At 40.6% G+C, this 121,896-nt stretch overlaps 2 protein-coding genes across 36 annotated transcripts; one reads left to right on the forward strand and one right to left on the reverse strand.

Annotated features, from left to right (window-relative positions):
* Positions 1 to 1,356: 1,356 nt before the first annotated feature.
* On the reverse strand, positions 1,357 to 102,295 carry RMI1 (RecQ mediated genome instability 1). 13 transcript variants are annotated; one of them, XM_073021470.1, is made up of 6 exons: positions 101,975 to 102,295; positions 94,546 to 94,579; positions 87,056 to 87,177; positions 82,792 to 82,880; positions 22,132 to 22,209; positions 1,357 to 6,107 (listed from the first exon to the last, which is right to left on the reverse strand). In XM_073021470.1, the coding sequence occupies exons 1-3, from the start codon at positions 102,293 to 102,295 to the stop codon at positions 87,068 to 87,070; spliced, it is 465 nt and encodes a 154-aa protein (XP_072877571.1). In that variant the 3' UTR covers positions 1,357 to 6,107; positions 22,132 to 22,209; positions 82,792 to 82,880; positions 87,056 to 87,067. The 13 variants fall into 13 exon arrangements, with proteins under 13 accessions (XP_072877571.1, XP_072877574.1, XP_072877577.1 ...); XM_073021473.1 differs by lacking the exon at positions 87,056 to 87,177; XM_073021471.1 differs by lacking the exons at positions 1,357 to 6,107; positions 22,132 to 22,209 and adding an exon at positions 50,580 to 51,136.
* Positions 102,253 to 114,572, forward strand: HNRNPK (heterogeneous nuclear ribonucleoprotein K). 23 transcript variants are annotated; one of them, XM_037998563.2, is made up of 17 exons: positions 102,253 to 102,363; positions 104,398 to 104,477; positions 104,571 to 104,655; positions 105,050 to 105,147; positions 105,789 to 105,845; positions 107,334 to 107,377; positions 108,251 to 108,323; positions 108,859 to 108,930; positions 109,433 to 109,546; positions 109,848 to 109,976; positions 110,603 to 110,910; positions 111,045 to 111,099; positions 111,418 to 111,501; positions 111,846 to 111,861; positions 111,939 to 112,021; positions 112,425 to 112,594; positions 113,314 to 114,572. In XM_037998563.2, exons 3-17 carry the CDS (start codon positions 104,598 to 104,600, stop codon positions 113,345 to 113,347), a joined length of 1,395 nt encoding a protein of 464 aa, XP_037854491.1. In that variant the 5' UTR covers positions 102,253 to 102,363; positions 104,398 to 104,477; positions 104,571 to 104,597; the 3' UTR covers positions 113,348 to 114,572. The 23 variants fall into 23 exon arrangements, with proteins under 23 accessions (XP_037854491.1, XP_037854495.1, XP_072877585.1 ...); XM_037998567.2 differs by having other exon boundaries at positions 113,374 to 114,572; XM_073021484.1 differs by having other exon boundaries at positions 111,954 to 112,021.
* The last annotated feature ends 7,324 nt before the right edge of the window (positions 114,573 to 121,896 follow it).

Raw genomic sequence — 121,896 nt, forward strand, 5'->3', positions numbered from 1 at the left:
AAAGAAGAAACAACAACAACTGACCCTGCTAAGAAACTCTACCTAAAAACTGACATCATGTCATTTGCCTGGCCTGCCCTTTAAGCCTGTCCATCCCCTCTTCCAATCGGGAAAAGTTCCTATGTTATTATATTATATCCAGATGGATATGACTGGCCTTACTAGATGTACAAGACAGCATGAGAGGATTCAAGGAAAGTCTGCCTACTCACACCCACCACTTACCTCTCCCTAAAAGCTTCCTACAGCTGCTCACTGATCTCAGAAATTACTTTAACAGATGATCAAGCCCTTAGTTCACAACTAGAGAGAACGACAGTAGAAGGGATATGAGGTAAGGGAGGCCAATTACCTTAAATTCACACAAAAACTGTACCAGACAATAGCAAATCTCTTTGTATACAATTTTGATATAAGAAGAGAAACATTGGCAAATAATACAACAGCACACTCCTGCCATTGGTTTTTATCTAGACGATAACAGATCACTAATGGAACCCAGCCCAATTTCCCTCTGAGCTTAGACACAACAATCATCTCAATACAGCACTCTAATCATAGTTGATAAAGTGATTAGACCCTATATACCCATTCCAGGAATAAAGGGATGCAGAAATCCTTCTGCATGAGGAAGTGCATAGAGTGTCATGAGGTTGGCAAAGGCTGTGGAAGGAAAAGTGTGTGTTCTCCATGATGCATTTAACCAAATTCCCAATTTTGTTTGGGATCAGTACCCCAAGATTCACAATACTGTCCACAGAAGCCATCACTGGCAGGTAAATTGTAAGAGTGCAAATGCTTTTGGGGAAGGGTGTTACCTCCTTTCTGAGTTTCTTCTGTAACAGTCCAGGCTTCCATTACCATTGGAATAAAACCAATAGGTCACAAGTATTCATATGTTTACCACAGAGACTGCTGTGATCGTGAATTACCTACCTTGGAACCTCGAAGACAAAACTAAAGAGTTACATATAAGGGTGCCAGTTCCGGCCCGGCGTGGTGGCTCATGTCTGTGATCCCAGCACTTTGGGAGGCTGAGGCGGGCGGAGCAGAAGGTCAGGAAATCGGAAATCGAGACCATCCTGGCTAACACAGTGAAACCCTGTCTCTACTAAAAATACAAAAAAAAAAAAAAAGTAGCTAGGCCTGGTGGCGGGAGCCTGTAATCCCAGCTACTCGGGAGGCTGAGGTAGGAGACTGGTGGGAACCCTGGAGGCGGAGCTTGCAGTGAGCCCAGATCTCGCGACTGCGCTCCAGCCTCCGTGACAGAGCGAGACTCCGTCTCAAAAAAAAAAAAAAAAAGGAGTGCCAGCTCCGGGTAAAATTGAGTAAGCCCACTCTACTCTGTTTCACCCACTCAGTGAAAATATACAAACTGGAAGTAATGCCTGGAGAAACTATTTGAGGAATCAGAAAAGTAAACAGTAGCAGACCAGTGGGAGGACGGGTAGACCAGTTCCTGTTTTTCCACGAGTATCACTCAGCCTTGTCCGTGATACAAGGCAGGCCAAAACCCAGAAGTAGGTACCAGGAAATAAACACAGACAACTCCAGGAGAAGCCTTCAAATTTTGGTTAAGAATGGTACAGGAGACTCCTAATACTCAGACAAAGTGGGGGGAAATCTCCCATTTTTCTTTTTTTTTAAATTTTTTTCCAAGCCAAACTGTATCCAGCTTTATTAAAGATACTTTTCACAAATAATCATGGTATTTCAGGCAGGACATGAGCAATCGTTAACGATATACAACAATTTTCAAACTCCCTTCGTCAATGGACTACCAAAAGACGGAAACCCACTATAAAACCCAATGAATTAGCCTGGCGGTAGTGGTGCGCACCTGTAATCCCAGCTACCCAGGAGGCTGAGGCAGGAGGATCACTTGAGCCTGGGAGGCAGAGGTCGAGATTGCACCACTGCACTCCAGTCTGGGTGACAGAGTGAGATCCTGTCTCAAAAAAAAAAAAAAAAAAAAAAAAAAAAAAAATGAAGTCTTCATCTGATGCTCTGAACAGGGAAACTTTAGAGGTTTAGAGTGAGGATTGACATTTCACATTTAGCATGTTGTTTAACAACTTTTCAGGAGCCGACCTTGACTCTCAAGAAATGAAATGAAAATGGCAGAATTTATCCGAAGATCCACAGTCTAGAAATGGAACCACTGCTCTTTTGAGGTGTGCCATCTCAGTGGCATCACTGGAAAGTCCAGATTGCCTGACACATTGGTAACCAATTATTTGGGGTCAGGTCCCAACAGATGTCTGGGTTTAAAGGAATTAAGTCTATGCTGAAAGGTGGAAAGAGAGAAGAGGACATAAAAACAAATTTGTTTTTCATACCACAAGGCTTTTGTGCCAAGGTGGCCATGTGTGTCAAGGTCAGGGAATTCCTCCCTTGGGAGCCAAGAGGAAGCCTCTCAAAACCAGAAGGGAAAGGTTCCCCCGCCCCCTCGCATCAATCCAGCTTCGGAGACATTCTATTAGTGACACATGCCCCTTCCCCCAAAAACAACAATGAAGCGTTCTGTGTACTAACAACATAGCTTAAGGAAAAAAAAAAAAAAAAGTAAAACAAAATTCTGCATTTTTATAAAACTTGATTTTAAAAAATAGTATTTCAAACTGTACCATCACCAGAAGTACAGTTATCAAAAATGAATACACTTCACTTGGCATCTCCAGCGCCTTCAGCTTTCTGGGCCTGCTCTGTTTAGCGTCTCCATTTTCTGCAGGCTTATTCCCCTCCTTGCCAGCATCAGCTTTTCCCTCTTTCCCTTTGGGTATCTTTTCTCACTTTATTGCAGGGGCCTTTTTAGGCTTGGGCTCTGGCTTTGGAGGAGCAGGTTTAGCAGACAACCTCGCAGATCTCTGTGGTTCATCCTTCACTTTGGCTTTATCTCCTTTAGCAACCCCTTCAGCCTTCCTCTTGGGCATGGTGGTGGTAGGACGTAGGCGGTATGCCGGCTTTGGTCAGTCTAGAAATTGTTGCCGCCTCTTCTCCTTCCCTTTTTTTTTTTAATTTTTATTTTTGTTGGTACATAGTAGGTGTATTTATTTATGGGGTACATCAGATATTTTGCTACAGGCACACAATGCATAATACATCGTGGAAAATGGGGTATCCATTTCCTCAAGCATTTATCCTTTGTGTGAAAGACAATCCAATTTTACTCTTTTCGTTATTTTTAAATGTGCAATTGAATTACTTCGACTATAGTCATCTTGTTGTGCTATAAAATACTAGGTATTATTCATTCATTCTTTCAAAGTACTTTTTGTATCCATTAGCCATCCCCACCTGCCCCCAACCCCTCACTACCCTTCCCAGCCTCTGGTCACCATCCTTCTGCTCTCTATCTCCATGTGTTCAATTGTTTTGATTTTTAGATGCCACAAATAAGTGAGAACATGCAATGTTTGTCTTTCTGTGCCAGACTTATTTCACTAAGCATAATGACCTCCAGTTGCATCTGTGTTGTTGCAAATGACAGGATCTCATTTTTTTAATGGCTGAATAGTACTCCATTGTGTATATGTACCACATTTTCTTTATCTGTTCATCTGTTGATGGAAACTTAGGTTGCTTTCAAATCTTGGCTATTGTGAACAGTGCTGCAACAAACATGGAATTGCAGCTATCTCTTTGATATACTGATTTCTTTTTTTCTGGGTATATACTTCTGGTATACACCCAGCAGTGGGATTGCTGGATTATATGGTAGCTCAATTTTTAGTTTTTTGAGGAACCTCCGACTTTTCCACAGTGACTATACTAATTTACATTCCCACCAACACTGTATGCGGGTTCCCTTTTCTCCGCATCCTCTCTAGCATTTGTTATTGCCTGTATTTTGGCTATAAGCCATCTTAACAGAGATAAGATGATATCTCATTGTGGTTTGATTTGCGTTTCTCTGATGATCAGTGATGTTGAGCACCTTTTCATATATCTATTTGTCATTTGTATGTCCTCTTTTGAAAAATGTCTATTGAGATCCTTTGCCCATTTTTTAAATGGATATTAGATTTTTTCCTATAGAGTTGTTTGAGCTTCTTATATATTCTGGTTATTAATTCCCTGTCAGATGGGTAATTTGCAAATATATTCTCCCATTCTGTGGGTTGTCTCTTCGTTTTGTTGATTGTTCCTTCGCTGTGCAGAAGCTTTTTAACTTGGTGTGATCTCGTTTGTCCGTTTCTGTTTTGGTTGCTTGTACTCGTGGGATGTTTCTCATGAAATCTTCATCCAGACCAATGTCCTGGAGAGTTTCCCCAGTTCTTTCTTTTAGTAGTTTCATAGTTTCAGGTTTAACTCTTTAATCCATTTTGATAAGCTTTTAATCCATTTTGATGTGATTATTTGATTGGAATCAAAAACCTTAGAAATTTGCCTGATGTTCTATTCTACTGCAGCTAAGCTGACACTTAAACCATAATATAAAGTCCTCCCACTCTTCCTCCTCTTTTCCATAGCAGAGGAGCCTCCCCCTGTAGCCACCACCATCAAGTTTCATTCTGCCAGGCCACCGCTGATGTTCACTTAAAATCCAAGGACTCTGCAGTCAGCTTGTGGTGAATGCTGCCAAGCCTGGGACTCACCCTTCAGGGAAGTGCGTTCCCCTCTGCTCCAGGGCAGGTCCAGAAATGCTGTCCAAGAGCCTAGGCCTGGGCTCAGGGACCCCAAGAACCCACTTGGTGCTCTTCCTCACTGTGGCTGGTACCTAAGGTGTAAGACAAAGTCCCTTCACTTTTCCCTCTGCTTTTCTCAAACCGAAGGAGTCTTTCTTCATAGCCACTACAGCTAGGAATGTGCCGGCTCACACCTGAAGTCAGCATATCTAGAGCCCAAGGCCCACAGCGTACTACCTAAGTATCACTGCTGGTTATTCAGGGCCCAACTGCTCTTTGGTCAGGAGGTAATAAATCCTGCTAGGACTGGGGCCTTCCTTCAAGGCAGCAGGCTCCCTTTTGGCCAAGCATGTGTCTAGAAACGTAATCCAGGAGCTAGGGCCTGGAACAGGGCCCTCATAGCTCTGCCCAGTGTCCTCTCCTACTGTGGCTGAACTGCTATCCAAGAGGCAAGACAAAGTCCTCTTTACTCTTCACTCTCCACCCCTTAATCAAAAGGAAGGGGACATTGTCATTGCTACAAGCTGCACTGCCTAGTGTTAGGGGAGAGACAGTGCAAGCGCTCCTTTAGCTGCCCTGACTGGTGTCTTCCTAGGTCACGTACCACTTTAGTCCTGTGGCTCTGAACACAGCCAGCACTAGGATTTGCCTAGGAATTGCAGTTCTTGTGTCCTAGACTGCCTTTCAAGTTTACCTATGACCCCGGAGCACTTTGGGCCCCAGTGGCAAAGCTTGCCAAGAAACTTGAGGTCCAGCCAACGGGATGAGTGGTTCCCCTCTGGCTAGGTCTGATGCAAGTTCTCCCTCTGTGCACTGGCACTGGCTGAGCCCAGCACGGCTTTTCTCTCTGCTATGACAAGGCAGTACCGAGTTCAATGTAAAGTCCCCCAGTCACTGCTCTCCCTCCTCCAAGTGCACAGACTCTCCACATTACAAGGCTGCTGCCGGAGGATGGGAGAGGCGTGGTGTCATCATTACAAGATTTTCTCTCCTGCCTCCTCAATGCCTCTTTCAATGATATGAAGTTAAAAACAGGTACTATGATTGCTCACCTGATTTTTGGTTCTTATGATGGTGCTTTTCTGTGTGCAGATAGTTGTTAAAATTTGGGTTCCTGTGGGGGGTATGAACGATGTAGGCTTGTAGTCTGCTGGTTTTCTCCATCCACCCATTTTTTTTTTTTTAATTTTATAATCTCCATGCTATCATGTCCCAGCCACCAGGAAATCTTCCATTGGTGGCAGTGGTGGTGGTAATGGCAGCAACAGCAGCAGCAGCAGGGTCCACAGGCACCTAAAACTTTGTAGAATGGAAACTTTCTTCTCTCCTCAGAGAACCTATGGTCCCAAGAAGATGGATCAACTCAAATAGGAATTGATTTTTTTTTCTTCTCTTTCCTCCTACTGCCTGGCTCCAGATGTGGGTCCAATTATGAGACTTCTGTGGCAAACTATGATAACAAAAATTCCAGCTTTCTGCCTAAAAAGACAAAAATAGGGCCGGTGAACTGGAAAGGACCACAAAGATCATAGAAAGGAAGGAGCTGAGGAAAGTGACCACATGAAGTTGTTTATGAGCTCATGGACTCACTGAGAATTAAACTATAGGACAGACCACTGCTCAGGTCCCAGACTGACCAATGGATGGTGCATACATGAAACAGATTCAACTAGCATTTCAATACCTTTGAAAGCAGAACTGACATTGAAACCACAACCCATAGAAAAAAGGTCAGAACTTACAGCCTATATCCAAATGAGTGAATTGCCTACTAAAGCAAGAAAACCAACATTATCCATAGGATTTAAACAAGACCTAGAATCTCATAACATATTGTCATATTATTCAAACTTTCCAGGATATAATCCAAAAGTAATAAGCATATAAAGAATCAAAAAAATCTCCATTTAAGTAAGAAAACATAATTAACAGACACAAACATCAAGATTACACACATATTGCAAGTATCTGAGACAGATTATAATGCAGCTAATGCAAAAGTGCTCCAAGAAGAATGGCAAACACTCTTAAAGCAAACAGAAAGATAGAAAATCTCAACAACAACAAAAAAATAGAAAATAGAAAGAAGAACCAAAGGGAAATTTGGGGGCTAATAAATACAATAGCCAAAATTTTAAAACTCACTGAAAGAGCTTAATAGCAAATAAAGATGGCAGATGAATACATGAGTGAACTTGAAGATAGATCAATAGAAATTGCTCAACAATAGAAAGAAAAAATTAACAATATAATTGAGTGGAGCCTCTGGGACCTAAGGTGCTATACCAAAAAGCCTAACATTTGTGTCATAGGAGTCTCATCAGGAAAGGAAAAAGGGTGTGGAGCTAAAAAAATATTTAAAGAAATAGCAACTAAAAATTTCCTACCTTTGGTAAAAGACATAAAACTTACAGATTCGAGAACCAGTAAGCCCCAGTCCCAAAAGAAATACATGCCCAAAACATCATAATCAAATTGCTGAAAACAAAAAACTAGGCCAGGCGGGGTGGCTTACACCTGTAATCTCAGCACTTTGGGAGGCTGAGGTGGATGGATCACCTGAGGTCAGGAGTTCAAGACCAGCCTGGCCAACATTGTGAAACCCCATCTCTATTAAAAATACAAAAATTAGCCAGGCTTGGTGGCGGGCACCTGTAGTCCCAGCTGCTTGGGAGGCTGAGGCAGGAGAATGGCATGAACCCAGGAGGCAGAGGTTGCAGTGAGCCGAGATTGTGCCACTGCACTCCAGCCTGGGTGACAGAGCAAGACTTCATCTAAAAAAAAAAAAAAAAAAAAAAAAAAAAAAACTAAAGACAAGGAACAACAGTGCATTGCTTATAGGGGAATAATGATTCAAATAATTTCAGATTTCTCACTGGAAACCATGGAGGCCCAAAGTAAAATGACATTTTTTACAGGGCTGAAAGAAAATACTGTCAACACAGAGCTAAATATCCAGTAAAAATATCCTTCAGAAATGACAGGTTGTTTAAAAAATAAATAAATAAAGGACGTCTCAGGCAAGAAAAACCATGAGAATTTACTGCCAACAGACCTACTCTAAAAGAATTGCTAAAAGAAATTCTTTAGACAGAAGGAAAATGATACCACAAAGAAATGTGGAACATTAAGAATGAAGAAAGAGCAATAGAAATGTTAAATATCTGGTTAAGTATAATTGACAAATCTTCTCCTCTTGAGTTCTTTAAAATATGTGTGACAACCAAAAGCAAAAATTATAACAATATCTGATGAGGTTTTTATTGTATGTAAGCGTATTAGATAAGACAACTATGACACAGATTGTGGAGAATAAAGAGATGCATATGGTGGCAAGATTCCACATTTCACTTTGTGCCAGGGGTCCCTACGACCACACTTAGGCTCATTGATTTGCTTGAAAGATTCACAGAACTCAGAAAAGCTGTTAATGATCATGGTTACAGCTTATTACAGCAAAAGGATACAGATAAAATCAGCAAAGGTAAAAAATGCATGGGGCAGAATTCAGGAGAAACCAAGAGCAAGCTTCAAGTTGTCTTCTTAATTTTCCCCGCAATGATGTGTGAAAACACATATGGCTGACTGCCAACCAGTGCCAGGATTTGGTGTCCAGGATTTGTATTGGGGGTTGGCCACATAGGCATGAAACATCCATATGACAAACCTTACTCAGTCTCCAGCTTCTACAGAGGTCAACTGGATACAATGTGGACAAGGCCCCAGTCATAAATCACATTGTTGGCATAAACTATCTGGCAAGGCCCAAGGCCCAGGTATACAAAGATACTTCTATCAAACAGTATATTCAAAGGGCTTAGAGATTACCTCCCAGAAGCTGGTCAAAGGCCAGTCCTTTTTTGGGAATGTTAAGGTCTTAAACATTCCAAGCCTGCTGAATTAATCCTTTACTGAACGTACTTGAAGAGGTATAATATTGATTCTAAGTAGAATGTAATGAGTTATGTTATTATATATTATTATGATGTTATTATAATCCCTAGATCAACTACTAAAAAGAAATACCAAAAAACGATCAAAAACACAATGAATAAATTAAATAGAATACTAAAATTTGTTCAACTATCCCCAGAAAATAAGCTGAAAGGGAAACAGAGAAATACAAATCAGAGGGGAAAAACAGAACACATATAATAAAATGGTAGGCTCAAATTTAGATATTTCAATAATTACATGTGAATGCTAAATTAAGTGTAAATATGCTAACTATGTCAATTAAAAGAGATCAGAATGGATATAAATGGATTTAGAAGTCAAGAAAAACATGAGATCACGTGCTGCCTACAAGAAATTCACCACAAATATAATGATATAGGTAGGTTAAGTAACATAATGGAGAGAATATACCATGCAAACACGAATTAAAAGAAAGCTTGCATGGCTTTATTAGTAACAAAGTAAATGTTAGAGCCAGGGATAAAGAGACATTATACAATGATAAAAAGGTCAGTTCACTGAAAACACGTAACAATACTAAATGTGTATGCACCTAACAACAAAGGTGGCTGGGCACAGTGGCTCACACCTACAATTCCAGCACTTTGGGAGGCCAAGGTGGGCAGATCACCTGAGCTCAGGAGTTTGAGACCACCTTGGGCAACGTGGCAAAACCCCATCTCTACGAAAAACACAAAAATTAGCCAGGCGTGGTGGCGCACACTTGTAATCTCAGCTACTTGGGGGGCTAAAGGCTGGGGGAATCCCTTGAGCCTGGGAAGCTGAGGCTGCAGTGAGCTGTGTTCACACCACTGCACTTCAGCCTGGGTGACAAAGTGAGACCTTGTCACAAAACAAACAAATAAACAAGTAAAAAACACAAAGCTGGCCGGGCGCGGTGGCTCAAGCCTGTAATCCCAGCACTTTGGGAGGCCAGGACAAGCGGATCATGAGGTCAGGAGATCGAGACCATCCTGGCTAACACAGTGAAACCCCATTTCTACTAAAAAATACAAAAAAAAAAAAAACTAGCCAGGCGAGGTGGCAAGCGCCTGTAGTCCCAGCTACTCGGGAGGCTGAGGCAGGAGAATGGTGTAAACCCGGGAGGCGGAGCTTGCAGTGAGCTGAGATCCGGCCACTGCACTCCAGCCTGGGTGACAGAGCGAGACTCCGTCTCAAAAAAAAAAAAAAAAAAACACAAAGCTTCATGAACTAAAAAGTGAGAGAACTAAAAGAAGAAATAGATACATCCAAAATTATAATTAGAGACTTCTATACTCCTCTCTCATTAATCAACAAAACTAGTAGATATAAAATTAGCAAGGATATAGAATTGAACAATACTATCAACCAACTAAATCTAATTTCATTATAGAATATTTCATTCAACAGGTAGATTGTACTTTTTTTTTCAGATACTTATGAAACATTCACCAAGATAGAGTATATCCTATAGATTTCAAAGAGTTGAATCATGCAAAGTATGTTCCCTGACTGTAATGGAATTGAGCTAGAAATCAATAATAGAAAGATAGCAGGAAAATCTACAAACACTTGAAAGTTAAACAATATACTTCTAATAATCCATGGGTCACAGAGGAGTTATCAAGGGAAATTAGAAAATATTTTTAACTGAATAAAATAAAACCACAATATATCAAAAATTGTGGAATGAAATTAAAGGAGAGCTTACAGGGAAATGTAAAGCATTAAATGCTCACATTAAGAAAGAAGGTCTCAGATTAGTTCATTTAAGCTTCTACCTGGAACAAAATAAATCCAATGCAAGCACAAGGAAGAGGATTAAAAAGTTAAAAGCAACAATCAATGAAACGGAAAAAAGAAAAATAATAGAGAAAATTAGTGAAACAAAGAGGTCGTTCCCTTTAAGAGATCAATAAGATTGATAAGTCTCCATCAACATTAAAAAAGAAGATCAATAAAATGGATAAACCTGACATGGTTTGGATTTGTGTCCCCACTTAAATCTCACGTAGAATTATAATCCCCATGTGTTGGAGGAGGAGCCTGGTGGGAGGTAATTAGATCAAGAGGGTGGATTTCGTCCTTGCTGTTCTCGTGATAGTGAGTGAGTTCGCAAGAGATCTGCTTGTTTTAAAGTGTGTAGCACCCCCGGCCCTCGTTCTCTCTTCCTCCTGCTCCAACCATGTAAGGCATGCCTCCTTCCTCTTCTTCCACCATGATTGAAAGTTTCTTGAGGCCTCCTCAGCCATGCGTCCTGTATAGCCTGCAAAACTGTGTAAGCCAATTAAACCTTTTTTCTTTATAAATTACCCAGTCTCAGGTAGTTCTTAATAGCAATTAGAGAACAAACTAATACAAACTTCTAGCAACACTAACAAAGGAAAAAACAGAGAAGTCATAAACTACCAACATCAGGAATAAAAAGGGTGACACACCGTAGAAATTAAAAGAATGATAATAGGATGTTACACATGATTTTACACACATAAATTCAATAACAGATAAAATGGAGCACTTCTGCAAACTGCAAACTAACAACTCACTCAAGATGAAATAGATAACCTGGAAAAAATTGAATTAGGAGTTAAAATCACCTGAAAAAGAAATCTTCAGGCTCAGAGTATTTCATTGATTAATTCTACCAAAACAATTAAAGAAGAAATGGCCAGGCATGGTGGCTCACCTCTGTAATCTCAGCACTTTGGGAGGCCAAGGCTGGCAGATCACTTGAGGTCAGAAGTTTGAGATCAGCCTGGCCAACATGGTAAAGCCCTGTCTCTACTAAAAATACAAAAATTAGCTGGGCATGGTGGCACACACCTGTAGTCCCAGCTACTAGGAAGGCTGAGGCAGGAGGATCGCTTGTAACCCAGGAGGCAGAGGTTGCAGTGAGCCAAGATCACACCACTGCACTCCAGTCTGGGTGACAGAGAGAAACTCTGTCTCAAAAAAATAAAAATAAATAAATTAATTAATTAATTAAAGAATAAATAACACAGATTCTTTCTTTCTTTCTTTCGTTCTTTCGTTCTTTCTTTCTTTCTCCTTCTTTCTTTCTTTCTTTCTTTCTCTTTTTTTTTTGTGACAGAGTCTTGCTCTGTCGCCCAGGCTGGAGTGCGGTGGCGCAGTCTTGGCTCACTGCAAGCTCCACCTCCCAGGTTCATTCCATTCTCCTGCCTCAGCCTCCCAAGTAGCTGGGACTACAGGTGCCTGCCACCACGCCTGGCTAATTTTTTTGTATTTTCAGTAGAGATAGGGTTTCACTGTGTGAGCCAGGCTGGTCTCAATCTCCTGACCTCGTGATCTGCCCGCCTCAGCCTCCCAAAGTGCTGGGATTACAGACATGAGCCACCTCACCTGGCGAAATAACACAGATTCTAAACACACTTTCCCAGAAAATAAAAGAGAAGGGAATACTTCCCAACTTATCAGACCAGCATTACTCTGATACTAAATCCAGACAAAGACATTACAAGAAAATAAAATGATATGCCTTATGAATATTTTTGCAAAAATACTCAATAAAATATTAGCAAATTTAATCCAACAAGATATAAAAAAGAATAGCATACTGGTTCAATGCATAAATGTCAATCAATGTAATCCATCATTATGACATTCTAAAGAAGAAAACCACATGATCCTATCAATGTATGCAAAAATATCATTTGGCAAAATTCAATATTCATTCATGATTTTAAGAACTCAGCAAACCAAATAGAGTGGAACTTCCTTAACCTAATAAAAGGTATTGTCAGTGGACTAAATTGTGTTACCTCAAAATTTATATAAGGCCCTAATCCCCAGTACTTCAGAATGTGATTGTGTTTGAAGATAGAACCTGTAAAGAGGTGACTAAGTCAAAATGAGGCCGTTAGGGTGGACCCTAATCCAATCTGACTGGCGTTTCTATGAGAATAGGAAATTTGGAGAAACAGAGAAGCACCAGAGATGAGCCCGCACAGAGGAAAGACCATATAAGGACATAGCAAGAAGAAGGCCGTCCACAAGCCAGGAAGAGAGGTTCCGAAGAAAATAAACCTGCCTACACCTGGTTCCTGGACTTCTAGGCTCCAGAAATGTGAGAAACCAACTTCTGTTATTTAAGTCACTCAGCTGACGGTACTTTGTTATGGCAACCTTAGCAAACTAATACAAGTACCTATAAAATATCTACAGCTAATATTATATTTAGGGATGAAAGCCTGAATGCTTTTTCTCCCAAAATCAAGAAAAGGCAAGAATGTCTGCTGTCATTGCTCTAGTGCATATAAAGAGGAGAGTTCAGGTGATTTATCAAGGTAGCCCATTCCAGAGATGTTATCTCCTCAGCTCGATACCTCCCAAGACCAACTGCACACACGCACACACACACACACACACACACACACACGCATATACACCTGTTATCTGAATGTCTTAGCTAAAACTAATTTTCACCCACAATATCAAAATAGTTGCCTCAATTCACTTTGAGTGTCCAGAAGCAGCTTGGGTGTAACCAGGAAAGGGGACAGGGAATCAAATTAGCAGCAGGATTATGAAGTCTGCAAGAAAGAAAAAAAGGAAAGAAGAATTTCAGGGTGCTCATATATGAAAATTACAGCCTGCACATCACTGCCATCTTATAAAGGATCAGGGTGCATTTGATGGAGCTTTCTAACCATTATGTTCTCTGGTCATAATAGAATATCTGTATTCTAATTAAAAAGGAGAAAAGGATGATTATTTAAAAAGCATAAAGCTTCTTAGAAACCTCAGTTTCTGGCATTTATTTGAAGGTTTCTACTCTCTCCACATATAATGTATCTGAGCAATTTAGAACTATACCTAACAGGCTCCACTTCACGCCTACTCTTGCAAGAAAAGGGTTTCATGCAAAATGTGAAAATTGCAGCTGGAGCCATTATGTAAGCTACTTAACCTATAGTAGGGGAGGTCTACATGCTATATATTGCTCTGGATCGTCATGGAAAAAAAAAATGATTCAAAAGAAAATAAGGATTATGTTCCGAGGCTGTTTTTCCCTGAGGCTTTTTAAACAATGCCTTTATCTATTCCCCGTTTTCCAATTATCTTTTCCAGAGATGTGGCAATAATTTAGTAGTATTATGTGCTGTCACTTCTGCATTAGTAAACACCAGGACCTGCTGAGTAATTACAGAATAACCTCATAATAAAATGCAGTGAAGAGCTCTAATTAAATGTTAATGTTGCTTAAAACTATCCTACTTTAAAATGAAAATTTTCCATCCATGTATCCTAATGAGTTATCAGAATGCATTACTCCCAAATAAAATGTACAAATGAGAAGGTAAACATAAAATATTACCACCAGTAGGCATGTGTGTGGAAACATTTATAATCAAAATTAATATACTACATTAAAATTACTGAAATATAAATGCATACCAAAATGCTGTAACAACAATGGGGGAGGATTTTTATGAAAGCTCATGCTTCACTTTAAAAGGGAAAAATGCCAAATTATTCTTCAGTCACGTAGTAGGCAATAAAGGTTAAAGCTGCTTCTGAACATGGGACTAAAGCAAGTTAAACTAAGAACATCTACAACTTCTGTAAAATAATAGAATTTTAAAAACTCACTGTCTAATTGAGGAAACAAGGCCTTCCATTTACTTTATTCTTTAAAAATCTGCCAGGAAAGGGTTCCCCTCCCAGATTATATTGCTCTACTATCTTGACCCACACATCATCCTTCTGGCATTTAGTGTGCTGACCTAGGTAGACGTGGTGAAAATCTATTGCTCACAGGTATCTATATAAACCGATTATTGTTACAGTCTCAGCTCACTGCAACCTCCGCCTCCTGTGTTCAAGCGATTCTCCTGCCTCAGCCTCCCAAGTAGCCGGGATTATAGGCGCCTGCCACCACATCCGGCTAATTTTTTATATTTTTGGTAGAGATGGGGTTTCACTACATTGGCCAGGCTGGTCTCAAAATCCTGACCCCAAGTGATCCCCCCACCTCGGCCTCCCAAAGTGCTGAGATTACAGGCGTGAGCCACCGCACCCTGCCCAACCCATTTCAGTTTTCATATCACAGGAAGAAAGTCACAATCTTTCCTCCTTCCTTTACATTGCCAGAACAAACAAGTCAATCCATTTAGTCTTTGGAAAAGACCTGTCCCCCAACTCTTCTGCCATTATCTGCTGAAACCTGCTATACATTCTTCTCACATTTCTGTCAAACCACTTATATTGCTACTTCTCATAGGCCTAATTAATATTCTTTCATGTAATCAGTTTTAAAATACAATCACAAACCTAGCATAGTATTGCCTAAAGAATTCTGCAATATGTGTTTCTGTTTTGTACTTCCTGTTAGCTTACTCTTTTTCTCCAAGATGAAGAACTAACAAAAGCTTTATCATTGACAAATTTGAAATCTTTGTTTCCATTACCAGGCTCTTGTGTTATTAGGGATATGTGCCCACTTCACTGACCTGAGTCCTGGATATCTCCCACACTTGACCTTCTACGCAGTGGAACCCCTCACACCCACTTATAGTACAAGCTGTTGATGCTGCTATTGATAAAGGTATTTGTTTACTACTGACTGTGATGAAATATGTTGGGAACTTTTCTTCCCAGTTTACACCAAATACATAGAAGAGGTGACTTCTAGCGTTCCTCAGATTCTCTTTGGCCATGGCTATGTCTCTTTGGAAAAAGACTAGATGCTGTGTGAACATCTGCTGAACAGCTTGTACAGCCCGAGAAGAGAGGGAGGGAAGGCAAGGAGACATCCAGGGCCTGGCTCAGACATCTCATGTTCACTCTCATCACTGGGAACTTCACATCTGTGTGCAGGGGATTGTGTGTGTCATGAAGAACCAACACGGCACTGACCACCAATCAGTCACCAGACACCACAAAGAGTTGTTGGCAATGGCGAGACCTCCCCTGCTGCCCCTTGGAGAACAGGAAATAGATTCCCTCGACAGTGTTCAGGAGGATAATACTTCAGGACACAAGCTTTGGAGTCAGACAGACTTGAGTTTGCATCTCAGCTCTGATGCTTGCTAGTTGTGCCCCCTTGAGCAGTTTGCTTAATCTGTCTGAGCCTCCATTTCATCCTCTATTCATTGAGAATAATGCTCACCTCGTAAGATTATTGTGAGAAATAGGTGAGCAATATATGACAAGCACTTGGCATGCTGAGTGATTCAAGTATTTAATTAGTGGAAGCTGCTATTATTACTACTATAGCCTCTATTAATGGTGTCTTTCCCCGCAAGTAGCAACACCTCCTGGCTTCTGTAATGACAATGATGTTCTTACCTTGAAAAACTTTCAAGTCATCCTTGCCCCTCCCTCAGTCCCCACATCCAAAGATGTATTATCAATCCGTCCTCTCCTTTGCATCTCCATTGCCACTGCTCTAGTTTATATCTTCACTAACTCTCACCTTGACCTTCACTCAGTAAATGTTTATTAAAGCACCTACTATGTGCTGAGCATGATGTAAAATACAAACATGTAAAATATCTCAAAATATATATAATCTGGTGGTGCGGCAGGGAAATACAGACATTTAGACAGGTAACCAGAATGCAAGGCCAAATGAAACAGCATGGAATATTTAGAAAGGTTTCACATACATATGATTCAACAACAACCAAAAAAGATGTACAGGAAGGTTTCACAGAGGCCTTGCCCCTTGAGGGGAAACTTGAACAATGAATAAAAATAAGAAAAAAAAGGCATTACAGTCTGAGAAAACAGCATGAGCAAACACAAGACCTCAAGAATTATGTCACGTGGAGAAAATGCTAAGTTATACAGTGGGACCAGAGTGGGTGGGGTGGACAGAGTCACAGCTGAAGTCGGAAGCAGTCGATCAGGGGAGTGGAGTGCTTCCAATTCCCCTTCAAGGTGGATTCCTCCTGCCTCAAGGTGGATTCCCCTTCAAATTCCGCCCCTACCCCTAAAGGCTGTATAGCTATAGACAAATTACTTACCTTCCCTGAGAATCATTTGTAAAATGCAGACAATGAAATACCTACTTCATGCTGTTCTTGAGGGGATTAAATGAAATAATATAGGCAAAGCACTTTACACAATGCCTAGACTATAGCAGGCACTTCACAGATGGTAGTTACTGTTTTTCTAGGAAGCTGTTGTGGACTGAATGTTTGTGATTCACAAAAATGTATGTGTCAAAACCCTAACCCACAGTCTGGCTTTATTTGGAGACAGGGCCTCTATGGAACTAAGGGTAAATGAGGTCATAGGGTGGGACCCTGGAGTCTTGATTCAAAAGGATTAGTCTTTATCAAAAGAACCCCAGAGAGCTTGCTCTTTCTCTCCATGAGCGCCACCAAGTAAAGGCCACATAAGCACACAGTAAGAAGGCAGCCATTTGCAAGCCATCTGCCCTCGCCAGAAACTGAACTGGCCAGAATCTTGAACTTCTAGCCTCCATAACTGTGAGAAAATAAATTTCTGTTGTTTAAACCCCAAGTCTATGGTATTTTATTATGACAGCTCAAGCTGACTAGTACGGAGGCCTTGAATGGCATTTTAAGGGGTTTGTTCTTTATTTTGTGGGCAATGGAGATGCCTTAAAAATTTCTGAGAAGGCAATAATTAACATTATATCTGACGGTCTGAGAGTTGAAGAGTAATGTGGATGTCCTCTTTACTGACCTCCTGCACCCTGCCTCTGCCTCTTCCCTTCCATTCATGACAACCACTCTATGACTAATATCTCCAATATGGATCAGAGGAGCTGCTCAAAACGTTGATCTATAGAATACAACCTGGATCCCTTTGTTTGGCGTTCAAGCTGGGAAGATCAGACCTGGCTTGTGCCACATTTGTGCCTTTGCTCAAGCTGTTCCTTCCACCAGTGATATTATTTCCTACTGTTTTCAGACAGAATCCAATTTATCCTTTAAGACCAATGCCCATGCTGCTTGTCTTATGATGTCTCCCCTCCACTGAACCCCTGCTGTTTATGCCTCTAGCATGTCACGGTGGTCAACCTCTCTACTCTAAATAATGTTGTTTATAGCTCCTCTAGTAGACTGTAATGACCTGAGGTCAATTTTTGTGGCTTTCACATTACATGGCACAGAAAAGAATTTTAAGGGGGTATGAGGGAAAATCTATAAAGCAAGAGAGAAAAACACTAGGCTTACATGGGAGAAGGGAGAGAGACAGTCTGGAAGAGAAGGGGGTTTTGGAGAGCAAAAACTCTTATTGAAAGGAGAATTAGTTACTTGATGTGGGTGTGCATTGTGAAACAGATGGATTTCCCCCCACCCCAATTCCTTACAGAGTCTCCATCTCCATTATACTCCCATACGTGCTAATTCTCTGAAATTCCCATGAGGCATTAGATGGGAAAGATGGTTATTGGGTGGCAAAAATCATAATCATAGTTAACATCTGTTGAAGATATACCTGATGCCTGGTGCTGGGCTACAGTACAGGCTTTCAGTATTCCGTATATTATGTTCTTTTTCAGTCCTGAAATGCATGTCTTTCTGTTGGTATAATGTGGCCATTTAGGTGTTCTTTTAATCTGAAATTTTATTCAGAGATTTATCCAGAGGATTATATGCTGCATTAAAACAATGAGTCCAGTCAGGGAGCATTCGTTTAGAAAGTTACTAACCCTATCCCTCCTCTGTTTAAGACCCATGTTAAGACTTTTACTTAAGACTCAGGCACTTATACAACTGCAGTTTTAGTTCCAACTTTCTGGCTTACTAATGAGGAAAAACAACTTTTATTTTGATTTTGAAAACGTCTATTAAATTCCTATAAAATATCTTGGTTTTTAAAAAATACATCTGAGATAATCTTTCCCTACACATATTTTAAAAACCTTTTCCTTTTTTAAAATTTTTTATTTCCATAGGCTTCTGGGGGGAATGGGTGATGTTTGGTTACATGAGTAAGTTCTTCGCTGGTGATTTGTGAGATTCTGGCGCATCCATCTCCAGAGCAGTATACACTGAACCCAATTTGTAGTCTTTTATCCCTCACTCCCTTCCCACCCTTTCCCCTGAGTCCCCAAAGTCCATTGTATCATTCTTACGCCTTTGCATCCCACTTATAAGTGAGAACATACGATAGACAAACAACTTTTTTATGTCGTTGGTCATTTATATTTGCCCCCTAGTCTATCAGAGTCACTGATGAAAACTGGCAAAGGGTGAAGGAGAACACAGAGAGGAAGAGGGGAGGTGCCCAGGACTAATCCCAGCCCTTGGCATGGAGCCTGCCTACCTCCCTTTTCCCAGGACTCAGTTCTGCCTCCTTCCTTCCCTTCTATTCCTCCGGAGCCAGCCCCAACCTTTCCTAAGATCTTTATTTTATCTAAAAACTTCCCAATAATTCTACTTGGAGATATTTAAGCCAGGAGGACAAAGGATCCACAGTCACAAGTCTGGCATACTCGCAAGTGAAACAACACCCAGAGACAAAATTTATTTTTAAATAAAATATGGAGATTTCTGGTTACATGAAATAAATATACAAATTACCAGTATTCTCAATGGGCTTCGATGTGTGCAGTTAGTAGCCAGGCCCTTTGCTGAGAACTCTACTTGCATTATCTATTTCAGTCCTCATGGAGGGAGGTACTGAATAATTACTATCTATCTCATTTAGCAATGGGAAGGGTAGGAAGTTACCCTGGGTAGATGGTGCAGGACACTGAGAGTCCTGTTTTAATTTTGATACAAGGAAAAGAGATTTTGCTATATGCCCTTAGCTAGCTTAAGTAGGAAAGGGAGAATCTCCCTTCTTATTTTAATCAATATATGACTGATTTAAAGGAGCCTCAGAGGCCTTTAGCACTAACAAGGCCCAATCTCTAGGAATTTAAGAATGACAGTGAGGCTGGCACTGTGAGGAGCCTGATGTATGATACCACCAGGGCGTTGAAAGAACACGGCTTATATCACATCTCACACCCTGCCTAGAGAAAGCCACTTTTATTCTAGGCCAAATTCCAAAGGGAACCTGGCAATGGACTTGTTATAATGTTAAAGTTAAATAAAATTGTTCCCAGTAATACACTTTCCTGCTTTTGAAACCTTTATTGTTATTACAAAAGCAAATAAAACACACAGAGACTGTTGCAGTGTACACCTGCAGTTCTTATTGCAAGCTCCCCCAACCCTCCCTGAGGGCTTTATCTGGCAGCAGAAATTAGTTCACTACTGTGCAGGGCAGGCAGGCGCTGCCAGGCTGGAAGCCAATCGCTGTTCCCCCCATAACGAATGGGAGATGGAGGGTAAATTGCTCCTCGGGTGGGACAACCTGAGGTGTATTCTACGCAGTTTTCAGAGGCCCCCAGTGGGATGCAGATCCGGTTGCCCCCAGCAGTGACCTGCTCTGAACTACTTTCCTTCCTTTCCCTCTCCCTTCATCTCTGTCATTCAGGGCTTCCTGGGATCACCTCCCAAATAAACTACTTCTGCATAAATCACTATATACGTCTGGGAAACCCAACTCAAGGCAATTGCTGTAGTTTGAATATATGTGTGTGTGTATGCATATATATATTTGTTTGTTTGTTTTGTTTTGTTTTGGAGACAAAGTCTCACTCTGTCGCCCAGTCTGGAGTGCAGTGGCATGATCTCGGCTCACTGCAACCTCCACCTCCTGGGTTCAAGCTATTCTCCTCCCTCAGCCTCCCGAGTAGTCGGGACTACAGGCATGTGACACCATACCCAGCTAGTTTTTTTATTTTTAGCAGAGACAGGGTTTCACCCTATTGGCCAGGCTGGTCTTGAACTCTTGACCTTGTGATCTGCCCACCTCAGCCTCCCAAAGTGCTGGGATTACAGGCATGAGCCACCACGCCTGGCCCAGTAGTTTGAATATTTATCCCCTCTGAAAGTCATGTCGAAACTTAATCCCCAGTGTGGCAGTATTGAGATAAGGCCTTTAAGAGGTGATTTGATCATGAGGGCTCTGCCTTCATAAGTGGATTAATCCATTCATGGATGAATGGGTTAAAGGGTTAATGAATGTATGGGTTACCATGGGAGTGGAATAGGTTGCTTCATAAGAAGAGGAAGAGGGACCTGAGCTCGCACATTCATACACTCAGCCCTCTCGCTGTGTGATACCCTGCCTTGCCTCAGGACTCTTCAGAGTCCCCACCAGCAAGAAGGCTCTCACCAGATGTGTCCCCTCGACCTGGGACTTCATAGCCTCCATAACTGGAAGAAATAAATTTTTTTTCTTTCTAAATTACCCAGTCCATTTTCCATTGTTATAAGCAATATAACAATGCCCACATATGAGTTTGCTGAGGCCTCAATACCAGGGTACCACAGACTGGGTGGCTTAAATAACAGAAATGTATTTTGTCACAATTCCAGAAGCTGGAAGTCCAAAATCAAAGTGTCAGCAGGGTAATTTCTTCTGAGACCTCACTCTTTGGCTTATAGATGGCTATCTTCTCCACTTGTGTTTACACAGCCTTTCCTCTGTTGTGTCTTTGTCCTCATCTACTCGTCTTATAAGGACACCAGTCATATTGCATTAGGGTCTACCTATATGACCTTATTTTACCTTAATTACCTCTGTAAGACTCTTTCTCCAAATACAATCACATTCTGAGGTACTGGGGTTAGAACTTCAGCATAGGAATTTGGGCGGGTACACAATGCTGCCCCTAAGAGCCCATTATAATCAAAACAAAGTTATATCAAATGTTTATTGAAAACACATGCTTGTGTTGACTTAACCCAGCCAGTGAACAAGTCAAGCCTGGTAGGCTGTGGTGGGATATTTGCTCTGAATCTGCATAGGCTTGTCTTCCAGGGACACATTTATATTCTGGTGCTCTAAAGCAGCTATCAGCATTAAGAGATTTGCCCAGTTAGGAATTTAGCATAGATTAATCCAGGCTCCTTCATTCTAACTATTTCTACTGCCCTCTAGGGTGACCAACTCATCTTGGTTTGTCCGGGACTATCTTGGTTTGTCCGGGACTGTCCTGGTTTTAGCACTGAAAGTCCTGCATCTTAGTACTTTTGCCTGGGCACACCAGGATGGTTGATTATCCTTAGTCTCTCATATTTGAGAAATGCGGGGGTTTGGGGGAATCAGGAGTAGATAGAAAGAGAGAGAACAGATGATCATTTTGTTTGTCAGGCTGGGTTGAGTTTGATGATTTCTGAAACTGTTTCCAGTTTCATTAGTATAAAGAAACAAAGATGTTATCAACCCCTTGGATATTTACATCTGAAATTTTGTAGTTGGTGATGAGACCAAACATGATAAAAATAATAACTCTAGCAGTATTCCAAGAGAAGCCAAAAGGAAGGTGAGACAGCAGATAACTCCTTGAGAAAAGCTGTCCTCACACTTCCTGACAGAAGAGATCTTCTCTCCTTCTCCTGCCTCACTCACACACTCATGCTCCTCTCTGATTTCAGGTTATACTGGAAATCATCTGTTAGACTTGTCTGCATACTTCTTTTTCTTACTAGATACCAAGTTCCTTGAGAGACTGGGTCTTATTCATCATTGAATACCCTGGCACCAAACAGGTATAAATAATTACCTTTTTTCCTTCTATATTTTTTTCACAATACGTTGTGCTCCCAAAACCAGCATTACCTCCAGTGGGTATCAGGAGTGCCTGGAAAAGAACATTATTGAATGGGTGATCTCTTCCATAATAATCAAACTAATCCTATTACTAATAGAATTACTGATTAACAGTGCCCTTTCACCCCTTGAAGCCTAGCATTTGTGGCAGATCTACACTGTGTCTTTCCATTTGATTCATGAAAGATCTACATTATTAGATCGTAGCCATTTCTTAGCCAAGAGTAATTCTGTTGCTTCAAGCTATACATCTATTCTAATAGATAGACGTGTTTTTTGTTTTTGTTTTTTACCCAATCTTGTCTGAGGTTTTCCAATGTTTTTGCTAGATAAGTCCAACATTTATTAAGCACCCACTGAATATTTTGCATGAATACCACTGATTTATTCAAAAAAATTGTGTCGAATATTTTAGGACTATTGACAGTGGCAGTGTGGTATTATACAGAATCTCTGCCTTCAAGCAATGTCTGATCTATTGAAGGAAATGAGACTTATATATGCATGAAAAATAACTGATTATGGATCTTATGTAAAGCAGTATATTTAATGTGCCAGATGAGTAACATAGAAAATAAATTCTCTGAATTATAATTATTTTGTTTGTCTTGCCAATTATATACTGTGAGTATATTGAGAATATATTGTTTTATAACCTCAACACCTGCTTTTAAATAGACACCTGATTTTTAACAAGCTTCCCAGATGATTTTTTTTTTTTTTTTTTTTTTTTTTTTTTTTTTGAGACAGGGTCTCCCTTTGTCACCCAGGCTGGAGTGCAGTAGTTTGATCTTGGCTCACTGCAACTTCCACCTCCCAGGCTCAAGCAATCCACCCACCTCAGCAGCCTCCTGAGTAGCTAGGACTACAGGTGCATGCCACCATGCATGGCTAATTTTTGTATTTTTTGTGGAGACAGGGTTTCACCATGTTGGTCAAGCGGGTCTCAAACTCCTGAGCTAAAACAATTCAGCCACCTTGGCCTCCCAAAGTGTTGGGATTACAAGCATGAGCCACCACACCCAGCCTTCCCAGGTGATTCTAATTATGCTGAAGTCTAAGAATCACTACTGTAGACAATAGGAAGAGATTAAAGGATTTGGGCAAGAACATGGCATGATGGAGATATTTGATGAAGATTCATCTAGTGGAGTGCAAGATGGAGCAGGGCATGGAGAAACTGAAGATAGAGGAGACAGAAACAAAGCTGATTCATTTTTCCATGCATGAGATAATAACACCAGAACATTAGGAATAGTATGAAGGAAAGAAGAGGTAGGCATGGAAAACATTGAGAAGGAGGAATCGCTGAACTTGGTGACTAAGTGTTAGAGAAGAAGAGGGGGAATGAAAAATAACGTCAACATCTTTAACTTTAAAAACTAGAATAATAATAACAGTAACAGCTAACATATATTAATCACTGTGGCAGTCACTGTGACCTGGCTGCCTCTACAACCATACCCAACTCTCTTCTCTCATTACAGAAGCTGGAAAACTAGATCATCACTTTCTTAGCCTCCTTCAAAGTCACGGGAGGACGTGTGACTTAGTCCTGGCAATAAGATGTAGGGAGAAATCTTTTGGAAGGCTCCCGGGAACTGGGAAAGCTTTTGCTTTCCTGATTAAAGAGACAGTTGATGCCGCCCCTGCCTTTCCCTCTTCTTTTTGCCTTGATCCCTGGAGCTGCAGCAGCCTGGTGACCTGTGATAGCCATGAAGATGAAAAGCTGACATGGTAAAGATGGCAGAAGGGAAAGAGAAAAGGATATGCAGTCTTTGGTGGCACCACTGAACTGCTACAGCAAGGCTGGAAGTTCACACCTCCAGAATTCTAGTTATGTAAGATAATTATGAGCTGGGTGTGGTGGCTCATGCCTGTAATCCCAGCACTTTGGGAGGCTAAGGCAGGTGGATCACCTAAGGTCAGGAATTCGAGACCAACCTGACCAATATGGTGAAACCGCATCTCTACTATGTGGTGGCATGTGCGTGTAGTCCCAGCTACTCGGGAAGCTGAGACAGAAGAATTGCTTGAACCCGGGAGGCGGAGGTTGCAGTGAGCCGAGATTGCACCACTGCACTCCAGCCTGGGCAACAAAGGGAGACTCCATCTCAAAAAAAAAAAGACAATTAAATATATTTATTGCCTAAGCTGTTATTAATTGGTATTCTGTTACTTGCAGCCTATTACAACCAAACTGATACAAGCACTGACTACATTCCAGGCATTGGCCTAAACATTTAATTCAATGCTTACAACAACTTGATGAGGGATGTGTTATTATTACACAGAGGAGATAAGGAAGACACCAAGAAGTCAAATAACTTATCCAAGTCCACACACCTGGTAAATAGCACAGCAGGGATTTAAAACCCAGCAGTCAGCCTCCAAAGCCTTAACTTGTAATCACTATATATACAGTTTCTCAATAATGGTGATAGCACAGATAGAAAATAAGGAAGTTGGGAACAGGTGTTAATAGCTGGAAATCCAAGTAGAAATATCCATCAGGCAGTTAGAAGTGCCAAGTCTGAGGCACAAGAATATAAAGGATATTATTTAGAACAAGGATCCATCTGCATTAAAATAAGGGTTTATTTAGAGCCTACAGCGGTTCCAAATCCTCTTATCTACAAGGTGAGTTGAATAGAACCATAAATATATTGCATGGCCTGAATACTCTTTTGTTGACAAAAATGCCTTTGACTATCCCAAAGCTGGCTCCCTTGTTACTGCAAACGTTTAAGTTCTGGCCTGTGAATACAGTAATATCATTTAAAGGAATGCTGTGACGTGGGGTCCAAGGCTGCGCTCCACTCCTCGCTGCCAGGGAAGATTTTTGGCTACGCATAGCAATTCTCCGTTGTAAGCCAATGCCAAACATAGCATCAATCTTCCAGCCCGCTGCCAGTTTGCAAGGCCGCGCTGACCCAACAAAGCTACCCAGAATCTGAAGTGGGTTTCCAGGGCTGTTGACTGTTCTATCACCTTCAACATCAGGGCAGCCTGTCCTCAGAAACAAGAACGGACGCTGTTTACCTTTATTCCACTGGTATTCAGAGTAAAAAGACAGATGTCCATGAGGACCAAAAAGGGAGAGGGAGGGGGAAACAGATAACATTAATTCCAAATAATAAAAAGAATGGTAATAAGAGCTTGCCATTTTTGAGCACTCACCCTGTGCCAGGCTCTGTGTGGAGTGAATGCCTTTCATGCATTATCTCACTTGAAGCAAATTAATCTTGTGTCTGCTTCTATTTTAACAGACTCACAAGGTTTCTAAAGGAAATCATTGTTAATCACTGAAGATACTTTGGCACTTGCCAATTATTTTTGTCATTGTTGGTTTGCTTGGGGTTTTGTTTGTTTTGCTTTCTTTATTCAAAGGCCTAACAAAGGTTAGCTGGAATATTCCACTGATGCCCATGGACACTGCAATAATTTTCAAACAAGGCTGACAACCAGAGCAATAGCTCAGTGCTGTGGAAAACAGATTGGCCTACCTAGGAGAACTGAGAGGGCATATACATGAAAAACAAACATCTATGAACTTCCTATCACCAACTTTGTCAGGTTGGTATTTACATAGTTCTAGAAATGGGGCCAACATAATCATTATTTATCCAATACAAGGATATAAATGCTCAGTGGCATTGGAAAGGAACTTAAAAAGGGAAAGATGTCTACTTTACAGTCCTGGTATCGGTTAGAATGTTTTGTACTTTCCTTGGTGATGAACTGCAATTAACCCACTTCCGATCTGAACGTGCTGATCTTCATCACAAATCACCAATGACACTGAAACAATTTCACGGTCATTAAATGCTTAAATGATGTTACAATCACCTAAACAACTAAAGTACACAAATTAAAGCTTTAATTTATAATCCTTTTGCAAAAGCACTCCTGTTAGAATTTAATTTAACATTTCTCTAGACTCACACTCTAAGTCCAATCATTACAATTAATCCAATCTCTCTAATCAAGGATGCATGTCTTTACTTACTCTCCCTAAAAGTAATGGAGATTATAAATGAATGAATTTCATTACTGTTCATGATTGTGGTCAACTGTTCTCAGTTTCTCATTCTGGGGTCATTTCCCTCTGGGAGGCTGTTTGAAAGATAAACAACCCTATATTTAGATACTACCAACAACAATAACAACAACAAAAGACAAAAAATACACATCAAGCTTATTGCAGAGATAAGAATGAGACAAGCTGAGTCATCACTGAAGTGGTCAGCAGTCCAAGGCCACTCATCCTTCATAATTAGCAGCTGTGAAGGGCTTTGCCAAGCCCACTGACCAAAGGGCAAGCGGTAAGAATCGCTCATGGCCTTAGAGAAGTAGTTCCCTTGCATAAGTGGCTAAATCCAGACAGACCAGAATAAAACCTGCCAGTGCATCTGATCCAGTATTGAAAAGTGCACAAGCAGGAAAGTAGTTAGCAAGTCCCTTCATAATTCTGCAAAAGTTTATTCTTTGTCCCAACAGAAAATGAGGAAGTGTATTCCCTCCTAGACTTTAAACTCTGAGGATAAAGAGATACTCCTAGTGGAGTATCTGGCACATGATGGGAGATTAGTAAATGTTTGTTGAAACTAAAATTAACTAACATGTCCTATCATTGAATCTGCATAACAGCTTGACAGAGTAGGTATTGTTGTCCTATTCTGTAATAAAATTGAGGAATTGATCAGTTTGGCAACTTGTTAACAAAGAATAAAGCCAGGACTCAAACTCAGGTCTTTCCGGCTCCAAAGTTAGTGTTCTTTTCATTATGTCATGCTGCTGCAAACTACCTGCTTTTCTAACTTAAGAAAAGACTCTTTCTGTTTCTTTTCTAACTATAGAATACACAACACTCTTCTATAAATGTAAAGCCTCCTTCTATTCCAAACCCCTTATTCTCTGCAGATGATCTCGTAGTTCCTTTATTCAAAATGTGGTGGTGCTTCTACATTAACATCGCTTCCTGTCTCTTCCCTATCTTGGCTTCCTTCACTGCTGTCACAGATTAAAAAGTGACCTTCCTCTATTTCAAGGTGAAAGCCCCTCTCTATGGCTCTTAATCTTGTCAACCTGACCACATTTTAATACTTCATTCTTTCTTCTGTGACTTCTTCCTGCCAGTGTATAAATGGTTTGATGTGCTTCTCATCTTAAAATACACACATGCACACACACACACACACACACACACCACCTCCACTCACCAGGCTATCCCTTGAACTACATTCCTGTCCCTCTCTCCTTCCCTTCAATACCAAGTTTATTTTTCACAGCCTTCATCTTCTAACCATCTCATCATGTACAGAAAATACTCTCTTGATAACAACTGGAAAATCAGATCTACAGATTTTCTTAGTTTTCATTCTCCTCAGACTCTCTGCAGCAAGCCACCACCACTAATTCTTATTTCTTCACATGATCTTCTCCCATTACTTGTATAAAGCTGTTCACTCTCAGATCTGCCTCTCATTGTCTGACTCCTCTTTCCTCTTCTGACCCCAAAGGTAACTGTTGCCTTTGGTTATGCCCATAGCCCATTTCTCCTCTCCACATTCCCTCCTTTGGGTATTTCACTCAGTCTTTTCTAACAATCTTCGGTTTTGACTAGTGCTCCAGTCCACATTCCCAACTCCTGTTAGATATTCCCATCTGCCTGTTTCCTACTGACACCCCAAACTCACTATGCTCAAAATACAGTCATCATATTTTTTCATACATATCTATTTATTACATTGTAAATACTATTCTCTCAGTCACTATGGAAACAAAAATTACCATGTTAAGTTTACAGTGTTCAATGCTACAAAGGCCAAATATTAATCATAGGAGGTCTAATATTCAAATAGAACTCATTTTTTCTTTTGTTTGAAAATTATTTTCCAAAATTAATGCATTTTTCAAAAGTAATGCATATGCTAAAAAGAATAATTCAAAAAATACAAAATAGTATATTACATACAGTAAAAAGTAGGTTGTCTTCATCCCTAACCATCATAAATCAAATTCTCTTCTTCAGAAGCAGTAGTACTGGTTTTATCCATGTTATCAGTTTGCTATAGAAAATGTGCCAGAAATATTCTATGTATTTGCAAGTATGTATGTATAGATGCCTGTCTTAGTTCATTTTCTGTTGCTTATAACAGAATAACTAAACCTGGGTAATTTATAAGGAAAAGAAATATATTCCTGGCCAGGCACAGTAGCTCACGCCTGTAATCCCAACACTCTGGGAGGCCCGGTGGACGGATCACCTGAGGTTAGGAGTTCGAGACCAGTCTAGCCAACATGGTGAAACCCTGCCTCTACTAAAAATACAAAAATTAGCCAGATATGGTAGCAGGCTCCTGTAATCCCAGCTACCTGGGAGGCTGAGGCAGGAGAATCATTTGAACCTGGGAGGCAGAGGTTGCAGTGAGCTGAGATCGTGACACTGCCCTCCAGCCTGGGCGACAGAGCAAGACTCTGTCGAAAGGAAGGAAGGAGGGAGGGAGGGAGGGAGGGGAGGGAGGGAGGGAAGGAAGGAAGGAAGGAAGGAAGGAAGGAAGGAAGGAAGGAAGGAAGGAAGGAAGGAAGGAAGGAAAAAGGAAAGGAAAGGGGAGGGGAGGGGAGGGGAGGGAAGGGAAGGGAAGGGAAGGGAAGGGAAGGGAAGGGAAGGGAAGGGAAGGGAAGGGAAGGGAAAGAAAGAAATGTATTCCTTCTAGTTATGGAGGATAAGTCCAAGGTAGTGTGGCTGCATCTGTTGAGGGCCTTCTTGCTGGTAAGGACTCTCTGTAGACTCCCAAGGTGGCACAGGGCATCCCATGGCAAGGGGACCAAACATGCTAGCTCAGGTCTCTCTTCCTCTTATAAAGCCACCAGTCCCACTCTCATGATAACCCATAAATCCATTAATTATCTGACTTTCTCATTATGGGGATAAGGGAGTCGGAGGAAATGTAGTGGGAGGACAAGCAGGAGTGGAACAGTCTTGGATTTTGCTAATGAGGGCCACCTGGAATAGTGTGAAGACCTCCGCAGAAAGATGCTAAAGATGTACGGACATATGTCCAAGAGATATTGAGGTCATCATAAGTGACCAGCCAAAGGAAGTCATTCAACCCTGTCAAGGCACCTGCAGGTGGAGATCCCCAGCAATGGGTCTCTGAAGAAAACACTAAGGTGCCCCAAGGAAGTCTGATCACTATTAAATTCAGACAGACTCAGCCTAATACCTTCAAAGTCCAGGGTTTAACCGTTGAGACATTTCCTACTCCTTGCCTCTTTAACCTTGGATGTGTCAGATATCATAACTACTGGGAGCAGGGAGTAATAGGAGGTACAGCCCAAACTAAACTAATCTTACCTGATACATAAGCATAAACCCTCAACAAATTATTGTACGTGTGCACCAAGACTTGTACAAGGAGGTTCATAGCAACATTTGTAAAAGCAAAATATTGGAAACAATCTATCTGCATGTCCACAGATACGTGGATCCATAAGATACGGTCTTTTCCTATAATGAAATATTATGCAGCAAAACAAATCAAGTATAGCTACATGCATCAACATGGATGAATCTCAAGAACATAATGTTTAGGAGGAAGGGAAGCAGGAAACAGACACAAACTGTACAATTCCATTTATATAAAGTTTTAAAACATGCAGCACTGAACAATATATTCTTTAAGAACATACACAGACTGGGCCAGGCGCGGTGGCTCATGTCTGTAATCCCAGCACTTTGGGAGGCCGAGGCAAGCAGATCACTTGAGGTCAGGAGTTTGAAACCAACCTGGCCAACATGGCAAAACCCCAACTCTACTAAAAGTACAAAAATTAGCCAGATGAGATAGTGGGCGCCTATACTCCCAGATACTCGGGAGGCTGATGCAGGAGAATCGCTTGAACCTGGGAGGTGGAGGTTGCAGTGGACTGAGATCATGCCATTGCTCTCCATCCTGGGTGACAGGGCAAGACTCCATAAAAAAAAGAAAAGAAAAGAAAAGAAAAACATATACAGACTGGTACAATTAATTAAACAAGAAAGCAAGAAAATATTAAACATAAAATTCAGGATAATGGCTCCTTCTGAAAGAGGGAAGTGGGGTGAGGAAAAACAATGGGAATTCCAAAATGCAGGGAACGTTTCTAGCTCTCAAACTGTGGAGTGGGTGGAGATACTTGTTTTTGTTTTATCATCGTTCTTTAAACCTTTATATATATATTACAAATGTTTTCAAGCTGTTCATTATTTAAAACAAATTTTAGAAAAAATATAACTATATATTTTAATTAATGCGAACATTTCTTAGTTTTCTTTCATTTTCATAATCATGTGGAATATCCATAAAGTACCTACTACAATGCCCAGCAAATGGGATCTATTTTTATTTGCCTTCAACTCACCACTTACTTGTCTTTGGGGGATTTAAGGCATCAAATCCAAGAGTAGCAAGGGAATTTATTTGCTAAGTATAAGTGATACTGGTGATACTGAGCAGCCGTAAGCAGTCTTAGGCCAGGTCAGCACAACACCCAACTGAAGCAGAAAGGCTGGAATTATCACACTGCCCTTACAATGCCAAAAGTCCAGTGGGAATTATCTTCTCATCAAAGTGAGTAAGTCTGTCCTTCCTGCTTGCAGCATTTGTGTTCACTTTGACAACCTATCACTGCCTGCCTGCAACCTCCCCACTCCAGGACCCTCAGTCATTACCTTCAGCATACTGGGTCAATGTGGCCATAGCTCCATTAACTGAGCACTACTCTGTGCCAGGCATTGCTGTCTCTTTTACTCACCAACATCCCACAAGGATAGTGTGTATTAATCCTGTTTTACAGAAGAAAACAGGTTCAGAAGAGATAGTCTGTCTAAAATCACTGTCGGCAGCAAGTACTAGAGGCGGGGTTCAAGCCCAGATCTCTCTGACTCCAAGTGCAAACTTCCCACCTGGCATCCAACAATCTTCACCGTAGACTTCCCTTGACTATCCAGTTTCCCAACCAACCCTCTTCTTTGTTAAGCAGGCAACTCTCGTTAATGCCTCCTGAATAAGTCAGCTCAATTTGTGTCTATGCTTTTCCTTATGCTATTTCCCTGCTGCAAACATCCTCTTCTTTCCTCTACTCACCTAAACACAACACTTCTTTCACCTTCATTTGGAACTGCCCTCCTTGGGAAGCCTTCCTGAACCAACTCAACTCCCAGGTGGTCACATTTTCTCAGAATCCTTCCTATCATATAGTTGTTGTATTAACTAGACTATAGGTTCCACAAGAGTCAAAATGGTACCTTCCTTTACAGCATTTTGTTTCACTTTGTTTGGGGTTCTCCAGATAGACACATGCGGTGATTGCTAAATAAATGAAGAAACCAGTGATTTGGGTACTCTATAGACACAAATATAATCCCTGGGGCAGTAGTTCCAAGAAGACTCCAAATCTCCCTTGAGGCTTTTTAAATGTACAGATGCCAAGCTCCATTCCAACAACCTCGCAAGGCAGAATCTCCCAGGACAGGGACTGGGGAGAACTGAGTATCTATATTTTTTTACAGACAATTTTTACATGCACCCTCAGATGAGAATCTTAAGCGTTGTTGCAGTTCAGGACCATCTCCATCCAGATAAACACATAAGGAATAGCCACATGAAGACGAGTGAGCCAAAATGCTAAGAAATGTGTATTTATAGGCCGGGCGTGGTGGCTCAAGCCTGTAATCCCAGCACTTTGGGAGGCCGAGACGGGCGGATCACGAGGTCAGGAGATCGAGACCACCCTGGCTAACACGGTGAAACCCTGTCTCTACTAAAAAAGTACAAAAAACTAGCCGGGCGAGGTGGCGGGCGCCTGTAGTCCCAGCTACTCGGGAGGCTGAGGCGGGAGAATGGCGTAAACCCGGGAGGCGCAGCTTGCAGTGAGCTGAGATCCGGCCACTGCACTCCAGCCTGGGCGACAGAGAGACTCCGTCTCAAAAAAAAAAAAAAAAAAAAAAGTGTATTTATAAGACAATCAAGAAATCTATTTCCTGATAGGCATGATTGTTTTAAGGGAAGAATAGGGAAAAGGAGGAAAGGAAGAAGAGATGCAGAGAAAGGAAGGAAGGAGGGAAGGAGAGAGAAATGAGGGAGGAAAAAGAAGGGAAGGGAAGGGAAGGAGAAGGGTCATAGTCTGCTCAGGCTGACACAATAAAATACCATAGACTGGGTGGCTTAAACAACCAAAATTTATTTTCTCACAGTTCTGGTGGCCAGAACGTTGGGATTGGGGTGCCAGCATGATCAGTTGCTGGTAAGCTCTCTTCTTGGCTTGAAGATGGCTGCCTTCTTGCTATGCCTTCACATGGCAGAGGGTGTAGCTCTCTCTTCCTCTTCTTATAAAGTCACCAATCCTATTGGATTAGTACCCTCACCCTTATGACCACATTTAACCTTAATTACCATTGAAAAACCCTATTATCTAATACAATCGCAATGGGGGTTAGGGCTTCAACACATGCATTTTGAAGGGACATAATTCAGTCTATAGCAGAAGGGAAGAGAGAGAAAGGATGTGGGCTGTGACTTTATGAAATTTCATAGACTCTCAAGGCAGCCCATTCTGCATTTGAGCAGTCATGCTTGATAGGACTTCCTTACATTGTGCCAAAATCCATCCCCATAACTTTAACCTCGGTGGTCCAAGCTCCTCCCTGACAGGTCTTACATGGCTAGCCTGCTGAGGGACTGCAAAGGCAAATACCTACAAGGCCAAGAAAGATACCTAAATGAGTGAAGGCAGCAAGGTGTTAGACAGCAGGAAGTGGTGGGAACTCAGCTGAATTATAGAAAGGGCACCCTACCTAAAAGAGGTAGCAGATAATCATCTCCATGCAGCTTAAGTGACCATTGACAGATCCTCCCATTTATCAAGAGAATTGGGATGTCTCACAATTCTTAAGTATTGACCATTGTTGTTGTTGGTTTTGGTTTTTTGGGGGGTTTTTTAGTGCTGGTCAAGTGTAGCTTCCACAGATTAAAATCCTCAGTTCTTCAACCACTTCCTCCTTAATACAGCACCAGGCCTCTTCTGCCTATAACAAAACATCACTTTTCTAGTGCTATCTAATTAACAAGAGAAAAGTGCTTCTAAATGCTGCCTTCTAGTAAGAAAATCTGAGACTACCATCAGATTTCATAGTGACGACATCACACTATGTATTTTTAATACATGCTACTGCTAAGCCATGTTTCCTCCATCATAAACTTCTACAGTTGTATTTCTTGGACCTAAATGTAAGGCTTTTAAGTTATTACCATTAAATTTACCGTAGTGGTTTTCGTTGCCCTAGGCTGTCAAACACATATTTTGGATTCTGATTCTGTCATCCAGTATATTTCCTCTCTTCCATATTGGGGCGGGGGGGAAGTCCTTTCTCTACACATCCAAATCATTGATTTAAAAAAACTGTGGAACAAGAACAGTTCATAAGGAGAGCTCTCTGACACACTACTGAACTAGAAACCACAATCTCATTAACTCATTCGATACAATCAGTCAACAAGAAATGAATCTTAATTGTTCTTAATTCTAGACTATACTGTTAGCAAAGATTCTGTGGGAGAATGTGTCAAATGCCTTGCTGAACCCTAAATACAGTAAATACATATTCCTGTTTTCTCTAGTAACCTATAACATTTCATTCATTCATTTGACATACCTCTCAACACTTATGATATTCACAACATCGAGCTAAACCCTGAGAATGCAGCAGTGAAGAAGACATTCAAATCCCTGAGTCCATGGAATTTACCATGTGGTAACAGAGATAGTCATTAAACAACAGTGTTCACAATTAATTATTAAATTATAATTATGATACCAAAATATTGGTGATTAAATTGCATAATGTCTAGGTGTATAGTTAAAATAAGGTTGACCTTGAGTTGATAATTATTTAAACAAAGTAACAAAAATAAAAGGACTTATTATACTATTCTCTCTACCTTTTTCTATGTTTAAAATTTTCCATTAAAATTTTTAAATTATAGTTATAATAAGTAATGTAAAAATATATGGAGTATTTGGAGAATACATAACAGTGAAGTGCTAAACTAATTTGATGAAGCAGAGAGGGTTTCTCTGAGGAACTGACTTTTAAGTTTAAATTGGAAGAATAAGTAGGAATTATCTAAATTGAAAGGGAAATGGAAGAGAAGAAATCCTTCCAGGAAGACAGAACGGCATGTAAAAAAAATTACTTTAAAGCAGGAAAGAACAGTATATGTTCAAGGAAGAAGCCCAATGTGGCTGCAGTACAGAAGATAAACAAGAGTTGCTTGGTTTAAAAAGTGGTCAAGTAGACAGATGCCAGATTATGGGGACCATTTGAACAATGTTTTTATCCTAAGAATAATAAATATTTGCCAAACAGTTCTAGTTACATGATCAGATTGGCACTTTTAGAACAGCACTGTATGTGTATATATGCTCCTACAACCAATAGATGAACCTAGAAATCAGTCATGTATATCTATGAATGAATATATATATAGATACACACACACATATATATTATGTCACCATACATATTATTTTGAAATTAAGTTGTATAATAATATATATTTATTTTTTAATGGGAGGGTAAACTTTTTAAAAAATGGTTACCTATACGGGGAGGGAGAGAAGTGGGTGATAGAGGGGAAAGAGCTGAAACTAGACTTTTTAAATATATCTTTTTTATTCATTTGGCCTTGAATTTATGTCAGTGTATTTCATAATTATAAAATAAAAGTTAATAAAGAAAATAAATCTCTAAAAATTAAAATAAAATTATCTGTGTATTGCATCTGTAGCATGACCACAGAAAAGAATGTTTTCGAGTGTGTTAAAACCTAATACTTCGTGAGAATTTTATGTAAATTAAAAAAAAATACATAATCCTTTAGAGGAGAGGCTTTGAGATGACTAACTAGAAGCACCTAGTATTTGCCACTTCCATGAAGAGGAACCAAACCAGCAAGTAGCTAATCACACTTTGAATAGCTTATCCGAGAGAGAGCACTGTAATTCAACAGAGAAGAGACGGGAAGCACCGAAAGCAAGGAAGGACAAAGTGAGGCCACCTCTTCCGCCAGGACTGGCTGAGAGCCTGCAGAGGCTCCCTAATGCAGGGAAAGGGTAAATGAGAGACCCCCAGAAGTCTGCATTCCTGCCACAGATGCTTATAATCCTAGCCACAGGAGATCCTCTTGGCCCTAATGGGTCCTGAAACTAACATAGGGAGCTGCCTGGAGCCCTTGCAAAGGCATGGCTCCAGAGACAGAGCTCACGCTGGGTCCCATAAACCCCTGAGTCCTCAGCAGCTGCAGCACCCTGCCATTTTGAGAGCCCAGGACCCAGCAGACTGTGTCCTGCCCTGCTACCAGGGGTCAAGGCAGTAGCCACAGGCAGTGACTCCACCCCCACCCCCCAGCAGAGGGGCAGTCACACATTTTCATATGCCCTGAAGACAAATTTCACTGCCTGTAACCATAGTTACAGACTGCTATAGGCCAAAGTACCAGCAAAGTCCACACCCACACCCCCCAATCCAGGCTGCCAGCATATAGGCTGTTTCCAAGGTAAACAGCCTGGTCCTCGCCCACAGCACCGCCTCTGCCATCCCCCAGCTGAGCATTCCAACAGCCCAGGGATCACCCTGCCCCTGCTTACCACAACCAGCATCCTGCAGTCATCACCTGGGGGACTGAGGGCAGGTTCACCCAGCCTGGTTGGAGTTCGATTCCCTCCCCCAGTAATCAAGCATACCATCCAGGGACCTGGGGATCACCCACCCACACTGTCCAGGGGCCTGGGATCACCCAGCCCAGTCCACCACTGGTGGCACCTGAGCACTCCTCCTGGGATCTGAGGTCCAGTCCATTCAACCTGCTGCTACCACCACAGCTGGCACCCACCTGCATATGCCACCTGCAGGTATGGGGACCAGTCCGCCCAATCTGCCACACTCACTGCCAACACCAGCGCAAACTGCTTGGGTCCCAAAGAGTTGTCTCACCACTGCGACTGCAATCGCCCACTGTTCCTGCTGCCCAGGAAGTCAATGACCTGCCCACCAACCTGACCCACTACTGCCATTTTTGGCACCCAATCAAGCCACCTGGAGGCCCAATAAGTGACTTACCTAGACCCACTAACAATGGTGCCAGCATATACAACCCTGGGGCCCAAGGACAGGCATGCTCAGCCCATCACTACCACCACTGAGGCCCAAAGACTGGCCCACCTGGCATCCCAGTCCCCAGAAAATCTTCTCCATAGCCTCCACTAACCACCACGACCTAAGCCACCAAGGAAACCACAGTCTCCACTGATGCTGTTTACAGCTGAAAAAAAAATCATAGAGACCAAACTAAGTTACAGACTCAGAATCAAAGTCAACATGCCCTAGCCAACCAACACCATAGATATGTCTTCAGGAAAAAGTCCTCTCCTATGAAAGCAAATGTTAAACACTGGAATAAGTGACTATCATACCAGATATGCAGATAACAACATAAGAACACAGGAGGCCGGGCGCGGTGGCTCAAGCCTGTAATCCCAGCACTTTGGGAGGCCGAGACGGGCAGATCACGAGGTCAGGAGATCGAGACCATCCTGGCTAACCTGGTGAAACCCCGTCTCTATTAAAAATACAAAAAATTAGCCGGGCGAGGTGGCGGGCGCCTGTAGTCCCAGCTACTCGGGAGGCTGAGGCAGGAGAATGGCGTGAACCCGGGAGGCGGAGCTTGCAGTGAGCTGAGATCCGGCCACTGCAGTCCAGCCCGGGCTACAGAGCAAGGCTCCGTCTCAAAAAAAAAGAAAAAAAAAAAAAAAGAACACAGGAAACATGAAAAAGCAAGGAAACATGACACCTCCAGAGGAACACAATAATTCTCCAGCACCAGAGTATAATCAAAACAAAATTTCTGAAATCTCAGATAAAGAATTCAAAATATTGCTACTAAAGAAGCTCAGTGAAGGATTCCCGGGCAAGATGGCTGAACAGGAACAGCTCCAGTCTGCAGCTCCCACTGAGACCAATGCCGAAGGCAGGTGATTTCTGCATTTCCAACTAAGGAACCGGGCTCATCTCATTGGGACTGGTTAGACAGTGGGTGCAGCCAATGGAGGATGAGCCGAAGCAGGGTGGGGCGTCACCTCACCCAGGAAGCACAAGGGGTCAGGGAACTCCCTCCCCTAGCCAAAGGAAGCCGTGCGGGACTGTGCTGTGAGGGATGGTGCTATCCAACCCAGATACTATGCTTTTCCCACAGTCTTCACAACCCACACACCAGGAGATTCCCTGGGGTGCCTATGCCACCAGGGCCCTGGGTTTCAAGCACAAAACTGGGCCACCATTTGGGCAGACATTGAGCTAGCCACAGGAGTTTTTTTTCGTACCCCAGTGGCACCTGGAATGCCAGTGAGACAGAAACATTCACTCCTCTGGAAAGGGGGCTGAAGCCAGGGAGCCAAGTGGTCTTGCTCAGCAGACCCCACCCCCACGGAGCGCAGAAAGCTAAGATCCACTGGCTTGAAATTCTCACTGCCAACACAGCAGTCTGAAGTCCACCTGGGATGCTCGAACTTGGTAGGGGGAGGGGTGTGTACCACTACCGAGGCTTGAGTAGGTGGTTTTCCCCTCACAGTGTAAACAAAGCTGCCAGGAAGTTTGAACTGGGTGGCAAAGCCAGTGTAGCCAGACTGCCTCTCTAGATTCCTCCTGTCTAGGTAGGGCATCCCGGAAAGAAAGGCAGCAGCCCCAGTCAAGGGCTTATAGATCAAACTCCCATCTCCCTGGGACAGAGAACCTGGGGAAAGGGGTGGCCATGGACGCAGCTTCAGCCGACTTAAATGTTCCTGCCTGCAGGCTCTGAAGAGAGCAGCAGATCTCCCAGCACACCTTTTGAGCTCTGCTTCAAGTGGGTCCCTGACCCCTATGCCTTCTGACAGAGAGACACCTCCCAACAGGGGTTGACAGACACCTCATACACAAGAGCTCTGACTGGCATCTGGTGGGTGCTCCTCTGGGATGAAGCTTCAAGAGGAAGAAGCAGGCAGCAATCCTTGCTGTTCTGCAGCATCTGCTCATGTTACCCAGGCAAACGGGGTCTGGAGTGGACCTCCAGCAAACTCCAGCCAACCTGCAGAAGAGGGGCCTGACTGCTAGAAAGAAAACTAACAAACAGAAAGCAATAGCATCAACATCAACGAAAAGGACAACCATGCAAAAACTCCACCTGAAGGTCACCAACAGAGCAAAAAGGCTGAAAATTCCAAAAACCAGAATGCCTCTTCTCCTCCAAAGGATCACAACTTCTCTCCGGCAAGGGAACAAAACTGGAGAGAGAATGAGTTTGACCAATAGACAGAATTAGGCTTCAGAAAGTGGGTAATAACAAACTCCTCCAAGCTAAAGGAGCGTATTGTAACCCAATGCAAGGAAGCTAAGAACCTTGAAAAAGGTTAGAAGAATTGTTAACTAGAATAACCAGTGTAGAGAAGAACATAAATGACCTGATGGAGCTGAAAAACACAGCATGAGAACTTTGTGAAGCATGCCCAAGTATCAATAGCCGAATCGCTCAAGCGGAAGAAAGGATACTAGAGATTGAAGATCAACTTAATGAAATAAAGCGTGAAGATAAGATTAGAGAAAAAAGAATGAAAAGGACCAAACAAAGCCTCCAAGAAATATGGGACTATGAGAAAAGACTAAACCTACGTTTGATTGGTGTACCTGAAAGTGACAGGGAGAATGGAACCAAGTTGGAAAGCACAGTTCAGGATATTATCCAGGAGAACTTCCCCAACCTAGCAAGACAGGCCAACATTCAAATTCAGGAAATACAGAGAACACCACAAAGATATTCTTCGAGAAGAGCAACCCCAAGACACATAATCATCAGATTCACCAAGGCTGAAATGAAGGAAAAAACGTTAAGGGCAACCAGAGAGAAATGCCGGGTTATCCATAAAGGAAAGCTCATCAAACTAACAGCAGATCTCTCTGCAGAAAACCTACAAGCCAGAAGAGAGCAGGGGCCAATAGTCAACATTCTTTTTTTTTTTTTTTTTTGAGACGGAGTCTGGCTCTGTCGCCCAGGCTGGAGTGCAGTGGCCGGATCTCAGCTCACTGCAAGCTCCGCCTCCCAGGTTCATGCCATTCTCCTGCCTCAGCCTCCCGAGTAGCTGGGACTACAGGCGCCCGCCACCTCGCCCGGCTAGTTTTTTGTATTTTTTAGTAGAGACGGGGTTTCACCGTGTTAGCCAGGATGGTCTCAATCTCCTGACCTCGTGATCCACCCATCTCGGCCTCCCAAAGTGCTGGGATTACAGGCTTGAGCAACTGCGCCCGGCCAATTCAACATTCTTAAAGAAAAGAATTTTCAACCAAGAATCTCATATCCAGCCAAACAAAACTTCATAAAGGAAGGAGAAATAAAATCCTTTACAGACAAGCAAAGGCTCAGAGATTTTGTCACCACCAGACCTGCCTTACAAGAGCTCCTGAAGGAAGCACTAAATATGGAAAGGAAAAACCAGTACCAGCTACTGCAAAAACAAACCAAAATGTAAAGACCATCAACACTATGAAAAAAACTGCATCAACTGATGGGCAAAATAACCAGCTGGCATCATAATGAAAGGATCAAATTCACACACATAACAATATTAACCTTAAATGTAAATGAGCTAAATGCCCCAACTGAAAGGCATAGACTGGCAAATTGGATAAAAAGGCAAGACCCATCAGTATGCTGTATTCAGGAGACCTATCTCATGTGCAAAGACATACATGGGCTCAAAATAAAGAGATGGAGGAAGATTTACCAACCAAATGGATAGCCAAAAAAAACAAAAAACAAAACAACAACAACAACAACAAAAAACAGGGATTGCTATCCTAGTCTGTGATAAAACAGACTTTAAACCAACAAAGAACAAAAAAGACAAAGAAGGGCATTACATAATGGTAAAGGGATCAATGCAACAAGATATATATTCTTAAATATATATTAAATATATATTCACCCAATACAGGAGCACCCAGATTCATAAAGCAAGTTCTTAGAGACCTATAAAGAGACTTAGACTCCCACACAGTAATAGTGGGAGATTTTAACACTCCACTGTCAATATTACACAGATCAAGAAGACAGAAAATTAACAAGGATATTCAGGACTTGAACTCAGCTCTGGACCAAGTGGACATAATAGACATCTATAGAACTCTCCACCCCAAATCAACAGAATATACATTCTTCTCAGCAACACATAGTGCTTATTCTAAAATCGAATACAGCATACTGATGGGTCTTGCCTTTTTATCCAATTTGCAGTCTGTGCCTTTTAGTTGGGGAATTTAATTGGAAGTAACAGCACTCCTCAGCAAATGCAAAAGAACAGAATTTCTGGGACACAACTAAAGCAGTGTTTAGGGGGAAATTTGTGCCCACAGGAGAAAGCAGGAAAAATCTAAAATCGACACCCTAACATCACAATTAAAAGAACTAGAGAAGCAAGAGCAAACAAATTCAAAAGCTAGCAGAAGACAATAAATAATTAAGATCAGAGCAAAAATGAAGGAGATAGAGACACAAAAACCCTTCAAAAAATCAATGAATCCAGGACCTAGTTGTTTAAAACATTGACAAAACAGATAGACTGCTAGCCAGACTAATAAAGAAGAAAAGAGAGAAGTGTCAAATAGACACGATAAAAAATGAGAAAGGGAAGATCACTACTGATCCCACAGAAATACAAACTACCATCAGAGAATACTATAAACACCTCTACACAAATAAACCAGAAAATCTAGAAGAAATGGACAAATTCCTGGACACATACACCCTCCCAAGACTAAACCAGGAAGAAGTCGAATCCCTGAATAGACCAATAACATGTTAGGAAATAGAGGCAATAATTAATAGCCTACCAACCAAAAAAAGCCCAGGACCAGGTGGATTCACAGCCGAATTCTAGAGGTACAAAGAGGAGCTGGTACCATTCCTTCTGAAACTATTCCAAAAAATAGAGAAAGAGGGACTCCTCTCTAACTCATTTTATGAGGCCAGCATCATCCTGATACCAAAACCTGGCAGAGACACAATAAAAAAAAAAATTTCAGGTCGATATCCATGATGAATATCGATGAGAAAATCCTCAATAAAATACTGGCAAACCGAATCCAGCAGCACATTAAAAAGCTTATCCACTATGATCAAGTTGGCTTCATCCCTAGGATGCAAGGCTGGTTTAACATACGCAAATCAATAAATGTAATCCATCACATAAACAGAACCAACAACAAAAACAACATGATTATCTCAATAGATGCAGAAAAGGCCTTCGATAAAATTCAGCACCCCTTCATGCTAAAAACACTCAATAAACTAGGTATTGATGGAACATATCTCAAAATAATAAGAGCTATATATGACAAACCCACAGCCAATATCATACTGAATGGACAAAAACTGAAAGCGTTCCCTTTGAAAACCAGCACAAGACAAGGATGCCCACTCTCACCACTCCTATTCAACATACTATTGGAAGTTCTGGCCAGGGGGATCAGGCAAGAGATAGAAAGAAAGGGTATTCAAATAGGAAGAGAGGAAGTCAAATTGTCTCTGTTTGCAAATGACATGATTGTATATTTAGAAAACCCCATGTCTCAGCCCAAAAACTCTATAAACTGATAAGCAACTTCAGCAAAGTCTCAGCATACAAAATCAATGTGCAAAAATCACAAGCATTCCTTTACACCAATAACAGACAAACAGAGAGCCAAATCATGAGCAAGCTCCCATTCACAATTGCTACAAAGAGAATAAAATACCTAGGAATACAACTTACAATGGATGTGAAGGACCTCTTCAAGGAGAACTACAAACCACTGCTCAAGGAAGTAAGAGAGGACACAAACAAATGGAAAAACATTCCATGCTCATGGATAGGAAGAATCAATATCATGAAAATGGCCCTACTGCACAAAGTAATTTATAGATTCAATGCTATTCCCATCAAGGTACCATTGACTTTCTTCACAGAATTAGAAAAAAATACTTTAAATTTCATATGGAACCAAAAAAGAGACTGTATAGCCAAGACAATCCTAAGCAAAAACAACAAACTGGTCATTAGAGAAATGCAAATCAAAACCACAATGAGATACCATCTCATGTCAGTTAGAATGGCAATTATTAAAAAGTCAGGAAACAGAGGCAAGGCGCGGTGGCTCATGCCTGTAATCCCAGCACTTTGGGAGGCCGAGGCTGGTGGATCACGAGGTCAGGAGATCGAGACCATCCTGGTTAACACAGTGAAACCCCGTCTCTACTAAAAATACAAAAAATTAGCCAGGAATGGTGGTGGGCGCCTAGAGTCCCAGCTACTCAGGAGGCTAAGGCAGGAGAATGGCTCGAACCCAGGAGGTGGAGCTGGCAGTGAGCCAAGACCGCACCACTGCACTCCAGCCTGGGTGACAGAGAGATTCCATCTCAAAATAAAATAAAATAAAATAAAATAAAATAAAATAAAAGTCAGAAACAACAGATGCTGGAGAAGATGTGAAGAAATAGTAACGCTTTTACACTGTTGGCGGGAGTGTAAATTAGTTCAACCATTGTGGAAGACAGTGTGGCAATTCCTTGAGGATGTAGAACTAGAAATACCATTTGACCCATCAGTCCCATTACTGGATACATACCCAAAGGATTATAAGTCATTCTGCTATAAAGACACATGCACACGTATGTTTATTGCAGCACTATTCACAATAGCAAAGACTTGGGACCAACCCAAATGCCCATCAATGTTAGACTGAATAAAGAAAATGTGGCACATATACACTATAGAATACTATGCAGCCATAAAAAAGGATGAGTTCATGTCCTTTGCAGGGACGTGGATGAAGCTAGAAACCATTATTCTCAGCAAACTAACACAGGGACAGAAAACCAAACACCACAAGTTCTCACTCACTCATAAGTGGGAGTTGAACAATGAGAACGCATGGACTCAGGGTGGTGGGGGTGGCAGGCATCACATACCAGGGCCTGTCAGGGGGTGGGGGCCTGGGGGAGGGATAGCATTAGAAGACATACCTAATGTAGATGACGGGCTGATGGGTGCAGCAAACCACCATGGCACATGTATACCTATGTAACAAACCTGCACATTCTGCACATGTACCCCAGAACTTAAAGTATAATAATAAAAAAAAAAGTCTCCCAAAAAAGAAAAGTCCAGGACCAGATGGCTCCACTGCCAAATTCTACTAAGCTTTCAAAATAGAACACCAAATTTCTTCAAATTACTCCAAAAAGTTTAAGAGGAAGAAGTTCTCAGCTGGGTGTGGTGGCTCACACCTGTAATCCCAGCACTTTGGGAGGCAGAGGAGGGCAGATCACGAGGGTCAGCAATTTCAGACTGGACTGGCCAACATAGTGAAACCCTGTCTCTACTAAAAATACAAAAATTAGCCAGGCTTCATGGCACACACCTGTAGTCCCAGCTACTTGGGAGGCTGAGGCAAGAGAATCACTTGAACCTGGGAGGCGGAGGTTGTGGTGAGCCGAGATTGAGCCACTGCACTCCAGCCTGGGCAACAGAGCAAGACTCCATCTAAAAAAAAAAAAAAAAAAGAGGAAGAAGTTCTCCTTAAATCATTCTATGAGGCAAGCATTACGCTGACACCGAAACCAAACAAGAACAAGGACACCAACAAAAAAACTAAAGGCCAATATCCCTGATGAACAGAAATGCAAAAATTCTCCACAAAATACTAACAAACAAAACTCAAACAGCACATTAAAAAAAAATGACCAAGTGGGATTTATCTCAGATACGCAAAGGTGGATCAACATACAAATATCAATAAATATGACACATCACATCCACAGAATAAAGGAAGGACAACACCATATGATTTTCTCAATAGATGCAGAAAAACATCGTCTTTTCATGATAAAAACTCTCAAAAACTACACATGGAAGGTGAGAGATGAGGTAAATATATTTAAGAAAAACTACACATAGAAGGAATATACCTCAACATAATAAAAGCCATGTATGACAGACTCACAGCTAGTATCATTCTCAAGAGGGGAAAACTGAAGGACTTTCCTGTGATCTGGAACATGACAAGGATGTCCACTTTCACCACTGTTATTCAACATAGTACTGGAAGTCATAGCTAGGGCAATCACACAAGAGAAAGAAATAAAGGGCATTCAAATTGGAAAGGAAGAAGTCAACTTATCCTTGTTTACAGGTGATATGATGTTATATTTGGAAAAACCTAAAGACTCTACCAAAATACTATTAGAACTGATAAATTCAATAAAGTTGCAGGATACAAAAGTAACATACAAAAATCAGTAGCACTTCTATATGCCAACAGTGAACAATTTGAAAAAGAAATAAAAAAGTAACCCCATAAAAAAAAACAATCACCACAATAAAATTAAATACCTAGGAATTAACTGAAGAAGTGAAAGACCTCTACAAGGAAAACTATAAAACACTGATGAAAGAAATCGAAGGGTACACAAAAAATCGAAAGATCCTACGTTCAGGAATCAAAAGAATCAATATTGTTAAAATGTCCATACTACCCAAAGCACTCTACAGATTCAATGCAATTCCTATCAAAGTATCAATGACATTCTTCACAGAAATAGAAAAAAACAATCCTAAAATTTATATGGAATCACAAAAGACCCAGAATAGCCAAAGCTATTGCATAAAAACAGACACATAGACCAATGGAACAGAATAGAAAACCAATAAACAAATCCACACATCTACAGTGAACTCATTTTTGACAAAGGTGCCAAGAACATACACTGGAGAAAGGATAGTCTCTTCAATAAATAGTGCTGGAAAAACTGGATATCTTTACGCAGAAGAATAAAACTAAATACCTATCTCTCCATTATATACAAAAATCAAACTAATATGGATTAAAAACTTAAATCTAAGACCTCAAACTATGAAACTACTACAAGAAAACATTGGAGAAACCTTCCAGGACATTTATCTAGGTAACAATTTCTTGAGTAATACCCCATAAGCACAGGCAATCAAAGACAAAATGGACAAATGAGATGGTTAAAAAGCTTCTGCACAGCAAGGGAAACAATCAACAAAGTGAAGAGACAACCTACAGAATGGAAGAAAATAGTTGCAAACTACCTATCTGACAAGGATTAATAACCAGAATATACAAGGAGCTAAACTCTACTGGGAAAAATCTAATAATCCGATCAGAAAATGGGCAAAAGATTTGAATAGACATTTTTTAAAAGAATACATACAAATGGCAAACAAAAGGCCTACGAAACAGTGGTCAACATCAATGATCATCAAAGAAATGCAAATCAAAACTATAATGAGATATCATCTCACCCCAGTTAAAATACCTTACACCCAAAAGACAGGCAAGAACAAATGCTGGAGAGGATGGAAAGAAAAGGGGGCCCTTGTACATTGTTGATGGGAATGTAAATTAGTACAGCCACCACGGACAACGGTTTGCAGGCTCCTCACAAAATTAAAAATTGAGCTACCAGATGATCCAGCAATCCCACTGCCGGGTATACACCCAAAAGAAAGGAAATCAGTGTATCGAAGAGATATCCGCACTCCTATGTTAGTTGCAGCACTGTTTACAATAGTTAAGATTTGGAACCAACGTAAGTGTCCATCAACAGATGAATGGATAAAGAAAATGTGGTAATTATACACAGTGGAGTACTAGTCACCCTTAAAAAAGAATGAGATCTAGTCATTTGCAATGACTTTGATGGAACTGCATGTCATTAGGTTAAGTGAAATAAGCCAGGTACAGAAAGACAAACATCACATGTTCTCACTTACTTATGGGATCTAAAAGTCAAAACAATTGAACTCATGGACATAGAGGGTACAAGGATGGTTATCAGAGTCTGGGAAGGGTAGTGGGGGGAGGTAGGGGGAGGTGGGATGGTTAATGGGTACAAAAAAATAGCTAGAACTAGTAAATAAGACCTACTATTTGATCACACGACAGGGTGACTATAGTCAATAACTTCATTGTACATTTTTAAATAACTGAAGAATGTAATTGCATTTCTACAACTCAATGGATAAATGCTTGAGGGAATGAATACCCCATTCTTTACGGTGTACTTATTTCACATTGCATGCCTGTATCAGAACAACTCATGTAGCCATAAATATATACACCTACTAGTACCCACAAAAAATAAAAATAAAAAAATTGAAAAAATACTAAAAACAGAGCTACCATATGATCCAGCAATCCCATTGCCAGCTATATACCCAAAAGAAAAGAGATGAATATATTGAAGAGATATCTGCACTCCTATGTTTGTTGCAGCACTATTCACAATAACCAAGATTAGGAAGCAACCTAAGTGTCTATCAACAGATGAATGGATAAAGAAAATGTGGCAATTATATACAATGGACTACTATTCAGCCATTAAAAAAATGGGATCCAGTCATTGCAACAACACGGATGGAAGTGAGGTTATTATGTGAAGTGAAATAAGTCAGACACAGAAAAACAAACTTCACATGTTCTCACTTATTTCTGAGTGCTAAAAACTCAAAACAGTTGAACTCATGGAGATGGAGAGTAGAAGAATGGTTACCAGAGGCTGGGAAGGGTAATGGGGAGGCTGGGGGTAAGTAGGAGTAGTTAATGGGTTCAAAAAAATAGTTAGAAATAATGAATAAGATTTACCATTTGACAGCACAACAGGGTGACTACAGTCATCAATAATTTAATTGTACATCAAAAAATAACTTAAAGAGTAAAATTGGATTGTTTGTAATACAAAGAATAAATGCTTGAGGGGATGGATACTCCATTTTCCATGATGTGATTACTGCTTATTGCATGCCTGAATCAAAGTATCTCATGTAGCTGGGCCTGATGGCGTGTGCCCATAGTCCCAGCAACTCGAGAGGCTGAGGTGGGAGAGCCACTTCAGCAGAGGAGGTCAAGGCTGAAGTGAGCCGTGATTGCACCGCTCCACTCCCTCCTGGGCGACAGAGCAACACCCTTTCTCAAAAAAAATAAAATAAAATAAAGGAAAATATCAGTACATTCTCATGGTATATTTTATCTTTAAAAAAATTAAAAGGGATTAAACATTTCCTGGCCTTCACCCTGTAAACATCTGTAAAAATAACAATTCCTGTAGCAATGAATGTCCCTAGTGCCCAGATTATGGTCTTTACATATCATTTTCCACTAAAAGAAGCAAGGGTTCCTGACAGTAATGGTAGATTCCAGGTCTGGGGCAGCAAATGTTCAAGATGAGCTTGGAAGCCAGACGCAGTGGCTCACACCTGTAATCCCAGCACTTCGGGAGGCCAACGCAGGTGGATCACCGGAGGTCAGGAGTTTGAGACCAGCCTGGCCAACAGTGAAACCCCGTCTCCACTTAACTTCTCCCCTCTGAGAAGGTGATTTATTACTTATGTGGGAGAACACTCAAAATCTGGTGCCAGAATGGTAACAGTGATTTTTAAGTGTTCAAGGCACTTGCATACTGCATCTCATTTGAGACTCACAAGACTACAGGCCTGATAAATCATCACCCCAACTTTACCAGTGAGAAAACTAAGGCTCAAAGAAATTAGTCAATTGCTGAGAACACGCACCCTAAAAACCACACCCTAACAGCCAAAACTCCCTGTGACACTGGAGCAGATCGGCCTTCTTCTAACTGACCACTTCCTCCAATATTAGCTCTGGGTCACCAGTCAGCAAAAATCCTTATTAAAAAGTTGAAAGTGGAACGTCTAATTATAGTTCTGCAATTCACATTAAGGTGTGGATTTTAACAGACTGATTTTAAAAGGCACTTTAATAAACTAATTTCTTAAATCTCTGGAGTGGTAGGAAAAGGGAAAGGATTGTTTTTGTTTTGCCTCATTTGTGTTTTGTTTTTGTTTTGGCATACTCAGGATGATGTGGGAGAGAAGATCTGATCAGGAGGTACCTTCTCCATACACCTTAGCTACATTTTTATGCCATTACAGAAAGGCAGGAGTCAGGAACTTGTTCCCCCTTCCAAAAGTTAGCTAACTCCAACTAAAAGCCGAAACAAATACTCGATAGACTTCTTTTCCATTCCTCTTCCATTTTCTAGCTCTACTTCCCCTATTTCCACTCAGAGTTAAATGTTAAAAAATGTAAAACCTCTTGAGTAAATAGCTCAATAATATTTAGTGGCCGGGTGCAGTGGCTCACGCCTGTAATCCCAACACTTCGGGAGGCCGAGGCAGGCAGATCACGAGGTCAGTAGATCAAGACCATCCTGGCTAATACAGTGAAACCCCATCTCTACTAACAATACAAAAAAGTAGCTGAGCGTGGTGGCGGACGCCTGTAGTCCCAGCTACTCAGGAGGCTGAGGCAGGAGAATCGCTTGAACCCAGGAGGGAGAGGTCGCAGTGAGCCAAGATCACATCGCTGCATTCCAGCCTGGGCAACAGAGCCAGACTCCATCTTAAAAAAAAAAAAAAAGATTAAATAAATTTGGGCTTAGAGAACTCTGTTTCATTTTATTAGCATCGAGGTCCCATAAAATTGACATAAAGAATCAGGTAATCACAGAAAACCAATAACATCAAATACATAGTTAAAGTTGATTTATATTGGGTCCTAAATGCGTTATAGATCTGCTGCCCCAAACCTCAAAGCTGCAATGAATACCAACAGCATGAATTTACAAATACATAAACAGAGTAGTACCAAATTTATTGGATTTATTTACAGGATAGTCACCTGTCTCTCACTCCTAATTATCAGAGAGAGTTTCAAAAACTTAGTATCCTATCGTTCATCCCAACATTTGAGAAATATTTAAAATCATCATCAAGGAATATTTATAAATAATTCACAGAAGAAATACAAATGATCAGATTGACAAAGGTATTTCTTAAATAATAATATTTTGTATAAGTATTTGAGAGGTTTAGAAGTCCTGAACTCTTAAATACTCCAGGTAATAGTATTAACTGTAATAATTTTTTAAAGTAGTAATAGCTGCCACTGAGTACTTACCATGTGTGAGACACTATACTAAATATTTTAAAACAATGTATTCTTCTATTATCTCCATTTTATGGATGAGGAAACTGATGCTCAAAAACATTAGGTAACATATCCAAGGTCACAAAACTAGTAGAAAAAGAAAACAGAACAAGAAGGCAATTAGGCATGAGGTATCAAAAGCCTTCAAAATTTGTGTATATTTGGAGCCAGCAATCCTCCTTGGAGTTTATCACGAAGAAAGAATTATAGGCCAGGCGCAGTGGCTCATGCCTGTAGTCCCAGCACTTTGGGAGGCCGAGGCAGGCGGATCACAAGGTCAGGAGATTGAGACCATCTTGGCTAACACAGTGAAACCCCATCTCTACTAAAAATACAAAAAAATTAGCCGGGCATGGTGGCGGGCGCCTGTAGTCCCAGCTACTCGGGAGGCTGAGGCAGAAGAATGGCGTAACCCAGCAGGCAGAGCTTACAGTGAGCCGAGATCACGCCACTGCACTCCAGTCTGGGCGACAGAGCGAGACTCTGTCTCAAAAAAAAAAAAAAAAAAAAAAGAATTATAGAAAAATAATACAATTCTGGCCAGGTGCAGTGGCTCACGCCTATAATCTCAGCACTTTGGGAGGTTAGGAGTTCGAGACCAGCCTGTCCAACATGGTGAAACCCTGTCTCTACTAAAAATAAAAAAAAATTAGCCAGGCGTGGTGGCAAGCGCTTGTAATCCCAGCTACTCGGGAGGCTGAGGCAGGAGAAGTGTTTAAACCCAGGAGGTGGAGGTTGCAGTGAATTGAGATCGTGCCACGCTACTCTAGCCTGGGTGCAACACAGGGAGACCCTGTCTCAAAAAAGAAAAGAAATTAAATATACAACTTTATTTTTACAACAATGTCCATTGTCATATTGTTTATAATTATGAGAAGAAGCAAACAACCTAAAGGTCCAACAAAAACCAAATGGCTAGTTTCAGTATATCCTGCACTGATGTAACAGAATACTATGCAGCTATTTCAAATGATAGTTCAAATGTATATTTATTGAAACAGAAAATCTAGTCCCACGTTACATGGAAAAAGCAAAATGCAGAGAAGTACATACAGTATAAGGTTTTATTTTAAATAGCATAGGCAGAAAAAAAGTTAAGAATAATATACTCCGGGGGAGCGGGGAGGGATAGCATGAGGAGATATACCTAATGTAAATGACGAGTTAATGGGTGCAGCACACCAACATGGCACATGTATACATATGTAACAAACCTGCACATTGTGCACATGTACCCTAGAACTTAAAGTATAATAATAAAAAAAAGAAGAATACACTCCACAATGTTACATCTTGTAGTAAAATTTTAAGTGATGCATTTCTTTACTCTTACATACTTTTTAGTATTTCTACAACAAAAATGAACTACCTATATAAACATTTGTTTAAAAGGTCCTAAGAAAACTCTATATACTGCCCATGGGAATGCAAAACAATATTGTCATTTTGGAAACCTGGCATTCCTTATCAAATTAAGCACATCTGCGATATAATCCTACCATTCTACTCTTCAGTATGTACCTAAGAGAAATGAAAGTCTATGCCACACACAAATGTTTAAAGTAGCTTTATTAACAATAACCAAAAACTGAAAATAATTCAAATATCCATCAACAGATGAATGGATAAACAAAATGTAGTACATCCATACAATGGAATACTACTTAACAACAAAAAGGAATGAAATATTGATATATGCCGGGATACACAACATGCTTCACCCTCAAAATCATTATGCTAAGTGAAAGAAACCAGATACAAAAGAGTACACATTACAGACATGTCTTGGAGATACTGCAGGTTCAGTTCCAGAGCACTGCAATAAAGCAAACATCACAATAAAGCAAGTCACACAAATTTGTTTCCCAGTGCTTATAAAAATTATGCTTACAGCCTGGTACGGTGGTTCATGCCTATAATCCCAGCACTTTGAGAGACTGAGGCAGGTGGATCACTTGAGCCTAGGAGTTTGAGACCACCCTGGGCAACACCGTGAAACCCTATCTCTACAAAAAATACAAACAATTAGCCAGGTGTGGTGATGCATGCTTGTAGTCCCAGCTACTCGGGAGGCTGAGGTGGGAGGATTGCTTGAGCCTGGGAGGCACAGGTTGCAGTGAGCTGAGATTATGTCACTGCACTCCAGCCTGGGTGACAGACCGAGACCCTGTTTCCCCACCTCCCCAAAAAAATATGTTTACACGATACTGTAGTCTATTAAGTATACAACAGCACTACATCTTTAAAAAATGTACATACCTTAATTTTAAGATACTGTGTTGCTAAAAATTGCTACTGGTCAGCTAAGCCTTCAGCAAGCAAGTAAGAATCTTTTTGCTGGTAGAGGGTCTTGCCTTGATTTTTTTTTTTTTTTTTTTTTTTTTTTTTTTTTTTTAATTTTAGAGACAGGGTTTCGCTCTGTCACCCAGGCTGGAGTGCAGTGGTGTGATCATAACCCACTGCAAGCCTCAACTTCTGGGGCTCAAGTGATCCTCCCACATCAGCCTCCTGAATAGCTGAGACCACAGGTGTGCACCACCATGCCCAGCTAAATTTTTATTGATTGATTGATTGATTGATTGATTGATTTGTAGAGACAAGGTCTCCCTTTGTTGCCCAGGCTGGTCTCAAACTCCAAGCCTCAAGTGATCCTCCCATGTTGGCCTGAAAAAATGCTGGGACTACACGTGTGAGCTACCACGCCCAGCCCTGCCTGGATGTTGATGGTTGCTGACTAATCAGGGTGGTGGCTAAGGCAATTTCTAAAATAAGACAACGATGAAGTCTGCCACATCAATCGACTCTTCCTTTCATGACAGATTTCTCTGTAGCATGCAATGCGTTTGATAGCATTTTACTTACTGTAGAAATTCTTTCAGAATTGAAGTCAATCCTCTTAATCCCTGCCACTGCTTTATCATCTAAGTTTATGTACTGTTCTAAATCTTTTGTTATCATCTCAACAACATTTGTAGCATCCTCACCAGGAGTAGAGTCCATCTCAAAAAATCACTTTCTTTGCTCATCCATAAAAAGCAACTCCTCATCCTTTCAAGTTTTATTATGAAATTGCAGCAATTCAGTCACATCTTCAGTCTCCACTTCTAATTCTAGTTATCTTGCTACTTCCACCACCTCTGCAGTTCCTTCCTCCAGTGAAGTTTTGAGCCCTACAAAGTCATCCATGAGAGTTGGAATCAACTTCTTCCAAACTGCTGTTAATGTTGATATTTTCACCTCCTCCTATGAATCATAAATGTTCTTAATGGCATCTAGAATGGTGAATCCTTTCCAGAAAATTTTCAATTCACTTTGCTCAGATCCATCAGAGGAATCACTATCTAAGGCAGCTATAGCCTTATGAGATGTATTTCTTAAATAATAAGACTTGGCCAGGTGTGATGGCTCACGCCTGTAATCCCAGCACTTTAGGAAGTCTAGGTGTGTGGATCGTGAGATCAGGAGTTCAAGACCAGCCCAGCCAAATTGGTGAAACCCTGTCTCTATTAAAAATATAAAAATTAGCCAGGTGTGGTGGCACACGCCTATAATCCCAGCTACTCAGGGGGCTGAGGCAGGATAATCGCTTGAATCTGGATCCGGGAGTTGGAGGTTGAATCCGGATTCTGCAGTCGGAGATTCTTGCAGAACCAAGATCATCCCCTGCAGCCTGGATGACAGAGTGAGACTCTCAAATAAAGAAGAAGAAGAAGGAGGAGGAGGAGGAGGAGGAGGAGGAGGAGGAGGAGGAGGAAAAATTACGATCAAGGAAAAATTATTCCTTAATCTATCAGCTACAGAATGGATATTGTGTTAGCAAGCATGAAAATATTAATCTCCTTATACATCTCCATTAGAACGTTGGGTGACCAGGTGCAATGTCAATGAACAGTGATATTTTGAAAATAATATTTTTTTTCTGAGGAATAGATCTCAACAGTGGACTTAAATTATTTAGTAAATTATGCTGTCAACAGATGTGTTGTCATTTGGGCTTTGTTGTTCCATGTATAGAACACAGGTAGAGTAGACTTAAAATAATTCTCCCTCTTTGAGATAGAGTCTCACTGTTGCCCAGGCTGGAACGGCACCATCATGGCTCACTGCAGCCTTGACTTCCCCGGGCTCAGGTGATCCTCCCACCTCAGTCTCCCAAGTAGCTTGGACCACAGGCACACCCACACCTGGCTAATTGTTGTATATTTTGTAGAGACGTTTTCGCCATGGTACCCAGGCTGGTCTTGAACTCCTAGACTCAAGTAATCTGCCCACCTCAGCCTCCCAAAATGCTGGGATTACAGGTGTTAGCCCCCACACTTGGCCAATGTAATTCTTAAGGGCCCCAGGATTTTAAACATGGTAAATGAGCATCAGCTTCAACCACATGTCACCAATTGCATTAGCCCCTAACAAGAACGTCAGCCTGTCTTTTGAACCTTTAAAGCTAGATGTTGACTTCTCCTCTCTAGCTATACAAATTCTAGATAGCCTCTACTTCCAATTTAAGGCTGTTTTGTCTACATTGAAATTTTCTTTAGTGTAGCCACCTTTATCTATGATCTTAGCTAGACTTTCTGGGTAATTTGCTGCAGCTTCTACATCAACTTGCTACTTTAGGTTGTACTTTTAAGTTATGTCAGTGTTCCATTTTATGGATATACCATATATCATTTATTCATTCATTCATCAGTTGATAGACACTTGAGTTGCTTCCACTTTTTGGCTACTATGAATAATGCTGCTATGAACATTCATGTGCTTTGATATATAAATTATACATACTGTTTGGTTCCATTTATATGAAATTCAAGAATAGGCAAAACTAATCTACAGTGGGTAGATGTCAGAAGAGTAGTTACTCAGGGGCAGGCACCTAGTGTCTACTGAAGATAGGTACCAAAGAAACTTTCAGGAGGAATAGAAATATCACATATTCTTATCTAGGTGGAGGTCACAAAGAGGTAGATAACTTAAAAGTCATACCACTTCACACCTATTAGAATAGCTATAATCAAAAAGATAATATTAATTTTAATGCTTAGTAATAATTGGCTGGGTGCAGTGGCTCACATCTGTAATCCCAGCATTTTGGGAGGCCAAGACAGGCAGATCACTTGAGGTCAGATGTTCAAAAATAGCCTGACCAACATGGTGAAACTCCATCTCTACAAAAAATACAAAAATTAGCCAGGCATGGTGGTGCACACCTGTAATCCTAGCTACTTGGGAGGCTGTGGTAAGAGGATCCCTTGAACCTGGGAGGCGGAGGTTGCAGTGAGCCAAGTTCACGCCATTGCACTCCAGCCTGGGCAAAAAGAGCAAAACTCCATCTCAAAACAACAACAACAAAAAACTTAGTAATAATTGTTAGCAAAGATGTGGAGAAATGGAAATCCTTATACATGTTAATGGGAATGTAGAATAGTGCAACCACTCTGGAAAACAGTTTGGCAATGCCTCAAAATATTAAAAGTAGAGAACCATATGACCCAACAATTCTCCTGGTACGTACCCAAGAGAAATAGAAACACATGTCCACACGAACACAATTGTTCATAGCAGCATTATTCATAACAACCAAAAGTGGAAACAGCCTAAATTTTCATTAACTGATGAATGGATAAATAAAATGTGGTACATACACAAAATGAACACTATTTGGCAACAAAAAGGAATGAAGTGTTGATACTTGCTACAACATGGATGAATCTCGAAAAAATTACGTAAGATTGTAAGATTTCATTCCTATGAAAGGGCCAGAATACTGTGGTGAGCCATGATGTCACCACTGCACTCTAGCCTGGGTAACCGAGTGAGACCTAGACTCAAAGAAAAAAAAAACAAGGGCCAAAATAGACAAACATAAAATATATGGAAAGAGCAAGTAGACCAGTGGTTCCCAAGAACTGGCAGGGTAAAGGGAAAGGGAGGACAGGAGCAACTGCTAATGGGCACCAGGTTTCTTTTAGGGTGATAAAAATTTTCTAAAATTAGACTATGGTGATGGGTATAAAAATCTGTAAATATAGGCCATATGCGGTAGCTCATGCCTGTAATCCCAGCACTTTGGGAGGCCAAGGCGAGCGGATCACCTGAGGTCAGGAGTTAAGAAACCAGCCTGACCAACATGGAGAAACCCCGTCTCTACTAAAAATACAAAATTAGCAGGGCATGGTGGCGCATGCCTGTAATCCCAGCTACTCACTCAGGAGCCTGAGGCAGGAGAATTGCTTTAACCCAGGAGGCAGAGCTTGCGGTGAGCCGAGATTGTGCCATTGCACTCCAGCGTGGGCAATAAGAGCGAAACTCTTGTCTCAAAAAAAAAAAAAAAAAAAAAAATCTGTAAATACACTAAAAACCATTGAATTGTACACATTAAACAGGTGAATTTTGTGGCAGGTTAATTATATCCCAGTAAAGCTATTTTTATTAAGCCATTGAGCAATACATTTAAAACTTGTATATTTAAACCTATGTAAATTATACTTTAAGGTATTGATCAAAAGACATATTATGAACCACTAAAAATAAAGAAAGAAGGTCTAAGTAATATAATCACGGAATTTTATGGAAGGATGAGGTCTTGGAGGTCATCTGGTCCAGTATTTTGACTGAATAAGAAAACTGAAGGTTCGAGAAACATGACTCGTCTATTCTCAATGGCACAATTGAATAGAAAGTCAAAGACAGGTTTCCAGTACAGCATGTACAGATTACTATATTCAAACATAGAAGTTCCAGAAAATATCTGCACTCGCATATATAAGGCAATATTTACTGGAAAGTATTAATCGGTCTTAGCATGGCCTGTCTGACATATTCTCTTTCATACAAGTCCCTTAAGAATAAGACTTCAAGGCCAGGCGCGGTGGCTTACGCCTGTAATCTCACCACTTTGGGAGGCTATGGCAGGCAGATCACGAGGTCAGGAGATCAAGACCATCCTGGCTAACATTGTAGAAACCCCGTCTCTACTAAAAATACAAAAAATTAGCCGGCCGTGGTGGCGGGCGCCTGTAGTCTCAGTTACTCAGGAAGCTGAGGCAGGAGAATGGCGTGAACCCGGGAGGTGGAGCTTGCAGTGAGCCAAGATCGCGCCACTGCCCTCCAGCCTGGGGGACAGAGCGAGACTCCGTCTCAAAAAAAAAGAGTAAGACTTCAGTGGAAAAGGATGTAAGAACAAACATCTTTTATATGTGCCACTTTAAACCATTCCACTTTCCCTTTCCAGTTGTTACCCATTTCTCTGAATGATATTGTTCTTTTCCATTGCTTCTGATTGAAAATATTTTAAAATACTTAGAAACAGTTCCAAAGAAGTCAAATAACATGTAGCAATTAATGACTAAATATAAGGAATGCAAAGCTGGATAATCCAGAGAAAAGATAACTTGATTCATTTTAGAATCATCTCTCAAACACAGTCAATTAGGTATATACTTAACTAGGTATTTCCCAGGTCTCTTAAAATGAAATTGTTCAGGACTCAATATTTCTGTTACCTCCTAGGATATTTGTAAATATGGCCTTAGAATTTTATACTAATAAATTTAGAGAAAAAACAAGACGATGAATCACTAGAGTGGATTTCCTGGGATTTATTCCCTGTTCCATCACTGAATAACTTACTTGGTTTAGAGATATCTATTAATATTTAGTTTCCTTGGGCCAATGTTCCCAACTCTGTAAAATAACATGATATAGGATTGTTCTAAAAATTTATTTTATCTTATTTTGAGACAGAGTCTCGCTCTGTGCCCAGGCTGGAGTGCAATGGGCGTGATCTCTGCTCACTGCAAGCTCCGCCTCCCAGGTTCACGCCATTCTCCTGCCTCCGCCTCCCAAGTAGCTGGGACTACAGGCGCCCGCTACCACGCCCGGCTAATTTTTTGTATTTTTAGTAGAGACGGGGTTTCACCGTGTTAGCCAGGATGGTCTTGATCTCCCGACCTCGTGATCCGCCCGCCTTGGCCTCCCAAAGTGCTGGGATTACAGGCGTGAGCCACTGCGCCCAGCGGATTGTTCTAAAAATTAAATGAGATTTGTTCCTGTTTAAGATGATGGAAGAGCTACAAGCTTTTTGTTAGTCCCTCCTGAAACTTTATTAAAATGACAGTAAAAGTTATTTTCAGGGTATAAAAGTGCAATATTGAAGAGAAAGAAAGGAAAGCCATCAGCAAACAAGTGATTTTTATCAAGCTTTTGGAAAACACTGAGTTTGGAGGACTGATCACTGATAAAGCACTGATAAAGAAGGAACCACTACTTAGAAAATGAGTGCATAGCCAGGAGCAGTGCCTATAATCCCAGCTATTTGGAAGGCTAAAGAGGGAGGATCACTTAAGGCCAGAATTCGAGACCAGCCTGGCCAACATGGCAAAAGCCCGTCTCTACTAAAAAAATAAAAATAAAAAAAAATAGCTGGGCATGGTGTCACATGCCTGTAAACTCAACTAGTCAGGTGGCTGAGACAGGAGAATCGCTTGAATCCTTGAGACGGAGGTTGCAGTGAGCTGAGATCGCGCCACTGCACTCCAGCCTGAGCAACAGAGCAAGACTTTGTATCAAAAAGAAAATAATAATAATAATAAAAAGTAGCCGGGCATGGTACCCAGGAGACTGAGGCAGGAGGACCCCCTGAGCCCAGGAGTTAGAGGCTGCAATGAGCTACGATCAAACCACTGTACTCCAGCCTGTGTGACGGTGTGTATAAGTGGAAAAGTTTCCCCAGTGGAAGAGCACACCAATCCTACCTGGAGAAACTTCAAATGCTTAGATTCAGAAAATTCAGTTAGGATGGTCAAGAGGAATGAGACCTGGGAATGAAAGCAGGGTTATTTTTTAAAGCATGTGCTATGGTTTGAATGTCCCCGCAAAACACAAGTTGAAATTTAATTGCCCAACTGTGTGCGGTGACTCACACCTGTAATTCCAGCACTTTGGGAGGCTGAGGTAGGTGGATCACTTGAGGTTAGGAGTTCAAGAGCAGTCTGGTCACCATGGCGAAACCCTGTCTTTACTAAAAATACTAACATTAGCTGGGCATGGTGGTGCATGCCAGTAATCTCAACTTCTCGGGAGGCTGAGGCAGGAGAATTGCTTGAACCCAGGAGGTGGAGGTTGCAGTGAGCCAAGATCATGCCACCGCACTCCAGCTCCAGCCTGGGTGACAGAGCAAGACTCTGTCTAAAAAAAAGAGAGAGAGAGAGAAAGAAATTTAATTGTCCATGTAACAGTATTAAGAGGTGAAACTTTAAGAGATGATTAGGTCTTGAGGGCTCCACATTCATGAATGGACTACCACTATTATCAGGGGAGCGAATTTGTTGTCTCAGGAGTAGATTCTTAATTAGAAGGAGGGGGTTTGGCCAGATTTCCTTTCTCTGTCTTGCGTGCTCACTTCTGCCTTCCACCCATCTGCCACAAGATGGCCCTCACCAGATGCCAGAGCCAAGCTCTTGGACTCCCTAGCCTCCAGAATTGTGAGATAAATAAACTTATTTTCTTTACAAATTACCCAGTCTGTGGTATTCTGTTATATCAATAGAAAATGGACTAAAACAGCCTGAATAATATAGAGTATATAAAAAGCACCCACTCCACTCCCACAAACCAGTAAGCAAAACATCCATCAAGGTGATTGTTCTCCAGGCAGAAAATAATAGTAATAGGCCGGGCACTGTGGTTCACGCCTATAATCCCAACACTTTGGGAGACCGAGGCGGGTGGATCACGAGGTCAGGAGACGGAGATCATCCTGGCTAACATGGTGAAACCCCATCTCTACTAAAAATACAAAAAATTAGCCAGGCGTGGTGGCGGGTCTCTGTAGTCCCAGCTACTCTGGAGGCTGAGGCAAGTGAATGGCGTGAACCCAGGAGGCAGAGCTTGCAGTCAGCCCAGACTGCACCACTGCACTCCAGCCGGGGTGACAGAGTGAGACTCCCTCTCAAAAAAACAAACAAAAAACCCTGAAAGCGATTTTCTATAAAGAAGTTTATTGAACCATCTAGGAAGAGAATTAGGGCAGCTAAACGGGGCACTGTTGGCCAAGAAGCCCATTCAAGTATGAAAAGTTCAAAGTCAATCCTTCTATTGGCTCATTCTTTTTTTTTTTTTTTTCTGAGACAGAGTCTGGCTCTGTCACCAGGCTGGAGTGCAGTGGTGTGATCTCAACTCACTGCAGCCTCCACCTCCCGGGTTCAAGAGATTCTCCTGCCTTAGCCTCCCGAGTCGCTGGGACTACAGACGCGTGCCACAACGCCCAGCTAATTTTTGTATTTTTAGTAGAGACAGGGTTTCATCATGTTGGCCAGGATGGTCTCGATTTCTTGACCTCATGATCCGCCGCCTCGGCCTTCCAAAGTGCTGGGATTACAGGCATGAGCCACTGCACCCAGACTATTGCCTCATTCTTAAAAATGGATAGATTATCAAAGATTGCCAGACTTTTAAGGAAAATCTGTAATGTGAATGAGAAACACAAAAGAAAAGAGAGGAATGAATTAAGAGAACTAAAGATAATTTCATAAGACAATTTATAAAACATAAAAAACTCTTTTAAAAAAAGATTAGGCCAGGCACGGTGGCTCACGTCTGTAATCCCAGCACTTTGGGGGGCCGAGGTGGGCGGATCACCTAAGGTAATCAAGAGTTCAAGACCAGCCCGGTCAACATGGCGAAACCCCATCTCTACTAAAAAAAATACAAAAATTAGCCGGATATGGTGGTGTGCACCTGTAGTCCCAGCTATTTGGGAGCTGAGGCAAGAGAATCGATTGAACCCAGGAGGCGGAGGTTGCAGTGAGCCGAGATCTCGCCACTGAACTCCGGCCTGGCCACAGTGCATGACTCCACCTCAAAAAAAAAAAAAAAAAAAAAAGATTTATGCATCCTCAAAAATATATAGAAGATACTACATTTATAAAACAAGAACCAGCTGCTATTAAAATTTTAAATATAATAATTCAATTAAATAACAGAAAGAGTTCTGGGAGATTAACAATTTGATGGCTCAAAAAAAATTACAAGCATAGAGGTTAGAAGGTAAAGTCAAGAAAGTCTTTCAGAAAGAAGAAACAAGACAAAAAGGTAGACCAAGAAGAAAGTTAAGGCCAAGCACAGTGGCTCACACCTGTAATACCAGCACTTTGGGAGGCCAAAGTGGGAGATCACTTGAGTCTAGGAGTTAGACCAGCCTGAACAACATAGGGAGACCCCCATCTCTACAAATAATTTAAAAATTAGCCAAGCTTGGTGGCACATGCCTGTAGTCCCAGCTACTTGGGAGGCTGAGGTGGGAGGGTCACTTGAGCCCTGGATGTTGAAGCTGCAGCGAGCTGTGACTGTGCCTCTGCATTCTATCCTGGGCAACAGAGCGAGACCCAGTCTCAAAAAAAAAAGAAGAAAGTTAATACACATGAAGACCAATCCAGAAGCCCAATATTTAACTAAAATGATAATTCAAGAAAAAGAAAATGAAAGGATTTTAAAATTAATAGTACCAGAAAAACTCCCAGAATGACAGACTGGACTTGGGAAGCTGAGGCAGGAGAATTGCTTGAACCCGGGAGGCAGAGGTTGCAGCGAGCTGAGATCGTGCCACCGCACTCCAGCCTGGGCAACAGAGCGAGATTCTATCTCAACTAAATAAATAAAGACACACAAAAAAATGGAAAGGTATTCCATTTTCATGGATTGGAAGATTTAATATTGTTAAAATGATAATACTACCCAAAGTAATTTACAGGTTCAATACAATCCCTATCAAAATTATAGTAACTATTCTTCAAAGAAACAAAAAAAAGGAATCCTAAAATTTATGTAGAACCATGAAAGACCCCAAATAGCCACAGCAATCCTGAGCAACAAGAACAAAGCTGGAGGCATCACACTACCTGGCTTCAAAGTATACTACTACAAAGCTACAGTAACCAAATCAGCATTGTACTGGCATACAAACAGACACACAAACAAAAGAAACAAAATTGAGAAACCAGCTATAAATTCACATATTTACTCATTTTCAACAAAGGTGCTAAGAACATATGTTGGGGAAAGGATATGTTCTTCAATAAATGGTGCTGGGAAAACTGGATATTCACAAGCAGAAGAATGAAAACAGACCCCTATTTCTCACCGTATGCAAAAATCAAACCAAAATGGATTAAAGACTTAAATCTAGACCGGGCACTGTGGCTTACGCCTGTAATCCCAGCACTTTGGGAGGCTAAGGCGAGCAGATCATGAGGTCAGGAGCTTGAGACCATCCTGGCTAAGACGGTGAAACCCCGTCTCTACTAAAAAAAAATTACAAAAATTTAGCTGGGAGTGGTGACAGGCGCCTGTAGTCCCAGCTACTCTGGAGCCTGAGGCAGGCGAATGGCGTGAACCTGGGAGGCGGAGCTTGCAGTGAACCGGATCGCACCACTGCACTCCAGCCTGGGCGACAGAGCAAGACTCTGTCTCAAAAAAAAAAAAAAAAAAAAAAAAAAGACTTAAATCTAAAATTTGAAACTATGAAACTACTAGAAAACACTGGGGAAATGCTTCAGGATATTGATCCAGGCAACGATTTTTTGTGTAAACAGGCCTCAGAAGCACAAGTAACAAAAGCAAAAATAGACAAATGGGATTGCATAAAGCTAAAAAGCTTCTGCACAGTAAAAGAAACAGTCAACAAAAAGAAGAAACAACCCACAGAATGAAAGAAAATATTTGCAAACCAGCCATCTGGCAAGGGATTAATAACCAGAATTAATAACAAGAAGCTGAAACAACTCAAAAACAAAAAAAAACAAAAAACAAATAATCCATTTTAAAAACAGGCAAAATATCTGAATAAACATTTCACAAAAGATGACATATAAATGGAAAACAAGTGTAAGAAATATGCTCAACATCTAATCATCAGAGAAATGCAAATCAAAACCACAATGAGATACCATCTCACCCCAGCTAAATGGCTTTTATGAAAAAGAAAAAACAGGGAATAACAGATGCTGGCAAAGATGTGGAGAAAGGGGAACCCTCATACACTGTTGGTGGAAATGAAAATTAGTACAGTCACTATGGAAAACACTATGGACGTTCCTCAAAAAACTAAAAATTGAACTGCCATATGATCCAGCAATTTCATTACTGGGTATATATCCTAAAAAAAGAAAAATCAATATATCAAAAAGATAGCTACAGTCTCATGTTTATCGCAGCACTATTCACAACAGCCATAATATGGAATCAACCTAAGTGTCCATCAGCAGATGAATGGATAAAGAAAATGTGATATATATACACAATGGAATATTAGCCACAAAAAGAATGAAATCATGTCATTTGCACCAACATGGATAGAACTGAAGGTCATTATGTTAAGTGAAACAAGCCAAACACAGAAAGTCAAATATCGCATGTTCTCACTCATATGTGAGAGCTTGAAAAGTGAATCTCATGAAGATAGACAACTAGCTTGGTGGTTACCAGGAATTGGTGGGGCAGAGGGTAACAAAAGACTGATTAATGGGTAGAAATATACTCTTTTTTTTTCCTTCCTTCCTTCCTTCCTTCCTTTTTTCCTTCCCTCTCTCCCTCCCTCCCTCGTTCCTTCCTTCCTTTCTTTCTTTCCTTTCTTTCTGATGGAGTCTCCCTCTTTAGCCCAGGCTGGAATGCAGTGGCGCTGCAATCTCGGCTCACTGCAGCCTCCACCTCCCAGGTTCAAGCCATTCTCCTGCCTCAGCCCCCCCAAGTAGCTGGGATTATAGGCATGCATCACCACCAAGGCTAATTTTGTGTTGATTTTTGTTGTTGTTGTTTGTTTGTTTGTTTGCTTGTTTGTTGAGAGAGAGTCTCGCGCTGTCACCCAGTAGAGACGGTTTTCACCATGTTGGCCAGGCTGGTCTCAAACTTCTGACCTCATGATTTGCCTGCCTCAGCCTCCCAAAGTGCTGGGATTACAGGTGTGAGCCACAACGTCGGGTCAAGTTTGTATTTTTAGTAGCGACAGGGTTTCACCATGTTGGCCAGGCTGGTCTCGAACTCCTGACCTCAGGTGTTCCACCCACCTCCGCCTCCCAAAGTTCTGGGATTACAGGTGTGAACCACCATGCCCAGCTGAAATATACAGTTTCATAGAAGAAATAAGACCTAGCGTTTGATAGATTAGTAGAGTGACTGTAGTTTACGATAATTTATTATATATTTCAAATAGGTAGAAGAGAATAATTAGAATGTTTCTAGCATAAAGAAAAGACAAATATTTAAGGTGATGGATATCCTAATTACACTGATTTGATCTTTACAAATTATCTCAATGTACAAAATTGCCACATAAATTCCCAGAATATGTATATTATATATCAAATTTTTTAAAAGAAGTTTTCAAACATGCCTGTAGATTTAGATTTGTAAATCGAAAGACTTAGAAAATTTATCTCAAACACCCCATTTTCAGAAAGTTACTTGAGTATGTGCTTCTACAAAATGAAAGCATATGGCCCAGCAGATCACCTGAGGTCATGAGTTTGAGATCAGCCTGGCCAACATGGCGAAACCCTGTCTCTACTAAAAAATGCAAAAATTAGCTGGGCATGGTGGCATGCTCCTGTAATCGCAGCTACTCTTGACCTGGGATGCAGAGGTCACAGTGAGCCGAGATCTCACCGCTGCACTCCAGCCAGGGTGACAGAGAGAGACTCTGTTGAAAGAAAGGGAAGGGGAGGGGAGGGGAGGGGAGGGGAGGGGAGGGGAGGGGAAAGAACTGGAAAGGAAAGGGAAAGGAAAAGGAAAGGGAAAGGGAAGGCAAGGCAAGGCAGGGCAGGGCAGGGCAGGTTTGGGCAGGAAACGGAAAGGAAAAGGGAAAGGGAAAGGGAAGGCAAGGCAGGACAGGGCAGGGCAGCACAGGGCAGGAAATCCCAGAAACAGTGGATCCAAGTTAAAAGAAAAATGGAAGTCAAGATGAGCGTTGAGCAGCAGGCTAGAAAATACTGAGAATAGATTAAACAAATTGACTCCAATAAAGTTATTTAATTCCCAGTGTCCAGATGTCCAGACATTTTTTTCTACTACCATTCTCCAATAAAAGAATTGATTCTAGGTCTAGAGAAGGAAATATAAAAGATAAGCCTTGAGCATCTTGTAATACCACAAAGTAAAGTGCTTTAAAAAATGATGGGAGTGGCTGGGTGTAGTGGCTCACGCCTGTAATCCCAGCACTTTAGGAGGCCGAGGCGGGTGGATCACTTGAGGTCAGAAGTTCTAAACCAGCCTGGTCAATATGCCAAAACCCTTTCTCTACTAAAAATACAAAAATTAGCCAGGCATGGTGGCAGGGGCCTGAAATCCCAGACACTTGGGAGGCTGAAACACGAGAATTGCTTGAACCCAGGGGCAGGGGGGTGGAAGTTGCAGTGAGCTGAGATTGTGCCACTGCACTCCAGCCTGGGCAACAGAGCAAGGCTCTGTCTCAAAAAGAAAAAAAGAAAAATAAATAAATGACGGGAGTATATCAAAGGGAAAAAAGAACCAAAGGAAAGAAGATCCCAATTGCCAAAGCTGGAACAATTTGAACAACAATTTAAAAAGTACTACTGAATTATAACCCGAATTATAAAATATATATCCATGAGTATATATTCATATAAATGATTGAATACATTAATACATGAGGGAAAAGAAACAAATCTCTGTTTCAGAACAATTTCAAATAATTTATGTAGATACTGTGTCCTCAAGGAAGGAGGAACACAAATGGAACACAAATCTTCACTCCTTAAGTATAGATTACACACAGTTACTTCCTTCCAAAGCATTCACTGTGAAAAGGTTGTGGGAGAGTGGAAGAATAACTTTACAGTAGAAAAACTACAAACACTACCTCATCCAGGTGCTCAAGGTCAACATGAACAGTGATGGAAGATGTTGATAGTGTGTACCCTTGATATGATATAATAAAAATGACACTTTACCTGTGTGGTCTTCCTCCCAGAAACCATTTAGCCAGTATCATAATGAGGAAAGCATCACACAAATTCCAATAGAGGGGCATCCTACAAAGTATTTGACCAATACTCCTCAAAGCAGTCAAGGTCATCAAAAACAAGAAGAGTCTGGGAATCTGTCACAACCAAGAGGAGTGTAAGGAGACATGACAACTAAAGGTAATATAGTATTCTGGATGGGATCCTGGAAGAGAAAGACATTAGGTAAAACCAAGGAAACCTGCGTACAATATAACTTTGGTTAATAATGTAACAATACTGGACCATCAGTTGTAACAAACGTACCATACTAATCTAAGATGTTCATGATAGAGCAAACTGGGTGTGGGGTATATAAGAACTCTCTACTATCATCTCAAAATTTCTGCAAATCTAAAAAGGCTTTTTTTTTTTAAAGGAGGTATCTAGAAAAGTAAGAGATACAAGAGATTTGATATTGTCCTTAAGAAGTTGGAAGAACTTAAGGGTGAGAAAAAGGTGGGAAATTACCCCCAAAATGGATAGGCAAATAACCTCCCCGTCGCCCAAAAAAATCTCTACAAAAACACTGGTAATGCCAATATACTATAACAACCTATGCAATCACCAATATTTAAATAGTTGTAATAATGTGATCACTGCTTGACGTTTAACCTTTAGAATAAGCTTATAGAGTGCCGGGCGCGGTGGCTCGCACCTGTAATCCCAGCACTTTGGGAGGCCGAGGCGGGCGGATCACAAGGTCAGGAGATCGAGACCACGGTGAAACCCCGTCTCTACTAAAAATACAAATTAGCTGGGCGCGGTAGTGGGCGCCTGTAGTCCTAGCTACTCAGGAGGCTGAGGCAGGAGAATGGCATGAACCCGAGAGGCGAAGCTTGCAGTGAGCCGAGGTCGCACCACTGCACTCCAGCCTGGGGGACACAGTGAGACTCCGTCTCCAAAAAAAAAAAAAGAATAAGCTTATAGAGGAAATAGATGTCATAAATCTGATTAACAGAATGCAAACTTAGTCTGATAATGTTGAAGTATAAGAAGACATTAAGTAGAAAGGAAAGTCAGGAGTACTAATTAGACTATTTTGTAATATGAGTAGTCAGGAGAAATGGCCTATAGTTTTAATAAGAAATCAAAGTGTAAGTTCATCATTTCATAGTTTTGTTTGTTTGTTTTTGACACAGAGTCTCGCTCTGTTGGCGAGGCTGGAGCGCAGTGACACAATCTCGGCTCACTGCAACCTCTGTCTCCTTGGCTCAAGCGATTCTGCCTCAGCCTCCCAAGTAGCTGGGATTGCAGGTGTGTGCCACCATGCCTAGCTAATTTTTGTATTTTTAGTAGAGACGGGGTTTCACCATGTTGGCCAGGCTGTTCTCAAACTCCTGACCTCAGGTAATCTGCCCACCTTGGCCTCCCAAAGTGTTGGGATTACAGGCATGAGCCACCACGCCCAGCTTATCATTTCATATTTTAATAATAACCAATAAAGAAAACCAAAAAGAGTTTTGTAACGGATGGAAAGAAGAGATGCAGGAATCGAGTGAGTTAAAGCTTTATCAGAGCTAATTTGACAGGTAGAAGTCTAAATAATGGACATTCCCATATTATTTAAAGAATGAGGACAATCAATAGATACACTAAAAACAGACCTTAATAGGCAACAGTGGTCTCCCTGAGGAGCAGAATGGGAGTGGGACGTGGGAAACAGTGAAAAAGTCAGGATTGCTACTTTTTATCACGGGTCTTTCTATACTATTTAATTTCACAATTATGTTTATGTATTGCTTTGATAAAAAGATTTTAACTTTCTAAAGAAACATTCTTTGTAAAGCGTTTAGCACAGTGTCTGATACTCAGCAAGGAGCTCACAGCCTTGGCAAAGATTCTTGGATCCATGTATGGCACAAAAGCTTCAAACTCTACTTTGGTAAAAACAGTAAACAAAGAACACCATTTCTCTACTCACATCCCACTTCTAGCACCAATTCTAGAATGTTTTTACAACACCAGCAACCAATTCCCTGATTCTCTGGACACAAACTGGGTGTCCAATAATTCAATTCAATACTGAATTCAATTCAATTCAATACTAACTACCCGGAGTTAAAGCGGATCCCAGAGGTTAAGAGCTGAGTCTCACAAGACTGCTCCCCACATCCAAGTCCAGGCACCTGTATTTATGAGCACATGGGTATAAATCAGGGGTTCCCACAAGCTACTCCTTGGGTTCAAAAATTTATTAGAACCTCTCATAAAACTCAGAAAAACAATACTTACATTTACAAGTTTATTATAAAGCAAATAATTCAATGTAGGAGGGGTCAGAGCTTCCATGCCCTCTCCAGCTGTGCCACCCTCCCAGCACTTTGATGTATTCACCTGGAAGCTCATCAGATCTCATTATTCAAGTTTGTATACAGAGGTGAGTGGGTGGTGCAGAAAGCTTCCACCTTCTAATTACTTGGACTTTCTGGTGACCAACTTGATCCTGAGGTCTTTTTGGGGCCTCACCCTAAGACACTTCATTAGCATAAACTCAGATGTATTTCAAAGAGGCTCCTTACGAATAAAAAAGGACACTTAGGTGAGTTATTTTACAACTCTATTAATTGTAGGTAACTGATAGCAATGCAAAACAACTCTTGCCTTGTTCATAGTTTTTTAAAAATTTCGTAGACACAGGGTCTCACTATGTTGCCCAGGCTGCTCTCAAACTCCTGGCGTCAAGCAATTCTCCTGCCCTGGCATCTCAAAGTGCTGGGATTATCAATGTGAGCCACTGCACCCGGCCTTTTCTTTGACTAATGTCTGTAATCCCAATACTTTCGGAGGCCAAGGTGAGAGGATCGCTTTATGACCAGCCTGGCATAAGGAGACCCCATCTCTACAAAAAATAAAAATAAATTAGCCAGGTGTGGTGGTGTGTGCCTGTAGTCCCAGCTACTCAGGAGGCTGAGGTGGGAGGATTGCTTGAGCCCAGGAATTGGAGGCTGCAGTGAGTTATGATTATGAGTTATGATTATATTACTGCACTTGCACTCCAGCCTGGGCAACAGAGTGAAATCCCATCTCTAAAAAGTATATTAAATACATAAATTTAATTAATTAAAAAAAGAAGAGAAATAACCCCATATTAGGCTTTTTATCAGCCAGTGTGATGGTACGAAGTAGGATGGAAGTAGTAGTAGGAGAGACAGACACAGAATTTCCAAATGGTTTGTGTTGGCTCCACTGCATCAGTTAATTCAGAATTGGTGGTATAGACTTGTCCTTACATAACAGATAAAAGTATTTGCCTTTGGTGTCGAGTAGTGCATTTCGATTAGCTAGTGACTATGAATTATAATATTAATTCTGTGGAAGAGTATATGTAGAGTAATGTTATTCTTAATATTTTGAAAGATTTCAGTGGGGATGTCATGAGGGGTGGGAATTCTTGGAAAGTCTTTAAACCACATATTCTATTAGTTTTTAAATTTTAGAAATATATTAAATCACACACCATAAAAATAACCCTTTTGAAGTATACAACTGAGTAGTTTTTTTGTACACTCACAAAGTTGTGCAGCCATCACCACTATCTAACTCTAGAACACTTAAATCATCCCAAAAAGGAACTCCATATCCATATCCATATCCATTTGCACAGGGGTCCTCAACCCCCAGGTCACAGACCAGTAGCGGTCTGTGGCCTGTTAGGAACCCAGCAGCACAGCAGGAGGTGAAAGGTGGGAGAGCAAGCATTACCACCTGAGCTCCACCTCCTGTCAGATTCGCAGCGGCATTAAATTCTCATGGGAGCTCAAACCCTATTATGAACTGTGCATGCAAGGGATCTAGGCTGCATGCTCCTTATGATAATCTAATTAAAGCCTGATGATCTGGGTGAAACAATTTCATCCCAAAACCATCTGCCCCTCGCCCCCAGTCGGTGGAAAAATTGTCTTCCACAAAACTGGTTCCTGGTGGCAAAAGGGTTGAGGACCACTCACCATTCATCCCCATGCCTCTGTTCCCCTGTCCCTGGCAACCACTAATCTGCTTTCTGTCTCTGTGAATTTAATTATTGTGGATATTTCGAATTAATCTTATACTAGTGATTAACATAGTGATTAACTATTATGGATATTTCTAGTTGAATTATACACTATGTGGTATTTTCTGTTGCTTCTTTCACTTAGAATGTTTTCAAGATCCATCTAATGTTGTAGCACGTATCAGTATTTCATTTTCTTATGGCTGAATAATATTCCATTGTATGTATATACTTAAATTTATCCATTCATCAGTTAGGCATTTAGATCGTTTCCTTTCCATGTTTTGGCAATTATGAATAAAACTGCTATGAACATTCACATACCAGTTATTGTGTGAGCATACCCTTTCGATTCTTTTAGGTAAGAATGAAATTGCTGGATCACGTGGTAACTCTGTTTAACTTTGTGAGGAACTGCCACACTATTTTCCAAAGTGGCTGTACCATTTCACATTCCCATCAGCATTATATGAGGGTCCCAATTTTTCCACAGCCTCATCATAGTTGTCATTGTCTTCTTTTCAATGACAGCCATCCTAGTGAATATGAAGTAGTATCCCATTACGGCTTTTCCCTAACGACATTTCCCTAACGACCAATAATCCTCAGCGTCTATTCATGTGCTTACCAGCCACTTGTGTATCTTTGAAGATATAGCTATTCAAATACTTTGCCCATTTTTTAATTGAGCTATTTGTCCTTTTTTTTTTTTTTTTTCAAATAGAGTCTCGTTCTGTCTCCCAGACTGTAGTGCAGTGGCGCGATCTCGGCTCACTGCAAGCTCCGCCTCCCGGGTTCCCGCCATTCTCCTGCCTCAGCCTCCCGAGTAGCTGGGACCACAGGCGCCCGCCACCACGCCCGGCTAATTTTTCGTATTTTTAGTAGAGACGGGGTTTCACCGTGTTAGCCAGGATGGTCTCCATCTCCTGACCTCGTGATCCGCCCGCCTCGGCCTCCCACAGTGCTGGGATTACAGGCCTGAGCCACCGCGCCCGGCCTATTTGTCTTTTTATTTCTGAGGTGTAGAATTTTTTCTATTCTGGATACAAATCCCTTATCATATACATGATTTGCAAATATATTCTTCCACTCTGAGAGCATTGTCATTTCATTTTCTTGATAGTGCCCTTTGATCACCATTTTAAAAAATTTTGATCTCCAATTTGTTTTTCTTTGATTGCTTGTGCTATACTATACCTAAGAAACCATTGCGTCATCCATAGTCACAGATTCACATCTATTTTCTTGTAAAGAGTTTTATAGTTATAGTTCTTACATTTAGGTCTTTATTCCATTTTTAGCTTATTTTTGTATATAGTATGAGATATAAATTCAACTTCATTCCTCTGCATGTGGTTACCCAGTTGTCTCAAATAATTTCAGCTCTTTATGTTTTCCTTCCTTCTTTGTGCTTAATTTGCAGTTTTTATAACTTACTGGGATAAATGCTCAGCTTATTGATGTTTACCCTTTATTGTTTTCTAATACATTAAGATACAAAGTTCCCTCTAAGGACAACTTCAGTGATACTCCATAAATTTTGATGTTATATTATTATAATTAAAATATTTTCTAATTTTCATTGTGTTTTTTTCCTTAACCCAAAGTTCCTTTGGAGTATGTTTTATAGTTTCTAATTATGTGGTGCAAAAATAATTGTGGTTTCTGCATTGTTGGAATTTGCCATTTGATACTGAAATAGATCTTAAATAAATGTGGCTATGTTATATATCATTTTAATGGGTACTTTTTGCTTTTTTTGGGGGGGCTAATGACTTATTAATTGCTGTTTATGTTGATTTTAAACTATGGAAATGATGTTAGACAAAAAGCAAATTCGAGTGATTTTCTTATCTGAGTTCAAAATGGGTTGTAAAGCACTAGAGACAACTTGCAACATTAACAACACATTTGGCCCTGGAACTGCTAATGAATGTACAGTGCAGTGGTGGTTCAAGAAGTTTCGCAAAGGAGATGAGAGCCTTAAAGATGAGAAGCATAGTGGCCGGCCATCAGAAGTTGACAACCACCAATTGAGAGCAATCATGGAAGCCGATCCTCTTATAACTACATGAGAAGCTGCCAAATAACTCAACGTCAACCATTCTACAGTCATTTGGCATTTGAGGCAAATTGGAAAGGTGAAAAACTTGATAAGTAGGTACCTCATGAACTGAGCAAAAATTTTTTAAAAATCATAATTTTGAAGTGTCTTCTCTTATTCTACACAACAACAAACCATTTCTCCATTGGGTTGTGATGTACCACAAAAAGTGGATTTTATACAGAAACCAGCGATGATCAGCTCAGTGGTTGGACAGAGAAGAAGCTCCAAAGTACTTCCCAAAGCCAAAGTTGCACCAAAACCTGGTCATGGACACTGTTATGTGGCCTGTTGCCAGTCTGATTCACTAGTTTCTGAACCCCAGCAAAACCCTTCCATCTGAGAAGTATGCTCAGCAAATCAATGAGATGCACCGAAAACTGCAATGCCTGTAGCCAGCAATGGTCAACAGGAGGGGCCCAATTCTTCTCCACAACAACGCCCAACCATACATTGCACAACCAATGCTACAAAAATTGAACAAATTAGGCTACAAAGTTTTGCTTCATCCTCCATATTCATCTGATCTCTCACCAACTGACTACCACCTCTTCAAGCATCTCGACAACTTTTTGCAGGGCAAACTCTTCCACTCTTCCAGCAGGATGCAGAAAATGCTTTCCAAGAGTTTGTTCAATCCTGAAGTACAGATGTTTATGCTACAGGAATAAACAAACTTATTTCTCGTTGGCAAAAATGTGTTGATTGTAGTGGTTCCTATTTTGATCAATAAAGATGTATTTGAGCCTAGTTATGATGATTTAAAATTGTCTGAAACCACAATTACTTTTGTACCAACCTATTAAATATATGAAATGTCTAACCATTTCTTCTGGCTTACTTTAATTATGATCAGAGAATATACTCTGTATTGTTATAATCTTTTAAATCTTACTTAGACTTGTATTACAGTATAGCAGAGTCAGTTTTTGTAAATGTTCCACATGTATATTAAAAATGTGTACTATAGGGCTGGGTGCGGTGGCTAACGCCTGTAATACCAGTACTTTGGAAGGCCAAGGTGGGTGGATTACCTGGGGTCAGGAATTTGAGACCAGCCTGACCAACATGGTGAAACCCCATCTCCCCTAAAAATACAAAAATTAGCTGGATGTGGTGGCAGGCACCTGTAATCCTAGCTACTCAGGAGGCTGAGGCAGGACAATCGCTTGAACTTGGGAGGCAGAGGTTGCAGTGAGCCAAGATTGTGCCATTGCACTCTAGCCTGGGCAACAGAGTGAGACTCTGTCTCAGAAAAAAGAAAAAAAAAAAAAAAGAACTATGCATTTGTTTTCTATGAATGTTGACTAGGTCAACTTTAATTGTATTTTCTGTATCTCTGCCAACATTTTTTATTGTGTGTGTAATCTTCCTTTATGGTTGTGGATTTTTTATTTCTCCTTATAATTCTCTGGTAAATTTAGAAGCTATTATTGAATTATGAAAGTCTAGAATTGTTAAACCTTCCTTGTGAATTAGCCCTTTTATCATTAGCAACTGTTTCTCTTTACTAAGTCTTTTGACTGAAATTCTACTGTTTGATATTACTATAGCCACAGCAGCTTTCTTTTGGTGTTTAGACATCGTTTTATAACCTTTCCCTTTCATCTTTCTCTATCTTTGCATTTTATGCATCTTATAATTTGGCTGTATTGTCTTACTTCTCTTTTATTAGAGGATTTAGCCTATTTACACGTAATGCAATTTCTAATAGATTTGGATTTAAACTTACCACCTCACCAATTGCTTTTCCCCATATGCCACTCTTTCTTTATTTCCTTTCCTGCACTCCTTTGGGTTGAGTGCAATTTGTTCTGTATTATCATGTTTTTGTCCCATTAGCTTGGTGGCAATATTTTAAGATCTTAAAAATCTTTTAGAGTGGTTACCCTGAGTATTATAAAACCAACTTTGAATATTCGAGCTTAATATATTTGTAGGCCAGGGTTGAAAATGAAAAATAAAAATTTTAAAAAAGAAAAAAGTTTAATATAAAACTATAGCTTAATCTTTTCTCAGAAAACAAGGCCATTAAAACATTTTAACTTGATTTATCCCTCTCCCAAGTTATATGCTTTTTTTTTCTTTTTTAAATTCAGATTCTCACTCTGTCACCCAGGCTGGGCTGCAGTGGTGTGTGGCTCACTGCAACCTCCACCTCCTGAATTCAAGCAATCCTTATGCCTTAAGCCTCCTAAGTAGCTGGGATTACTGGCATGCACCACCATACCCAGTTGATTTTTGTATTTTAGTAGAGACAGGGTTTTACCATGTTGGCCAGGATGGTCTGGAACTCCTGACCTCAAGCAATCCACCCACCTTGGTTTCCCAAAGTGCTAGGATTAAACAGGTGTGAGCCACTGAGCCCGGCCTGTTTTAAAATCACTATTCATTTATACTGGGTGCAGTGACTCATGCCTGTAATCCCAGCAACTCGGGAGGCTGAGGCAGGAGGATCGCTCAAGGGCAGTTCATTATCAGCCTGGGCAATATAGTGAGACCTTGTCTCCGTAATTTTTTTTTTTTTAACTTAGCTAGGTATGGTGTTATGCACCTGTAGTCCCACCTACTAAGGAGGCTGAAGCAGGAGGATTTTTTGAACCCAAGAGTTCAAAGCTGCATTGAGACATGATCATATCACTGTACTCCAGCCTGACAGAGTAAAACCCTGACTCCAAAAAAAAGTAAAATCACTATGCATTTAATTCATATATTTACCCTCTTAATTCATATTCCTTCTTGCATCTCCAAGCTTCTATCTGATAATGTTCTCCCTCTGCTTAAAGACAATTTTTGTGTGTGTGCAGGATTTGTTAGGGGGAAATTCTCATTTTTCATGTGAAATGTTTTGGTTTTTTTGCTTTTTGTTTTTTGAGACAGAGTCTCACTCTGTCGCCCAGGATGAGTGCAGTGACACAATCTCAGTCAACTGCAACTTCTGCCTCCCAGGTTCAAGCATTTCTCCTGCCTCAGCTTCCTGAGTATCCCAAGTAGCTGGGATTACACGTGCACACCACCACATCCGACTAATTTTTGTATCTTTAAAGAGACACGGTTTCACCATGTTGGCCAGGCGGGTTGCAAACTCCTGACCTCAAGTGATCCATGGGCCTCAGCCTCCCAAAGTGTTGGGATTACAGGTGTGAGTCAGCACACCTGGTGGAAACGTTCTTAATTTTTCCTATTGCACCCTATTTTTAAGGACAGTTTTGCTTATTATAGACTCCGGGTTGGCAGTTATGTCATCACTTTGAAAATGTCATTCCATTATCTTCTGATTCCCATTGTTTGTATAGAGGTCAGTTGTCATATTTTGGTCCTTAGAAGGTAATATACCTTACTTTTGTCACTGCTGTACATTTTTTCTTTACTTTTCAACTGTATTAGTAATATTTGTATGTGTATTTTTAAAATTTATTTTGCCTGAGGTTTGCAGAACTTTTGAAATCTATAGCTTGAAGATCTTCATGAGTTTTATGAAATTCTTAAGCATTAACTCCAAATATCCTCTACTTTGCTCTTTCTAGAACTCCAGTTGCTTAATGTTAGCCCTTCTGTTACACTGCTTTCTGGTTCTTTTCCATCCTTTTGTCTCTGTATGTATCATTCAGAATTTTTTTCTTCTGACCCAACTCATTTCACTATTTATCCTCAGCTTTGTTTCATCTGGTTTGAAACTCATTCATCAAAAAAAATTTTTTTTTAGCGGGGGAAAGAGAGTTTTGCTCGTTGCCCAGGCTGGAGTGCAATGGCACAATCTCAGCTTACCACAACCTCCACCTCCTGGGTTCAAGTGATTCTCCTGCCTCAGCCTTCCGAGTAGCTGGGATTACAGGCATGCACCACCACCCCTGGCTAATTTTGTATTTTTAGTAGAGATGGGATTTCTCCATGTTGGTCAGGCTGGTCTTGAACTCCCGACTTCAGGTGATCTGCCTGCCTTGGCCTCCCAAAGTGCTGGGATTATAGGCATGAGCCACCGCACCCAGCCTCATCAAATTCTTAATTCCAGCTCTTGCTTTTTTGTTGTTGTTAGAATTTCCATTTAGGCTAGGCACAGTGGCTCACACTGTAATCCCAGCACTTTGGGAGGCCAAGGTAGGTGGATTGCTTGAGCTCAGGAGTTTGAGACCAGCCTAGGTAGAAATGGCAAAATCCCATCTCTACTAAAAACACAAAAAAATTATCTGGGCCTGGTGGTGCATGCCTGTAGTCCCAGCTGCCCAGAGACCATGGTAGGAGGATCGCTTGAGCCCAGGAGGTCGAGGTTGCAGTGAGCCACGATTGCACTACTGCACTCCGGCCTGGGTGAAAAAGTGAGACCCTGTCTCAAAAAAAAAAAAAAAAATCTATTTAGTTTTTCAGTTCCCAGTTAACTAAAACTTTCAATCTTGTCTTTTTTCAAGCATATTACGTTGTTATTTTTAAGTCTAAAAATAGCTGAATGTCTGAGAGCTTCATGTGGTGCCTACTAACTCCAGAATTGGGTAGACTAACCCACCAAGTCACAAGCAGTACTGGACCCAGGGCAGGAGCCAACCAGTAAGACTTAAGAATGAACAAGCAAAAACATATATGGTCAACCCTCACATCCATGGATTCAACCAGCCATGGATCAGAAATATTCAAAATAAAAATGCATCTGTACTGAATGTGTACAGACTTTTCTTCCTTGTCATTATTCTCTAAACAATACAACTATTTACCTAGCAGTTACATTGTATTAAGCACTTTAGGAGGCAGAGGCAGGACAATGGCTTGAGGACAGGAGTTGGAGACCAGCCTGGCCAACATGGCGAGACACTATCTCTACAAAAAAAGTGTAATTAGCTGGGCATGGTGGCATACACCTGTGGCCCCAGCTACTCGGCAGGCTGACGCAAGAGGATCACTTGAGCCCAGGAGGTCAAGGCTGAAGTAAGCAGTAATTGTGTCACTGCACTCCAGCCACGGCAACAGAACAAGATCCTGTCTCAAAAAAAAAAAAAAAAAAAAAAAAAAAAAAGACTTATAAGTAACCTAGAAATTAAATTATTTAAAGTATATGGGAGTATGTGAATAGGTTATATGCAAATAAGGTACCATTTTATATCAGAAACTTGAGCATCCGGATGTTGGTATCCGTGGAAGGTTCTGAAACCAATCCCCCATGGATACTAAAGGACAACTGTACTCTGAAACCAGAGTCACTCCCAAGAGAGAGAGCTCATCTGATTATGCTTGTTTTTTTCTTCCCATTTGCTACTGCCAGGAACTCTTAGGATCATTCTTGTTTGCGTTCAGTTATTAGTCTGGAGATTACCGTGCAGGTAACTTTTAAGTGTCTGGTTAGCCCCACATAAGCACAGACCTACGGCTACAAATTCTCAGGGAAAAGAACATTTTTCCCCCTACCCAACCAGAATCTAAACCAAGTCATCCAAGTTTTTTCATAGTCACTCTTTACTACAGGCCAGATTTTTCTAATCTATTCTTTCACTAAAGAGGGCAGCTCTTTGAGATGCTGTGTATGCACATGTGTTAGGGCTTTAAGTACCATGCTACTGGAATGGATGATGGGAAATCACAAAAGATATTAGGCAACAGAAGATGATCAGACTTGATGAAATACTTACTGGAGCAACAAGGTAAACCCCTCAACCATACTGTTAAGCAGCTTATATTCCAACAGAACAATGGTTCTCAACTGGGGGCATCTCCAGCTCCAGGGAATATCTGACGATGTCTGGAGAGATTTTTGGTTATCACAACTGGAGGGATGCTGCTCACATCCAGTGGGCAGAGGCCAAAGGTGTTGCTAAATATCCTACAATGCAGACAGGACAGCCCCGTAAGACTTACCCTACCAAAAAGGTAGCAGTAGAATAACAGAGAAACAAGCACAGTAAAAACACACATATTAGTCTGTACAATGTACAGGACAGCATGCAAGTGGACAGGGGAATTCATGAAACACTGTAACAGGCAGCTAAACCTTAAACTGAATTGGAAATGATTTAGGAAGGCAGGGGGATGAGGCACTATAAGCATGAGTATGAAAGTAAGAGGTATATTCTTCCACATGTTTAGTGTACTACAAATAACTTGGTACCCCTAAAACTCAGGGGCAAAGAGTAATGGGGCAAGATAGGCTAAAAAAGAAGTCAGGGGCCAGATCACAAAAGGCCTTACATAGTGAGGAGTTTGGACTTCACCCTGTAAGTAATGGGGTGGAAGGAGGTTGGTATTAAAGTTAATGAAGAGAAAACAAGAAGAAATTTATTTTCGAAAGATCACTCTGGTAACATTATGGAGCATGGTTTGAGGGCAAAATAAGATAAAAGACCAATTAGTAAACCACTGCAATAATCCAGGCCAGAGAAGACTAGAAACAGAATCAACGCACCAAGAACCAATAGAGTAGCATAGATTGATAAAAAGTACGATAGTGAGTCTTTAATGACAATATGAAAAGAAGTTCTAATCCCAATTTTCAAGCCCCATTCACAGAGATAGAGTCTAAGAGCACAGCATTTCATGAAAAGATAATGAAAGATAAGGCTATCCCATTCAGATCACTTATTAAAAAGCTATGCAAGTATATAGACAAGATTATTACTAGGGCACATACTAGCAATATCTGTGTCCTGGTGCTTTGAACCCTGATACAACAATGGAAATATTTTTAAAATCTTTCTCTTCTACTTCTATTATCATATTTTCATACATGTATTTATCTTACTTCCTGATATTTCCTGTTACATTATTTTCAATAAAATAAAACACCAATGTATTTTGTTATTTAAGGATTTGTTTAATGTTTTAAAACTCAAAGCACTTTAAATTATTTTAAGACAAAAGATTAATAAAAACGACATTACCTTTCAAATACAACTTTATAACAACACAGTGGAAGAATAGTAAACAGTCCCTCTTAAAAAATAAAAAAAATCAGCACTTAAAACCAAAGGAAGGCTTATATGTACAGCTAATTCAGAAAGGGAACAATGACACCTAAAGACATAGATAAATGCCTTATTTTAATCCAATAAATGTCCTACCTACTGGATCTTGTTAAAGATATTTTCAATATGCCGTTTAAAATAAACTATCCTTGAAAATAAAGTTTTAAATCATTCAATATAATCTATGAAATAGCACCTAATTAACTAGATTACCTTAAATATACCAAATATTATAATCAGCAAAATAAAAACCAGTAAATCAATTTGCATCTGAAAGTTTAATGTTCTGATCTACTGGATTTTATTTATTTTTTCCTAAGATTAACAATATAAACAAATCTTTTGGGTGCTCAACATATTATGACAAGCTCAGGCATGTTCAGGTTGGTATGGCCATAGACAACACATTAGAAGGAAAATTACCTCTTTATAGTTATTAACTTTCAACAATATGACTCACCACTGAACACCAGTATTGATACTTCAGCATTCATCTTATGTGACAAGTGGAAAACAAATTTCTCAACAATAGGGGGTCACCATATTCCTCCATCTAAGTTACTTTTTAAAAAATTAACCTTTAGAGGCCAAGACAGGAGGACTGAGAGGCCAGGAGTTTGAGACCAACCTGGGCAACAGAGCAAAACTCTGTCCCTACAAAATAATAATTATAATAAATTAGCTGGGCATGGTGGTATATGCCTAGAGTCCCAGCAACTCAAGAGGCTAAGGCAGGAGGATTGCTTGAGCTCAGGAGGTCAATGCAATAACTACGATCATGCCACTGCACTCCAGCCTGGGCAACAAAGCAAGACCCTGCCTTTAAAAAAAAAAAAAAAAAAAAGATTAACTTATGTTAAAAAGCTCCACATATAACAAACATGATTAAACACTTTAAAATTAAACTAAGTTATGTAATTTCATCTTTCCTTTTTACACAAAGTCTCACAAGTAAAATTGTGAACAAATTCTAAATATTTCCTTGTTGTTATTAATTGTTCCTAATACTATTTTAGTTAACTTATTTATTTAACCGCTTCTTTAGATTCTCAAGGTGTTCCGTATTAACATTTTGTAATGCCAGTACCATTGCTTTAGACAAGGAAGGATTAAATGAAATAGTCATTAGACAGCACAAATCTATTAGATCTCTCTGACATTTCTGCAAACCTTCCAGGAACTTTTGGTATTGAAGGGGATCCTTTTTTAACTGTTTCATTTCTGGTACTGAGAACCCTATCAGGCTAGTAAGTATTTCATCCACAAAGTCTACATCTAGATACGCAGTACCATCAGACACCTTTGCAGTTATACTCCAAATGCCACCAGAACTTGAGAGATTTCCAGTTAAGGTTACAATAAATGCTTTCACTTTCACTGTTGTAACTTCCTTTGGTTTGCTGGCCAGTAGAACAGACAAATAGATAAAGGGTGGAGAATACAAATCCATGGCAATAGAAAAATTAATGCTATTCTCTGGTGATCTTAAAGAACAAGTCTGTAAATGACGATCATTTTCATTAGAAATTTGTGAACTCCTTTTCTGTACATAGTTGACCACCTCTCTATCTAATATTTTACTATTTAAGGAATGTCCATCTGAACTGCTGGTTTGTTTTATTTTATTATCTGTCTCTAAGTTCTTATCTTTATTTGTAAAATCATGGGCTAAGGGTACATTACGATGAACTGAAAAAATACTCCTGTTTTGGTCTCTAACAGATAGACAACCAAATGATTTGTCTTCATTAGTCATTTGTTCAGATACATTTTTTTCACTCCAATTATTGTTTCCATTTTTGCAAGTCAAAGAAAAAGTATTCATAGTATTAGGATTATGTGAAAATCTCTCTATACTTCGATCGGCATTTCTGTTAAAAGTCAATGGCTGCAATTCTTTAGTTTCCATCTGTTCTTTCTGGACAGTTTCTTCTAAAAGCAAGGCCTCCTCCAATGAAAAGTCATCTAATTCCCCATCCATGAAATGCATAGATAGGTTTGATGGTTCCTCTTTTGGTCTTGGAGAAATAACAAATTCTGGCTCAAAACTTGACTGTCTTGTGGGAATGGTATTTGAGGAACTACCCATGGTGAAACACCTTTCTGAGGAAGTGTCATTATTTGCTGTAAGCTCATCGTTTTCATCAAGACTTGCCAAGAGTTCTTCATCAGAAGGACCTAATGCAGGATCTAGAACATCTGTAACTCTGGGAATGTTTTCGTTAGAATTGCTTGGTATGACTGAAAGTACAGGATCAGGTTCCCCTATTAATCTTGCAAGTACTTTTTCTTGGGCATATTCTTCTAAAAGAGCATCTACTTCACCTCCTAATACTTTCACATTTTCTGGTTTCAATAAGAGAACACCAAGACGGAAAGATATATTTCCATAAATCAAAATTTTTGTACCTGGAGGAAGATCACTATGAAGAATTGGAATAGGCTGATATTCCATTCCCTGTATTTGTACAATTCCATCAGTTAGCTGCAGCATCAACATTCGTGAAGGCTTTGCTTCCCAAGGTTTTGGGGTTACTTGTGTTTCAGCTGTAACTAGATCATTTGTTGTATTCTTTCCTCTCAACTTCTGTATCTGGCAATATGCAGGCTGACTTACATCAACCAAGGAATTGATCTGCAGAGCATAAAATCCATTTAGTTCTCCTTTTGGAATTTCTAAAATGCCATCAGGTAAAAGAGGATGCTCCAAATCCCTCAGATCAGTAAGGAGCCACTGCTCAAACACTTGTTTATTCATTTGGGCCTGACTCAAGTTAACATTATTATTTTCTTCTTGAATCCAGTTAATACAAGCTTCCAGCCACATCGGAGGTACTTTAACATGCCATGTAGCTAAAAGCCAGGTTTCAGCTCTTAATGCAATACTAGTCACATTCATTTCTTTTAAATAAAAGAAATAATATGCATCTATTACCTGAAAACAACAAACAAAAAAATTAGGTAATTCAGTATATTTGAATACAGCTTCTGTAATTCTCTACAATGTACAGACAGGCACACCCTTTAGATTTTTCACTCTTCAGCATCTTAAAAATCTTTACTTTTTACGTGGTCAAAATTCAAACACTACACATAATCAGATGGTATAATGAGAATATCAAAAGGTTTGAGACAGTTATACCTAGGTTTGAAAGCTGGCTCTGTCAAGTTACAAGTTATGTGACCTAATATAAAATTCTGAACTTCTGTAACCAGTTTTTTCCTATATAAAATGGCAACACTACCATCTATCTTATAGGACTGTTAACAGGATCACACAAATTATATTTGTAAAGCATAACGCCAGACCTATGAAGGATACTCAGTAAACAGTAGTTACAGTAGCCTCCCTTATCTGTGGGGAATATGCTCCAATATCCCCAGTGGATGTCTGGAACTCTAAATATTACCAAACTTAATATACACTATTTTTTAAAATCTGATTTCCAACCAGTTACTAAGTGACTAACGGGTGGGTAACATAAACAGCATAGATATGCTGGACAAAGGGATGACTGAAGTACAGGGTATGAGTTCATCACACTATTTGGAACAGCACTAAATTTAAAACTTATGAATTATTTCTAGAATTTTCCACTAAATATTTTCAGACCTTGGTTGACTGCAGATAACTGAAATCATGGAAAGCAAAACCACGGAGAAAGGGAGACTAGTGTATAATATATTATAATTGATCTAATAATCAGATTGTAATCACTTAAAATTTAGTTAAGAAACAATGTTCACTAATGTTTTTCATGTATATATAATAGTTCTAATTTAACTCTATTAAAACATACCACTGTGTTTGTCCATTTAGCACTTGAATATGTGGTCTAAAGATACAATTATTATTATTATTTTTTTTTTTTGAGACGGAGTCTCACTCAGTCGCCCAGGCTGGAGTGCAGTGGCGCAATCTCGGCTCACTGCAAGCTCCGCCTCCCGGGTTCACGCCATTCTCCTGCCTCAGCATCCCAAGTAGCTGGGACTACAGGCGCCCGCCACCACACCTGGCTAATTTTTTGCATTTTTAGTAGAGACGGGGTTTCACCGTGTTAGCCAGGATGGTCTCGATCTCCTGACCTCGTGATCCACCCGCCTCGGCCTCCCAAAGTGCTGGGATTACAGGCGTGAGCCACCGCGCCCGGCCAAGATAGAATTATAACAAATAACAGTAGACCGAGCTGATAGACATAAAGCATCTTATTTGTTGGGCTAAATATTTTCAAAAGTTGTGCCAGGCAAATATATTAATATTTAACTTCTGATTTTCTCAGTATGATAAAGCAGTAGCAAAACAATAAAGCCTAATCAATCATGTGTTCACAAAAGTATACTTTGTTCCTTTTACAGATGAAGATACTTATGAAGTAGAATATATTAAAGTTTTACTATGTCCATAAGAAAACTTACCACTTGGAACAGCAGCACAGGATTTGACGACAGAATTTGGAACTAGTTGTTAGTGGATTACTTGAAGCCTCTACTGCTCAGAAATGGCCCTGGGAGATAAGACAAGAAGCAGTAAGAGTTGTAAGATGAAGTTGTATAAAAACTGGACTATTTTCTTAAGTGCAAGAGTTTGATGGTATGGTTCATGGGGATCAGAAACAAGTGACCATGAGAGAGTTACACACTCTCTCTGTTTCCTTTTCTATATACTTACCTCATAGGCTTACTGTGAAAATTAAAGAAGATAGGAGGTACAATATTTGATGTTGAATACATCTCTGGTGCTAGACTTATAAACTCTTATAAACTCTGTGACTCTAAACAAGTTACTCAACTTCACGATATCCTACTTATCCTTATCTTATTTGTAAAACAAGAATAACAGGATTTTCCTCACGGGCTTGTTATTAAGATTAGATTAATATGGAAAAAGCAGCACCTGGCACATAGCAAGAACTCAGTAAATGTATACTATTAGGCTTATAGTACTTACTACAGCAACTGACAAAAAGCAGCCACTTAAAAACTATACTTATTGTTATTTTATTTTATATTATTTTATTTCTTTGAGACAGAGTATTGCTCTGTCGCCCAGAGTGGACTGCAGTGGCGCGATCTCGGTTCACTGCAACCTCTGCCTCCCAGGTTCAAGCGATTCTCCTGCCTCAGCATCCCCAGTAGCTGGGACTACAGGTGTGTGCCATCACACCTGGCTAATTTCTATATTTTTAGGAGAAACAGGGTTTCACCATGTTGGCCAGGCTGGTCTCAAACTCCTGACCTCAATTGATCTGGCCGCCTCAGCCTCCCAAAGTGCTGGGATTACAGGTGTGAGTCACCGTGCCCGGCCATTATTTTAGACTGAACGACCAATTCCTACATTGGATAAGTCCTACGCTGCTCTGAAATTAGTGGAATGAGATTTTTTTGTAGGTTCTCAAGAAAATAATATATACCTACCTGAGATTTTAGGAGTTTAAACCCTGAAAATGCTAATACAGCTCATCTTAAGCTACTGCTGTAACAAAACTATTTTACATTGCATCCCCAAAAACAGCTGAAAGAAATGTAGCACGTGCATGAGAAATGGAAGGAACTAAAACTTCAGTTTATTGCTGATTCTAATACTAGTGGTTGAACGTCTTTTCATATTTCTCAGTGACATAGACTCCTTATCACTGCCTCCAAACAATTTCTCCTCTTTTGTTCTATACTTCTGTGCTAACACATAGTAAATGTATGTAAGTGCTTGTTACCATTAATATTTTTTAAATATCCCACAAAGAAGACATAGAAGCACATAGTTCTCAGGAACCTATAAACAGTAGGTACATTATTAATTTAATTTAATGGATGATGAAAATTTAAAGGACATGGGGAAGTTAAGGTCACAATTAGAGAACTGATTAATCTTTATATTAAAGAAAATGAGAGGATAAACATTTTTTAAACTATATGTAAAAAACAATGTAAAAATTCAAAAGTAGGAAAAGTCTCTACCCATTGTGATGAAGATAAACTATGCAGGTCAAATCAGCAGGTCTCCTTAACAAAGAAACCAAATCTCCATGCCAGCCCTCTGATTTACCAAATGGAAATACTTCCTATCTTGGCTGGGCATGGTAGCTCACGCCTGTAAACCCAGAACTCTGGGAGGCCAAGGTGGGAAGATCACTTGAGCCCAGGAGTTCAAGACCAGCCTGGGCAACAAAGCAAGATCCCATGTTTAATTTTTTTTTTTTTTTTTTTTTTTAATTAGCTGAGCATGGTGGTGCATGCCTGTAGTCCCAGCTACTAGGGAGACTGAAGTGGGAGGATTGCTTGAGCCCAGAGGTTGAAGCTACGGTAAGCTATGACTGCACCACTGCACTCCATCTGGGAGACACAGCAAGATTCTGTCTCTCAAAAAAAAAAAAAAAATACTCCCTATCTTATTAAGAAAAGCAAAGTATAGGTGATATGGTTTGGGTCTGTGGCCCCACCCAAATCCCCAGTGTTGGAGGTAGGACCTGGTGGGAGGTGACTGAATTATGGGGGTGGATTTCCCCCTCCGTGCTGCTCTCGTGATAGTGAGTGCTCCTGAGATCTGGTTGTTCAAAAATGTGTGTGGCACAGAGGAGGAGAAGAAGCCCCCGTGCCAGTTTTCCATATGACACCATCCTCCCAGTAGGTGCAGAGCCCTTCTCACTCCTCCCTGACCCTCCCTGTTACACAGTCCACCAGGGTCCAGGGAGGCATTTGTTCTTGCTTTAAGTCAGGAATAACAAATAACTTTTTTCCCCCCAATTAAGGGAAAAAAAGGGCCGAACACAGTAGCTCATGCCTGTAATCCCAGCACTTTGGGAGGCCAAGGCAGACGGATCACCTGAGGTTGGGAGTTCGAGACCAGCCTAACCAACATGGAGAAACCCTGTCTCTACTAAAAATACAAAATTAGCCAGGTGTGGTGGCGCATGCCTGTAATCTCAGCTACTCAGGAGGTTGAGGCAGGAGAATCGCCTGAACCTGTGAGGCAGAGGTTGTGGTGAGCTGAGATTGTGCCATTGCACTCCAGCCTGGACAACAAGAGCGAAATTTCATCTCAAAAAAAAAGGGAGTGGGTGGGAACCGCCCTCTACCTTTAAAACCACCCAGAGCCCTGCAAAAAAAAAAAGGGGGGAAAGAAACCCACCCACCTCTATCTTTAAAACCACCCAGAGTCCTGCATCCCGCCCCATGTCCTATGTTGTTGCTAATGACAATATGATGCTTACTCTGTTATTCAAAAACTATTTTTATGTAATTAATGTACGCTTTCTTGTTTCTAAATGCCTGATTTAAAAAAAAAAAAGCGTGTGGCACCTTCTCCCTCTCTGCCCTCCCCTTGTAAGATGCGCCTGCTCCCCCTTCACTTTCGCCATGATTTTAAGTTTCCTGAGGCCTCCCCAGCCTGGTTCCTATACAGCCTGCAGAACCATGAGCCAATTTAAATCTCTTTTCTTTATAAATTACCCAGTCTCGGGTATTTCTTTATAGCAGAACGAGAACGAACTAATATAATACAATATATAGTATGCTAACTTCTGTATACAAACAAAGGAAAATAAGCACATTATTACTTATATAAACATAAAGTACCTCTAGAAGGATATACGAGAAACTAGATAAAACTTTAAATATTTAGCTACACTCAATAAGAGTATAAGTAAGATCTTCGTGGTTGACAAATTTAGAGTGGTTAAGTGGGCACTAAAGCCATGCAGCCCCCAGGAAAAGGGCTTTTAACTAAAAACAGTGTAGCTAAAGCTGTGACGCTCCAGAAGTCCAGCATGCCATGCATGGAACAGAAGACCAGAAACAGATTCCTTGCTGGAACTGGGCCAAAAAAAGTTCCACCCAACTGTGGCAGGAACAGAGCTATCCTGAGAATAGACACTGGGCCTGCATAACACATATAACACATGTAGTGTGGTCCAGAACTAGGCTATTCCCAAAGTAAAAACCCAAATTCCTAATGAAACAGCTGACCTAGAGCTATGTCAGCCAGAGGGACAGGTGGAGTAAACTCCAAAGCCACACAAAAGGGGTAAAACACACACAGGAAAAAACAACCCAACGTGAGCCCACAAACCAAAATTATACTTTAGGAAAATTACTACCAATAAGCAGACACAGCAAATAGAATTTACACCTGAAGACAGTTTTTTAAATGAAGAATCTTAATTTTTTTTATCTCTTTGAGCATACTAAATATACTTAAGTGGGACTAACATCCTAAAAGAAGAATAGAAGATAATTAAATGATCACAGGCATTTATAAAAAGAATCTATTGTAAATCTCGGAAATAGAAAATGGTCTTTAAAATTAAAATCAATAGATGGGATAAACATCCGGCTAACAACAAATGAAGAGATAACTTATGTATTAGAAATTACCTAGAACACAGTATAAAGAAGATTAAGATATTACACAGTGAGGAAAAAAGAACTAAGAAATAGGGAACATAGGTTCCAACAGTGAAATAATTGCAGTTTCAGAAGGAAAAAATAGAAGAGGTGAAGGAAATGTTTTTTTAAAAAATAATGGTTGAGGCCAGGCGTGGTGGCTCATGCCTGTAATCCCAGCATTTTGGGAAGCCAAGGCAGGTGAATCACAAGGTCAGGAGTTTAAGACCACCCTAGCCAACATGGTGAAACCCTGTCTCTACTCAAAATACAAAAATTAGCTGGGCATGGTGGCACGCACCTGTAATCCCAGCTACTCAGGAGACTGAGGTAGGAGAATGGCTTGAACCTGGGAGGCGAAGGTTGTGATGAGCCGAGATCTTGCCACTGCACTCCAGCCTGGGTGATAGAGTGAGACTTCATCTCAAAATAAATAAATAAATAATGGTTGAAATTTTTCCAAGATATTATTTTCTAGGTTGAAAAAACTCTCCACTGCTAATCAATAGTAAAATCTACACTTATACACAGTAATATGGCAAAATACAAAACATTAAGGATAAAGAAATGTATCAAAAGACCTAACAAGCTGGATCTAAAATATAACAAAAATGTGGGAGCTAGACATGGTGGCTTATGCCTGTAATCACAACACTAGGGAGGCCTAGGTGGGCAGATCGCTTGAGCTCAGGAGTTCAAGACCAGCCTGGGCAACATGACAAAACCCCGTCTCCACAAAACATACAAAAATCAGCCAGGTGTGGTGTCACCTTCTGGTGGTCCCAGTCACTTGGGAGGCTGAGGTGGGAGGATCACTTGATCCCAGGAGGTATCGTGTCAAATAATCTTTGATAATGGTGCCAAGACTCCACAATGGAAAAACTATTCTCTCTTCAGCAAATGGTGTTGAGAAAACTGGACATGCCCATGCAAAAGATTAAAGATGGACTTTATCTCACACCATATACAAAAACTAACTCAAAATCGATTACAGGTACAAAGGTAGCACCTGAAACTATAAAACTCCTAGAAGCAAACATAGGGAAAAAGCTTCATGACATTGAAATGGGCTATGATTTCTTGGATATGACACCAAAAGTACAGGTAACAAAAGCAAAAATAGACAAATGGGACTGCATCAAACTGAAAAACTTGTGTGCACCAAACGACACAATCAACAGAGTAAAAAGACAATCTACAGAATGGGAGAAAATATTTGCAAACCACATATCAGATAAGGGGCTATCACCCAGAATAGGTAAAGAACTTCTCAACTTTAACAACAAAAAATAATCCAATTTGAAAATGGGTAAACAGCTTGAATAGACATTTCTCCAAAGATATACAATGAGCTGGTAACAGTGGCTCACACTTGTAATACCAGCATTTTGGGGGGCAGAGGCAGGTGGATCACTGAGTTCAAGACCAGCCTGGACAACATGGTGAAATCCCACCTCTATGAAAAAATACAAAAATTAGCTGGGCATGGTGGCGCACGCCTGTAGTCCCAGCTACTCATGAGGCTGAGGTGAGAGGACTGCTTGAGGTCAAGGCTGCAGTGAGCCATAAGCGTGCGACTGCACCCCAGTCTGGGCAACGAAGCAAGACCCTATCTTAAAAAAAAAAAAAAAAGATATACAATGGTCAACAAGCATATGAAAAGATGCTCAACATCACTAATCATAAAAGAAATAAAAATCAAAACCACAATGAGATCTCATCTTCATACCTGTTAGAATTGCCAATATCAAAAAACCAGAAAATAACAAGTATTGGAGGATGTGGGAAAACTGAAACCCCTGTGCACTGTTAGTACGACTGTAAAATGGTGAAGCTACTATGGAAAACAGTATAGAGCTTCCTCAAAAAATTAAAACTAGAACTACCATATGATCCCACTTCTAGGTGTATATCCAAATGAACTGAAAACAGGATCTTGAAGAGATATCTGCACAATCCACGTTCATTGCAGCATTGCTAACATTAAGCATATAGATACAACCGAAATGTCCACTGATAGATGGATACAGAAAATACAACATATACATACCATGGAATGTTCAGTATTATAAAAGAAGTAAATCCTATCATATGCCACAGCATAAATTAACCTTGAGGACATTATGCTAAGTAAAATAAGCCAATCAGAAAAGGACAAATACTGCATGTGATTCCACTTATATGAGGTACCTAAAGTAATCAAGCACACAGAAATGGAAAGTAGAATGGTGGTTGTCAAGTGTTGTGGGGAGGGAGAAATGGGGAGCTGTCACTAAATGGGTAGTTTCAGTAATGCAAGGTGAAAAAGTTCTAGATAACTATTGAACAACAATATGCACATAATTAACAATGCCATAAAATGTACTTAAAATTTTTGTTAAGAGGGTATTTTTTTTTTCTTTTTTTTAGGTTACTCAAGTAAGGCAGTGGAAATGGAGAAGGAACAAAGAAATCTATAATTGGTTGTAAACATCACTGCAACCAGACCAGTGGGTAAATTTATTTGCTGTGCTTTTTACTGCAATTTTAAAAAGAGAAAAAGAGAGAAAAAAGGAATAATAAAAGTACCCCTATTTGCCGATGACATGAATATTGATGAAGAAAATGCCAAAGAATCAACAAAAAAGCTCTATCACCTGAGTTAGCAAGACCCAGGATATAAGGCCAATATATAGCACAGAAGTCAATTTTACTTTTATATAGTTGATCTTCATTCACAGATTCCTAATTTGCCTACTCACTAAAATTTATTTGTAATCCCAAAATCAATATTTACGGCACTCTCATGGTCATTCATGAACATGTACAGAGCAGTGAAAAATTTGAGTCATCTAACATACACATTCCCAGCTGAGGTCAAAGTGATACTGTGTCTTTTTAGTTCAGGTCTCATACAATAAACAAGTCTCCTTTTAGCGCTCTACTTAGTGCCATGTTTTTGTGCTTTTTTTTGTTTTTTTCCCAGTAATTTTGATGTTTAAAATGGTCCCCTGGCACAGTGCTCAAGTGCTACCTAGTGTACCTAAGCACAAGGAAGCTATGATCTGCCTTGTGGAGAAAATCTGTATTTTAGATAAGCTTATTCAGGCATGAGTTATAGCACTATTGGCTGTGTAAGTTCAATGTTAATGATTCAATAATATATATTAAATGAGGTGTCTTCAAACCTTCAAATAAGGTTACCAACTGTACAAGCAATGGACAAAACAGTACATTTTATAATAGCACCTAAAAGGCAAACACTATGCTGAAAACTATAAATTACAGATTAAAGAAATTAAAAACCTAAGCAAATGGAGAGATATGGATGTGTTCATGGATTGGAAGACTTTATCTGGTGAAGGTTTCAGTTCTCTCCAAATTCTTCTATAGATTCAATGCAATTCCATTCAAATCCCCAGCAATCTTTTTATAAAAAATGACAAGCTGATTCTAAAATTTATATGGAAAGGCAAAGGAACTAGAATTGCCAAGACAATTTTGAAAAGAAAAACAAAGTTGGAGGATTCACACTATCTAACATTAAGACTTCATAGAAAGCTACAATAATCAACAGTGAGATGTTGACAAAAGGATTAACATACTGGAAAATAGGAAAAGAAGACAGTCTACAAATAGACACACATATATATGATCAATTGATTTTCCACAAAGTTGTAAAAGTAATTCAACAAAAACAGGATAGTCATTTGAACACATGGCACTGAAACAACTGGATATCCATATGCAAAAAACTATGAGCCTCAACCAACACCTCAAACTATGTATAAAAATTAATTCAGAATGGATCACACAGCTAAATGTAAAAACTAAAACTACAAAATATGTATAAGAAGTTTGCAGAAAAATCTTTGTGACCTTGGTTTCCTAAAAGTTTTCTTAGAAAAATGACACCAGGGTTGGACATGGTGGCTCACGCCTATAATCCTAGCACTTTGGGAGGCCAAGGTGGGAGCATCACTTGAGGACAGAAGTTCAAGACCAACCTGGGCAACAGAGCAAGACCTCACTTCCACAAAAAAATTTTAAAACAAGCTGGGGTGTGGTGGCACACATTTGTAGCTCCAGTAACTTGGGAGGCTAAGATGGGAGGATTGCTTGAGCCCAGGAAGTTGAGGCTATAGTCAGCCATGTTTGTGCCACAGTACCCTACCCTGGACACAAAGTGAGAACCTGTCTCTAAAAAATATTAATTAAGGTCAGGCGCGGTGGCTCACGCCTGTAATCCCAGCACTTTGGGAGGCTGAGGCGGGTGGATCACAAGGTCAGGAGATGGAGACCATCCCGGCTAACACATGAAACCCTGTCTCTACTCTACTAAAAATACAAAAAAATTAGCCGGGCATGGTGGCGGACGCCTGTAGTCCCAGCTGCTGGGGAAGCTGAGGCAGGAGAATGGCGTGAACCCAGGAGGCGGAGCTTGCAGTGAGCTGAGACTGCGCCACTGCACTCCAGCCCGGGCGACAGAGTAAGACTCTGTCTCCAAAAAAAAAAAAACTATATATATATATATATATTTATATATATATATATACACACACACACACACACAAATTTTTAAAAAATGACATCAAAAGCATGATAGATAAAAGAATTTAAAACATCTGCTCTATGAAAGACACTGTTAGGAATATAAAAAGACAAGACACGCACACATGCATATCAGGCTAGAAGAAACATCTAATTGACAAAAGAAATATCCTGAATATCCAAATAATTTTTTAAATTCAGTAAGAAAACAGATATTGTCTGGGCACAGTGGCTCACACCTACATTCTCAGCCCTTTGGGAGGCCGAGGCAGGTGGATCACCTGAGGTTGGGAGTTAGAGATCAGCCTGAGCAACATGGAGAAACCCCGTCTCTACTAAATATACAAAATTAGTTGGGTATGGTGGCGTATGCCTGTAGTCCTAGCTACTCTGGAGGCTGAGGCAAGATAATTGCTTGAACCCAGGAGGCAGAGGTTGTGGTGAGCCGAGATCGTGCCATTGCACACCAGCCTGGGCAACAAGAGCAAAACTCCGTCTCAAAAAAAAAAAAAAAGAAAGAAAGAAAGAAAACAAATATTGAAATGAGCAAAATACTTTTTATTGATATATAATGATGTACATATATATGGAGTACATGTGATATTCCAATACATGCATACAGTGTGTGATGATCAAATCAGGGTAATTAGGATATCTACCACTTCAAACATTTCTTTCTGTTGAGAACATACCAAACCTTCTCTTCTATTTTGAAAGAAATACTAAATTATTGTTAACTATAGCCACAATGCAGTGCTATCAAACACTAGAACTTATTCCAATTTTTTTTTTTTTTTTAAGATAGCGTCTAGCTCTGTCGCCCAGGCTGGAGTGCAGTGGCACTCTCTCGGCTCACTGCAACCTCTGCCTCCTGAGTTCAAGTGATTCTCCTGCCTCAGCCTCCCAAGTAGCTGGGACTACAGTCACGTACCACCACGCCTCGCTAATTTTTGTATTTTTAGTAGAGACGGGGTTTCACTACATTAGACAGGCTGGTCTCGAACTCCTGACCCCATGATCTGCCAGCTTCAGCCTCCCAAAATGCTAGGATTACAGGCATAAGCTACTGTGCCCGGCCTCTAACTGTATTTTTATACCCATTAACCAATCTGTCTTCATACCTTTTGCCCCCACTATCCTTCCCAGCCTCTGGTAACCATTGTTCTACTCTCTACCTTCTTGAGATCAACTTTTTTTAGATCCCACATGAGTGAGAACATACAATATGTGTCTGTGCTTGGCTTATTTCACTGAACATAATGTTCTCCAGTTACATCCATGTTGCTGCAAATGATAGGATCATTCTTTTTTATGGCTGAATAATATTCCATTGTATATATACCACATTTTCTTTATCCATTCATCTGCTGATGGATTTAGGCTTTTCCATATCACGGAAACTGTAAATAGTACTGTAATAAACACTGGATTGCAGATATCTCTTCAATACATTCATTTCCTTTCTTTTAGTTTATACCTTACAGTGAAATTGCTGGATCATATGGCAGATCTATTTTTATTCTTTTGAGGAACCTCCATACTGTTTTTTACAGAGGCTACGCTAATTTATATTCCCAATTAAACTGTCCTACCATTCCCCTTTCTCTCTATCCTCACAAGCATCTTTTTTTTTTTTTTTTTTTTTTTTTTTTTGTCTTTTTGATGGCAATTTTAACTGGGGTGAGATAAAATCTCATTGTGGTTTTGATTTGCATTTCCCTGATTCACGATGTTGAATATTTTTTTCATGTACCTGTTGGCCACCTGCACATCTTCTTTTGTGAAATTCCTATTCAGATCATTTGCCCATTTTAAAAATCAGATTATTTGGCTTTTTGCTATTGTTTCAGCTCCTTATATATTCTTGTTATTAATCCCTTGTCAGATGGATATTTTGCGAATATTTTCTCTGATTCAATAGGTTGTCTCTTTGTTGGTTATTTCCTTTGCTGTACAGAAGCTTTTTAGTTTAATATAATTCCATCTGTCTATTTTTGCTTTTATTGCCTGTGCTTTTTTTTTTTTAAGAGATGGAGTCTCACTCTATCACCCAGGCTGGAGTGCAATGGCTCAATCTCAGCTCATTGCAAACTCCGCCTCCTGGGTTCACACCATTCTCCTGCCTCAGCCTCCCAAGTAGCTGGGACTACAGGCGCCCGCCACCATGCCCGGCTAATTTTTGTATTTTTAGTAGAGACGGGGTTTCACTGTGTTATCCAGGATGGTCTCGATCTCCTGACCTCATGATCTGCCTGCCTCAGTCTCCCAAAGTGCCAGGATTACAGGCGTGAGTCACCGCACCCGACCGCCTGTGCTTTTAAGTTTTTACCCCAAAAAAATCTTTGCCCAGAACACTGTCCTGAAGCATTTCCACAATGTTTTTGCCTAGTAGTTTCATAGTTTCAGGTCTTACATTTAAGTATTTAATCCATAAAATGAGAAAGAGATTTGAAAGGATACTTCAGTCCAGGCACAGTGGCTCACACCCATAAGCCTGGCACTTTGGGAGACCAAGGCAGGAGGATTACTTGAGCCCAGGAATTAAAGACCAGCCTGGAAAACATATTGAGATCTTGTTGCTACAAAAATATAAACAAAATTAGGTGGGCATGGTGGCATGTGCCTGTGGTCTCAACTACTCAGGAGGTTGAGATGGGAGGATCACTTGAGCCTGGGAGGTCAAGGCTGCAGTAAGCCAAGGTCACACCACTGCATTCAGCCTGGGTAACAGAGCAAGACCGTGTCTCAACAAAAAAACAAACAGAAGGCAAAAAGAAAAATGATATGGATACTTCACCAAAGAAAATATGCAGATGGCAAATAAACACAGGAAAACATGTTCAATATTATTAGACATTAGGGAAATGCAAAATTAAAATCAAAGGTGATATCACTACACACGTAAAATAAAAAATAACTGACAATACCAAGTACTAGAATTCTTATTGCTAGTGAGAATGCAAAATGGCACAGCCACTGTGGAAAAGAGCTTGGCAGGTTTCTACAAAGGAGAACAGTTGGGCCAGGTGCAGTGGCTCATGCCTGTAATCCCAGCACTTTGAGAGGCTGAGGAGGGCAAACTGCTTGAGCCTGGGAGTTCGATACCTGCCTGAGCAACACAGCAAAACCCTGTCTGTAACAAAAATGAGAAAATTAGCCAGACATTGTGGTGCATGCCTGTAGTCCCAGCTACTCAGAAGCCTAAGGGAGGAGAACCACCTAAGTCCAGGAGGACAAGGCTGCAGTGAGCTGTGATCATACCTCTGTTCTCCAGCCTGGGCGATACAGCAAGACCCTGTCGCAAAACCAAAACAAAACGAAAACAGTTTAGCATTTTCTTAGAAATCAAAACATGCACTTACCATACAACCCAGCAATGCACAAGGTATTTACTCAAGAGAGTAAATAATTTTGACATCCATTAAAATCCTGTATGTGGCCAGGTGTGGTGGCACACACCCGTAATCTCAACACTTGGGGAAACTAAGGTGGGAGGGTCACTTGAGGCCAGGAGTTTAAAATCAGCCTGGGCAATATGGCAAGACTCTATCTCTCACAAAAAATCAAAAAACTGAATGTGGTGGCGCATGCCTGTAGTCCTAGCTCCACGGGAGGCAGAGGTAGGAGGATCACTTGAGCCCAGGAGGTTGAGGCTGCAGTGAGCCGTGTTTGCACTACTGCACTCCAGCCTGAGTGACAGACTGAGACTCTGTCTCAAAAAAAACCCACCCACATGTCCTTAATTTGGTCAATGGATAAACTGTGATAATATCCATACAATGGAATACTATTTAATAATAAAAATAAACTATGGACACAAGGAATGATATGCATGAATGTCAAATTCAGTATGATAAGTGAAGGAATAATTCCATTTATATGACATTCAGGAAAAACGCAACACTATACAAACAGAAAACAGTTCAGTGGTTGCCAAATGCTGGAACTGTGGAAAGAGGTTGACAACAAGGGGCAAAAGAAAATTTTGGGGGTGATGGAACTGTTCTATAACATGACAACAGTGGTGGTGGTTGGTGGTTACATGACTGTATCTGTTTATCAAAACTCAGAACTATACACCAAAAAATATGAATTTTACTGAAGGTAAATTATACTCCAATTAAAAAACTGAAGGTAAACACCAAAAGAATAGAAATGTAACAACTTTCAAACTAGCTGAGGAAAAACAGAATAAAGAAAACAATCTAACAGAAGACATAAAAGGAGCAGAAAAATGATAAAAATAAAAACAATAAGAAGGCAGGCCGGGCGCGGTGGCTCAAGCCTGTAATCCCAGCATTTTGGGAGGCCAAGGTGGGTGGATCACCTGAGGTCAGGAGTGTGAGTCAACATGGTGAAACCCATCTCTACTAAAAATACAAAAATTAGCTGGGTGTGGTGGTGCATGCTTGTAATCCCAGCCACTCAGGAGGCTGAGGAGGAAAACTGCTTGAATCCAGAAGGCAGAGGTTGCAGTGAGCCAAGATCGCACCACTGCACTACAGCCTGGGTGACAGAGTGAGACCCCATCTCAAACAAACAAACAAACAAATAAATAAAATCATGGCTCTTAGTTGCATCAACTCAATAAGGTGCCTATTTCCTCCAGTAAAATTTAAGTAACACAGTGCTGGCAAATGGACTTAGTATAATTTTCAAAGGTGTTGTAAAACTGTGATGACAGACATTAGATTAGCTAAACTGAAATGAGGACAAAGTGTACTTTCAGTTGACTTTGAAACTTCAAAAGAAATGAATCAGTAAGAAAAGAAGAAAGACTGATTGGTTATGAACTGAAAAGGTCAAGGCTGGACAGAAAATGAACAAGAATGAATTTCAGAGATAGTAATCCTCTATTTCCCACCAGGTACAGATGTATAAACAGAGAATTGAAGACTTCGCTGAAAATAAATTAAAACCTATTTTATAAGACTTTAAAATTTTTTTAAAGATATCAATGAAAAATGTACTTCTACATCTACAATGTTATCTAAACCTCAAAACAGTAATTTTTTGATAGAGTATTATCTATTTGACAATGATGAAACTGAGACATGAAGATTAAGGCATAAATATCATACCCAACAGCAGACCCAGAACTAAAAGATAAATTCTGCTAATCTCCATTCCTATTTTTCTGTCAACTTAAGTGGAAAGAGGAAGTAAAATCAGTCCCTCAATTCAAAACCCACGTATGTATAAAATCCACATATAAACGGCCATTCTATAAGAGTGGTTTGCTGCTACAATAACGAACAAACTTCTCAGGTCTCACATAAATAACAAGTTCATCTAATGCATTCTAAATTGTTTCATTTACAAAATCAAATAAAGAAAAACTTAAAAATATCATCTACACCTACTATATCTTTGTGATAGCTTCAACATAGCGCTGCAGTTAAGTACTACTTTTCCTTTTGCTATAACTCTACTAACATAGCACATAATTTTTACATTTTTTGAATATTACAAACTGATATTCTAAGGCTTATGTATCAGTTTATTTTTTAATTCATTTTTTTAATTCCAAACTTGCTCTTCCTTGTATGTGCTATTTTTTGTTTGTTTGTTTGTTTTTGAGACAGAGTCTCGCTCTGTCGCCCAGGCTGGAGTGCAGTGGCACAATCTCGGCTCACGGCACACTCAGCCTTCCGGGTTTCCGCCATTCTTCTGCTGCCTCAGCCTCCCGAGTAGCTGGGACTACAAGCGCCCACCACCACGCCCAGCTAATTTTTTGGTATTTTTAGTAGAGATGGGGTTTCACCGTGTTAGCCAGATGGTCTCGATCTCCTGACCTCGTGATCTGCCCACCTTGGCCTCCCAAAGTGCTGGGATTACAGGCGTGAGCCACCGCGCCCGGTTGTATGTGCTATTGAACACCGCAAGTAGCAAAACTCCTTTCAGCCAGAAGCTGGGATAAATTCTGAAAAACCCTGCTCAGAGAACCCCAACAACTAAAGTGTTCCATTAAATATGTGTCAGTCCTAATTAATAACTCTAAGTACTACCCTCAACTTCTGAAGCCAACATACTATAAATTTTCAGTAACGTTATCATAACTAGGCAAAGAAAAAAAATTCCAGTGACTGAACACCCAAAAGATAACGAAAACACCTGTAAAACACAAGCAAATGTGATGAGATACTTAACACTGTACAAGCATTCCAATACAAGTATTCTCAAATATTTTATCAAAAAGTCAAGAACTTGAGGGGAAAAAAAATAACTGCTAAAGTACATCTGTTACACAGATTTCTTCACTTAATAGTAAAGTAGAAAGTAGGATTGATCTAGGATACTGATACAATTCCTACAACTGCATGTCTTAATTATAATAAAAAGATGATGTATAATAGGTTATTTTTCCTACAGAAAAGCTTATTAAAATGTTTAATCAAATGGAAAAATATTAAGTAAGATCTATATTATAAAGTTTAGACTGGATATTAATAATTGAGACCTTTAATAATTTGGTAAATTATATTAATGGCATCTAGTCCTTCAGAAAATTCCTAAGGTTTTCATTCTTCCTTTGCTTAGGAAATTGGGTAACCATAGTCACAAGCAGGCAGAAGCAGCTCAGAGGTGGAGATTAGCAAGGGCAGCACAAATTCCCGTGTGCTAATGTACAAAGAACAACTCCTGATCCTAAAGAACTCCACTGTCCAAGAAAATAATAAATTTGGAAAAAAATGTCTTTTACGTTATACATTAAGATATGTTCGGGCCAGGCGTGGTGGCTCATGCCTGTAATCCCAGCATTTTGGGAGGATCACCTGAGGTCAGGAGTTCAAGACCAGCCTGACCAACATGGAGAAGCCCCATCTCTACTAAAAACACAAAAAAATTAGCCGAGCCTGGTGGCGCATGCCTGTGATCCCAGCTCCTTGGGAGGCTGACACAGGAGAATCGTCTGAACCCAGGAGGCAGAGGGTGCAGTGAGCCGAGATTGTGCCATTGCACTCCAGTCTGGGCGACAAGAACGAAACTTTGTTTCAAAAATAAATAAATAAATAATAAAAAAGATATGTTCAAAACTGGTAATCCCAGCAGTATGGGAGGCGAAGGCGGATGGATCACCTGAGGTCAGGAGTTCCAGACCAGCCTGACCAACATGGGGAAACCTCGTCTCTACTAAAAATACAAAAAAATTAGCCAAGCGTGGTGGCACATGCCTGTAATTCCAGCTACTAGGGAGGCTGAGGCAGGGTTTGAACCCAGGAGGCAGAGGTTGCAGTGAGTGAAGATTGCACCACTGCACCCCAGCCTAGGCAACAAGAGTGAAACTCCGGTCTCAGGAGAAAAAAAAAAAAGTATGTTCATACCATATTATCCACTTCTTTTACTTTCCAGAATAAAGGACACAATCATAAAAAAGGACCAAAAAGAAAAAAGCCATATATATTAAGGAGACACTATCCCAAGTACTGTGATTTGAGCTTTACAAATTAATTGAATATATTATCACATATATCCCAAAACTATGCACAACTTTTATGCATCAATAAGTAACAAAATAAAGACAAAGATTTATGTGGCAGAGTGTTTACCAGTGAGTTTTTATAGTTTGAAAAAAACAAACAAAATGTTCAAAATGGGAAAAAAGTTAAATATATTTCACCGCCACCATGAAATGAAAAGCTATGAAATCTTTAAAGAAGCCATTTTTAGGAATAATTTAATGACATAGAAATACATTTATTTACTTTTTTTGAGGAAAACACATATAAAATTACATACAGCTTAATCCCCATTAATTTTATAATCAGGAAGGCCGGGCGTGGTGGCTCAAGCCTGTAATCCCAGCACTTTGGGAGGCCGAGACGGGCGGATCACAAGGTCAGGAGTTCGAGACCATCCTGGCTAACATGGTGAAACCCCGTCTCTACTAAAAAATACAAAAAAGCTAGCCGGGCGAGGTGGCTGGTGCCTGTAGTCCCAGCTACTCGGGAGGCTGAGGCAGCAGAATGGCGTAAACCCGGGAGGCGGAGCTTGCAGTGAGCTGAGATCCGGCCACTGCACTCCAGCTCCGGTGACAGAGCAAGACTCCGTCTCAAAAAAAAAAAAAAAAAAATTTATAATCAGGAAAAAAACATTTTTAAGAAAGATGATTAGCATTGTGTGAATGACAAACTTGGCTGACCACACTAATCTACATTCTAGATCTGGACTGCCAGGAACCAAACAAAAGAGAATAAAGTGGGAAAACTTTATCACCTACCACGAAGGTCTAGGTGATTTCTAGATTAATTTTCAGTCAGCCTCATATATTCCATTTTTTTTTTAAATAAAAAGTGAGGCACGAGTGTCATCCTTTTGGACATTACGTGTGCCATTCCGACAGCAGCTAAGAATAAAAAGCACTAACAAAAATTTAAATCTACTCCACATTTCCATTATCTTCATCTAAACAATAAAGGTAAGTCTACATTTTAATTCATTGAGGATGAGTTCAAGGTAATCCTGGAATTTTTGAGAAGATACTCCAAAAATTAGGGAGGAAAAATTTACACTGTGTATGACGGAAATTAAAAGAAGTAATCAGAGGAGATTTTTGTGGATCCTCCATAACCTAAGGTAAGGAAAAGACAGAAAAGAGAATCTGGAACCCAATTTTGCTATGTGACCTTGGATATGTTTCTTAGCTTCTTAGTATTAGTTCGTTCATCCATAAAACAAAGATAACTAACAACTTAAAGAACTCTAAAAAGTATTAAACTGCCAGCACAATGTTTAGCACACAGTGGGGAACTCAAGAAACAGTAGTTATAAATACTATTTTAAACAATAATCCAGCTGGATAGTGTACAATCTCAATTGTATCAGCCCATCTGAAGTAAATCTCACATCTAAGTAACATTGGGTCTAAATTCACTGAGTCCAAATGATCACTACACTATTACACCATAGAACCAATTACACAAAACTGGAGTCAATGAATTTATTGGTAAGTTCTTGAATGAACACAGGTATAAAATCAGTGGGTTGAAAAGTCTTAATTTCAAACAGAGAATAAAAGGATGGAGAAAAAACAGACTTTCCTGTTATTTAAAGAGCAAACCTAAAAATTAAAAGAAGTAAAGAGGAAATTAAATGGGGGAAAAACAGCAACCATCCCACAATGGCATCTAGAGAGGATAAATAATTTACACCAGTCGAGGTCCGGTCTGGCAATGAAATTGGGAGGAAGAAGTTCTTATATAGGGCTGCTTAACTTGTGATTCCCACTCATCACTGCTTATCAAGAAAATGATGACTGTAACATACATACTAACTTTAAAGAAAGTACAGCATCATTATTACCGTCCCGCTCTTTGTGCACATTAGTGTCAATGACATGTCTCAGGTTTTCAATGACAAACTCAATTAAATGTTGCAAATCCTAACTGGCGGATTAAATCTCTATGATCCAAGTATCCCCAGCCCCTACATAATCTCATCAACGTTGAATATTTAATAAAATTCTGAACTTTGTGGTTTAGAGCTGAAATGTGAGTTAAGTTTTACCTACCCAACAAGACTATACACTCTTCATGGTGGGGACCATTTTAAAAACTGTATTACCACTTAAAGAGAACTTTTATAAACTCCACAATCCCGGACATTATGTTCTAACAGTATGTGTTAACGTATCCTCCCAGAATGTAAATACCGGTGTTTATCATGAAATCCTCAGTGTACCTTAACAAGTTTTCCTCTAATCAGGCAAGTAAAAGATGCTGGGTGGATGCAATCATGGCCATTAAAAAGAATGCTGGTATATATATTTTGCAAATTACCCAAGAAGGAAACATAACAGGAATGAATCAGCACAAATTCATCACCACTAAAATATATATGAATGTATTCGGTCAATGGTGGATTTCGCTTCATGTGCAGATTATAACATCTTTATGCTTCAAAATGAGTTTGGGATTGTGGGCGGAGGCCGGAAGGTTGACGAGTAAGGATGTGGAAAGCGGGTACTACCAGGGCTGGAGATTTCCCAGGGTTGTCACCGATTGAAAGTGACCTTATGTGCCTTAACAAAGGAAGTCATGAAAGCTTGGCACAGGAGCCTTAGAAGTAAGGAACCGAATACAATGCAAGTGTGAACTGAACCCGCTAGAACAGCAGCACGTTTGCGGGCGAGGGTTTTGGAGTTTTTGTCCGTTTTCATCACTGCCACAACAAGGCAGGGGCTTTGAATGGAACGTGGAGGTCTACAACGTATTTAGCGATATGCATTCATCTTAGGAGACGAGTGCAATATTTATTGCCTAAAACTTTTATCGGAATAAACTACAGCGACGACACTACAAAATACTTCCACCATCTCAGGCGCCATTACCCAAGAGGAAAGTCTCATCAGAACGGAGCCCTGTGAAACCGCCTGTGCGCTTCTCGGCGAGAAGTTCTCCAAGACTCCCAGGCTCGCCCTGCGTTTCCCCGGCTCCCGCCCCAGCGCAAAGCGGGCCGAGAACCGCCAGCTGCGCCTCCGGGCCCAGCCTTGGCTGACTGAGGCCCCGGACCGTTACAAACAGCGGGTTTCCGAAGCGTGGGCCGAGAACAGCGAACGCAGGCGGCCCGCACTTACCGCGGCACAGCTAGTCCCGCAGCCCACAGCCCACAGCCCGGGGCGGGGTTAAGGGGCTTCGGGCGCAAGTGTGGGCTGCGGAAACAGGGGCATAAGTCTGGGCCAAGCACCGACCTGGGCGTCCCGCATTTTCCTCGCGCAACAGCGGTCCCTGGGCCGCGCAACTGTAAGAACAGGAACCGCCGCAGCACTGTCCCAGATCCCTTTTTGCCTCTTCCCGCCCGATTTCTCGCGCGCTCGCGCCCCTCCTCCAACCCCAAAGGACTCCTTCGGGCCTGGAAAACGCCCCTTCCCCGGCCCCTCCCTGTGCGCGTGAACTAGGCAGTTGTTAGATCTCGCGAGAGGTTCGCCCCCTAGTCGCTCCTCCCCCCAGCTAGTGAGTGCGCGAACGAGAAAGGAGGAGGGCGCTCCAGGCGACAGCACTGCAGACGCCATTATCCTCTGTTTCTCTGCTGCACCGACCTCGACGTCTTGCCTGTGTCCCACTTGTTTGCGGCCTGTAGGTAATTGGAGTTATTGGAGCTTGGGTATTGCTGATTCGGGCATGGGTTTGGCCTCCCTGAAAGGCTGCGTTGACTTTTCCCAAGCCCGGGTTTTCTCGAGCCCTTAGTGGCCTCACAGCCCGAAGGGAGGCGCTGGCGGTAGGCGGGGTTGTCGCCTCCCCCGTCGCCTTGATTGACGTGGCCTCGGGCCAATTGCTTCGCCCTCGCACCATCGCCGAAGCCCTGGCAGCCAATAGGGCGCGACGGCGGGGAGGACGCGAGAAGGCGGGGGAGGGGAGCCTGCGCTCGTTTTCTGTCTAGCTCCGACCGGCTGAGGCGGCGCGGCGGCAGAGAGACGGCCTCGCGCGGTGAGAAGCCGGGTTGGGGGAGCGGCTCGTGGAGGTGAGGGTCGGAGCCCAGTTTTCCCGCTTGAGGGAGGCGTTCTGGGGGCCGCTTTGGTGTTTGGCCGCTTCTCCGAGTGGGAACGTTGCCCGGCGTCCCCTCCCCCACCTCCGCCATTTCCCTGAGCGTGTATCCGCAGTCCGCGTTGTGGTCCTAGAGACTCCGGGGATTCGTGAGGCATGTGCCTTTAGAACGAGCTGGAGCTATGTGGCACTGGGAACTAGGAACCTCGTGGAGGAAAGGAGCCCGGCTGGGGGAGAAGGTCGCGCCGCCGCTCTCTTTGTGTGAGCCCCGCCTCACCTTGGGTCTCCCGGCCCGGGGTCGGAGCTGGAGCGGCGGGGATGGAACAGTCAGGGCTGCCTCGGTGGCTTTGTCTCGGGCGATGGGGGGAGGATGCGGGGGATGAGACCTCGGGACCGCGTGGTGGGTGGGGGAGGGGGTCGGCGCTCGGCTCCGCCTAGTAGCACGTAGTCGCCATTACGCGGGCCGCCATTTCCTGTCGGATCCGGGTGAAGAGAGGTGGCGGCGCTTCTGCTATCGACTCTCGCTTTTTCCAGTCCTGTTACCCGGCTGTTTCCGATCCCGGTACCAGGAGGCGGGGAGGGGAGGGCGCGTTGGCGCTCGGCCAGTCGAGCACATACTTAGCGGATTTTCGGGGCCTGGGGACTAGTGACTGCAGGACCCGAAGGGTGAACGGCACGCGGCAGCGTTATTCTTACAGATAAGCCCTGCTGTTTTTGCTTAAACTTTCTTGTCCAAATTTCTCCCACCCCACCTCAGAAATTGAGTGCTGGGCCAGGAGAATGTCGTTTCAGTTAGTCGTTGGAAGAGCGATAAGTTCACCAACGGTATGGGAGAATGGGAGGCATAAAAGTGCCTCGATTGTTGGCTCTTTGCTGTCTAGCCAACCTTCTAGTAGAGGCCGCTTGTCAACTCCTAGTCCCGACAAGAGGGAAGCTTAAAAAGGCTGTTTGCAGGCCTGTCGACCGTTCTGGCGCGTAGACACTTTAGTTTTCTTATTACAGGCATAATTGTCGGGTTGTACTCTATCAAGCCTAATTTAAAATAGTCCGCTAGTGACTGTTAGTTTTCAAGGGCTCCATTAGCTTCGCTGATTAATAGACTGGTAGTGTGATAGTTTGGATCTGGTCCTGTATTAGATTTTTGGATTTATCCCTCCGGTAGATTGTTGATGGATGTGTTCGCAGTGGTCGTTGTATTTGTAAACTTTCGGGGTGTCACATAAGATCGCTTCAAGCATTAGTCGAAAGAAATAGAAAAGCAATTAGAAGTTTTAATATAAAATTAGTTTTTCCAGTGAATAAGATGCATTGTAACTTTTCATAAATGTATGCTTTGTGGATGACATTTATCTTTTCAGGGTTTTGTGAATGTGCCGTATAAAACAATTCATTGCTGTGTTGGGAGTTAATTCAGTGGCTAAAAGTTATTCTAACTTAGCAAAAAATCAAACCAGGCTCCGTTGAATTTTGTATTTTTTAGGCAGTCATTTGAATTGTGAAACCCTAAAATGAGTCAAGTTTTAGAAACAGCTAGTTTTTTGGGTTCAAATCAGTGTTGACTGTGATCAGAAATAAATATTCAGTAATAGGAATAAACAAAAGCAAAACTGATTTCTGTTGGTTCTTATAGGCAACTGCAGCACTGGGGTGTCAGTTGTTGGTCCGACCCAGAACGCTTCAGTTCTGCTCTGCAAGGATATATAATAACTGGTACGTTCTAGAAGCAGTGGGGTTTTTTTGTTTGTTTTTTTACAGCTTGCTTTCCAATAAGCCAAATGTACTAGCTTCTTTATTTTTCAACAGATTGGTGTGCCCATTTAATAAAAGAATATGGAAACTGAACAGCCAGAAGAAACCTTCCCTAACACTGAAACCAATGGTGAATTTGGTGAGAATAAATTTTAATTTTAATAGTATTTTTTTATTCTGTTAATTATTGCCTAGAAGTGTGTGGTGAAATTTTGGTATTTCTGTTTAGGTAATTTTAATTCAGCGATTTATTTATCAATTACATTTTAGCTTTTATTTATGAAGTTGAAGTAACTGATTTGCATATAAAAAATTTTCCTTGCATTTTGGGATTTCAAGTCCTTTGAAGTATTTTGTCACAGTATTTTGTGTTTGGTACATTTTACTAGATGGAAGCATAAGGTTCAAGTCTATAGCAATGCCTTTGGCCTTTCTAAAACATGCCTAAGATTAGCAACAAGTCTCTTGAAACAGAATGGAGTTGCTTTGGAGACTTCGCTGCTTTCTTTGAAATCTGAACTGTTAATTTTTAGGTAAACGCCCTGCAGAAGATATGGAAGAGGAACAAGCATTTAAAAGATCTAGAAACACTGATGAGATGGTTGAATTACGCATTCTGCTTCAAAGCAAGGTATGAATTTTATTCTTGAAAATTTGAAGGGGGTTCATACTCAAGTGGAAATTAAGATAAGGTCTGGTTTGGCTTTCTAGAAAGTCAAAAGTTTTACAGATTGAAGTATATAAAACATTTGTTTGTGGTTCTTTCTAAAGAGACTTGAAGGCTCTGGTGGTTTTGTTATTCCACTTATAATTAAGATTAAAGCCTTTGCTGTAGTGAACCACCACTACAGGTCAAGCTAGGAGGAGGGTGTTATTCTTAAAGTATTAATAGATTAAATCTTAATTATGTGTGGACTCCTTAGGAAACTGCTTGGTTGGCAGTTTATTTTATCACGGGTCACAATATGAAGGTACTTACTAATACTAAATTAATTGATTTATTTTACCAAAAGGTGCTATAAAATCTGTGCTTAGTTTTATTTTATACTTGGTGTATTTCTAACGTTGAGTACTCCAAACTATTTAGTCCTCAAAGCACTTAGAATTATATTTTGATTTTTGATTTGTTTTTGGCCTGGTCGTTTTTTACATCCCCAAGTAGATTTTTATTCTTAAACAGGTTAGAGGATTTTTTAGCAAAACCTAAGAGTATAGGTAGACATTAATTTTAGGGAAAGGCAAGATAATTTTTTGTCTTTGTATCTTCTCCAGAATGCTGGGGCAGTGATTGGAAAAGGAGGCAAGAATATTAAGGCTCTCCGTACAGACGTAAGTATTAAGATATTAAACTACTACACGAGCAGCTTCAGTTTATATGTCTATAGAAATTTAAAGATTTACATCCTAGAAATCATTTCATAGTTTAGCTACAAGACATTTGTAACAATTTATTATTACAGAATTGATTTCGAAGTTATCCATTCCTGTTTTTACAAAAGCCCAGATTGAGCAGGATTGGGGGGGTGGTTTCTATTAAACCTCTTCACATTCTAATAAGAGTCCACCAAATTATTCACTTCATCAAACAAGATAACATCTTAATTAGAAATAGCAACAAAGTGTAAAAATCCTTGATTGCACCATCCTGTGTGTGAATCAATTACAGTATTACTGAAAACCATTGCAGGTGGCTGGTTAAATCCAGAAAAAATTTTTTTGTTTTCTTTGGGAAGAAAAATGTCCATCTGTTCTTTAACGGCTTGCACATGAAGCACAGAGTTTAATGTTGAGGTTGCATGATTTAAATATGGGTAAAGAATAGAGGAGACACTTAATCTTATAATTGGGAAACTGTTCGTCAATGCCTATGATTTGTTTGAGTCTTCATTTTACAGTGGGTTGACTCTTGTGATTAGACACATTAAATGTTGGCAGTGCCAGAAGTGAGCACGTTTATAGGACTTGGCTACACCAAAATTTCTAAATTTTTTTTCTCATAGTGTACACATTTCTTAATGTTTTTCTTGCTAAAAATGAGGCAAATAACTTTGTGTCGAGTACTTATTTGACAGTATTTCATTTCTCTCTTGGTCGCAGATCTTTGTATGTTCCTCTTGATTACTGTAAACTGAACTTGAAAATTTGTTTAAAATTTTACAAACTTGCCTGTTAGGATCTAGGAATGCGTTTTAAAACCTCCAGACAACCAAACCAGTCTTATTAGTTAGGGTTTTTGGTGGTGTGGGAATTTTTGTTTTGTCTTTTATAAAACCTCTCTCCTCTTAATCCAGATGTTCTGTATAATTATCTGGGTTATTTCCCCATTTCCTCAAGAATTTCAGTAAACTTTGAGTCAGGTTTTGTGTCTACCCTCATGAGCCAGCCTGCTACTGAAACATCGTTTGTTTTTCTTAAAAAAATAAAAACGGCTAGAACCATCATTTGAGGTCCTTAATGTTAAGCCACAGTCAGATTTAGAGAAGTCCATTATTGTGTTAGTCTTCAGAACAACTTAAGCTTGTTTCATTAATTGAGAGTATGAGTATAGTTTGTATTAAATTAAAATTTATTGCTTTTCCCCCTTTTCCCTCTCCTTGTTTTTTTGGCCATATATCTCCGTTGCCCATGTACTGGATCGACTTACCCCTGCGTTGCCCACCATGACGTTGGCCCATCCGCCCCTGAACGCCCATGTGAAAACCCTGGTTGGCTATGCCCAAAAATGTGCTCGTTGCCAAACGGGTACCATACTTGACAACTTCTGATTGAATGCCCATGCCCAATGCCAACATCCACGAACGCCAATGACCAATGCAGTACAATGCCAGTGTTTCAGTCCCAGACAGCAGTGGCCCCGAGCGGTATGTCCCAACAGTTTATGCCTCACTGCCTGATTAGAAAGAGAGAAATGTATTTTATTACCTGCCTTTTATATAATTAAATAGTATCCCCTTTAGACGGTGTATTGTTTTTCAAGTTTCTGTCTTATTTTCCCCATTAAGTCTTTTTGTCACTGAACTTTTACCGTGAGTTGCCCACCCAAACGATCCACTAATTTTATTTCGATGGAAGGAGCACAGCTTCAAGTGTTGCATATTTGCCGCATTGTAAATCAAATTGTTACCAAGATAGTCTCTCGCTCTGTCTTTGTGGCCCACCTTGCTTCCCAACATTGCCTGTTCATAATTTTTTCTGATGAAATGCTAACTCTGGTTCACTTTCCTTCACTTCTCATTTGTGTTGTCTTTGTTTTGTCTTGCATTTGTATTTGTTTTCTTGCAGAGCCCATTAGTGATCTAATTTCTAACTGGTATTCATAACCTTACTCCAGATACAATGTTCACCACTCGCATATTCCCCCACTTTGCCTAAGAGAAGGTGTGCCAGTTTTACCAATGTAACAGCGAGGGTATCCTTAACTTAGTGGTGGCGGGGAACATAAATATTCAACTCTGCTTCAGTTCTGGTCAGTTTATTGCCCACTTAATCTGAGCCCTTCCAAAAGCCCATTCTCTCTGTCTCTCTGCAAGTCTCCTAATACTGTTATCATGTCTGTATTGGGTATAAAACAAAATGCATGTGAGAAATCTATAAATAGGCTACTTTAAATGGGGAATATTAAATAATTGTATGTTACATCTCTGTAAAAGTTTGTGTGACTTTGGTAACAAACACAAAACTCATTTTTCTTTTCCGCCTTTTTTGTATTATCTGGTATTTGTGGTGTTTGACAGCATATTGAGTATCAGTGCTGATATTGAAACAATTGGAGAAATTCTGAAGAAAATCATCCCTACCTTGGAAGAGGTAGGCTCATTATTTTTTTTTAAATATATTTGATAGTATGAGGGGGGAATGTTTAAAGTGTGTTGTATTGGGGTATGATGGGGGAGGTGGAGAGACAATGGATATAACAGTTTGCAGGAGTATCTCAATGTGCTACGTAATTTTGTACATACATAATTTGTTTTTTAAAGAAAACAAACAGGCTGACCACTCCTGGAGTAAATGTGAACTTATCTGTGGTCATGTGCTTTCATGGGTTTAGTATGTATTTTATGGGCTTCAGTTTTAGAAAAGAGATTTTTTAAATTAGAGTATTTGTGGGAATATGTTGAAAAGGAGAATTATTTAGATTTAGGATTTTACAACTCTACGTAATTCAGTTAGGTATGTAGAGAAAAGTATTTTATGTTTTATATATCATCTTAATGTTGAGTAAAGCAGTTTCTCATTTAATAATATAGGTTTAAAATATGTTGTAGTAGCTTTACCAATATATGCGACAATAGCCTGATCACGCTAGACACTTAACCTATTACTCTTATTTTTCTACTTTCAGGGCCTGCAGTTGCCATCACCCACTGCAACCAGCCAGCTCCCGCTCGAATCTGATGCTGTGGAATGCTTAAATGTATGTCATAGTGCCATTGAACCCCACTGAAGTATGGAGCCTGGCCCATAGGATCGATTATATTTTTAACATAGTGTGCTTTTCCCATCTCTATAGAAAAAGGCTTAAAAACATGATACGTGAATGGTCTTACAACTCACTGTTGACCCTGCTCCATGCTGCAGTGGGAATTAACTACATTTGCAAAGTGCTTTGCAGTCATTTTTATTATGGTGTTATTTGAATGTTAATAATAATTTTGTGGTAACAGCGACATGCTAAATGGCTGCAGTGTGGGTATGGTGTTGCAGGACCTGAAAATAAAATAGTTTTTTAAGGTGGTGCAGAATGTCCTTTTTGGGCCTGGCTATTGAGGATAATAAGCACATAACTGGTAAAGTTATTGAAATATAAATTCAGGTTGCTCACTGCAACAGTATATTATTGTTATGCTTATAGCAGATAAGTGTGTTTTGGGGAATTGTTGATTTGAGACTAAAATGTTACAACTCTCCCTCCACAGTACCAACACTATAAAGGAAGTGACTTTGACTGCGAGTTGAGGCTGTTGATTCATCAGAGTCTAGCAGGAGGAATTATTGGGGTCAAAGGTGCTAAAATCAAAGAACTTCGAGAGGTAAAAAAGAAAAAAATTCTGCCATATTTCTTGCTGGAAAGTAAATTTTCATATAAACTTGTTTCTGTGAGCTTCTCTCACTTCCCTTCTGAGTTCCCTCCAAAGATTGCTTATCACAAACAACAAAAAATGTCTGGCATTGCTATTACTTTGTCAAAATTTTTATACCATTGCAAAGTCGTGTGATAATTAATGAAGTTTTTATATTATGGGGGGATAATTGTTGAATTCAAATGCAATTTTCACTGAACCTAGGAAACCTAATTTTCTTCTAATTTTTTTTTTTTTTATGATCTTACAGAACACTCAAACGACCATCAAGCTTTTCCAGGAATGCTGTCCTCATTCCACTGACAGAGTTGTTCTTATTGGAGGAAAACCCGATAGGGTTGTAGAGTGCATAAAGATCATCCTTGATCTTATATCTGAGGTACTTATGAAACAAAATGATAACCTTCTGCAAAAGTAGCTTCAGATCATTTAGTGTAATAGTCTTTATTTGCCCTTTCCCTAGCAATTTTCTATCACCTGGCTTCAGCCATCACTTTAATTTAGAAATGCTTTTGAAAAAGTGGAGAGTGGTAATTTGGTGGTGGTATTTCTATAGCCTTTGATCCTTCGAATGAATTTTCTATAGTGTTGCTTGTGTCTTTGTAACTACGCTGCAGGGCTGCAGGGCTTCCTATCTCGGGTGCCTCAGTATGGATTACAGGCTTGCCAAGATACTGATCTCTTCAGCCCTTGTTGTGAAATGTGCATTGTAGTTTGTTATGTGTAAAATGGGAGGGCTTTGTGGTTTCTTAAGATCTAAGTATAAGAGCAAGCTGTTATTCTCCCTGCACAGGCAATAGAACTCACTTGTGTTTAGCACTTGCCAAAAGTTTTGGAGTTCTTGGGAATCTTTACTTTGCTACTGTTAGTGTTGACATAATTCCTGTTTCTGCCTCTAGCACCTGCTGATGGGGGAATGACTTGTATTTTGTTGATGATGATAGGTTGGTTTGAAGCGGGTCTCTTTTTCTTCAGTCTGTAAGTTTGTTCTATCTCTGTTTTTAGTCTCCCATCAAAGGACGTGCACAGCCTTATGATCCAAATTTTTACGATGAAACCTATGATTATGGTGGTTTTACAATGATGTTTGATGACCGCCGTGGACGCCCAGTGGGATTTCCAATGCGGGGAAGAGGTGGTTTTGACAGAATGCCTCCTGGTCGGGGTGGGCGTCCCATGCCTCCATCTAGAAGAGATTATGATGATATGAGCCCTCGTCGAGGACCGCCTCCCCCTCCTCCTGGACGAGGCGGCCGGGGTGGTAGCAGAGCTCGGAATCTTCCTCTTCCTCCACCACCACCACCTAGAGGGGGGTAAGTTTCTGTTTTTTTCATCTATGAGTTATTAACCTACAAGAGACTGCGCTTAGTGGTAGACAAGGTAGACTTTGATTTGATATGTGTGGCATGTAAACAAGTTTAGATTACAACAAGTACTATGCTTGCAGAGACCTCATGGCCTATGACAGAAGAGGGAGACCTGGAGACCGTTACGACGGCATGGTAAGAACTTTGGTTTATTACCAGTGTTTTGTGTATGTGAGGGTTGTAACAATATAGTTCACATTTTGTTGAAGGTTATAGTAATTAAAAAGCTTTTCTTATAAGTAAATTTTGTTTGAATTACTAGTTAAATTGTTATTTCTGTTATTTGCTGCTGGAGAATTACGACTTTACTGAGCTTTGTTCCTCTCGATTACATAATTGCTGCCTATATATGTACCCTCTTTTGTTTTAATGTAACATGCAAATTAGGCATATAAAAACAGCTGTATAACAAAATACAGTGTGGGTTCATGTTAATATTTTTATCGCTAACAGGTTGGTTTCAGTGCTGATGAAACTTGGGACTCTGCAATAGATACATGGAGCCCATCGGAATGGCAGATGGCTTATGAACCACAGGTTGAGTATCATGGTTGTTCGTGTGTATATCAGTAATAATTTAAGATGTTTACCTGCTCTCCAGTAAGTTTTTTATTCCCCAGAGGATACTTACTGAAAATAGGATACAGGTCAGGATTTTATGAGTATTAAAATACTTGAATAGTGAAGCTGGGTGCAGTGGTACTCACTCAAGCCCAACTACAAAAGAGTCTGAGGCAGGAGGATCACTTCAGCCCGAGAGTTTGAGACCAGCCTGGGCAACATAGCGAGACTCCATTTTTATTGAATGAATTTTTTTTTTTAAGTCCCGGTAGTAATTACAACGGCAAAGTAATTTTCTGTTTTTTTCTTTCTCTTTGTAGGGTGGCTCCGGATATGGTAAGTTTTCTCCTTTGTGAAATCAAACATTAATTTCATACTTTTTAAATGAACTTACTGCTCATTATTTAAATCAGATTATTCCTATGCAGGGGGTCGTGGCTCATATGGTGATCTTGGTGGACCTATTATTACTACACAAGTAACTATTCCCAAAGATGTAAGTATCTTTAATACTATGAGGAACACTTTATCACTTTTATGATTATTCCTCCTTTCTGTTTTTTTTTAATTCAGAAGGTTTTAACAAAAATACACATTTAGGAATGAGGTTATGTTCATAGGCTTTAGTGAGCTAGGTTTTCTGCTGTTTGAGCCTTGTTAAGTGATCAGTGCTGTTAATAAAAATAGTTGAGGGTTTTGAGCCCTTAATTAGCTAATTAAGGGAAACATTAGTAAGTGTGACATAAATGCTTTGTAACTCAAACTTTGACAGGTTTAGGGAGCGTTAGATAGTTAAGAGTCTGAATGAATAAAATTAATACACTTCATGCTCCTTGAAAATACAGGTAGTAAATGTTAAAAGTATATCGTAAACACATACTTTTAAAAAATCTTTTCAGTTGGCTGGATCTATTATTGGCAAAGGTGGTCAGCGGATTAAACAAATCCGTCATGAGTCGGGAGCTTCGATCAAAATTGATGAGCCTTTAGAAGGATCCGAAGATCGGATCATTACCATTACAGGAACACAGGACCAGATACAGAATGCACAGTATTTGCTGCAGAACAGGTCAGTTTAAGTTTAGCTTTGTGTTAGCTTATACATACTAAAACCTTTAAAGAGCTTTTCTTCTCAATTGATTTTTTTCTTTTAGAAGCCATGGTGTCTCAACCTTTTGGGGACCTAACTTCTAAACATTCTAATAGTTTGCCTTGATTTTCTTCTGCTTTCTTACTAAAAACGAAGACATTCAATACTAATCTTGCTGGAAGAAGCCTTAACCAAGCAAACTTCTCATTTCTCTGGTGAAAACTGCTGCCAAAACCACTTGTTACAAAATTGTACAGAGCCTGTAGACAATATAGAAGATTCATTGGATGTTGGCCTAGTTCTGTGTGGAAGACTAGTGATTTTGTTGTTTTTAGATAACTAAATTGACAACAAATCACAGTCTGCCATATGGCACAGGCCATGCCTCTACAGGACAAATGATTGGTGCTGTAAAATGCAGCATTTCACACCTTACTAGCATTCTTTGTCTTTTCTACCAAATATTAACAACTTTCAATTCCGTTTTCTTAATTCTGTTCTACTAATGTCTGATTTACCGCTCATCATTTTTCTTGACATTTACTTGCTTTAATTTGTAATTGCTTATGGTTTTTGAACTCTTCTAATTGTAATGGACATGTTTATCATTTTAATTTAGCATTGAAATTGTCTTGATGTTGATTAAGATGTTACGAGCAAAAATTCTAATTCGCACTTTTTTTTCTTTTCTTTTATAGTGTGAAGCAGTATGCAGATGTTGAAGGATTCTAATGCAAGATATTTTTTCTTTTTTATAGTGTGAAGCAGTATTCTGGAAAGTTTTTCTAAGACTAGTGAAGAACTGAAGGAGTCCTGCATCTTTTTTTTTTTATCTGCTTCTGTTTAAAAAGCCAACATTCCTCTGCTTCATAGGTGTTCTGCATTTGAGGTGTAGTGAAATCTTTGCTGTTCACCAGATGTAATGTTTTAGTTCCTTACAAACAGGGTTGGGGGGGGGAAGGGCGTGCAAAAACTAACATTGAAATTTTGAAACAGCAGCAGAGTGAGTGGATTTTATTTTTTGTTATTGTTGGTGGTTTAAAAAAATTCCCCCCATGTAATTGTGAACACCTTGCTTTGTGGTCACTGTAACATTTGGGGGGTGGGACAGGGAGGAAAAGTAACAATAGTCCACATGTCCCTGGCATCTGTTCAGAGCAGTGTGCAGAATGTAATGCTCTTTTGTAAGAAACGTTTTATGATTTTTAAAATAAATTTAGTGAACCTATTTTTGGTGGTCATTTTTTTTTTTAAGACAGTCATTTTAAAATGGTGGCTGAATTTCCCAACCCACCCGCAAACTAAACACTAAGTTTGATTTTCAGCTCCTCTGTTGGACATATAAGTGCATCTCTTGTTGGACATAGGCAAAATAACTTGGCAAACTTAGTTCTGGTGATTTCTTGATGGTTTGGAAGTCTATTGCTGGGAAGAAATTCCATCATACATATTCATGCTTATAATAAGCTGGGGATTTTTTGTTTTTGCAAATGCTTGCCCCTACTTTTCAACATTTTCTATGTTAGTAGTTATGAAGAACTAAGGTGGGGAGCAGTACTACAAGTTGAGTAATGGTATTAGTATATACCAGAATTCTGATTGGCAGCAAGTTTTATTAATCAGAATAACACTTGGTTATGGAAGTGACTAATGCTGAAAAAATTGATTATTTTTATTAGATAATTTCTCACCTATAGACTTAAACTGTCAACTTGCTCTAGTGTCTTATTAGTTAAACTTTGTAAAATATATATATACTTGTTTTCCATTGTATGCAAATTGAAAGAAAAAGATGTACCATTTCTCTGTTGTATGTTGGATTATGTAGGAAATGTTTGTGTACAATTCAAAAAAAAAAGATGAAAAAAGTTCCTGTGGATGTTTTGTGTAGTATCTTGGCATTTGTATTGATAGTTAAAATTCACTTCCAAATAAATAAAACACCCATGATGCTAGATTTGATGTGTGCCCAATTTGAACAAGGGTTGATTGACACCTGTAAAATTTGTTGAAACGTTCCTCTTAAAAGGAAATACAGTAATCTTATATATATATTTTTGTGTGTGTGAAGTGTTTTTCTAGCATTTGTAAGGGAAAGCTGGCAGGGGTGGTAGATGAAAAGTTCGGTAGTTGGGCTCATAATTTATTAAAGTGGTAATTAGCAAAATGAGAGCCTAGTCATCAGGTTTGTTTTGTTTTGTTTTACCTTATAGTCAGAGCTTTCCTCATTACCTATGAGAAATTTTGAATGAGTTACTTTGTTCCTTTCTCTAAAATAGCTTTCGTTTGATGTTTGAGAATATCGGAGACAATGTAAAATCACTGCAGAATATGATTCCTAGCTCATATTCCTGAAATACTGCTTATTAACCTCCAACTGTCCAGAAAACTTGAAAACTGATTTTTGTTTTGAGACAAGAGTCTTGCTCTTCTTCCCGGGCTTGAGTGCAGTAGCATGATCTTGGCTCACTGCAACCTCTGTCTTATGGGCATAAGCAGTCCTCCTGTCTCAGAACATGAACAACTATATAGAAAAGGAGTCAGAAATGTAATTATTGAATTTAGGTAAGAGGCTTGTGTATAGTAAAAGAATATCAGTTGGGCACAGAATAACGCCTTTTAAGGGAATTAGAGTTGAGTGACATTTAGTTTGGGGAGGGGCATAGAGTGTTCTTTTGATTTACGAAGAACATGAAGTAAATGTCAATATATCACTTAAAACTAGTGAATGCTACCTGTGGTATGGTTTCCCCAGTGTGGGTGAGTTGGGGTTGCTTAGGGTGAAATGAGCCCTTACCCCTAAAGAAAAATTTGTAAGGACATTTTAGTCACATTGTTACTCCTACTGGAGGAAAGCATCCTTGGAGAGAACACTGGCTTTCAAAGCTTTTATCTGTTGTCTATAAATGAGTTAAGTAACACATGGACTATTAGCTGAAAATATTTTCACTTTTGCGTTTTACAATAATTTGAGACAAATACATCATTCTACTGAAGACTTAATGGATTGAATATCTGGCATTGATATCTTCAATACATAGCTTTGGGAGGGAGAGGGGTGTTTTGCAAGGCCACTACTATTGATTGGTAAATGGTATTTAAAATTTGGGTGAGAATTGGGACAGGTTGGGAGAATTTTCACAAAGAGTGGGGAAAGTGAACATAAGCTCTAATTAAATGGAATATTGAGCCAATTTTGTAAGAAGTACTGGTACGTAACGCCGACTTAGTTTCAAAAATTTAGCATAATTTTTGAAAGTTAATTACCAAAATGCCAACAGACGGAAACCAAGTTGCACTAGTTCTCTCAACAATTTAAAACCTTTCCCTACTATTAATTCAAATTTTGTTTGCCTTTAATTATGTTCTATTGTACCAAGACAATACAATGTAAAATACTAAATCTGATCACTGATACCATTCAAATAGCAAAGAATATCAAGAAACCAAACAGCAAAGTTTTTAAAAACTCTTTCATTGGTTTTAAGTTTTTTTATTGTTGTCCCATATGAATTAGGTAATGAATTGCTTCAGATTGCTGTGGTTCAAAGTAAGTTTAATCAGCCCCGTGCAGTGGCTCATACTTGTAACCCCAACATTTTGGGGGCCAAGGCGGACAGATGGCTTGAGCCCAAGAGTTTGAGACAGCCTGGGCAACATGGTGAAACCCCATTGCTACAAAAAATAAGCCAAGCATGGGGGTGCACACCTGTAGTCCCATTTAGGAGGCTTGAGGTGGGAGTATCTCCTCAGCCTGGGAAGTGGAGGCTGCAGTGAGCCTTGATAGCACTACTGCACTACAGCCTGGATGACAGACCCTGTCTCAATCCAGTAAGTTTTTATGTTAAAGGGAACCAAAAAGGAAAGAAACTTTTTTTTTTTTTTTTTTAAGATGGTCTGGCTGTGTCACCCAGGCTGGAGTGCAGTAGTGCTATCTTGGCTTCTGGCTCAGGCCATCCCCAGAGACCTTCCTATATTTCAGCCTGGGGCAAGACCAGTGGGAGATGATTAATGAGAGAGTAGACGCTCCAGATGGGTTGAAAAGGATGGCAAGAGCGCAAAAACAAGGCACTAGCCTCACTTCTAATTTGAAACCCTGCAAAGTGTTCGTATGACCACATGGGATAGAAAACACAGAAGACAGATACACAATGTTTGGCAGAGATGATCTGAGATTACAGATGCAAACACCCCACAGAATTTCCTTTGATTCCCAGGTGTCATAAGAGGCACATCACTTGAGAGCCAATGGGGCTTGGGATGGGGTCATTATGGTGAGGGATATGGTTACTGCATAGCAGCAGCTGTAAGAGAGACCAGCTAGTGGCTGGATGGAGATGGCAGAATTAGCAAAAAATTTGCAGTACCAGTGAGAGCCAAGGCGAGATAGTCAAGGATAGACCACTGAATTGAGTGCCAGTTACACTAGCTTTGGTCATTCAGTAGTAGCTTTGCTGAGGGCAGAAACCAAAATTCAGACACCTGACAGACTATACTATACCTCAGCTAGAGATCAGAGACTGTTTGCTGACAAAGACCCGTTTCTCTCAGGAAAAACACCTGTACCCTAAATCAAAATAACATCTAAACCTCCCTTTGTACCCAGAAGTGGAGGCAAAGAAAGACCTTGGAGAGAAAACAAATGGCCCTAATAAGGGGCTGACCTTTAACTATTTCCCATAAGTGAAATTATTTACAACTGGAAGACCAGTGGCTCAACGTCTGTAATCCCAGCACTTTGGGAGGCCTACATAGGCGGATCATGAGGTCAGAACTTCGAGACCAGCCTGGCCAATAACGTGAAACCCCGTCTCTACTAAAAATAAAAAAATTAGCTGGACATGGTGGCACACGCCTGTAACCCCAGCTACTCAGGAGGCTGAGACAAGAGAATCACTTGAACCTGGGAGGCGGAGGTTGCAGTGAGCTGAGATCGCGCCACTGCACTCCAGCCTGGGCAACAAGAGCAAAACTTAGTCTCAAAAAAAACAAAACAAAAAAAAAAATAGAAGACCAGTTTTTTCTGCTATCAGTGGGAATGGGGATTTATGAGAAAACTCAGTCAAAGAAGGCATATCTAGGAATTTACAGACCCTGAAATTCCCAAGAAACAGGAGAGTTAAGACTAATGCTATCAAATCATAAATTCTGGGTGGAGATGGTCTCTCTTGGGATGGGCCTTCAGATCATTTATTCATACTTTGTGCCTCAAACTGGTACCAATTCTGTGTATAGTTCAGATTCCGGAACTCATGGTATCAGGCTGACACTGCTGAGACTGCATCATGGTTTGACCAGTTTTCCCTGCCCTGTGCTCCTTTCCTCATTCTGCTTCACGTGAGAGCATTCTCCAAGTGAATCAATTGCACAAAAATCTCTGGCTGAGGCTCAGCTTCTAGGACTTGACCTAACACAGTTAAGCTGAAGCTAAAGCAGAAATGTACATCACTCACATATCCTGGACTTAGATTGTGATACAGCAAATAATGAGACTGGGTTGTCTCCCTCAGAAGAGGGGGTGAGAAACGTATGAAGATTAACTGTGTTATACTATTATTTCTGGAAGTACATGAGAAAAACTTCTTGAATGCTGAACAGCTAAAGGGTGAATTATAATGGACATTTTGTTAATACCACATCAGTTTACCCTTTCTAATTGAACAGTTTTCCTTGTGGAGTTTTTCTCTCTCCATCGTACATAGGCTTGATGAGAAAGAAATCCTGGTCCTTACAGGTTCTTTTGTCACCCTGGAGGGTGGGCATTTGATTTAGGCTTGGCCAACCAGACTCTCTCCTGGGATTTTCAATCTTGAGGAGAATGATGCAAGCAAGCTGTAATGCTTATAGGTTTTTTGGGTTTTTTGTTTTTTGAGACAGAGTCTCTCACTGTCACCCAGGCTGGAGTACAGTGGCGCAATCTCGGCTCACTGCAACCTCCGCCCGCTGGGTTCAAGCGATTCGCCTGCCTCAGCCTCCGGAGTAGCTGGGACTACAGGAACCACAGGCGCGCGCCGCCACACCCAGCTAATTTTTTTTTTTTTTTCCTTTTTTTTTTTTTTTTTTTTGAGACAGAGCCTCGCTCGGTCACCCAGGCTGGAGCGCGCGATCTCGGCTCACTGCAAGCTCCGCCTCCCGGGTTCTCAACATTCTCCTGCCTCAGCCTCCGGAGTAGCTGGGACTACAGGCGCCCGCCACTGCGCCCGGCTAATTTTTTTGTATATTTAGTGGAGACGGGGTTTCACCACGTTAGCCAGGATGGTCTCGATCTCCAGACCTCGTGATCCGCCCGCCTCGGCCTCCCAAAGTGCTGGGATTACAGGCGTGAGCCACCGTGCCAGGCCTTTTTTTTTTTTTTTTTTTAGTAGAGGCACGGTTTTACCACGTTGGCCAGACTGGTCTTTTTTTTTTTTTTTTTTTTTTTTTTTTTTTGAGACGGAGTCTTGCTCTGTATCCCGGGCTGGACTGCAGTGGCCGGATCTCAGCTCACTGCAAGCTCCGCCTCCCGGGTTTACGCCATTCTCCTGCCTCAGCCTCCGGAGTAGCTGGGACTACAGGCGCCCGCCACCTCGCCCGGCTAGTTTTTTGTATTTTTAGTAGAGACGGGGTTTCACCGGGTTAGCCAGGATGGTCTCGATCTCCTGACCTCGTGATCCGCCCGTCTCGGCCTCCCAAAGTGCTGGGATTACAGGCTTGAGCCACCGCGCCCGGCCCAGACTGGTCTTTTTTTGTTGTTGTTTTTTTGTTTTTTTTCAGATGGAGTTTCGCTCTTGTTGCCCAGGCTGGAGTAAAATGGTGCGATCTCGGCTCACCGCAACCTCCACCTCCCGGATTCAAGCAATTCTCCTGACTCAGCCTCCCAAGTAGCTGGGATTACAGGCGGGCGCCACCACGTCCGGCTAATTTTTGTATTTTTAGTAGAGACGGAGTTTCACCATGTTGGCCAGGCTGGTCTTGAACTCCTGACCTCTCAGGTGATCTGCCTGCCTCAGCCTCCCAAAGTGTTGGACTTACAGGCGTGAGCCACCACACCCATCACAGGCTGACCTTGAACTCCTAAACTCAGGTAATCTGCCTGCCTTGGCCTCCCGAAGTGCTAGGATTATAGGCATGAGCCACCATGCCCAACCTATAGTTCATTTTTAAAATAGCACTAATTAGAAGAGAATTTTGGGCAGTTTCTGCTCTCAGTACTCTAAAGCTGCCTGTTTTCTGTTTATGAGTCTGGTTACCCAGCCTTCTCTTCCATCGTGTGAGCTTTCTCATAACCTTTCAAAACATTCCTCTCACCACAAAAATAATAACTGTGAGGTAATGCATTTACTAATTAGCTAGATTTAAACATTCCGCAATGCAAATATACTTCAAAACATCATGTTGTACATAAGTACATATAATTTTATTTGCCAATTAATTTTTTTTTTTTTGGAGACAAGAGTCTTGCTCTGTCACCCAGGCTGGAGTGCAGTGGTGCGATCTCAGCTCACTGCAACCTCCACTTCCCAGGTTCAAGCGATTTCTCCTGCCTCAGCCTCCCGAGTAGCTGGCACTACAGGCATGTGCCACTATGCCTGGCTAATTTTTTGTATTTTTAGTAGAGACAGGGTTTCACCATGTTAGCCAGGATGGTCTCACATCTCCTGACTTCGTGATCCGCCCACCTTGGCCTCCCAAAGTGCTGAGATTACAGGTGTGAGCCATCGCACCCGGCCTTAAATTTTTTTTTTTTTTAATTTTGCTTGGCCATTCAGTTGCTGTTACATGCAGCCCTCCAATCATAGGTTTATCTTATACAGGCAGCACTGCTAATTTCAGGGAGGACAGCAACAAAATATGAATGACAGCTCTTACTCCACCTCAGCTACCACTGCTGCCAGCGAGTTTCACTAGATCATAGTTATGCCAAGTCTGGGGCTGATCAGTCATTTCCTAGAAAGTGTCTCAAGGTTGAACAGGCAGGACAATGAGTAACATACCTGGGCTTTTTTTTTTTTTTTTTTTTTTTTTTTTTGAGATAGGATCTCTTTGTTGCCCAGGCTGGAGTACAGTGGTGGGATCTCTGCTCATTGCAACCTTCATCTCCCAGGCTCAGGCCATCCTCCTGCCCTCAGCCTCCTGAGTAGCAGGGACTAGAGGCGCATGCCACCACGCCCAGCTAACTTTTTAAAATTTCTTGTAGAGATGGGGTTTCACCACATTGCCCAGGGCTGGTGTTGAACTGATGGACTCAAGGCACTTTGCCAGCCTTGACCTCGCATAGTGCTGGGATTACAGGTGTGAGCCACCATGCCCAGCCCATATCTAGGGTTTCTGGCTTTTCCTTCACTTTCAGACTTGGATAAAATGCCACACCTCACAGGGACATTACTCCCTGAGTAGCCACCAAAGGAGCTGGATGATGCAGCCTGGAATTATGGAGGAGATAACTCCCTGTGGGACAAACTCTAACCGAGGGGGATTTGTTCTCCTTCCTTCCCCCCAAACACTGCCCTGAGGCAGTTTCTCCATATAGTTTGTCGAGAGACTTCCCCAGTGACAGCACTCCTACTGAGTGACTAGCTGTGTCTGAGCTCACCATGAAGCAGTGGCAGGACAACACAGTGTCCCCCTCAGTGTCCACGCCGAAATATTGCACCTCATAGATAAATATCAGCACTTAACCCCTGCCCCAGATTCTGTTTTCAAGGGAATCCAAGTTAAATAATCCTTTGTACCTGTTTATTTTTGTACTGTTTTAAAATAATACTTACTTAGCTCTTCCTGCTAAGTAGGAAATATTAACTTCAGGAATTACAAGCAAAATATGGGCCAGGCACAGTGGCTCACGTCTGTAATACCAGCACTTTGGGAGGCCAAGGTGGGCAGATCATGAGGTCAGGAGTTCGAGACCAGCCTCATCAACATGGTGAAACCCCGTCTCTACTAAAAATACAAAAATTAGCTGGGTGTGGTGGCGCACATGTGTAATCCCAAGCTATTTAGGAGGCTGAGGGGGTAGAATTGCTTGAACCTGGGAGGTGGAGGGTGCAATGAGCTGAGATCACGCCACTGTACTCCAACCTGGGCGACAGAGTGAGACTCTGTCTCAAAAAAAAAGCAAAATATGGTTCAAAAAGCTCTAACTGGTTTTGAACTGTAGTAATAATGTTAATGATATATAATTGGAAATAATAGATTTATTCCGTTAAATTTAATATTTTAAATCAGAAATTGAAGTATTTAATAGGCATGGTTTTCACAGAAAGATTCCATTCTATCCCTAAGTCATATCCTATAAACATGAA

The sequence above is a fragment of the Chlorocebus sabaeus genome, chromosome 12, assembly GCF_047675955.1.
Source record: "Chlorocebus sabaeus isolate Y175 chromosome 12, mChlSab1.0.hap1, whole genome shotgun sequence".
NCBI lineage: Eukaryota > Metazoa > Chordata > Mammalia > Primates > Cercopithecidae > Chlorocebus > Chlorocebus sabaeus.

What these genes read in the sequence shown, in the direction of transcription:
- RMI1 (XM_007969618.3), bottom strand. Translation starts at nt 81,274, where the DNA reads ATGAATGTGACTAGTATTGCATTAAGAGCTGAAACCTGGCTTTTAGCT.
- HNRNPK (XM_037998563.2), top strand. Translation starts at nt 104,598, where the DNA reads ATGGAAACTGAACAGCCAGAAGAAACCTTCCCTAACACTGAAACCAAT. An exon ending in CCACCACCACCTAGAGGGGG is followed by an intron (nt 110,911 to 111,044) that starts GTAAGTTTCTGT and finishes CTATGCTTGCAG; the next exon opens with AGACCTCATGGCCTATGACA. An exon ending in AAGTAACTATTCCCAAAGAT is followed by an intron (nt 112,022 to 112,424) that starts GTAAGTATCTTT and finishes AAATCTTTTCAG; the next exon opens with TTGGCTGGATCTATTATTGG.